General features: G+C 30.0%; 2 protein-coding genes across 2 annotated transcripts; both read left to right on the top strand.

Annotated features, from left to right (window-relative positions):
• The first annotated feature begins 69,276 nt into the window (after positions 1 to 69,276).
• On the top strand, positions 69,277 to 117,687 carry LOC108560451 (nuclear transcription factor Y subunit beta). The gene is made up of 4 exons (XM_017918006.1): positions 69,277 to 69,280; positions 69,557 to 69,775; positions 79,200 to 79,491; positions 117,331 to 117,687. The coding sequence occupies exons 1-4, from the start codon at positions 69,277 to 69,279 to the stop codon at positions 117,362 to 117,364; spliced, it is 549 nt and encodes a 182-aa protein (XP_017773495.1). The 3' UTR covers positions 117,365 to 117,687.
• Positions 117,688 to 119,201: 1,514 nt separating this feature from the next.
• On the top strand, positions 119,202 to 119,630 carry LOC108560450. The gene has a single exon (XM_017918005.1). The coding sequence runs from the start codon at positions 119,202 to 119,204 to the stop codon at positions 119,628 to 119,630; it is 429 nt and encodes a 142-aa protein (XP_017773494.1).
• The last annotated feature ends 24,549 nt before the right edge of the window (positions 119,631 to 144,179 follow it).

Raw genomic sequence — 144,179 nt, 5'->3', positions numbered from 1 at the left:
AAAAAAGTACTGAAGAAATTCAAATTTTTCATTTGAATTGTTACAGCTTTAGACCTAACATTGTTAGTGTTAGTCGAGGCCCTCCCAAAGAGAGTTAATCGAATGCCCCAAGCAGTGTAAGTCCAAAGCCTCCAAACAGTGTTAGTCGAAGAGCCTCAAACAGAGTCATCGTATGCCACAAAAAAAGTGTTAGCCCTGGGCCTCCAAACAATGAGAGTTCCCCAAACAGTGTTAAAACAGTGCCCTGAAAGTTGACGGTCTCCCGGATTTATTTTAAATATTTCAGTTTCCTTTGTGATTTCATCAACCTGTAACGTAAATATTGTTGAAAATTGTAATTTGATTGTTTCAAATTTGCAGGCGTTTGTGTAATCATCAATTTCTTCATATTACGAAAGGTCTGTTTGCTTGGGTTTAAATTTTAATTAAATTTTGTTTGAAAGATGAAAGTATTACACGGTTCATATTATACACGTACATGTTTATATAATACTTATCAAAACGCCTGGATCGCGAAGAATTTTTTCATTTCGTTCGTCCTTTCGGTAGGCAACAAGAATGAGCATGATCTGCTTATCGTTCGATATTACATTTCTTATTTATATTTGAATATATACAAATGCACGGAATTAGGGGAGAGAAGCACCCTAAAAAGAAGGAATTCCCCATCGTCAAGACTGCGGTATTTCTTTCCACCAAAGTACATCTAAATCCGTTTTGAAGTTTTGCTCATAACCGAAAACAAATCAAGAATACTGAATATTACTAAAGAAACATCTAGTGATTTTATATCTACTGTCCACTTCAGTCTTACGAAATAGATTTGCTCCTTTTTCTTTCATTTGAGATATATACTTTTTTTATATTTATTTTCGCACGAAATGTAGTTTTCCTGGCTTGGGCTAAAATTGGGATTTGTGTCAAAGCTAAAAGCGCTCCCAGGGGTGACGAAAGTGCGAGGAGGAACGGGAAGTGCGTTTCCCATTATTCCATCAAACCCCGACGAAGAACACACGAATCGGCGGAGCTCATTTATTTGGGTCAATTTAAAACTGGCCGCATAAAGGAAGTTACAAAGGACCTCCAGCCAACTGATTCAATTTCTTCGTGTATCGGTATTTTCTAGTCCCAGTTTAATCTCCAAAAAAAAAAAATTAAAAAAAATACGTAAAGCTTTAATTGCATTCGCATTAAATGAAATGTTTCAAATGCAAGAGGAAAAATAAAAAAGAGGTTAAATTGAATGCGGAGTGTTTAATTATAATTTCATTTCCCAGGCTTGAACAGTCCTTGTATTTTAATATATCCTTCCTTAATACCGAAACACGTTTATACCTCATTCACATTCGCACAAATTACAGTATAAATTATTCCTTTAATATTTATTACTTCAATTTATTATAATTCAAAATCTCTGTATTTCTACAAATTTTATAGACATACATCCAGTTTACACGCTACTTTCTTTACATGCTTTCGCTTTTACACGGTTTAAAAAGAATAAATGTTGAAAATAACCAATTCCTCATTTTACACGGTACTTTTTTTATAAGGTTTTAAAAATAATGCAAATTAAAAAATAAATGTTGAGAATAAGCTATCACTCGTTTTACACGGTACTTTCTTTGTACGTTTTCGATTTACACGGTTTTAAAAATAATTCAAATTAAAAAATAAATGTTGAAAATAACGTTTTTTTACAAGTTTTCGTTTACACGGTTGAAAATTAAAATATTTAAATATTTTTGTTTTTTATTTTTGATTTATAAACAACGAAATTATGCGTTTTATTGCATTTAGACGGTTTTACATTCAAAAAGTTACAATTTTGATTTACTCGTTTTTCTATCTATTGTGTAAATCGGGAGATGGGTGTAAAGCTAAACCATATATATTAGGGTAAATAGGTTCCTAGAAAATATCGTGTAGTATGAAACCGTGTTCATGAGACCTAGTAGCAGTAAACAATTTATAAAAAAAAACTTTATTTTTATTGATTTTTATTTGACAAATTTATGTATAATACGATACGAAAAAGGTTTCCATGTTATACGAGTAGTAGCCGTGTTATTCGAGTAACGTATTAGAACAAAATCGTTTTGTTGGAAAGTTAATTTGTAACTTTATTATAAAGCAATTCCTAGCATAGTGCGTTTTCTGTCACTGTGGATTCACATTAACACGGTTTAGAAATACAAAAAAAATAATATAAAAAAGAATAATAATCAGTACACAAAATATCTGATCTGTCACTTATTCTAAAGTCCTCGTTTAGTCCGGTTTCAAATAGTGCTGAATAATGGCGCATATGATTATCCTCTTAAGCGAGGTATTCATGTGCTTTTTATAATATTTTTTGTTTTTTTTAATATTTATATTTACTTAGTTTGTGTTACTACCCCATTTACGGTTTATAGGTTCTTCAACCTTGTCACGGGCGAGTGCGCTCGTTGTATAAACAATCGGTCCATAACTTTCCGCCATGCAATTCATAACACTCCGTTGTAATTGAATGTAAACTTCGTGCACTTTCAGCAAAGTTAAACATTACTTTTTCTAAAATCCCCAACGTGTGCGCAAAGGAGTCCGATTAATATTTAGATTGGAATTATAACTTAATTTTATATATATACGTTAAAATATGAGAGAGTTCAAACAGTTTTTCTGTAAAAAAATATACATGCATTAAGATTTTTCCCTCTAACGCTAAGTTTGTTTTTTATATTTTTCAGGTAAGATATCCATGAATACGTTTTGCGGATTTTTGGGTAAGGACTTATTTATTTATTTATAATTCTGCATGTTAAGCAGATGTAGGCGAACATATTCGCCGACATTGAATTCTAACGTGCAGAGCTTAGTGCTGTCCATCAAAGGAAAGAAGATTATGTTTTTCTTTTGTTGCATTTCCCTAGAGTTTCCAAGTATTCTCTTTTAGTTCTTACACATATGAACGCAAGCGAATTTCGATTTAGGTTTAACATATTGATTTAATCATATAATAACTTATTTTTCTGTTAATATATTAAAATTTGTATATTACTCTGTGGTTACTTACATTTTTTATATATATTTATTGTTTTGTTGTTAAGAACTAAATTTTAAAAATCTAAGTAATTGTCGAGTTTCAGAGTCGAGTTAAAAAAAATAGAAAAATGTTTTATATATATATATTTTTAATTTTCATAAGAACTATATGTTCTTATTTTCTTAATTTTGCTTATTTATCTTATTTACAAAATTCTTAATTTTGAGTTTATGCATATAAGTGGTTGCCTAATGTTAAATAATTCTTAAGATATCACTTATTTGCATGGACCTGTGTTTTTCGTTATTTTTTTTTGTTTTCATAAGTAATGAAACTTACCTTTATTTCTCATTTTTTGAATAAAACGAAAATTACGAAAATTTGATATATAAATGATTATTTTATAAATAGTTGAATTGATCGAGATATGAACATGTCTTTCCACTTTTTACTATAAAAGTTTTGCTTCTTGCGCACAATCTAATTACGCATTTATTGATTTATAACTTGTTATGTAATGATTAATAATCGAGATATTTTGACTTTTCATTTGTTTTCTATCAACCTGCATTCATTTTGATCATTTTTTATTTATTTTAGGATTTTCAATGACTATACAACTTTTGTTGAATTTGTTTTTCTGTACAAAAATGAATATTTGATTATACAACTGTTGATCTAAAAATTATTATGCATTGTTCAATGATGAATTTTTCAGTTACTTGAATTTTGTTTATTTTCATATTTAATATTTGATTTTCAAGGATTCATTTTGAGTTTTTTTTCAATCATTTTTTTACAAAAAATATTATATTTGTTTTTATCAAATATTGTCTTAATTCAAATATTGAAATTTGTATTCCTCTCGACATACTGAAATATCGATCCATTAACCTGAAAGGCTTTAACAACTTTGTTAAAATAGTTTGTCCACTTAGGAAACTATTATCTGACGTCAAATCCTATTACCAAACTTTCTGTATCGTCTAAGTTATTTTTCATTTTGTTGATCGAAGCTGGAATCAAATTTACTGGTAATCGATGGCAATCCTCCTTCACTTCCCATCCAAAGGATAAATATTTCAAACTAACAGGATCCGTCCGATCCTAGCAAATAATGGACCAAGAATCGCGGCGCATTGTCTTTTTCAATTATGTTACTGAAGCCCCACAGCTCGTTATTTGGACTTTAGCGTGGATTTCCCCATTATACGCACATTTAATCAATATCTATTTATACGTATGTATCCAGATACACTAATATATCTCGGCCGCTTTATTCATGTAACAGATATTATATCATATTTAGTCATAACAACGTAAGTATGTTGTATTATAACGTTTGATTTATTCCATAATAATTTAAAATTATAACTGAATATAAATCTTATATAATCTTTCCAAAATTTATAGTTTGATTTTTTTTTATCAATTAAATAAAAAAACTATAAAAAATGTCTATTAGGAATCAAATATATCGTATATATTATATATTAATATATACATGTTATGTAATTATTAAAATATACATTCAAATTAAATCTATAAATAGTTATGATATATTAAGTAATTATTGAAATATTAGGACTTATTTAGGTTTATGGATTGAATTTTAGTTTTTAACCGGAATTTATTATTCAGATATAATATTCGACAAACCATATATTTCAATTTTCGAACAAATCAATATTTGAAGGTAATACCAGAACGTATAAATGGCGGTTGAAAAAAACTACAATGGTCGTAAGTACTAATCTTATAAAATTTAAATTTGAAGTTTGAAGACGATGCTTTGTTTAGTATTTGTTTGACAGACATCAATAGTGAAGGTTCTTAGTGAATTTGTAAGTATGGAAAAAATTGGTCATCGTTATGTGATTTATTTGAAAGGTTTCAGCCTAGCTAAATTCTACGCTGGGCGAGTCTGCTCTTTCGTTTACAACAATAAAGTATATTGGGTGGCAGAGTTTAAATGAAGTCGTACGATCTGACAAGACGAATATCGCAGTGGTTTACCAAATGAGAGGAGCACGTCAGAAATGGTGAAGAAAATCAACAAAGCAGTATTGGATGACTGCTTGAGCTAGCAGACATTATAGGCATTTCAAAAAGTGCTGTACATCGCATATTGACTGAAAATTTGGACTAATAGCCGAATAGTTAAGTCGCCAGTGCTCACAGGTTCATATCCTGGTCAAGCCAGGCCCTTTGTGAGCCCTCTCGGTGCTTGCAGCAATAGGGCCATAGTTCATCACAGATAGACAATGAAATGAATCCAGTGTTAAGGATAGCACCAGATTCACAGTCAAAGGAAACACTGAAATCGCAGAGCATCAATATACTACTGAAGTTAACCCTCAAGACGATAGTCAACCTAGATTTTAAAAATATTAAAAAAACATCATAATGGTAACTATACACCAGGAATGATTACCTACCTAATGTCAACCGCGATTTTACATTTACTCAATGTTCACATTGATGAACAGATTGTAAATAAAATTACACGACATAAAAAACTATTGGTCTATAAAACATATAAATTCTAATATTTTCACGGAATGTTTTGAATTATTATCAAATTTTCAGGAAATTGGAAGAAAATGAATACCCGTATATAACTACATTGTCATACATTCAAAAATTACCTCTAGATTTTTTTGCATAAGATGATTTTACAGGATCAATACATCTTTGCAATATGAGATTACACAGGATATTTTGAATTATCAAATATGTAGGAAACTGAATATGCATTAACATACGTATGTATGTACATTGTCAATACATTACAAAAAAATACCTCTAGGTTTTTCACATGAAATAATTGCATCGGATATGACGATTCGTCGGGGAATTAAAAGAGTTTAAGTACAAATCCGAGGCTGCTATTGTTTCCTCGTAAAAAGTAACTAGTTTAGTATCCGGATATTTGCATGATGGAAATCCACTCTTGCTTTCCGAAATACAGAGATTGGCACTTTATATGCAGAATTGTGTTACAAATAGAGATTGCACAAAAAATAAAAACTTATAAACGATTGTCTTATATATCTCACCGATAAAATGTACAATCCGACATTCTATCCATTACATTATAATTTTCTTCATTATGTATGTATTTTATATCATGTCAAAGACACGTGATTTTTCATAGAATGTCTAGGAATTTCATAAAATAACAATAATATATACTTTAATGATAAAAGAAAATGTTTCTTTATATATCGATAATTTTGATTAAGGAAATTATGATTGATTCCTTAATTTGATTCATATATCGTTAAAAATAGAAGTAATTTTTGTGTATTTATATAGAAAAGTTATTGTGTTTAAAAAAATATTATAGTGGTCCAAATTAGGCAACAAAAAATTAAAAATAAAATTTCAACTATTTAACTATTAATTATTAAACTAGTTTAAGCATTAAGTTGTATAAGATATAGTTCAATAATTGTTTGATAAATTAAATTAAACAAATTGTTTATTCGACAATAACGGTTCTATTTTCTTATTTGGATCTCTGCATTAAATTTATAGTTGAATAATTTAAATATGTTTTTAAATACTCATTTCTACAAATAAAAATATAACGTTTTTAGTAAGAAATAAATTTGGAAGCTTTATATTTTGTATGTATTTATATTATGATAGAATTAATTTTTTATTTATTTTTCGCATTTTAGTGGTAAGTGATAGTTTCGGTTTTCGAACAAATCCATCTTGGAAAAAAACCTTTATAGAACCTCAGTCTTTTTGTTTTGTCAATATACAATTAATCATTAACATTATGGTTTAAAAACTTATGGTTTGCATAATTCAGAAGTACAAAATAATGTTTATTAAACAAATATTTCTTTGAATAAATTAATAACGTTTTTAGTAGTAAAATATGTGAGAACTTTACATTTTATGTAAATCAAAAAAAAAAAAGTTTTTAGTGATGAAGAACAAATGTGTAAGCTTTGTTGGTATGTTCAAATTGCATATATTTTTGGCATTTCGATGAATATCTGTAACATTTAAATCTACAATTAATCATTAACATTATCTAGGTAATAAATTATGGTTTTTATAATTGTTCACAAAAAATAGATTTTAGTGCTAAAGTTTCTAAAATAATTATTTTATAGTAAATTGTTTCATTATACTTTAGAAAATTCCACCAGGTTGTACAATATTAATTTGTAAAGTAAAAGGTAATAACAGGTAATACTTATATTACAATGCAATCATCGTTACGCAATCACAATTTTGCTATAATACTACGACGTAGTAAATAGTACTTTGTGGCGTGTGAAACGTTCAAATGACTATCGTGCAGGAAACCGAAGTCCAGATCCTTGCCCCCACAATCGATAAGATCCCTCCAACACCATAACGGTACCACCGTTGCTACTAACATCGTCGCGTTCATCCCTTAAATAAAATATGCCCTGACGGGAAACTAATGACCCAGACGAGCGAGGATAGTGAAGAAGAAAAAAAATAAAGAAAGAGAGAGAGAAGCAGAAAAAAATCCACCCCTGACAATACTTATGAGAGGGGCATTTTCCCTCCCGCTTACGAATTACATTGCGTAATTGCGAGTGTTATCCAAGAGGGCGCGAAGCAAATTGGGGCCACAATGTCAAGCACCCACTCGGCATATCGAATGCGCGAATAATGGGAGACAGTAAATTACTAATTAAGTCTATTGTGCCGTAGAATAGAAATTGAACATTTCTGGAAGATAGAGCTTCTTTATTTTTATATTTATAGTATACTACAATGTGCGGTATAATCTTGCTTGATGAATTGTTCGCTTATCAAACATCTCGATTTCCGAAACAATAGTTTACAAACAAAATTTCAGTTTCCTAACATTATATTTGGTAATCGAATTTCTCTTAAACTTTTGGGGTCGATGTATTTGATATATTATGCAACTACATAATATTATATTTACTATATTAATAACAAAAAGTATTTTATAAAAATACTTTTTTAAATTCTTATAACTTCCAACCAGAATTTCAGTTTCCCAACATGCAAAGTTAATGTGGATTTTGAACAGCTCCAATTTCATAGGATATTTGGAGAACATATTATTTTCGGAAATCGAAGTTCTCTTAAACTTTTGGGATTGACGAAATTGATATATTATATAACTACATATAGTATTAAATCTTTTCGAATGTCATCTCCAACATTTCCACAATTCCACAATATACTTTTAGTATCAATGGTTTTATAACACGGTTTCCAATATTTTTGTATATAAATTTCAAATATAAAACCAAAACTAAGAACGTATCGGTCCCCAAAGAGAAAAAAAAACATACTAGCATCTAGGTAGGAGAGATATCTAATACTTATAATGGTTTTCGAACTAATTTAATATTAAGCACACTTTTGAACAAATTATGTTCGACAATCGAGATTCCATTATTTTTTTTTGCTAGATGAAAGTATGTTTATAACGTTAATTGTTTCAAAAAAAATTCCATAAAAAATCTTTTAGTTTGTATAATATTTTTGTAGCAATATGTTCGACAACGAAGGTTTTAGTGAATCTTTTTGGTTCAGAATCTTTTTGTTTGTGTTCAAAATTTAATAACAATCAATAACTCCAAATAAAAAGCCAAAGAATACAAAGAACCATAGATATGAAAAACAAAATCATTAAAAATCAAGACCAAGTTATACTTTTTTTTCCGGCAAGGAACGCATTATCATTAGTTTAATTTACATTAGTTTATATGGGAAAACATGTTTCACTATACGAGTAAAAATCCGAAAATATTGGAACGGATTACACTCGTTAAGCAAGGTTACACTGTATATAAATTTCTTTCTTAAATCTATGTTCTATGGAAGAAACCTCGAATACTTCGTAATTCAATGGATATGACGATTTCAGTTTTCGAACAAATCGATATTTGAATTGTTTTTGGGATGCAATGACGTTCCACTATCAAAGTTATTGATTTAACAAAATTGTGAAATCCAGAGTCAACATTATATAATATACAATTTAAAAAACGAAAAAATATTTTACAAAATAGCTTTTTTTTATCGATCATATTATATATTTATAATGATTAAAAATTTATTGAAATATAATTTAGTGTTCTGCTTTTCACTTACATAAACAAAATGTATTATGCAAAGCAAAGTACACACATATCTTTCCTTCATCTATGTTATTTATATAGTCATAAAGAAGTAACCTGAAACATCTCGCATTTCGCAGATGTTGGCTTTAAAAGGATAGAATCATAAATCGTTAAAGCTTCCACAAGTTGTTTCTCAAAATAGGTCGAAAAGTATATATTTCAAATGCTCTAATGGATCTTCCTGTGTCGTTAAATATGAAAGAATCCAAAGAAATATTTATTCCTGCTTACATTGAATATATCCATAGCCACCTTTTCAAGCTCTTCTCACAGTTGATATTTTTATCATTTAAACCATTTTTATTTATTCTTGACATAGTTTCCTATGTGGCATCATAAATCATGACAGCTTCCACCAGTTGGATCTGCGGATACCAAGAAAAGCATAAAAATATACGTAAATTCTTTCCAATATTTCATATACTTTTGCATCATGAATAGAGTATTTTCATTGAATAATTGCATTTTTTCAACACAATATCAAATAAAAACATAGTACAATTATTATTTATATATTTTTCAAATAAATATGTAAAAGTTTACAAATATCTGCAAATGGCATATTATAAATGCTATAAGTTTCGACCCAATTTTATACGTTACAATTCCTGAATAAATATTTTTTCCTCTCTTCTCCACACAACACAGTCCAGGTGGACGTTGGCCTTTATCGATTCTCGCTTGTATACAAAAAAAAAGCAATTTCATCGCTGCTGAGAGACAATAAGGAAAAGTCGTAAACTTTTTAATATCGAATTGTGGATTTCATTATATTATATGTTTCACACGATTAATGAAAACACTTTATATTTATTGAAGAAATATCGAGGAAAGAAAGAACTAAAATTGGTGCGGGATTTTTATTCGTCGTTCGCGTGTCATTTGAACTTTCTACGATTTCCGTTCACTTCATCGCCCACTTTGTAGTCTCCATTATTTGTTTTACAATGAACTTAATTATGCGATAGATTAATAAGATTTTCAGATGGAAATGGAAAGAAAGAGAAATATATGAAGCGATCGATTGGACTTTAATCCATTAAATGCAGAATCGGCGCAATTCCATTAAATTGATGACTAATTGTAGAGGACGCAGCATTGGAAATGGTTATTTTGCAAAGCTGTTGGTTAAACGCACGCAAATTCACAAACATTTATTGCGTTTAAAACGATTTCACTCTATAAAATTATAAACGTTCTCGGTTTATTTTTTAATGTCTATATATATTGAACATATATTTTAAATTTATTAGTTTGCGATTTATGAAGTAAAACGTAAAGACACTGTTTTTTGGAGAAATAAAATTAATATCTATTTGAAATCTAATTATGAATAATATAAAAAAAATCCAGAGCTAATTCAATTCTCTATAGTTTACTTATTAATACAGACATTCAGTATATAATTCAAATCCAGTAGTTTGGAATAATTAAGTAAAACGTTAACACACTGCTTTTTCTAGATATAAAATTTGAAAGCTTATTATGCAAGAACCGCTAATATTATGAAAATGGTCCATAGCTTATTCAATTCTCTATAGTTTACTCTTTAATGTACACATTTAGTATATAACTGAAATTCAGTAGGTTTTGAATAATTAAGTAAGGCATAAAATTAAGGCATAAAATTAATATCTTTAATTTGAAATCTTATTATGCAATCCATAACTCATTCAATTCTCTTCAGTTTATTCATTAATGTCCATATTAAATATATATTCTAAGTTTAGTAGTTTTTATTTTAAATTTTTAAGCTAATTACGCAAACACTATGAAAATGTCTAAAAGTAATAATAGTTCATTCATATACATTATTCAATGTTTTTTGTTTACATAAGAGTTTTTAGTCTGGTTTTAAAATCAACCTTTTACTAAAGCAAATAACTCGGCTAATTGCAAACCAAATTTTCGCGAAACATACAAAAAAGTGTAAACTTCCAAGTTCATTTCCCGCTTTATTTCCGTAGCGCTGCGCCGTCGCTTCCAAATAATTGCAACACATCAAAAGACAAGATTCTCATTTTTTTTAATTTTTATAAAATCAAACACTTCAGAAATATTCTATTTATAAGATTTCATCAAACATTTTTGAATAATACATTTTAAATAAATAAAAGAAATCTCCGCAAATGTTAAACATCTCACAAAGCTTACTTTATTATATTGTTTATAAGATTTTAATTATATTTTTCATTTCAAAATTTATAAATAAACTAATGTTGAAAAAAAAAATACTAAAAAAAAAATCTATCTTCTTCAGATGAATGTAATTTTATTTTATTTATAAATTCTCGACAAATTTATATATAGATGTTTACCTTCTTACTTTTTAACAGTAAAAATATGTTTTACTTGTGTGTAAGTTGTTTACACAAGTTTAAGTCCTTTATACGGTTTTGATGGAACGAAATCAGATTTTCTCTTTTAAACATGTCCAGCTTTAATGGAAAACCTTATTGTTAGTATGCAAATCATGAGTTTGTTTTTAATTTCTCCGCTGTTGCGTAACATAAATATTCAACGACTTCGCCCTAGATTATATAATACAGATAATTTCCTGCAAATATTTCTCTCCCACTTCAAGTTTATTAGCTACTTTTTTCAAGTATTAAAGCGTTTTGTATAAAGGCCAATTACGATGCTATTACAAAGTTTATTTCACATTACTATTCAAGAGGAACAAAGATTACGTTATGTATTATACCAGGGGTCAGTGATCAATAGCTCCGGAGTCGCATGCGGCTCTTTTTGTTATTAAAGAATCGTAAATAATTTATCGATATAGCCACTTGTGGCTCCCTAAATATTTGTTTAATATATATAATATGTAACAAAGTGCAAATTGTGACTTATGATTTTTTATATAATTCCATGAATTAAAGTCATAATATTTAGCAAAATTTATCTAGTAAAGTTACAGTTTCTTATACTTTTCAATTATATTAATTTTTTTAATATAAGTTTCATTTAAAACATGTTTTATAAATTAATTAAAGTAATATTTTTATAATGAATATGTTTAAGAAGATTAAAAGCATTTTTATTTAATTAAATTATGAGAAATAGCAGGAAGTAGGAAATATTAAAAAAATAAGGGTGAACGTTGAATGTCCTTTTCAGAGGCGGATAATTTCCGTGAATTTATGGACTGTTTCACCCTGAATATCCAGTTAATTAATAACGAAAAGCACATGTAGCGTTTGACTTATTACGATAATTTTAAACCTTTTCTTTTAAATAGTATTTTTTTGTAATTTGCCTAACAAATTTCCGACGGACTTATTGATTGATTAAATGAAAATGCGAGCAAGGAAATCGTTTTTGTAAATATACCGGAATTTATTGGAAAGTATTCAATAGTCCTTTACGCTTCAGGTGATTTCAGTAGTCGATTCGAAATCGGTAAAATTAAGTTTATGGAAGCGAAACTTGATTGTCTTCTCTGTGCAGAGAATAAAGGGATGCACAGGCTTATATAAATGTTTGAGGAAAATGTGTGCATACTATTTTAAGTTTAATGCTATTTGTGGAACAGGAGAAAAGATTTATTAAATATTATTCTGTAATTTAGAGTTCAGTTGATTTCAGTAATAATATTGTTTATTGCATGAAGTTGGCCACTAGGGGCTCACGTGTTTTTGTCTTTAACGTACATGATGCGAATATATTCGTCATAATAGACAATAGACCATGACGAATATATACGACATAACCACTTAAGGGGTTAATTGAAAAATGCTTACACAGCATGATAATATGTTTTTTTTATGATTAAAAGAAATGTATGAGGAATTAGGCAAGCCCTCCGGTTTTTCATATATTGTAGTGCCACTTTAATTTATTTTCACACCATGTTACATAGTATTGAATATACGGATTTAAATGTTCAAATACTTAACACAACTTAACACAACGAAGAATAGCTCTAATGCCGCTCTTATGACTTTAAGAGCCGCAATTGACTTGGAAATAAAATCCGGTAGAAAAATAAGACAGAAGTGATACTTTCTTTTATGATTTTATTTCTGAAGAAATAAGGAATTATTACTTTATTTATTTTTTTGTTTGTTTGAGGCATCGACACCTTCGGTCATTAATCTTTTCACTGAGACACACAAACGGGCATTACTTTATTCTTTACTTTTATCAGACACAATATATTTGTTTTTCTATTGATTAAAATTTAGCATTTAATACTTCTTAACCCGTAATTGCTACTATGCTGATTTACGTACGCTCACATATACGTCAAATTGATATCGCAATATTTACCTTTCCACTTGTTTAAAAGGTCAAATTGACTGAAACTCTTCTTTTTACTTTGCAATTAAATTTCAGTGAAAAATTAACAAAAAAATATATCTTTTTTATATTGTAAATTGAATATTAACTTATGATAAATTTTATGAAATCCTATAATTACACATGACGTGATTATCTGCAACAAAAGCGTTTTGTACTGTTAGGTCATTATGAAACGTGCAATTTCGAACTGAAAGTTTGGTTTATTGTATCTCAAACAAGAAACAGTATAATTAACCAAAGTTTGCTCCTAAACTATCAATACCATCTTAACGGTAGCTTGTTAAAGCCTGCAGCGAAGCTTGAACAGCGAGTGGTGATAAAATCGAAAAGCGTTTGTTATATATAATAAACAATAATAGTTATTGAGTTATTTCAGTTACCAATAACTTATATACAGTCAAGTCTCTTTTTGTAACGTTTATTTTTATACAATTTTAAAGTTCTCGATTTTATTTTTAATCTGTATTTCGTCTATCGGTACTTTTTAATATTTTCTCTTTTTCGACATTTAGAAATTGAAATGAATTCACATTAAAATATGGTAAATAAGTATCTTGAAAGCTTCTCTTCGCTTTGCGTAGAGCGCTTTATATCGAATCAAGGTTAATACAGATCTTATTGAATATATACATATATCTAATTTTACCTCATTTATTCCAGACAAAATTACAAATGAAGGCTGTCCCAAAAAGAACTGACATTTTAAATTGGACGCCATTTTTTTCGCGGTAAAACTAGAGCAGTGATTTTTATATGCTAACATTAGTAAACATTGAGATTAAGTTATGGATGCACATTTTACCGAAACTTTTCGCAGATATCTTACTTTTTTTGGTCATTTTAATGCTCCTATTCGTAATACCGTGGTAAATTTAATCAATAAATTTGAGTCAACCAGTTGTAAACAGAAATAGCAGTGTTAGTGAAAGTGTTGAAGAAAATCATTCAATATCAATCCGTCATTACAGTTAACAATTGGGCATTTCCATAAACTCTCTTAAACGGATTTTTACTAAATATTTGTATTTGTTTGCTTACAAGGTTCAGTTAAAACAAGGATCGAAGCTAAAAGATCATGAAAGTCTTCGAAAATTGGGTTTTCGAAAAACAACATTTTGGTGATTAATTTTCGAAAAAAAAATCATCTATGCGTTTCTTTTCATTTATCAGCTAAAACATAAACATAAACTTCTTCGATTATTTAATGGAATTTTTCTTTAAGGTACACATAACCTCCATGTCTCTACTTTGTAATAAAGCAAAAATATTAATATTTATCAAATGAAAAACGTATTTCATTAACAAAATAAAATATCAGTTGATTTTGGGACACCTTGTGTAATTACAAAATTATTATGATTCATTTGTTTTAGCTATTCTATTTTTACACAATATTTGTAATTACAAAATACAACAATATGCGATTTATAATTTCTCGACTAGTACGGTTTCAAGCAGTGAGGGTATATTGGCGAAACTTATTACAATGCACTAAGCGAGTTATTTGAAGTTCAGCCCATATGTTGTGTTGAAAAAAAAATAGCAAAAGCAATGTACATGTATATTTTTTTATTGATTCTTTTGGTGTGGATGTTCGGAATTACCCAATTAGTTTGTGAATGAACACAGGACCGGAATTTTCGGGGATGAAACTTTGAAAACATGATTACGCCCTGTGGATAAACCCCGCGCGCAATTTATTTAACCAGATTTGTCGCTTCATTAAATTCCCAACAAACAATACGACATAAATAATAACCAAACTCCGTTGGGAAACACATCAACAAGCGGCATACGTTGAATGTTCCACTCACAAAGCTGCCGTCGCCGCCTCCGTTGAAGGTAGATTTCTGCTTCACAGCATATACTAAACCCGAATCAATTGTTTGCGCCGATGCAAACAAACGTAACACAACAATTAGAACAAAAAAAACATCAAAAACAATCGACGCGAATAATTGTTGAATTGGGTATAAAATAGTCGCGCTCGTTTAATTACTCTTAACGTTTGTAACATTAAACTTTTACAAAGGTCATCGATTTTTTTCCACTTCAAAAAGAACATTCTTGTTCATCTCCTTTCTTTTTTTTTGCTTCGAACCCTCGATAACTTGTTCAAGGGGGGATATAAAATCTGACACACTTATATTTATTTTTTTTTGTTCTTCGCTTTATGGATTTTTCTCTGAACTCTAATAAATAATGGGAAGTGAAAGGAAAATTGTTTTCGTGTGTGCCGGATATGAAAAAGTGTAGACAATTGTGGCAAAGCGGAAATTTATTTGTAATGCCAAAGTTCGTGCTCCCCCTTTTCTTTCCCATTCAATTTTTATAAATATTTTATTTTACGCTGAATGCTTTATGGTTTCGGTGAATATACAATAAATACGAGTATATTTAGAATAAGTCTTCGTATTTCTATTGAAGAAATTCCCAGCATATTATATTTTGATTTAATTTAACTTTGAGTATTAAATTGCAAAAAAGGCTGTCTCTTGTATGTGTTACAGCTATAATATAAATGTTAAAGGTTTATAACAAAAATCGATTTTATAAGGAACAAATAAAATTGAATACTAGTTTATAATGTAATGAAATTATTATGCTATATGAAGTAATAACATACGAATTATCAATAAAATTTATTAATGTTTATTTTTACGTTTCTATAACTTTTGTTGTTATTATTATCATCCAATATAATATTGGTAATTTTACAAAGTTTGATTGATGGTAATAAAATAACTAGTCAATCAATCAATTTAAATAAACTTGGCAGCTAAGTACATTAAGTCTAAGGAGTCTCACTATCTCCATTTTTGCTACTAACATTAATTTTTACTAACTAAAATAGCCGCTGGATTACGAGCAGTAGAAGCTGGAAGACGTGTCTATACTGACCTATATTGACTTATTCCTAGTCTAATGGTACTTTACATCATTTAACTTAAACCAAAGTATAAGTAAGTTGTTGAGAATTTAAATAAAATCTAAATAATAAAATTATTGAAAATACTTTTTTTTTGTCCAAAGCCAATTTTTTTTTTAAATATAACACATTTATTTATTTCTTTCATTTATATAATACGTCTTAGCATTTATTCTTTTTTATTATTGTAAAGTATTTATAAATTCATCTTACTTATAAAACAGCTGACAAATCATGTTTTTATTTTCCGAAATTTATAAAAATATAGAATTTTCATTTGAATACTGCTGTTATTATCACAGCATTAGTATATATTGGAAAATTCAGTGTATATTTCTTTGTATTCAAATATATTAAAATTTTTAGATAATATTAAAAATAAACATATTGGAAGAATAAAAAAAATACGTACTAAGCGAAGCCGAATTATGCGAGTTATTGCTATATTCCTAAAGAAGTTTCAGTAATAGAATAGTTGGAAAGATTGTTTCTAAAGGAAAGTATAATAAACAGAAATATACTACAGGGTGCACCGTTAGAATTCGGACAATATTGTATTTTAAGTTCTCGCTATATTTGAATTCAGGGGTATGTGTTAGTTGGTGCTAAAGTCAGTAAGACTTTCATAATCTCAAAACGGCCGAGCTCGTCAACTCAGTATGGAGTACGACAGAAGAGCCGCAATTGTAGAAAGTCTTCGCGTCGAAAGAACGCATACTGAAATTATTATTTTTTTTTGGGTAGCCAACCAAGATCGACTGTTTATAACGTTGTGAGATACATAGTCTCAGAGGGGTTAGAGGACAGCTCTTCCATTCCAAAATTGGCTTTCTGACAACGTTGATATATTTTGGTCGAAAAATTTTGGCCTCCTAACAGTGCTCACCTAAACCCTTTGGACTACTACGTGTAGGACGTAGTCGAGAGACATACCAACAAGTCTAGTAACCCTGACGTCAACTCTTTCCGGGCCGTTACGGAGGGCAGAGTTCACGGCCATGAACCGCGATCAGTTGAAAACAGCGTGCTCGCGCTTTAGGGCGATGATCGAGTAGTTGATAGAGGTGCTGGGCGGCTATATAGAATGAAAGTTCACAGCAAGGATCCTTTAAATAAGATATAACAGAATTTTTTGATATATTTTTGCATAATACTTTTTCTTGTCCGGTTTCTAACGGTACTACCTGTACATACTTGTTATTAGTGAGAAATTAAAGTATGGTTATCAATTCCGCCAATATCCCGGACTGTCTGAATCCAGACTAATCAAGGACTTTAAAACCACACAAAAAGAAAATTGGCTGTACAATGATATAGACAAATAAATTGTATATACATTTTTTTAGAAATTGTTTTTAAGTTGTACAATTTAGTTTATTTTGAAAGTGTCCAACGGTGAATACGCACTGATTGAAGCTGCACTATGTAAGGTATTTATTCATTTATTCAAAAGTATCAATTATAGAACAGTAGGAACTATCTTCTATATAAAAAGTGTATAACATACAAAAATGTAAGTACAATTAAATACTTTTAGTTCTTACATTTTCATAGCATTACAAAAATTATGAAAAACTGCATTTTAATACAGTTGAAATTATTACAATATTAAAAAGTCATTAAGATTATAATAATGTAAATAATAATAAATAGATTAGTGAGATTACTTTTATTGTATGCAGTATATTAATAATATACTGGCAATAAAAAAAGGCAAGACGGAAACAGCTCTTTGTAAGCCTTGATCTTTTTTAAATTTATTATTATATGAATATATTTGAATTTCTTTATATGCTATGACTTATTATTTAAAAGAAAATAATTTAATTAAATCACAGCTAATATAAATAATAAAAAAATATTAATTGAATATCTATAAAATAAATGAATATCTCTGGACAAAGGTTTATTGGCTTTGAACTTTTCACCCCGGGGTATCAGAAAATATTGAAATTCACGCTCTAGAATTACCAAATTGCATTATACCAAATCAATCAATATTTTGAGTTCATTCATTTATATAGAATTAAATACGTATATTAATTTGAATATTATGCTTTACAAATCTACATCATACGGAATATAACCGAAAGCTAACTGGATTTTCGGTTGCAAAATATCGCTTGTACATTCAAAGTGTGTACGCAACTTCAATGCACTTAAAATAGCGCACGCAAATGAAACAAAAATAAAATGTGTGTTCCAATATTTTCAATTTTCTACTCAATGTTTACGTTTATATACAGAAAAAAAATAGATCCTTCAATCCAACCGCAAATAGTAATTTTTATAAAATACATATTTTCATCTTTTATTTTGGAGCAATGAAAACCGAACAATTAAATGATAAATGTATTTTTACTTAAATATTTGCAACGTAATATTTCTTGTATCTTGTAGAATAATACTTAATTCTATAAATAATTACTAAATAAATATTCTATAAAAGTTCCTGATCTTTGAGCGTAAGTTAAAATTGTCGTACGTTGAATTTTATTAAAACATATATGTAACTAGATACCTCTAATAGTACGGTATCGATCAGTTCGGATTCATTATAATCGGGTTTGAATTACCAACAACAAAAAATAAAATTCAACAAATTATAATATGTCGTATAATTTTATTCACAATATGTTCATCAATATGAACATGGAGTAACTTTAAGATCGCGGTTGACATAAAATGGATAATCCATAGTTACCATTATGATGATTAGATTTTTAATTTGTTGGTTGGCTGTCTTGTGGGTTAACTTCAGTAGCATATTGATGCTCTGCGATTCCACTATTTTCTTTTACTGTGAATCTGCTGCTCTCCTTAACACTATCATTGTTCATCGACTTGGCCGAAGGTCCATGTGCTGAACTTCATTCATTTCACTGTCCATCTGTGATGAACGATGGCCTATTGCTACAAGCACCGAGAGGGCTCACAAAGGGACTGGCTTGACCAGGATTTGAACCTGTGCCCACTCATACACAAATTAGAAGTTTTTTTCCCTTAATAAAATGAAGTTTCTCTTTGTGCGAATTTAAAATCCTCGATTAGTCCGGTTTCAAAAGCGAGATATTCGTGAAACTATAGTCATTTTCATTTCTGTCGTGTTTTTATGTTGTATATGATATTAAATTTTTTTCCAAAATGAATTCATAAAATAATACCCAAATTATAAGTTTTATTCCTTAATAAAATAAAGTTTCTCTTTGCGCGAACTTAAAATCCTCAGTTTCAAAGAGTGCGAGATATTGGTGAAACTATACACATTTTCATTTCTACCGTGTTTTTATTTCCTATATGTTAGTGAAATTGTATTTATTCCTAAATTAATTAATGAAATAATACACATATTCTACTAATTCCAGTCAAACTATATATATGTTATGTATTATATAAACATACGCAACAATTATTTACTATAATAATCAAATTTAATTTGATGCATTTATTTGTTATTAATAATATTAATGATGTATTAACAGAATAATTTATAATTACTACATGTAATTATTGCAATTAAATGATTTAAATTAATTGAATTATACATGTATTTGCTTATACAGCAAAATCTCACATACTGTGGGTATTTTTTTCCAACAATTAGTGCGGTTTCAAACAGTGCTTCTTTATATTGAATAAGTGTTAATTGAGGTTTTACTGTATATGTGTTACTATAAAAGTACATATAATGTACATAAATGTATACATTAACCGATTTTGTTTGGTAAATGTAGGTTCCACTTACATTTACCGACCAAGCCGGTAAATGTATACATTTTCCGAATATATATATAAGTAAAACATATATAAGTAAAAGAGAATAGTAACTATCGTTTTAGTAGATAAAAGTTTCTATAAAGAATAAAATTTGTTTCATAAATGTAAAAAACATGATTATTTTTTTTTTATTTTCAGTTCAACTTGTCATGTTCGTTTCTATTATTTTTTCCCTCTCTTTTGACATGGAAAACCATATTGAAATGAAAAGAAAAAATAACAATTATCAGCTGCACTTGTCACTCTTGTTACAGTAATTTTTTTTTGTCGCTGTCGTTGAATAATACTCGTCCACTCGAATGTAATGAAACCAATTCGAAATCTGAAATTTGCGTTGGGATTTTCAATATTTAATGACACGCGTCGGCCTAATCGACACTATTTGTTTATTGCTCGTCAATACAGGGTCTGATAAACCGATACGCGGAGAATATCAATAGCGTTGTGTGTGTTTTGCGTGCTGCATTGATGGTCTACACGTATGTGTATTATATTAAAATAATCCGTTGGTATTGTCCACATGTAGACCGAAGCACGGGGCGAACGAGTGAAAACAGTACTGTACTGTGTGCGATGATTATGGAAAATCGATTCTCCACCTGAAGGGGGAGAGAGAGACAGCCGGAACAAATGAGGGGGAAAACCCGAACGCTTTTCACAAGCACTTAAATACATTTTCCTCATTGATGCCACTTTATTCAACTGCATTTACACATGTAAATCTTCTTTCTCGCATTAACACTGATGTCTGCAAACATTATTAACTCTCCCCACACTATTATTATTATTATTCAAATTATTGATAGTACAAATCCAGTTTGATTTAACTAAGCAAAATGAATCAATATAACTAAAAAAATATTAAGTATCAATACTTTTCCGGATTTTTTTGTCTCAACAAAAAATAATCCGGGTTATTTAACTTGTAAGTAAACTATATAGATATTATTTGTAAATAGAAGATATAATAATAAGAAAAAATAAAATGTACATACATTGGAATTATGTATTATTACATGTTTTAATTATTACTAACATATTAAATAGTAAAAACCCAGATAGACCTGCATTACCCATGATCACAACATAAGAACAACACGGAATGTAAGGATTGAACTAAATTCAACTAATATAATGAACAGGAGTTTGCTGGTGCAGGGCGTTGCACAATATAACATGGTTCCAGAGGGAATACGAATGGAAAACGATATTAGCAAGTTCAAAATAAAAATGATGTGTTGGAAACAACATCACAGAACGAAGACATAGAACAAGTAAAAACCAACCAATGTATAATAATGTAAAAAAGTTGTATATTAAAAATAATAAATAAATTTTAAATAATTAAACATAAAAATACGTTATTACAAAAAATAAGTCATTTAAAATATTTAAAACAGATTTCATATATGCATATCATTGATTTTATTTGTTAAAAAAAATTACATTACATGCAAATGCTATAACATATTGTTGCTCATAGTAAAATACATAAAAAATAATTATTTTTTATATATTTTTTTCCGGGAAATGTTCCGACGTTTTTCACGGGAAAACGAGAAATACATATCTAAATAAATCTTTTAGTATAATGACGTTGCGAAAGATTTTAATTGGATTGTTGAAAGTGAAAAGAGTTTTGCTGATTCTTGTTCCTATAGCGAGTTATGAGTGTAGTAGAATTTTTTTAATTTCAATTCAATTAGTCTATATAAACATCTAAGATCATTTAAAATATCTAAAACAGATTCCATATTTGCAAATCATTGATTTTATTCGTTCAAAATTTCTACATTATAGGCAAACGCTATAAAATATTGTTGCTTATAGTAAAATACATAAAAAGTTATTTTTTTTAATGTTTCTTTTATGAAAAAGGAAAATGTAGTTATACAAAAAAAAAGAAGTTAAACATTTATATAACATATTTATTGGCCTCATATAATTCAGAAAAAAAGCAGTAAGTTTCGATACTTGTTTTAATGGAAAACTATGAGTTTATTTTTATTTTCCCGGGAAATGTTTCGGCTTTTTTTTTACGGGAAAACGAGAAATACAATTCTAAACAAACTACTCTTTAAGTATAATGAAATTTCAAAATATTTTAATTAGATTGTTAAAAAGAATGTTGAAAGTAAAAAAGATTTGTTGGTGATTTTTTAATATTTTTCTTAGTAAAAAAGGGAAATGCAATTAAACAACAAAAAAAAAACAAAAAAATAAGTTTAACATTTATTGCTTTCTATTAGAAATCAGAAAAAAAAACACTAAGCATAACAAAGTTGCAATAGATTTATAGTTATTTATTACGAAAAATATTAAAAGTGTAAAAAATAAGTTTTGTGATTCTTGTTGCTTTAAAAAAAAATATGAGTATAGTATACATTTTTATATTCCCGGGAAAATAATCTAGAAAGTAATATGAGGATTGGTGATTCTTGTTTCTATAGCGAGTTATGAGTGTAGTAGAATTTTGAAAGTCTTGAAATTTATTAAGTCTTCGGTTTGACACATATGTGGCAATACTGTTGACAGGCCCATATTATTTTTGGATAGTACTAACCTTCAAACGATACAAGTCAAAATTTCATGACATTCTGACAATTTGTTTACTGGTCAGTTTGCTCACACTGCACCAAAAACAACAACTCGTCGACGATTCAAAGCGCTGTTTCAAGCTGTTCAAGTGAGATATAAAGCTGCTCCAGGGAAAGAAATTTGGCTAAAATGTAATAGTGATTACTAAAACTGAGGCCTATTTTGAGAGCAAAGACAAATCGTTCTACAAAAAAGGCATCGAAAAGTTAAAGGAGCGTTGGAATGAATGTATCACTCTTGAATGTTGGTGAACAAAGTTGAATAAAAAAAAATGTTTTTCTTAGTTAGACCGGAGACTTATTGAGTAATGTGTTATATACAAATCTAGTGAGAATAACTAAATTGCGCGATATTTAAATTTATTTATTACGAAGAACATTGAAAGTCAAGAAAAGGAAGTTTGATAATACTTGTTTCTGGATTTTGGGAAATATAAATCTAAAAACATTACATCAAATACTAAAATTAAATATTTATTAATTACAATAAAGTTACAGAACATTTAATTATTACGAAGAATATTGAAATCTTTGAAACTTACATCTACTTTATATTTTTTTATATTTTTACACAACCAATGCAGTTTAATGATACCAAAAGGAAATAATTACTCCAAACACAAATGAACTAAACATTTATTAAGTACAATGATTTTACGACGGATTTAAATTTAATTATTACGAAGAATGTTGGAAGTGTAAGAAAACAAAAAGAAGTTCGCTAATCCCATACAAACACAAAGGGTTCTACTCGAGATTAAATCTCCGAAGACATTCAAATCCCAACTACTTATAAAGTTTGCCTCAAAAAGATTCTTCTTCTAATACCACTTAACCTTTGAGAACATTTATAGTGGAGACGCCGGTTCACGAACACAACTGTGTTACAAATTTATTTATTTACTATGTACAGATCCGCACTAAGGTTCCGTAGGCCCTAAGCTTCAGTTCAGTTAATTCTAATTAAAATATTTTTTATGGATAAAAATTGATGGACAAATTTTCAAGAATTCCTGGGTCCCCAAAAACCTTGAGGGCCCTAGAAACTGACTACGTTTATTGGTAAATTTTATATAAAAGGCTATTGACCAGCAAAACATAAAAAAAAAGCAGAAACGAGAAAGTTATATATATTACAAAAAAAACTTTATTAAAATTGAATATAAATAAATTGCTACAGAAAGTTTCAAATTCATTATTTGAAATTAAATAAAGCAAAATTAACAATTTCTCGAGAAAATTAGTTAAAAAAGTAATATTAATACTGATATTTAGAAAATCATGTTTATAAATATTAACTAAATATTCTCTATGTTGAAAGAATAACGTAATTACTCTTGAATCTCGTGTATGTGTTTTTCAGTATTAAAGTATATGAATAATGCACATTGCGTTGCGGACGGGAAGCAATTGATTCCCTCTATAAAATTCCTTCCGCCTCTCAATTTCCACTTTAATTAGTTCCCATTTCTGGAGTCGATTCGACTATGGGCTTTTCTGTCGTATCTTTCCTACACTTTACTTAGCCATTAGCTAACTTTACAATCGGACGTGTTTAATATTCCGAAACTTTTGAGCACTTCATATTTTATCCGCGTTTTAAAGTGTCAGCAAAAGTCGGTCTTATCCGCTATAAATGCCTACATAAGTGTTTGTGTTGAGTAAATCCCTAAGGAAATATCAATGTACCAATGTGGCATAATATATCACACTTCTCTATAGAAGTGCTTTCATATTTATGACAGTTTAAGTACAAAACAAGAAAAAAATATTATTTTTGTCAAAAAGTTGTTTAATAAACCTTAAAAATATGTTAAATATCAAATGTCTATAGTCCTTTAATGGAAATTGGATCCAATCATTATTTTTAAGTAAATATAAATTGCACAAATATTAATTTATAGTGTTTGAAGTTTGTTTTTTGTATTTGTAAATAGCAAAACTCTTACTTTTGCTCTTTACAAATACAAAAAAACATATTTAAATAATTGATTTGTGCGGGTAAACGGTTCCGCCAATATCCCGAACTGATTGAAACCGGAATAATTGAGGAGTTGATATGTAAAGGATTCATTAACCTATTACAATAAGAAAGGAACTCCTAAGGAAACTTAGGAAAAAAATATACAAAGAATTAATGGGGAATCTATTGCATCTCCGTATGAGGGACACGGGCATTGCAGAAAACAGAGGTTATGAACAGACTCAAAATTAAAAAAAAAGAATGATGTATCACTTACAGAGTCATATTTTTTAAAACAAAATACCAACAAGCTTACTCACATTATAGATTCCTGTGAATTTGCCAAAAGAACTGAACCTGAAACTGAACCTGAAAATGTAAAGTGTTATTGTAATAATGTATTTTTAAATAAAAAAAAACTAAATACAAAAAAAAAACGCAAACATGTAATTATGAGTTGACATAGAGAAAACGATCATGTACGTAGAAGCAAAATCAAAAAATATTATTATATATAGATTATTGATCACATTTTTCCGCTCATAAAAAAAATAGTTTCAATTTTCAAAACGAACTATAGTGAATTCTGATTGATTGAAGCCGGACTATGTGATATATTAATGTATACTCATTAATAAAAAATAAATATCAAAATATTACATCTAATTTATTTCATCAACTTATCTATTGACTTGTCATTGCAGATTGTATGGATCAAATCTTCTACAAAGAAAAAAAGTTGTTTCGTGGTCGATAGTTTCAGTTTATGTGTATTTTGTTTATTATTAATATGAAAATAGTTTTTGAAAAGAACTCAAAAACTTTTGTCCGTTTAGGAAAATGTAAGTTGTCAAAATATTAATAATATAACATTTTTCATAATTTGAAGCATTTTTGTCAACTTTTCATAATGAAAAAAAATCATATATAAATAAAATAAAAATATTATAGTAATTGACTTATCCCATTTATAGAAAACTTTTATTTTTTTAATAAAAATATAAATTTCACAACTATAAGTAAGAACTGACCAAAATTTGCATATTTTAGGAATTTATGCAATTAAATTGTTTTATTTACTTATAGGCTTACTGCCCACTTTGTAAATTACAAAACGAACTTAATTTTTAATTGAGCATAAAGTAAAGTCTAATAAAATCTACTATACTTTGGATGGAAAGACTTAATTATTTTGATTATTATTTCTTTACAAAATTATTTTCTCAAACATTATGGTCTGTGACCCCTTATCGCACTTAAAACGTTTAAAGGCGACACGAATAATCACTGGTCTATATAATTCAAAAAGCATAAGGACAATTACGAAACAACGTAATATTCCCTTGTGCATTTGCACTGTCATTATGGTATAGTATTTCTGAATATTTTTGAATTTACTGTACAGATTTCATTTTGATTTACACTTGAGTACTACTTTACAAAACTTCAAAAAAAGAAACATCAAAGTAAACTGAATTGGATGCTGAAAAATTAGTACTTAAATTGCATTCACCCTTGTTATTCTAAAGAATTTAACCCTCGATTGGGCTTGTAGAAAAAAAACTCAAAAGTAAAGCAAAGAAGAACCTACAATAGAATGTATATGTGTTCGGTGAACTGAATTGTGTTTGGAAAAGTGGAAAATAAATTCGCCGTATTGCGGATTGCCTACAAGTTGTGGACGTTTTCCGGTAATAAATTTTCGGGACCCTTTTTGCGGCAAATAGATTAGACACGACCGCATCGATTGGCGACGTTTTTAGCGCCTCAACACGTTACGCCAATCGATCGCTCCTTCGTCCTGCCGCCATCCTGGCGCCATCTGTTGATATCCTTCTGTCCCAATCAATCGCTGCCATTCACTACTTAGAGACTTACGCAACATCAGCAGGTATCTGCATTATCCGAACGGGAAACAAGGTCGACTAAATTCCTGTAATCCACAAAATGGATAATCAGTCCAAATAGGAAGAGTGAATAAAAAAGAAGGAATCTATTAATTTATTGATTGTAATATTATTTTCTAGATACAATTTACTGTTATATTCTTGGACACGCTTTCACGCGTGGTGGTTGCGCCGGGCAAATGTGATTATTTTTGTAAATTTAGATGCGCGACACAATGTTCAAAAATCGATTATTTTAGATCAGGGGTCGGAAACCTCTTTCAAGCAAAGAGCCATTTTAAAAATATTAGCTGTTAAGGAGGATTACATAGGATTACAATTGTTGTTTTTTCTAGTGAACTTTGAAATTTCCTTTGAGTTCTGGTATATCCTCGAAACCACCCTTTTAATTATAAAGTTCTAAAGGTATTTTACTTATGTATGCGCTAACATACCATTATTTGTTAGATCCAGAATTCATTTAAGAATTTGCGGACGAGCGGCGGATATATCTGATTTATTATTTACAAGAGACTACGCTTATGTAAAATTGTATACAAGTCCACTGAGGTGGCGCACACATCGAATCATAGTTCAAAGCGAGTCTTTTCAGACAGAGCTATAATAGCTTTGACGTTAGTTCTGCAGTTGTGCCACTTGTATTACAGAAATATGCCACAACATCATCATACACAGCAGTTTTGCAAATATGACTTTCAAAAATATCCGTCCGTAAAGGATTATAAGAGCCGCAGGGTGCCGTCCCCGTATTTTGGATTCCAACAACTAACAGATATAACTTTCATTTTTTGCTCATATTTCTCATATGATTCATTAAATAATTTATTCTAACTTATTTGAATACAATTTCAAATAAATTAGAAGTTAAAATTTGTTTTCTGTTTATGTTATCTAATTTATTTAGTTGTGAAAAAAAATGACTTAGTTTTTTTATACGTCTGGTCGTGCGAAGAATAATTTGTTGGACATGTTATTTAATTAAAAAGTAAACAATGCATGGAAGCATGAATGAAACTTTAATTAAAACGGCCCAGAAGCGAATGAGTTTCTGGAGGATTTGTACGAACGATGGCGTAGGACAGATTATCTTGAGCTCCGTGCTGGGTTTATCCACGGAATTATATACAAATTAAATTGCGCGTGTGTCTAGCTGTGCATGTACGTTTGTATGTATGCAAGCTCGTTCAAAAGTTAATTTAACAATACACATGTACACGGATTGCGCAAATACCCTCAAGCGCAATTGTTTTCATTAGGCAAACACGATCCCAATGCTAGCGAATGCTATCCAATTAATCTTGAACCTAATGAACATCGGTATTGTTATATACTCTATGACAAATGCAATGTATGTGAAACAAGAGGGGCGCTATTGCCATTGATAGTGAGTAATTTTTGATTAATCGATATTTATATTTTATTCATGTTGTGAAATTGTATGCTAATGTGAATTAAATTACTTTTCATTGTTGTTTTATGATGTACAGTGGATCGTTATCGTTTTGGGTACCTATATTTTCTGGCGAGGTAAAAGTAAATTTTCATTTGACATAAACCAATGTTATTAACTATTACCTCAATACAACTATTTGCACCTTAAAGATACTTTGAATTATTATTTTATTATATTGAATGCTAACAATTTGTGTTCAGATTAAATAACTTTCAATTGGCAATGACCGGTTTGATCATTTGACATACTAGTAATGTGATAATTTGTATTATTATTTTGTTGTGTAGGTTGTCATATAATGATTGTTACAATTTTGTATTCTGACATTTTCTGTTGAGGTTAAGTCATTTTCTATTAACATGAACTAATTGACAGCAAAGGATAACTTTATTATATTTAAAATTAAGACTCTACTGGGCACGCTGGAAAGGTCAGGCACGAAGACTTTGTTCTGCTGGATACCGAGACCCGCGGGTATTCCTGGAAATTAAAGGGCAGATGCTTTAGCCAATGAAGGACATATGGCAGTTTGGAAACCGCTGCAGTAACGCATCAACCAATAAAGGGAGAAGATACTTCGAGTGGAATGCCGTAGTAGGAACAAAACCAAGGTCCGTGAGAAAGGGCCTCACTAAGAAACAAGAAGTATCAGCGTTGAGTAGATTGAAATCTGGACATGACACATCGGCCCCAGACAGTGTTTGCGGAGTGGGAGAAACATAACAGAACAGACAACTGTTGTTATGACACTTTCAATTGTTATTTTTAAATATATAAAGTATCATGTAAGGCAGTGTCTGTCAAACTGTTCTTCATCTTTTGCGACACACCTAGAATCCTTCATGGCACACAGATTGGCAGACACTGATCTAATAAGATATTTACTATTTTATATTGTGATTTATTGAAGTTATGTCAAATTTTAAATTGGCACTAACCTATTTTACCATTTGACACATTATCAACGTATTTGTTTGATAATGCATTATTATGTTATTATATATAGTATGTTATAATGATTATTAAAGTTCTAATATCCGATATTTTCTGTTGAGTTTAAGTCAATTTACATACCTTTTCTGGTATGGTCAAGTCATTTACCCTAGAAACTCATGTAAGAATTATTGCAGTTTAGATATTTTTTTTGTTGATATTAAGTTATTTTACAATTGACAATAACCAAACAAACTGTTTTTTCTACCGACCATTTCCATTAAGGTCAAACATCATAGGAACTTGTTATTATGATACTTTAAAATTTAAAGTTTAAATTGTTATTTTAATATATAGAATATAATTAAAATTACTGTTTTTGTATACCGTATAACACTTTGTTCCTATTATACTTTTATTTATTATTTTCTTTCATACTATATGCGATACAAGAATTTTGTATGTAGGTTCAGTTTCGACACTGACTGTTTTTAATATTAGACAACTTAGCAATGACAGTTATGACAGTTATTATATGACAGGATTGCCGATATTTTCTACTGGGGTCTATATTGCAAGCCCGACAACCGAAAGACCGTCTATTGAAAGCCCGACGTTCGAAATCCCGAATGTATCGAAATCCCGACGTTCGAAATCCTGTGTGTATTGAAATCTCGACGTTCGAAATCCCGAGTGTATCGAAATCCCGACTACCATAATCCCGACAATCAAAATCCCAACTGTATCGAAATCCCGACTACCATAATCCCGACAATCGAAATCCCGACAGTGTCTTTTAGTATTATAATTTCTACAATAACATTATTCTACTATATTTTAATAGGTACGACGAATACTGAAAAAATTACTTTTAAGACTTAGGTCAATGGTTTTTTTGTCCGATTATTAACTGTTGTTATTTTTTCTTAATAACTTAGGTCAATGGTTTTTTTGTCCGATTATTAACTGTTGTTATTTTTTCTTAATAACAATAAATAATATTAATTATCATTGTATTTTTTTTATAAAACTTAAGAAAAGAAATATTCTATAATAAAATTAGTTTATGTTATTAACAATAAATAACAACAATTAATAATCTTATTAAGTTTTAGATTGTCGGGATTATGGTAGTCGGGATTTCGATAGACGGGATTTCGGTTGTCGGGCTTGCGATTGCCACCGTTTCTACTAACATGAAACCAATTTTTATTGTCAATTTATAAACCTCATTTTTTCAATCAACAAAGTTGGATCAGATTAAAAAGCACAGTTAAAGTTTATATTTATTCTAGTTTATAATGTATTATTCTATACATATTTACGAGTAAGAACCAACTAAATTTTATTTATCTAGCTGTATTGTTCTCGATTTTTTGTATTAATTTTCCCGGGAAATTTAAATAGCGAGAAAAATGTTAAAAAGATTGGAAAGATCTATGATCAATAGCCATTTGTAACAGTTTATTAATAATAATTATTAAGTACATACACAAATAATTGAAGTTTTATGTAACACTATGTACTTCAAATTAGAGTTTATTGAATTACGTGAGGATACACATCAATAGAGTTCTTTAAGTCTGGATAAAACTTCATCCTCCAGAAACTAGACGGCGCTCGGCGGCGTGACGCTTCAGTTTTAACCCAGATCTGCAGGATTTATCGAGCTCTGCTCGAAACCAAACTCAATCGTCTCCACCTCAAAACCAAACCAGAAAAAAAATGCACACACACAGATAGATGCAGACTGACGTCACTCGCACTTGTTTATTTAGATTGCCAATTTATTAATATATAATTTTACTGCATGTAATCTATACGATTAATCTTATCTAATGTATTTATTACATCGGTTTTCTAATTACAGAGCCTCGCCGCATACACACACACGTACACATACTCACACAAACACAGGTGCGCTTGTCGACAAAAAAAAAGAAAAGCATCGGACAAGCAATATTCAGTGAACAAGCGGATCCTGGAAGTTTCAGTAAACTTCGGTTTAAAGTTTTGTTCATTAAACGTACAAGTCACAATCTGCCTCTCGCCTGTCCTGTTCCGGTCTTCGGGGAATTCTCTCGTCGAAGAACACTCGCACTATGTCCTCCTTTCTATCTACGAGCAGGAAGGACATTTATTAGTTCGATAAATTCCGGTACCGGAATTTAATAAAATTTTGTAAAGGAAGTTTATTGATTTCGAATAGACGGGAGAAAGAGAGAGACAAAAATGTTTGTACGATACGTGTAAAAATGTCTTGAAAGTTTATCACGAATACTGAAATAAATGTATTAGATTTTATTAAATAGATTTATAAACTTCAAGGATATGAATATATTTTCTATGAAAGTAGTATGTAAATTGTGTCTTATTTCCAAATAAGGAGACTGTTGCCGAATTTTGACCACTTCATGATAATATTTAGAGAAAATTGAAGTTTTAAAACCACCCATATTTTTTTTTAATTTTCTTATTCTCATTGAAGAAAATGATCTTATTATTATTGTTTTAGTCTTCCTTTTAAGTTTTTATACAACAAATAAAATTTAATATAATTTATCAAATAATAAGTACATTACTTATTTATTACTTATATATTTTTTAGTTTAGATGTAGATTATCCGAATTTCATCCAATTAAATTGGTCCAATTTAGGTATGTAGTCTAAAATTGGGCAACTTTTTTTAAATAAACGAAAATACAAATAAAACATTTTTTTAAATATTTCTCAAAACAATATATTTGCAATTATTCTTGAACTCATCAACGTTCCTAGAATTAACGTTTATTTTTCTTTTTCTTATTTACTTTATACTTTTAGTAATTTATTAGTCTTCTTTTTTAGCTTTGTATACATTTTTTTCATTACTTATTCAATTATTTATTTATTACTTATTTGTTTTACATTAAATATTGATTTTGGTATGGATCAATATAAGCAACTACATATAGTCCAAATTAGGCATTTGTTTTTAATTAATTGAAAATATTTCAGGTAACTTTAATTATGAAATATTCGGCAATTCTCGCTAAAAAAATATATTTGAATTTATTTTTAACTCATATTTGAATAGATAATATTTATTACATTGAATATATTTCTTGTAAAATTAAATTACAGATTAACACTAATGTTATTTATTAATACATTTTACTAATATTTATATAATTTAATACTATTTAAATTTTATGTACATAAGGTAAGCTAAGAATTACTAATTAATAAAGTTATAAATCTTCTAAATTATCTTACTGGAACGTCGATAAAGCGACTCAAGGATATTTGTCGAGCAATATTGCTCAAGTTAAATAGCAGAATTGCATGGAATTAAGGTAAATAAGAAAGTTGCGTAATTAAAAACGGTCGCAATTTGCGGAGCGCGAAAGTGTTGAAAGTTAATTAACTTCCGTTGCGCAGGCGGACCGGATATCCGGCTGCATTCCCCTCCCATAACCGAAATGGTAATGACATCCGTTGCGAAGTGAAGAAAAAAAAGGAGAAAAGCGAAAAAAAGAAGAAGAAGAGAGGCGTGAAACAAAACACAAAGCACTAATTGTGTTGAGATAAATTGCAGTGATAAATCGGATCGTGTCTGCTCTGTGCATTCTGCAAATAATAAGAGGCGTTATTTGGAATGCGTTAAAGTTGAACCTTTCAACTTGCCCAAAAAAGACATAGCTTCGAACTATTTGCTTTTTTTTTGCCTGTCAGCAGAAAGCCCATTGTTTGTAGACCAGACGATTAATTGGTTAAACGATAATTTTATGCATTCTGCCGCTAAACCGGAATCGAATTATGGTCCTGCTGAATTCCCCCCGATAATTGATTATTGGATTTCGTCCCTGTGCGCAGGAAGAACCGAATTGCTAGCTGGCGGGCTATGTAATGGAAAATGCAAGAAACGAAATCAGATTATTCATCTCCATTAGTTTTGCAGACCTTCCACGATTCTCTGAACATCGATTAATTAGGAAGCAAGTGCTTCTATCATTGTCGATGATATCGGCCCTTCCGCCAAGAGCCCAATTATTAATGCAAGGTATATGAAAATTACATAATAGTGGATGCGCCTGGTTATCGATTACTATAAGTCATGTAAATATTAAAATCAGAAATATTTTATGTTAGAAGGTAATTTTTACTATCATTTTTTTAGATGATTATTTAATTTGGGCGAAAACTTCTATAGACTGAACTGGTAAAATACTATTAGCAATTGGGTTGCGAAATGACAGCTGTCACTTTATGTCAAAGTGGGGAACTGAGGAAATAGTCTTAACAATTGGGTTGGGGCGACTAATAGCCGTATGGTTAAGTTGCTCAAGCCAGGCCCTTTGTGAGCCCTCTCGGTGCTTGCAGCAACAGGGCCATCGTTCATGGACCTTCAGACAAGTCGATGAACAATGTTAAGGATAGCAGTGTTAAGGATAGCAGCATATTCACAGTCAAAGGAAATAGTGGAATCGCAGAGCATCAATATACTACTGAAGTTAACCTACAAGACGACAGCCAACCAACAAATTACAAAATCAAATCATCACCAGGAAAGATTATCCATTTTATGTCAACCGCGATCTTAAATTTACTCAATTTTCACATTGATGAACAGATTATGAATAAAATTATACGACATAAAAAAAACAATTGGGTTGTGAAATGACAGTTGCCACCTTTTGTCAAAGTGGGAAGCTGGGGAAATACTCTTGACAATTGGGTTGCGAAATGACAACTGTCACTTTATGTCAAAGTGGGGAACTGGGGAAATGCTCTTAACAATTGGGTTGCGAAACGACAACTTATGTCAAAGTGTGGAACTGCAGACAAAAGCAATAATATATTGCCTTTCATAATAAAACATGTTAATATGTCAAAGATTTCAATTTCTGATTTAGTATAGCCACTGACGAATGTAATAAAAATTTGTTAATTTTTCTCACGGAATTTTCAAAAATTGAAAATCTTCTCTACTTACGAATTAAGCGAATGAAGTATTTTCTTTGTAGACTCAACAGACAATGTAAATATATATATAAAATGAGGAACGTTTTTTTATGAGAATTGTTATTTGTTTTTCCCGTAGTTAATACTCGCTGTATTTCCAGGCCTTTGTCGAATGAAAAAGGGATTATGAGCTGCCGGCAAATTGAAAACGTAATTCTCAGTACATTTCATTATTTTAGAGAGAATTGTGAAAAATTCTCATTTTATTTCAGAATTTTATACAACGAACTTGGTTTTATTTAATAATTTCTTCTGTAGTTAATAATAATAAATTTTTAATACTAACTTTCTTTTCTGAAAAATAACAAAGTTTAGTAAAACTGTATTATTTATACAAAAGCAAAAAATTTTAAAATTTTAGATCGACTTTAATAGTATATATTTTTTATGAATTATTTCTATATTTGATTTTTTATTATTAATATACGTAAATAATATTATTAACAGTTATACAATTATATTTATGACATAATTTTATATTTATGATATAATTTTATAACCACTTACTATTACTTACATAATAAATTCCATCGAACAAAAATAATTTACTTACTTTTTTTAATGTGTTCTGAAGTTAATGATTATTCATGTAGTCATTTAATATTAATTAATTTCTATTACAGAAATAACTATATAATATATTTGGTCATAAATGGGCTAATAAAAACTAGAAAGAAATAAGTAATTATTTTTATATTGGATCATTCTTATTTTCTCAATTACTGGTTATTTCCAAATACAATTGCAGTAACTTTTCAACTTACGACTTTTTGTTTTGACTTACGACGTTTTTTTTATAAAATAAAACGTACCATTTTTTTTTACAACATTTGTCAAATATGTTCCGACTTAAATTGATTTGAATTAAGAATTAGAAATAAAGGTTTATTATTCTTTATAAGAGTAGAAAACATGGATGAACAGGAAACATACTGACAATGATTTTCTTAGTTACAATTCAACTTACAACTATATCAATTTACGTTAGAAATTACTTGGAGATGTACTTGACTTTATACAGAATGTTTTTCATGAAAAGTTATCAAATTACATTATTATTCATAAGGGTTACAAAGGAGGATGTACAATACTAACATTGGTTTTCTTATTTGAAATTCAACTTACGGACATTTCGAATTCTGCCAGAAATTGCGAAAAGAAACTTTTTCCTTCTCTATACAGAATGACTTTCATTAAAAGTTTTCGAATTACATTATTATATACTCCTATAAGGTTATCAATGGTGGAGAACAGAAACATACTGACAATGATTTTTAAAATTTAAAACTGAACTTACGTCGGCAATTACGGAACAAAACTCTATTGTAAGTTGAGAAGTAACTATATAGATCAGTGATTCCTAAAGTGGGCGCTGCAGTGATACAGGGGGCGGTGTTCGCCACAGGTGCATTGGAATTTAATACATATATATTTCTGTTTATTTGCTATTAAATTTAAAAAAAAATCCAGGTTTTCCAGTTATTTCCTGAGTAATATTTTTATGGAACCACTTTTAGGAACCACTGGTATAGATATACATAGATAGATATAGATTATACAATTTATACAGAATTACTTTGATGAATAGATATCAAATATATAAAGTACATACCATGTCCAAGTTTGGTTTTATATTCACTATGAGACCACTTTATATTTGAAGTTTATTTCTGATTTTAAAGCATCTACACCAAAAAAAACTAATTTGCTGAATATCCAAAAATATTTTGTTAATTCTCCGACAAATTTTATCGTTTAATAGTGCAATATTCCTAAGTTGTTTAGCATAGTTTTCACCAAACATTGTTTCTACAATGTTTATAGCAGCTGGTAGAATAAGGTATTTTGCAATAGTATGTGTCTTTTTACATTTGCCTATTTTATAAGCCACTTTGTGGAAATTTGACTGAAAGATCTGAGTTTCTCTGCAGAATATTCACCGATATATTCTTTGTCGAGGGTTTCGTTGTATTCAGTTTCATGCCATCTGCAGCCAATTTTGAAACAAATAATACTTTCTTCGACACTTCAGCACAAATATCATGATATGACACGAAGTCATATTAACATGTTTTTTGAGTTTATAATAGCGCATTTTTGATGAAGTAGAATCTTTTTCGTCCTCATACTTTCGTTTGCCCCCGATTCAAAATTTATTTAAATTTAGTTTAAATTCCTATGTATAAGATTACTCTCATCTATATTTTTATTTTATATTATACAGTGGGGCGCAAATTATTCAAGTAAAGAAGGGAAGCACAAAATACGAAAAATTTACGTATACATATTTACCAAATTAATAATAAGGGTATAAAACGATAAAAGTAAACTTACTGACAATGATTTTTTAGTTGAAGTTCAACTTACGTCGAAAGTTGTAGAACCAAATTCCGTCGTAAGTCGAAAAGTAACTGTAATTGACTGCATATGACTTTATACAAAATCATTTTCATGAAAAGTTTTTAAGTTACATAATTATTTATTAGTGTGTACAAAGTGTATGAATAATAATAACGATGGTTTCCTTCTTGGAAAACCAACTTACGACGATTTGGACTTACGTTGAAAGTTACGGAATTAAATACAATTAATTATATACATATTTTTATTTAAAAGTTTGAAAATTACATTATTAATCATAGCAATATACAAATTTGATATACAGTAAAAAAAATGGTATATTTATCCTGAGGATAAGATAAAACCAGAAAAGCCGAACAAAAAAAAATGGTATAACTATGATTTTCATATGAATTATTACTGCGTACGCAAAATATACGGATGCATTTGGAAACATTTTATAGGCCAATAAATCATTCGCTTTCATATTTTTTTTTTATGAGCAAACAGGTGGAGGGCCGCCACCGCCTCCAACAATTTTGCCGTTCCGAACATGAATTCCCTTTTGTTCTCAGCGTATCCTTCTCCATCCTTGTCCCTCCTTCAGAGGTAAATTCGACGAATTTTCTAGATTCCCGCCGGAGGGCGACAAACCGAACATCGGAAATATTTGATCCATCCAGAATTTCGACAACATTACACCGCATTACGTAAATATTCGCGATGAAAGCGATGCCACAAACCAAGAGAAATTGTTATAAGTTATAAACCTATTATAATACTTGTACGAAGTACATCCTAGCTTAACGTACTAGAATATTCATTGAAAGCAAGAGGTTAAAAGTAACGGTAATTCCACTAGACTGACGTTACATTGTGCAATTACAATTAACGAGGGAGAAAGAAAAACGAATGCTGCATAATTGCAGGAGCATTAAAATTTTAATTAGTGTCGTGCGCGAGTATGAACGAACCGAATGCGAATTTTCACAAGCCGAGAGTTGAAGGATGAAATTGCAGAAACTGTGGGGTGGCAGCAATCAATCTTCCAATTAAAATTTAATTATATGAAAACCCGGGTATCGTATCGAGGCTAAGAATGGTCGAAGAAAATTTATCAAAACTGCAATCAATCATCTATTCTTGAGGAAGAGGAGATATTTTCGGGGTGTATTCGATCCGTTGGGGGCGCGTTTAAATATTTATTTATTCTTGTGATTAATTCTCCTGAATACACAGAGGAGTCTTGATTGTATCTTTTGGTAGTACATCGCTGCATTCATTGAGTGTAAGCAAACATCAATTTAATTAAACGATTCGAGGACGAGTTAATTGCAAAAAAAGGGACACGTAATTAAGCCTTTTTCTATTGAATTTGGAGTGGAGAGAAAAAAAAAGAATGCTTCAGTTTTATGTGCATGTATTTACAATGGTTTTATTTGCCTTGTTTAGGGGAGATTTTTAATTAAGAGCTTTTATGGACGTTTATTAATGAAGCAATTCAGTTTTTTTTAAGGTTTCAATGTTTCATATGCATTCAAATTTTTATATTAAGGGTGCGTTTTAAGTGTCAATTATCCTTAAAATATCAATTGTTATTCATGTCATATCTGTTCAACAATAGTTCATAAGGACGAGTTGTTAGCACATAATTAATATGTATACCATAATTATAGCTAAACATATTCTTTGGTTCCCATAGCATCCGAAGTTATAGAAACATACAATGAATTTACATAACTTAGTTTAAATTTTGCCAGAGAGAAATAATATTATTATATTATAATGAAATTTTTAAGATTTATTTTTCTGTTTTCCCGGGAATAAAGATACAAATTCTAGGGACTCATAATACTACACTCATAATACCTGAGAAATTTTTTATACTATTTTCAATATTCTAAACATTTTTTTTAATTTAAAAGTTCAAGAATCATTACAATGCATACTTTACATGTCTTTTTTCCTGGGAAATTAATGTTACATTTTTCTCGTTTACAGTACAGATGAAATTAAAAATATATTCGCTGATAATCTCAAAAACAAATACTGATCTAATATGGATAATGTTACTTGCATGTTACAATGTATATATCACCTAATAACTATGGAAACAGTTAAGGAAATCTAATGGTTTGCTATGGCTCGAATGATGTGATATGAAGGGTGTTTCCACATGTGTTAATTACGACATATGAACAGGGCAGTCTTATCCTATAAGTTCTTTAGGCACAGTATCAACGGTCCTCGATAATTTTTGGGACCCATTGAAGAAATATTGAAATTAGAATTTCACAAAACATAATTTGTTATTCAGTTTGAACGAACAGAGATATCGCGAGGAGAGGAAATCTGATGCATAGGACCCACAATAACCTTAATGCGGCCCTGCGTTTGAACTCTATAATATTTGTTAAGCACAAACATTTTGATTGTTATGGTCGTTACTTTATTATCTAGGGACACGTTTTGAATGTTAACCTCTAGTTAGTGACAATGTTGTATGATTGTTAAAGATCTAATTTCTAGATAATAACTATAGAAACAGGAAAGCTAATGTTCTTTGTTGATGTGATATTTGGGGTGGTACCACATATTTGAATGCCGTTATATGAACAAGGCCATCTTATCCATTAGGCAATTTAGATACAGTACTTAGGGCCCACGGGAATTTGTAGAAATTACGAAAATTTTGGGGGCCCACGAAAAGAAAATTTAAATTAGGATTCAATAATAAATAATTTTTTGTTAAGTTTTAATGAACAGTGATGTAGGGAGCATAAATGCCTGGGGCCCACGATAACTCTAATGCGACCCTGCGTTTGAACTCCAAAATATTAGTTAAGCACACATTTTGATTATTATCGTCATTATTTCAGTATCTAGGGACACGTTTTAAATATTGACCTCCAGTTGACAACAATGTTGTACGGTTGTTCTAGATTTAATGTCAATTATTAATACTAGCTTCGAGGATATTAAAATGTAGTTCGGAATAATCGTGTAAATAAATACATTAAAAATTAATAAAAATAAATCATACGAAAAAGACTATAAATATCGATTGATTAAATACGGACTATGTGAGGTATTGCTATAATTAAATAGGGCTTTTGACTGAAAAGTTGATACATATTGTGTTCGTATTTAAGTTCTTTGAATTTAGTCAAGCTTACTGCTTGTTTCCATATAACGTGATTACTGGATAATTCTCTTATATTCGTAAATTACAATTAGCGTAATACGATTTTACCCACTTACATATTTAAGCACCCTCGAAAGCTTCGCCCTATAATAATCAATACAAACGAAGAGGCTTTTACATTAAGGTAACAAACTTATTGCTACCTACCCTTAAAATGAAGAAATCACATATATTAAAGCAAATTAACAGAATCAATTTAAATAGAATTTATATATATATTAATTAAATATATAATATAATAATATAATATATATTAAATTAATTTGATTCATTGTCTGCGAGAATTTAATTGATTAATTGAAATTACAATCACATATATCATAATAATTGACAAAACTAGCGTAAACATAATTCACATGAAATAAATTAACTTAATTAATAGATTCTGATAAATTATTTGAATTTATTATATAGATTTATGTCTATTTATACAAGAATTATTGAACAAATTAATTGCTAACATTTACAGCATATTAAATGATTTTTTGTAAATATACTTCCAAACAAAACAAAGAACTTAATTAATTGTTTTATGTATATTTATTATACAGACATATCTTGATTAACGAATAGGATGCTAATCGACATTACTTCGTTAAGTGAAACTTCGTCTATAGAAGTAAACAATAACACTTCTTCCTTGATCAAGATCATTTTCACTAAAATAATAATCTTTGTTAACATCTTTAATATTACTTTGTTTAATTTTGCTTTGATTCATCTGAACAATTTCTGGTTATATTTTGCGATTGTCAGGAAAATTGGAATATTTATTTATGTTAAATGGGGGCTTCAAGTTACGGACTTTGTTATGTCGAAGTTTCGTAATGACAGGCGTTAACCGAGGTATGACTATACAGATTAATGTATCTTTATTGGCGTAGCTAGAAATACATTTTCGAATAAACCTATTGATAACATGAAATTACATCAAATTGACAGAATCAATTTAAATATAATTTATGTCAGAATAATCAACTCAACTAATTTGTTTGCGAGAGTATATTTGCATTTATTATATAGATTTATGTAGATTTATAATATACATTTATGTAGATTTATAATATAGATTTATGTGTCATTATAAAAGCAGTTTGAAACAAAATATTTTGAATGATTAGCTGTATGTTAAATTTGAAATGCGTTTTGTTTTCGATGACAGGAATGAATTTCCGAAAACAAATAGTTGTTGTTTATAAAACAAAAGCGTTTCGTTAAAATGTTTATGGAAAACGTTACGATTTTCCCGATTCGATGCTCGGCATATTGGTCACAATAATCGACGAGATTGAAAATGAAAATAACATCCGCTATTTATTTGACGGTTAAATGCGTAACGATATGTGGGTTGAAAAGTGTTGCAATTGAATGACTAAAAAAATAGATTCATCACAGAAAATATGAAATTATTTTCCACAAATACATAGAATTTATGAAATACCGACTTACAAACTAGTTCCGTTCCAAAGGGTTGTTCGTAAGTTGGGGGAATTTTAAAAATATCAAAATATACTTATTACATATTTCTGACTGCATACATTTGAAAAAATAGATTAAAATAAACAAAATACTTACAAATAATTTGTAAAGTAGACATCATAATTATTTAAAAAAAAAAGATAAAAGAAACAAATGCATAAAAAACAGATAGTACATCTTCCAAAAATATTATATTTTATTAAAGAAATCATCAATTTTTGATTGAACCATTTCATCCTTTTAACAAAATAAATATTATAATTACAATTGAAAAGTAGAAATGAAAATAGATTTTTTATGGAAATGCGATATTAATTATTGTTTTTATATACATTATACATTACATACCTTTTCATCCTTTCAAAAAATAAATTTTACAATTACAATTAAAAAGTGTTTCAATTGAATGATCAAAAAAATATTTTCATTACAGAAAATACCAAATTATTGTTTTTGCTATTATTTTCACAAATATATAGAAAGTAGAATAAATATGTTATGTAAGTTAATATAAATATAATAATTTACAATTTATGAAATTTTTTGTTCCATAAAAATACATGTTTTTTTTTTGTCAAAACGTGATATTAATTATTATTTTTTATATACATTAACATTACATGCCTTTTCATCCTTTCAACTAAATAAATATTATAGTTAAAGTTGACCTTTATAAGTCACTTTTTTTTGTAGAAAATTGATTATGCTTGGGTCGATTATAACAAAAAATTTCACTGTATTTATATAGATATATATATTTATATTGAGGACACGGTGCAGAATGTGGTAATATAATATTCAGAGGCCTGTTTAGCGCTGATCGATAAGGCCTAATATCGTGTGCGCACGCGTTCCACCCATCTCCCCGCGAATTTCCACCGCCATCGCTCCACTTCGTCCCGGAGGCCGCGCATTTTTCCTTCCCTCTTTGAACTTCCGACCCCACGCTCGTCAAAGACCCGATGCGGGCCTCATCCATACTTTACACCCTCTCCTACACCCGCCCACCGCGCGATACGTCGAAGTTATTAATATCGCCCGTGTGACCCCAACCAACAACGCCGCCACCCGTCCCCCAGCATCCAGCCCCCCGCAACCACACACACACACACTGTACGTCACCCCTTTCGTCGTCATCCCCCCACCCCTCACCAACGCAAAACCCGAGAAAAGGGATTAGGCCGATGTGAGCTCAACTTGCATGATGTATTGGCTCAATTTTCCACCTGGAAAATTATATTCTTCCTACCGGAAAAACTTCCCATTTTGGGGACTTTCACGCAGTCGGTTTCGAACAAGAAATATACGTAATGCTGCCTGAATCCACACTATACGTCATGGAACATAATATTACATATCTCTTCTCAACTTACGACATGATTTCAAAGTCGAAATAGTCTTAAGTCGAGTTTCATATAAAAAAAGAGAGATTTATGTACTTATATATTAATTACACAGTAAACAATGAGAAATATATATGATGAAAACTAGCAAAATGTATATTAATAAGTCGAGGTCAGTTAAAATGGTCGTAAGTCAAAAAGTATCCTTCTTCGTAGGCCATCTGTAGCCTCCGCTCGTCTTCTTCTTTGCTTAGTGGCACCTCTGATATGTACGCCGCTACAATATCCCAGCTCTCCGCACTCTTCAGAATTTCACTGAAAACATTTTATGGCTCTAGCAGAACTCCCAATTCTGCCTCTGCATTTTGCTTCCTTACAATCCATCTGCAGCACCTGAATAGCGTGTGCTCAGAGCTATCGTCCTCCTCACAGTACCAGCACCTTTCGTCCTTCTTCACGATGAAGTGCAGGTACTTGCCAAAGGATCCATGGCCAGACAGCGCCTGGCTCAGGAGAAAAGTTGTTTCACCGTGCTTTCTGCTTAAATTGTATCTGTCTATTCAGTTCTAGAGTATTTATGCCCTTATAAGTAGACATGCAAATTTGTGTCTATTTTTTATTGTAAATTACATATAATTATAGTTTTTTCCGAAATTTATTTCGACGTAAGTCGAAAATTTAATGTAGCTATACAAACAAATTATTATGTACAATTACATATAATTAATTAATTAAGAATAAATTTGACCAAAACTGTAGAAAAAATAATATTATTAAATTGAGAATTTATTGTATATCAATTATCACGCCAACCCGTTTATATGACGTCACTTACCAGCCCTGTACGTAGCTGGATATTCCAGGAAGGACAGTAGCTGTATCATAACTATAATCTCTCTCTTTTGTCGCTCTTCGCTCGTGTCTCAATATCCGGAAAGGTTCTTTGTATCTCTTGTCTTTACTCTTGTACCTCGAACTCGTTATACTTTAAGATCTCTATTTATTCTGTGCATCTCTCTGTGTTTTCTACTATCTATGATGTCCTTAAATAAACATGTTGTTGACAACGCCATTGTGGAATTAGATCTTCGAATATTCCTCTTCAAAGTATTATTTGCAATATTTGAAAACAATGTTGTAAGATTTTTTTATAACATAGTATGTACAAATGATTGTAAATCGAGATATTCTCGAATATACTCGTAAGATATATATTTCTCATAGTTATAAATAAATTAGACAAAACAATAAGAAAAATATACGTTTTTGTACTTTTACTATCAAATTAGTTTTGTCGTAACTTTGAATAGTTGTAAATCTAGAAATTACTAATCGTATATAGAAGAAAATTAAAAATAAAAAAATATAAAAAAAAATAATCGTAATTTTGAATCGTCGTTAGCGAAAACTGTGTATCAGATATAGACATTTTTATATACTCATGGTAGTATTCTGTATCAGTTTCGATTTAGTGTATTTGTATTTATAAGGATTTAGTAGACTTACATATATTCCTATCTTATATAATGTATAATATGGATAAACCATTAGACATAATGATACGACGAGCATTAATAATAATTCTAAGCCCAAACCCACATGATTAATTAATAACAACATAATGATTCTAGCTTCGAGTTATTATTCATTTTCTCGTTAAGTAATTAATGAGGAAAAAAAAATACGAATAATGATTTTTTGTTTGATAGATTCATCACTTCTTTATATTTACATCCTTTGTTGTGCACACGATTAGATAAGTTCAGGAAGAAGTAAAAGACAGTTTGAAAGGAATCTGGCAACAAAAGATAAAGAGGAATCAATCAAAAGCGGAAGCGTGGAGGAGCGAAAAACTTATATCTCGAACCTTTAATCATCGACTTTGAGAGTTCTTTGCTTACAATCCAATCGATTATAAGATCCAGTAAATTAGTTCGAAGTTAGACAATGAAATAGTTCATCCATAGATTTGAATTATCTTCGTATTTTGAGAAAATTAAGAAAGAACTTTACAATTTGTCACAAATAAATAAATGTAGTTGAATCTTGTTGTTACAAATATAATTATAATTTACTTTTAATTTAAAATTTCTTAAATATTATGAAAATGTATCTTTGATATTAGAAATTCTTAATAATTCGTATAATATTTTAACAAAAAAATGCGATTTTATTTATTAACATGTACAATTTGCTGCAAATTTTATTTAAATAATTTAATGCTTTTTATCTATCAAAATCCACGCATAGAAATTATTATATAGTCAATAGCTGTTTATGTTCACTGTTACCTTACATCAATGTGAAATATTCTTACTTAATAAATATTGTTATATTAAATATTATAAATAATTGCTTATAATACAAATATAAACAAATAAGTTGTTTGACTTGTTAAAGATGGTTGAGAAACGTTGGTCTATAGTATATCGTCAACTACAATGATGTAATATCATTTGATTATATGATAACCCATATGGTAGCTGGCACTTTTGATTTATGTCGCATAACACGCACGTGTGGATGCATCATTAGATTGATGGTTTTTATATGTCATCTGTGGTAGATGAAATGAAATAGCCACATGATGATATTACAAAATAATAGATACAGATTTCAGCTATGTGCGTGTGCGATTGTGAAATATTCCACTGGTGTTCATATGTAAGGGGGTGAACGGGAGAGTTGGGGTCAAGTACAGTTCACTTCACGGCGTAGGTGAGGACACGCAACAGGCGGCTGCTGCCAGGATCAATAAACAGGACGACGGACGCGTCTCCTTCTCTTCAGCCCTTTATTCCACTTTATTTCTTCGCTCGTTTTTCTTTCTGCTCGTTGAATCTGATTGTCTAGATGTCTTCCATAATAAAATAACGTATTTCATTTCGAACACTGTACATCACACACTTTATGCCGCGAATCGCATAAAACCGCAGCGCTGATTCCGTCGCGTTATGTAATCGAATTCGGATCGCGGTAGCCGTCAGCGTAATCCATTGCCGATATTGCATCACTGCACACACGTCGAGACCCTTTCCAAATCATGTCGAATCAATTATTCAATATCTCACGTATATAACTATATTTAGGAGATGATTGCAATCCATTAAGCCACGAATAATCAATACGCTGGAAATTTACGAGGTACACATAACTTTAATTTATTTAGGTAAATTAGATTACTCGCCCAACAGCCGAATAGTTGAGTCGCACTACCCACGATTTCGTGGGCGCCGGTTCGAATCCTGGTCAAACCAGGCCCTTTGTGAGCCATCTCGGTGCTTGCAGCAACAGGGCCATCGTTCATCACAAATGGACAGTCAAATGAATGAGGTTCAGCATATGGTATTTCAGCAAAGTCTATGGACAATGGCAGTGTTAAGGATAACAGCCGATTCACAATCAAAGGAAATAGTGGAATCGCAGAGCATCAATATACTACTGAATTTAACCTACGAGTCGACAGCCAACCAACAAATTAAAAAATCCAATCATCATACTGGTAATTATACATCGGGAAATATTATCCATTTTATGTCAACCACGATCTTAAATTTACTCTCTGTTCACATTGATGAACAGATTGTGAATAAAATTATACGACATATAAAAAAGGTGTATTAAAATTTAATTGTATTTACAGTTTTGTCTATTAAAAAAAAAATACTAATTAAAAATTTTAATTTATTTATGTGAAGTAAAATTTTGTGTGTATATTCATATTTTCTTTTCTTCATAATAAAAAGTACTTTTTGGCAATTTATTATGATGGAAATTTCAACGAGAATTACGCTGTTTATTTATTTATGTGAATGAAAATTTTCAATTGTATTTTTTTAATTAATTAAATTGATTTTATCAATACCATATAAATTTCAATGAGAATTACACAACTTTAATTTATTGCTCTTCATCAATTCAATAAATCAATACATTTCAATCAGAACTACTTTCTTTCCTAAGTTTTATTTATTTATACGAATTAAAAATTTTCAATTCTATTTTCAGTTTCTTTTATTTATAAAAAATAGCAATTTCATCGCTGGAAATTTGAACGAGAATTGCTGTGTTTCACAAGTATAATTAATTTATGTGAATTAAAATTTTCAATTGCGTTTTCAGTTTTTTCTGAACAAAAAAAAATACTTTTCAGCAATTCCATTTATCAATACGCTGGAAATGTCAACGAGAATGAAAACGAATGAAACATTCTTAATTTATTTATGAGAATCAATATTTGCAAATACTGTTTCAATTTTTTTTTTAATTCTTTTTGCCGCATAGGTGTATGCGCCAGGCAAATTTTAATAAATATTCAATTTTATTGGCATTGTTTGTAAATATTAACTTTTAATACTCGAAAAAGTAAAATAAAAGAATTTTACCGAAATTTTAAATAACTTGTGGATGCGCCAGGTAAATTATGAATTTCAAAGAAATATTTAATTTTATTTGTTATTGTTTTCAAATATTTTCTATGCCAAATATTTCAAAGAAAATAAAAATAAATCATATTTAATTTATGTATGACAATGTATATTTACAATTACATTTCATTTATATGTCGATTTTTTTTTATGAACAAAAATACTTTTAGTAATTAAATTCCAATAAACATTGTGGATATACCGGGTAAATTGTTAATTTCAAATAAACATTCAATTATATTTGGAATTGTTTGCACATATTTGTTAATATTAAATTTTAATGAAAATTTCACAAATATATTTGTTTTCACTTTGTGACCGAATTCCTCAATCTCTAGTTTCAATTGACGCACATTCACCGACATGTGGATAAGTGCGAAAGGCTGTTCCCTGGCTCTCTGGCGTATTTTTGATGGCAGTGTAGTTCTCAGAGGTCTTCGAGAGAATTTAGCGGAGTCCCTACCAACCATCTTCAAGACGTAACCGTGGCGTGCCTTGGTACCAATTGCACATCTCAATTTAGTTATGTCCGTGATTCCCTGCAAAATCAATTGCGACGGCTTTATTTCTTTTTTGATTTTGTTATCGTTTTCAAATTTAAATTTTCACAACTGAGGACTTGCTACCTGTTTTTACTCAATATAGTCATCTCTATTTTTCTTTTTAGTTTCTCACTCTCACCCAATGACTACGGCATTTTGAAATGATCTTATCTCCGAGGTTTTAGCTCAACAGCATTCTCTTCCCTTTTTCCTCTTCGCCGGCCGATAGCTTGATCACCGGCCGAGTTTTGTCGCGTGATGTCCTCACTGTCCATAACAGGGGGACTCTCCTATTACGACCTGAAGACGCTGAAGACTTCCCAACTCACTTCTTCTTTTTTTTTCAATAATTAACACAATTAACAATATAAAACACACTATACAAATTTGAGCAAACTAAAATACGTCAGTTTTCGTTTACGTGTGTTTTTACTTTTTACAATGTACATTTTATTCAACATTGTGAATTCGCCGTTAATTTTGCATGAATATTCAATTTCACATAAATGTATGCATAAAGCAAGTAATATTTTCTTAATTTAATAAAGAAATTTTTACAATTTATTTATAATATAAGTATTTCATAAAAAGAAACGAGTTTCTTAATTTGTATTTTGACATTGACTATTGATTTAGATTAATTTAAAAAGCTAATTATTTAATTGAATTATATTATATACAAAGAAAACCTATAGAAAATATATTCGCAATTTTTTATATACAAATTTAAAATTATACCGAAAACTTTTATATTTTTCTTTATTAATTATAATTACAAATTACAATTAGGATACGAATTAAATATTGTACAAATTTTATAAAAATCGATTATTTCATTATTTTTTAACCTTTATTTATTATTTGCAATCTGCCACATTCTGGCAATAATCAAATATTTTTTTGACCATGAGAGAAAAATAAAGAATTACCCTGGAATTTATAAAACTTTTTATTGTAGACATATCAAATTGGTTTATGCAAATGATTTAATTCGGTGGAAAACAGAATGAAAGCAATCTCGATTCGGAAACCAAGAAACTTTGGTTGTCCGTAATGAAACAAGTTCGAAAGCTTTGGAAGCGAAAGAAACACAGCCTCGTATCGTTCGTCGCAACGCTGGGTATAATAAAAGGTCTGAAATAATGTTGGATGCGCCGTAGTACTAAATATTACTTCCACTAAATTATGAATTGCAAACCGTTAAATTCTGCACGTGTGCTATATCCGCGCCTCTGTTTACGATCCAATCTAAATGGCTTTTAGATGAAATTGTTTTCGTTCATTTTGCTTCGTCGAGTTTTGCTACCATTATTTATTCAGAGCCCATATCTGCAGAATTTATCCATTGTCTGTGTCGGGGCATTCCGTCAGACAATGCGTTTCGTCGCAGATTATGCGCAAATATACGATTATTCCTGCTGGTAGTGAAGCTTGTCCCCAACATAATTTTATTCGCAGACAAGTATTATATATATCATTATTTTTTGCTTACCTTCCTGTAAATAATATCAGACGTCTGGAAACTTCAAACGATCTCAGGTTCCATTCACTTTTAATTACTCCAATTAAAAAAAAAATACAAAGAGCATCGAATATCGAAACTCCACAGCGATTAATCATTCTTTCTTTTGTATCCACCAGAAAAATACGACCCCTGACTAATGTGAGTTTTATGCAAATGTAATTCACTTGCTCCACTTTTGTTTTTCCCTTGCACTCTTTAGACTCTCTCCGACTGATTAAATTATTTTGGTCTGCTGGATACATTGTTTTCCATAGATTTATTCGCTTGAACTCACTTTCGCATTATAATCTGTCCCAAGATATTATAGCTTTTAAAACATACAGTGGCGGAACGTTAACTTTGAGGACCTGAGCTAATACTTTTTGAGGGCCCTCAATTAACACTACTAACATACAGTGGCGGAACGTTAACTTTGAGGACCTGAGCTAATACTTGTTGAGGGCCCTCAATTAACACTTTTTGAGGGTATTCTACTAACATATTTTGGGGACCCTCGACTATCATTGTTTGGTGGTCCTCTGCTAATACCATTTGGGGCTCTCGGCTAAAACTGTTTGGGTCCTTCTACAAACACTGCCTGGAGGCCAATTGTTTGCGGGCCCTTAATTAACACTGGGTTTATTTTTATGTTTACCGCAAAGTGGGGCCCTCTGATTGAACGGGACCATGCCTAAATCCACCCCTGAAAACATATTGATTTGTTTCCTTTGAAAAGTAATTGCATTTTAAAGCTTTTCTTGCCAATAACCTTTTTTTTCGTTCAAATAAAACTTCAGCTATTGAAATTGGAAGGAAACATGATTTATGGCCGGATAATGCGCATCCACGTATTGGGCCGTATTTGGTATCATTCAATTAGATGTCTTTATTGTGACTGGGCTTATTTCCCAAATTGAATCACGTCCGTTGAATAAATCGTTAAAGCGACATTAATACAACATCGAGACAAATTGGACTTGTAACGATATATTCTCTATGGTAAAAAAGTATATAGCAGAAGAAACAATACAGAAAACTAATTAGTTTTGTGGTTTAATTGGGGAAACGTCTAGATCACAATTTATATTTTGGTCGTGTTTAGGTCTATATATCTTATTATCCCAAGTAAGTCCTTTTTTTAGTTAGTATGTGACACGCTGTATCTCCAAGATGAGGAGCTTTCATTCTTTATTACATCCGACGAAGATACATTGCTTTAATAAATACGATACTTTTATGTTCCTTCGCTATTTTTTTTTGAGTTGATTTATTTAATTAACTTATAAAGTAAGGAACATTTAATTAATTTATTCTCGAAGTAAATGAAATATTTTAACTATAAAAAATTAGAATGATTAATAATTTCGATGGACACTTAAAATAATCGTTTTCTTCAAAGCAAAGTCTATGTGACAGTTTACAATTTAAACTATCACATACACTAATTTGCTTACTACTTTGTAGTAAAACAAGTAAAAAGGTAAGTAAAGGTTTTAAGAATAAAATATTAAAGCAAAATAAAGAAACGAGAAAATAAAATTTCGAATCTTTATTTATCAAAATGTGCATAAAAAATCTTATTTAAATTCACCGAAATTACAAATTTTACATACAGTTCCATTTATAAAAAAAAAAATCTTTAAGTTTGTGTGTATAATTTGTTTACTAAATCGGAATAAACGCATCGCTGATTGCATATTCCTAAAACTATGTGAAAGTGTATTACGTGTTCCGAGTCTAAATGGGCAAACCGTGAAAGGGTATTGTAGTGTTCACTTAAATTTAACCTAGCGCATGAATATTCATCCTATTCTAAATTACAAATGTGCTTCGACTTGGTTATCATCCGGCGTATTTTCATTGTATATTTCACAATTGTGATTATAATTCTAAACTTTAAATGTAAAATGTGAATTAAATATAGTATTTCAAAGAACTATCCTAACTGTCATTTTCTAGCGAAGAGAAAACCTTGCGTAGGGACTACGGTTGGATTTGTGGTACTATGGAATTCCTTCCCACTAATAGCGTTCCTTCCGGCACGAGGGTTGTCTCACAATTACCCAACCGCACATATAGATGCCGTTTGTTGTTAAAAAACTATTTGGTCGAAAGTATCAACATTATAAAGCTTAAGTTTAAAGATGCTACGTTTTTTAGTATTTGTTTGACAGCCATCAATAGTGAAAGCACTCAATAAATTTGTAAACATGGAAAAAGTTGCTCATTATTATATCAAAGCCGACCTAGATTCCACTCTGGAGGAGTCTGCTCCTTCGTTTACAACAATAAAGTATTGGGTGGTAGAGTTTAAACGAGGTCGTACCTGCTGTCAAGATTATCCTCGTAGTGGTTAACCAAATGAGGGGACCACGCCAGATATGGTGAAGGAAATAAAGAAAATAATATTGAATAACCGTCGAGTGAAAGCAGACATGATAGGCACTTCAAAAAGTGTTGTACATCCCATATAATTATATTGTTTCTAATTTTCTTGTATTTTCTTTGTTATGGCAAGTACTTCTGGGACTACTTTCGTACTCTGGTATTTCTTTAGAATTATGATTGTCTTTTAGCAAGCGCTTTTTAGCCTCCGCATATTTTCTTTTTTAGAAGAGAGCAGCCTTGACACATATTAATATAAAGTCCCAGCTCTATAGGTTCTTCCACATTTAACCAACAAAAGATTCTGGTTCGAGCAAGGTTTGCTTCATCTTTGCACATCTCCAGCAATTTAGGACAATATGCTCTTCGCAATGCTTTTCCTTCGCGATGAAGTACTAGCAGCCACATCTTGCTCTATACCAACTGGAATAAATAAGTTACAACCATACAAATAATGTAAAAGCCACTGACATTTTTTTTACAAATTTAATTATCTTACAATTAGCTATTACGACGAAATTATTTCGGCTTAGAGAGTTTACAAATAAATTATTTACATAAAAGCTCTTATTTTTGTGAAATTGTAATATTTACACAAACATGTATAATAAAAAGTATTATTCTAAAAATCATATTAAATCTATTTCTTTCTTTAAAAAAATGATGACAACATATCACGGCATGTATTTTACCTCTGGAAATGAAGTTTCACTTAACAATGTAATTTCGTTGAGCAGGATGTGTTTGTTAATTCGTTAATCGAGGTATGAAAATCCGGTTTCTATTACATTAATTTACAATTGAATTAAATTAACAAACATTTGTTGTATACCAGTAAACATTGCTATAAATGTAACAACTAAAACTTATATAATAGGAATATGGTATTGATTTTCGAAAGTCAAACGTAATTTGCTACTACATAAATTAATATTATACTGAAAACTTTCATCATAAATAATACATTTTAGAAATTAAACTAAATATTTGAGTTAATTTCGGATTGTTTCAAAGTTTAGAGGTATTGTATATTTTGTTTATTTTTTATGTTTTTTTAAAGACATTGGAGTTTTAAAGAAAAACAATCAGATATTACAATACCTAATAACAATAAATCTGTTTGTGCTGCGCTGCAGTTTCAGACGGTTATTGTATGGAAAACGCTTTTGAACTATTCCATCAAAGCGATTTGAATGGTAGGATCGATTCTATATATTTTCAAGTCGTGCGGTTTTCAGGAACGTTTTCACTCCATTCACGAACACACACATACACAACGATTCCATATGAATAAACCTCTCAATAAATGTTTATATGCATTCTACGTTTCTATGTCAAGTCTATAACTGAAACTAAACATAATTCCTTTTATGCAAGCGTAGACGCTTCTATATTCATAACTTTGAATTCTCCGCAAAATGTATCACGATATTAAAGCAATTTCCTTTTACTACTTGGGTTGCCCGATATTTTCGATGTTTAAATATATCAGAAATGTTAAAAACAATTAATTTGTTTATATATTCTTAAAGATTATATTTCAACCGTCTTTAGAAACAAGTTTGGTTCAGATCAAATGATTAGTATCAGTTTGGTACCCTCTGAAGATGGAAGAAAACAAAGTACATTTTAGATTTTGATACTTTTCTATTACCGAAAAGCCAAAAATGCCATTCATGTAATTACTAAGGAATACACTGATTATGGCTTAAGCTGAAAGAACTATGTGAAAGTAATTAGCTAACTTTAGAACTAGTGATTTCAGCCTTAAAGGTCTGTTAGCAATAATGATGAAATTAAGACATTGATCAAGAATAATCCGCATTACACGACAAGTGAATTAGCAGAGATATTAAAAATAGCAAAAATAGCGCCGTAACAAAATCACGCAGCAACAAAAGCATGCAATACATCCAAAACTACCTAAGGCACTAGAGTGAATGTCGTACGTGCATTTGGCGCATTTGTTTTACTGCGTGCTTATGACCTTGCGCGATTTGGTTACTGCGCGTTTTTGTCCACACGTTTTTGTCTTGTGCGCTGTTTTCGGGTTACCATCAAACACATATGAGGACAAAAATCACGACAATACCAGCCCTTATATTTATTTTACTACTCTATAAAAATTGTTACTTTACCAGCAGTATCAGACAGATTTACTTATTCGGTCTCAGCAAAATTCTATTAACTGTCTAATTTTTAGTTGACATAAAAAACCTAGAAAAGTTTTTGACAGAAGAAATAATGCACGACATGAATTGGATTTTCCAATTGTAATTTTTGGTTAAACAGTAGACGTAATAATTTTGCTTGAAAGAAATAAACCGGAATGTCTTAATAGTATGAGTCGACTGATGGAAAACGAGGAATTGCATCCATTATTAACTGGGTCGAGATAATTAACCGCCACGGGGAGAGAGCTGCAGCCGGGTTTCATCCTGCTGAGAAGTCGGAAAGAATGCCTTCCACTTTTGTCAGGCATTTTCTAATAACGTTCCTCCTTAAACCCAACGATATTTAATTAACGCATCTCTCTCTCTGCCTCCCTTTCTACAAATTTAGATCGAAAGAAATTTCATTTATTTCCTGCAGCAATCGATTACAATTTACACGAATGCATAATTGCAGGAAAAAAAATAATACGAAAAGACGAACAAAATGAATATGGAGAGAAACTCGAGCGGAAGAACAGGTGGATTCCAGATGGTGCTGACAATGGAGGTAAAAACTAACCACGCTTCAGCAGTCGCCAGAGTCGAGGACCATAAGTTCGTCCTTTTCTCTTTCTCATTCACCCCTGAAGGCGCGTTCATTGAAGCGATTCCGCAACAGTTGTTTTGTACGATATTTTTAGAAATTACCTATGTAGAATGACGAAACCTCAGAAACTTAATTTACTATTTCCTGAATGATAAAAATGTAGTGAATTTTCGTAATGAAAAACATTTTTCTTTAATTATTATTAATTTCTTATATTTAATCATAACAAGGCTTTGCATACCATAAAAAAATCGTAAAATACTGCTTGAGTCGCATCTAACGTAAATTCACTGAACACGTTTAACATATTTTTTTTAATGTCGTATAATTTTTTTCACAATCTGTTCATCAATGTGAACATTGAGTAAATTGAGATAAGATTAAGGTATTTTTTGAGCATCCGTCGCCGAGTTGGCAGGTGCCCAGTTGACCGTCGCCCACTTGTCCGTCGCCGAGCTGTCGCGTACCCTTCTTATAAAGCGATATGTAGGGTCAATGATGTTTGTTTGGATTACATAAAATGCGATACAAATTTATCTGATGTTTACCAATTTCGATTTTTTAAAAAGCAATTTTTTATATAACGTGATCTGAATTAATCTGATTTGTACTAATTTTCAGTTTCTTTTATCACAAATTCCACACATATGCGATATAAAAGGTTGTATGCATTTCTATATAAATCAGAAAGAAGCAATTGCAGTTTTGTAATTAACATTTTAAACAATAGAAATATATTTTTAATTAACGAAAATTGTCGATGATTTCGATGCAGATTTAATAAAAGTTATACACCGTTTGGCTCGTTTAATAAATAAATTCGTAATTCAAATAATCGGAAAACAATTTGCGTTGCGCTGATTTAATGCATTCCATCGGTGCAGGCCAAATTCCGTTAAATTCATTTGGACAAAAAAAAAACATACATATTCAATTATTGGAAAATAATTTTCCAGAACGAAGCGAAACAATTATTTATGTATTTGTATTTATTTTTTATACCTTTGTTTATTTATAATCGATCGCTAAGTGCTCATATAATACTTTTCAATCTAAAACGTGTACTTAAAAAAATATTATTTTATTAATTTAAATTTTTTTTAATCATCTTAAATGTTATATGAAAATGTTTTTGAATATTGGTAGATGTTAAACGGAAAATGTGTTTAATATTATCTTATTTAATTCAACAGTTTATATCGATTTATTCGACACTTTATATAATAAATTTGATTCATATTATTAAGAACAATTTTTTGATATTTCATTTCGACCTACATTTTGTATAAAATTGAGTTTGCTTGGATTGTTTACAACGAAAATTTGCTTAATAATTTCTAAGACTGATTTTTTTATTATTTAGAGAAAATTGATTTTGCTTGTACAGCTTACAATATAAATTTACTTAGTAAATTCAGTTCAAAAATTCAGTACACGTATTTACTTCTTTTTTTCAGTATTTATGTTTTAATCTATAGTAATTAGTTTATAGCAGTTTACAGAATTGGAGGTTTCTGTGGTTTAGAGATTATTATAATCTGGGTCACTTTCAATTTTCCCTGCTTGGATCGATCATAACGAAAATTCACTGGACATGAAATCCTCATATAACGCGTTACTCTCATAATACATAACTCGGTAATCTTTTAACACGATTTATATTTAATTTTTCAATTTTACTATTGAAACTAACTAACAATATCCTGTTTTTTTTTATTTAAACGATGGGAAATGGACAAATAAAAATAAATGAATGAATTTATTTTTGTTATAGCTAATAGTATTTGACAAAACTAGAAGCGTTTTATATAATCTGGGTTACTTTCCTTAATATATCCCTAGGCGCAATGTGCAAACTAAGTATATATACTTATAATTAATTTGAAATCTCTGGTTGGAAGTTCTTTACAAACTTTTTCAAGCATAAAATCATATTCTAAAGTTTTACTTAGTTTTAAATTATCTTTAAAGTTGCAGTTTAATATAAAAAAGAATCTTTAGTTAATTAATAAAATCTTATTATTAAGTGTATTTAGTTAACTTAAGTAAATTTGTTAATAACACCAGAATTATTTGAAATGTTCAAACTTTTCTTTTACAAAATAATTTAGTAGATGAATTTAGAATAATGAATTGTTATTTATTTGTGCTTTTATGAAATGTATATTTTGATTCAAATGAATTTTCAATAAAAATAATATTACATAAACAAAAATTATTATTTTTGTTCTGTATTTGTTTCCATTTTGGTTTGAAATGGAAAGCATTAAATGCATAATTTCTGCCGATTTCTCTAAGTAAAATCTTGTGAAATAATAAATTGTCTTTTATATCTTTCAAACTACTTAACAATATAAATATAGCCAGTCACGAAACGAAAGTACAGTTTCAATACAATTCTTTATTTATGATAAATTTATGTTCGAGAACCGAATTCCAATAAATATTAACCAACACACCTGAAATTTATGTTCGAAAACCCAATTCAAATGTATGTAATATGATAACATATAAAACGCATCTTATGTTCAAGAACCGAATTGCAATGTATTTATTATGAGAACATAAAACATACCACAAATGTATGTTCAAATACCGAATTGCAATGTATATATTATGACAACATATAAAACGTATCTGAAATTTATTTCGAAAACCGAATTCCAATGTGTGTAATAGCTAATAGCACCTCAAATGTATGTTCGAGAACCGAATTCAATGTATGTATTATGATAACATATAAAACGCACTTCAAATTTATGGTTGGGAACCGAATTCAATTGCATTTAGGATGAAAACATATAAAACGCACCGTACATTTTTATTCGAAAACCTAATTCCAATGTATATATTATGATAACATATAAAACGCACCGTAAATTTTTATTCGAAAACCGAATTCCAATTTATATATTATGATAACAAATAAAACCTACCATAAATTTATATTCGATAATCGAATTTCAATATATTATTATAAGAATATAAAACGTACCACTGTCATAGTCGAAGGACAATGACAGTGGTGAACCTCATTCATTTGCAACCACAAAGGGCCTGGCTTTTGACCAGGATTCGAACCGTCGCCGGTTTGATCATCCTGGCTAAGGCGACTTTTTTTAAAACAAAAAAAAACGCACAAAAAGAGTATTGACTGTATAGAAAAAGATCATTTGTATATACCAAAAAAACTTATTTACTTATTTTTTTCATTATTATTTGTAAATTCAAATTTCAGACTAATTAAAATCGCCTTATCGAGGATTTGCTGTAGTTATATATATTTTCAATTTGAGTCATTCCGATGAGATCTGCAAACGAACAATGTTTCCGCATGATAGAATAATTAGTTAACAATAGATGCAGCTGAAGGTTTTCGTTTCGTATAGGAGAACAGTCGAAATATTAATTAATTTACAGTTCGATCAATTGGAATTCGCGGTTCGGGGGATTATGCAATCGCCGACAGATAATTTGTTATCGCGCCGAAAGATACACAGCGACGCATTCAATTGGCATTCGACCCGATCCCTCTCGTTACGTGTCATCATCATCATTATATAATATACAGCGAGCGCGTGCAGACTGCAGGAGTCGCACCAAACCGCCATTTCAATGCCGAAACGAGAGATTAGTTCACGCGATCAACAAAAAAAAAACAACAATAACAAAAAAGACAGGAGCAAAGCGAAACTTCCGTTTCCGCGCTGATAGATCTACAGGAAAACGTGCATATCTCGCACACGAGCGGAGTTATGCAATGCAACAAGCGTGCGCAGTTATAGGAATTATTCTGGCACATCTCTCCAACTGAAATTATCTCAAACTCGCTTCAACCGAGAAACTAATTTCGAATTCCACTGAGCGCATTCATTATAGATGTTTGAACTTTAAGTAAAAAAAAAAAACAAGAATCTTTAAATCCACATATTAATTTTGAAGGTACCGACGTTTCATATATACCTAATCTTACCAAAATCAAAATGACATCTAAAGAATACATTAACAACATTCGAAAATTGACAAAATATACTCGAACTCTCTTCAACCGAGATATTAATTTCGAATTCCACTAAGCGCATTCATTATAGGTGTTTTACTTCAAATAACAAGGAATAAGAACCTTTAAATCTATATATTAATACTGAAGGTATCGACGTTTCATGTATACCTAATCTTACCAAAACTGGAGTCAAAATGACACATAAAAAGGTACTGAAATAATGAATAAATTAAACAACTTTCGCAAAATGGTAAAATACATTTAATTCTATCATGTACCTAAAAAGAAAATTTAAAATAAACAGTAATCATATAATTTCTTGTATTGATACAAATATAAAAGTAAATAAACATGATTTCTAAATAAAATATTTTAATTTTATTTGCTACAAATTTGGTGATGATCACTTCTTTATCTAGATTATCTATGATAGTAAAATTATTTGCTACAAAACCGATATAACTGGTTTTCAAACAAAAAAAAATACAGAAAAAGATATTTTTTATATTTAAAGTATAAAAATAAAAAAAGAAAAGTCTCAGAAATCTTCAAATATTCTAGAACATTACACAAAACAATAACAAAATAATATTTAGTCCATAGAAAACTATGTAGAAAAATGAATAACAATAAATGGCTACAAATTATTAGAAAGTATTATTGTCTCAGAAAATATGATTTAAAAAAGGAATAAATAAATTGCTCAATAGGTTCTTTTTCTATATACAAAATTTCCAAAAATACAAAAAAAAAACGCTCTCACTTTTTACCAAGCTGGGTTTTGTCGTCTTTAAAGCACTACGTTTTTAATTTTTATACTCTATAATTCAGATTCTTGAAGATATTTATAAATTTTCTATAGCATTATTTAAAGTTATGGCTTGATTTTCATCTTCACCTAATGGCAGGGTTATCTTCTATTGAATAATTTGGATACAATCTTTGTTAATATAATTTAGTGATCTCACTTTACGATATACGTCTTTATCCAAACGTTTTATGGATTTTGTAAAGAAAGGAGAAATGTTACTACCATTGTCTCCACTATTTAATTCATGTCTCCACAACATGTACTATATTATTTAAAATTGTTCAATTCAAGTAACAGAAATTCAAATATGTCTTCACTTGCTAGTAAATTCACATTTTAATTCATAAATCTACTAAACATATTGGTTCTTAAACATTAAGGAACTTTACAATTCTACAATACTCCGCTTCATTTCACATCTTAGAAGCATCAATGTCATTGAGATATAAAAGGAATTACTATAGAATTTTTGTAATTTTCTCTCAGCTAGAGAAACTGTTACACCTAAACTAAAAGTTGTAATAACTGTGTAAGTACATGCTATGAATCTTTGTTTTCAAACATGTACGTTTATAATTAGAATTTGATTAGATTTTATATCAATTGTTTTGTGATCTGATATATTTTTCTAGAAAAATAAAAAATATTTGGAGAATCATTGAAAAAATGCATATTTTAGGAAAAAATCATAAAAGATAACAGCGATTTGAAAAAGTTTCCTTTGAAAAATTGTAAACTAAAGTTCAGAATGACCCTGCTCGGTTCCTTTAGTGTTAATATCGATAACCCGGCGCATCCACCGAGAGATAAAGCTAAACCGAAAATGTAATTACAACAATAAGGAAACTTCGCTACGGTTAACCGATATTTAATCAAATAACCAATACCAACTTGATGTGACGTGTAAAATTGAATTTAAAATTGATGGATTGAAACATCCGCATCCGAATAACAACATTTCCATCAAACAAACGCCTTCATTATCCGTAACGAAATTAGCGCATCAAAACGCGTTAATCACGTCGATAATGGTTGATGCTAATAATAATAATATTAGAGCGTTTATATTTTGCATTTTCCGTTGTCATTCATGTTGCACGTCCATTACGCTCCGACCCTTATCGGCCCCTGAAATCCATCAGCAGCTCGATTATCAATTACGTTGTTCGCAATAAACAGCATGAAAAAAAATATATATTAGTCGGATCGATGATTACAACGTACAACAATAACAGCCGCAAAGCGAACGCGCCATAGGACGAACAAAAAAAAAACGAGGACCGCAGCAGCAGCGCAGTTATTTTGTTCGGTGGAAAATAAGGATTGTAAAATAGAGTGAAGCGAAGTGGAATCGAGACTGAAAGCACGCAAATCCCAGGTGCCTTTATAATTTATTTCATAATCCTGGCGGGACGGAATAAAGTAAATCCAGTAAAATGATATAATTAAAAACGGTAACAAATGGCAGAGTACAAAAATAAGCACTTATTTATGTAATTTTATTATCTAAATAATTCATTTTAAATATTTGTACATATGTTCAAAATACCTTGATTATTTAACCTCTGATAACGAAGCCTCAATATAACGAAGTTCAAAATTTCGAGTCCCATTTAACATAGAAAATGTTATATATATATTACAGTTAAAAACTTAGAAAATGTTGTTGGGCGAGGTCCACCAAACAGTGTTAGCCAAGGTCCCCTAATGAATGTTAGCTGAGGTCCCCCAAACAGTGTTAGCAGGGTCCAATAAATAGTGTTAAACGAAGGCCCCCGAATAGTGTTGGTCGAGGTCCTCAAGGTATTAGCTGAGGGCCCCTACACAATGTTAAGCTAGGGCCCCCAAATAGTACCTAAAACCACTTAAAAATAAACTGCAAAAAAAACTGTTATAGATCATTTATGTATAACAAAACATTTTGTATACCTTTTTGTGTATAATTTATGTTTATTTTGAATTCAAATTTAGTTTAATTTAAAATTTTCACACTGTACAATAGTAAATCCGCACTGACCGAAGCAGAACTATGTGTGGTACTATTTCTGACTGAAAGGTTACAAATTCTCAATGTACAAAATCCGATTTTGTAAATATTTGTATAAAAAGTTTATAGATAATCCTTTTATATATTATTAATCCAAAACGACAACTAAACTGTTTTTTCTCAATTAATTAAACCGTGTATTATTCTTTAGTTTTCATCTTTTAAGATAATGAAGTTCTTGCGAAAATTGCAAGGCAAAGAAGTTTGAAAATAATTAGACTCATTCGCTTAATTTCCAGAAGGATAAGCGAAACGCTGGATCCTTATTATTTCCATTTACGCAACGGCGTCTCGTCCATTAAGCAAGTTAATTAACCGTGACGAGACTCCCGTTGTTTTTGTTTAAAATATTTTTTTACTGCATGTATGTTTCGTTCCATCCGCGCAAACACCGAAGAAGTGTTTGATTTTTTCTGCGGATGAGAGATTTATTAATAGCACGCGACAATTACCATGGATCATCCGACACGCCACTCGAATAATGAGAAAAACAACACTTCCAAAGCAATTACTTCATTGCAATTAACCATTATTCCTAAGAACATTTCGTGACGGATTTTTGTATCCGTTAGTTTTTTTGTTGTCTCTTCTATTGTTGTTGTTGTTGCTGTAGTTGAGAACGTCTAATGGATTAATTGTTGCGTAATGAATATGATGGCATGAATTATTTTGCTAGAAACATAGATGTCGTGGTGATGATTAAGTGGGTTCTGGGTGCACTTAGCAGTACGACAAAAGCAAGACTTGCGTGTCAATTAGCACAGAACTGAGGTGATCAAAGATGAACACGTCACGTACTGTTTTACAACGCCTTTCCAAGGACACCGCTGAGCGTTTAAACATATATCGGAATAAAATATAAATAAACAATGGTCGAGCTATTAACAAACATGGAATATTCATGATACTTTTAATCGACGCAATTAATAAAACATTTTTCTATTAAATATTAATCGCATGTTCTTATTAATTAATGCCAATAAACTACTATTCATTATTTTTAATGAAGAGATCGTTTTAATTTTCTCAATCATTTAGTTACTAAGCATAACAACAAAATATATATTTTCCATATGAGTTAACATTTCTATTTGATTCAATTGACAGCACAAAATTTGGTATTTTAGTAAGAAAAGCATAACAAAACTGAATTTCCTTTGAGACAAAAAAAAAATATTTAATATTTATATTTCATGGATCTCTAGTGATTCTCAAAGTGGGGGTCGCAGAAAAATTGATAACAGATCAATCTGGTATGTTTTTCTGCACATACCTTCGGGGGGTAACAAATTTTTAAGTGTAAAAGGGGGTCGTTGGTCCGCAACCCCCTTTTAAGAAACGCTGCTATAGTCAATTGGGCTTTGTAACATTTCATTTTTGAATTATATTTATTTTGTGAGAAAGTAAATTAAAAGTAAGTTATCATATCGAAAAAGTCACATTGAAAAAATAATTGAATTTAAATGGAAAACTAGGATAAAAACGTATACTCTATTATCGAAAAACGTTTTTCAATCAGACTAATGCAAAAGTAATGATCTTTTAACAGATTACAAGTTTGCATTTCAAGGAAATCACGGAATATATTTTTAGAAAATTAGTTTCAAAGTATCGAATTTTTTAAACACGAGTTAAACTTACAATACATTATCGAAAACATTTGTTAACCTGACTACAATCACTAATATAAAAATAATAATCTATATTATAGATTCAATAATATCAAATTAAATGGTGTTTGTTTAATTAAATCTATAGTTTGTTGTTGATTAGTAAATTTAGTATAAGATTGTATAAATAAAGACTTTAATAAGTTTAATATATTGTGATTGAATATTTGTTAATTCTTACAAATTAATCATAAAAAATGAGCAGAAAGACTTATGTTTATAGCCATTTTATCCATATTACAGCAAGTTCACGTATGAAAATAATCCAATAATTCATAAGAAATACTTGAAATACGTTTAACCTTGTAAAATATTGAAATCTAAGTACTTCAAAAAATTAATCAATATACATATTTTTATTAAATAATTTGATATTATAGGAAATTTTCATTGAAGTATTTACATGGACAAAATAGAATTTGTTAAAATATTTAAGAAAGTATAAAAATATTAGGGATAATACAAGTATTTATTAATTTTGTTAATCAAGATATAATTATGTTATTACAAATTCTTTTCGTGTAAATCTTAAATTTAGAAAATTAGTTTCTGATGAAATATTTAAGATCTTATACAAATGAAATAGATAATAAATTTGCTTATAAATAAATTAAAAAAATACATTTTCAATATTTCTCATTCAGAATCCAAAAACTAATTAAAAAATAATTATCTTGTAACTTATTTTTTTAATAATAAATCTGTTTTTGATTTCAAGTCTATATTAAAATTCAATATGAATAATTAAAGCTTCTTTTTATAAAAATTAAATCAATTAAATTTGTCTTTTCTATTATATTTTTATGATCTTATATAAATTTCAAATAAAATATTAGAATTAATAAGAAATTATACTAATATACTGTTGAGTTTTAATATCATAGTTCTCGTTAAACAAAAAACTAATCACTGTCAGCATACGACACATCGCATGACATTTCTGCAGTAATAAATATACATGCCGCATTACGCAATCGAACACAGTTCGAGACAGAGGATCTTGTGTGCGGAGCAAACAAATTCTCAAGAAGTTTCTCTCCAAACTCCATATCTACATGTCTGCATGCACGCTGCATCTCTATTTGCACGTCACATATATTTGTATCCCATTACCAGTTATGTTATGTCACGTAATCTATTTTTAGAAACATCCTTTGTCTCTAGCATTAGCGTACTATTCTACTAATTGTAAATTTCATTAAACATTTCATCAAGAAAAAAAATATTTGAATTACCTCTATTGTATTGGAATTTCCACTATTGAATGCATATGCATTTCTGTTCCAATCCTGTCTCACAACGCTTAATTATGTATTGACTTAAAGGTTTTCTTCAGTGGCGTACGAGCCAAAAGGATGTAAAAAACAATTACATTTTTAATTAACAATATTACAGTATTCCTAAAATTAGATGGGTCCCTCAAATGCAAATTTGTTTCAGTCATCTTAATATAATTTTGCTTGGGGCCTACGCATCTGTCGTAAGGCGAAAAAGTCGTCAGTCTAATTTCATACATAAACACTTTGTCTCTAACATTTTCGTATAATTCAACTAATTGCAAATTTCATTACACAATTCTTGAAGAGAAAAGTAAATCATTGAATTACCTCTATGATATATCGGAATTTCCACTATTGAGTGTATATTAGTATGCAATGCATTTCTGCTCCAATCCCCTTCGCATATTGCTTAATTAACTCACAACAGGCTCACAATACACAGCTTCACGAAGTTTTCCCCAATCCATCTTACTCCAACCACTCTCCAAGCCAATATATATTACCACCGCCGCCTTTCAATCAAACCCCATTTCAGATTTTATTAGCGTGCTTTAATAGATTGAGACTACTTTATTTTCTTTGTTCAAGTAATTTTAGTATACACAAACAAATAAGGAAATTACGTAAATATTTGATGTTACAATTGAATTATTACCCTTTTTTTTTTCTGAGAACTTGAATTCGTAATGATGCGAATCGATTATACCTGTAATTTCAGTTATTAATGTACAATGAGCTTTTCAGGCTTGGATGTCGGATTTACATAATCATCTGTACTGTAATAACAATGTTTTATATACTCAATTTGAGTAACATTATTATGGGTAATGCTGGAAAAAAGCATCGGAGATGTAAATTATGATGCTGTGAATAATTTATCCACAGGCTGCAAACGAAACGAGGCAAAGACAAGAGGAAATGAAAATCGAGAATAATAAATTTATGGTGTAATAATCGTGTGGCGAAGTAATGTGATTCCAATAGATTACGTGTAATAATATCAATTTTCATCAGTGGCGTAACTCCTGCAATTTGTACGGGTCCACGAGTTGGGAAGCAAATAAAAAGCGATACTTGAAAAGCTTTTCTGTTGCCATAAATTAAAAGTCCATGGTGACTTAAAATTCATATTTTCCTTACATAAATCCGAATATAAATTTTGCTAGGGCCCCACAGATGCAATTGAAGTATTCATTAACTTTCCTCGTGCACAATGCCCATCCACTTCTTATTACGTCACTGATTTCCCTTTCCTCAGCTTCTAACGTAAGTCGAAATAGTCGTAAGTCGAGTGAAATAAAATTATTATAGATTTCGTATAATTATATATTACTAAACAAATTATTTTTTGTCGTAGAAACATTTTTAGTCGATAGAAGAGGAAATAATTATCGAGAATAATAAATTTGAAATTGTGTAATTACGTGTACATAAGTGGCGTAATAATCGGAGTGCTGTGGTTACGTTGCACACGGGCCCACGGAGCAAATTCAGATTTTTCTGAGTAATTTTTTTTATTTTAAGTATTTGCACTTGAAAACTAAGATGAAATGTTTTTCTAGAGCCTTAACTAAAAATTAGATGGGGCCCTCAAATTAAATTTGTCTAAGTTCTCCAAATACAAATTAGTTTGAAGCCCATAAAATCAATCAGAGAGCCAATTAACTTTGTTTGCACTTATTGTTACGCTACTGTTTTTCATATTATATTTCTTTCATCATCAGTAAATTTATTATATCCAAAGCAGCAAATTTAATCTTTGAAATAATGGTTTTCCAATTCAAATATCAGACTTTGCGATGAGAAATACATGTTTGCATTAGCATTTAACAGCGTAGCTCACTTATTAATACCCGTTAATAATGCGAATTCCATTCTTTAAAAAAATATTGTTGTATAAACAAGCATTTTAACTAATAAAATAATTATGTTTCAGTTAATTTGTTTCAAATTTTCTATTACTAAATTATATTTGATTACATAAATGTAATTAGAGTAATTCGTTAATAATTAATGCTTTTCGTCGCACACAAAACGAAAATAAAAATCAATCCCGATTATTCCATTAATATACTTATGAACGTTTATTTTCCTTGCAGGCATTACAGTCGATTTCGTAACGCAATTCAATATACAATTTTTTTTTAGGATTCGGACAAAAGAAAATTTCAATCATTATTTCATTCGTTTTAAGTTCCTGGAATATAAATTGAAACGACTAAAGGAATATCTAAAAAAATAATAAAAGGGATAACAAGAATTCTGGCAAAGCGAAACCGTAATTCAGGCGCATTCGCGTGTCAATATTATCCTTTGCCTTCGTTGAATAACAAACGTTCCGTACAGGCATTGTCCTGGGACTTTCGCTTTTTGCGGTTCGTTTCCGAATTGATTTTTTTTAATGCTTTTCTCAATTAACAATTTGATTGATTTTCAAGTATTTATTTTATCCACATTGAATAGCTTTCATGAGATTATTGACGATTTTCTGTCAATAATTACAAAACTTGGAGTTTGGATTTAGTAATTTTATTTTAATGTTATAGTATTATGTATAAACGTTGTAGAATACAAAATGAAATAATTAGTTTATTTGTAAATTTTCCATTTTGCTGTAATAATAACAATTATTTATAATTTATAAGTAAAATATTCCATAATTAATAATAATATTAATTTAATTACCTATATATATTCTATGATGATACATGTTTCTCCATTTATAGTATTTTGCAAATAAAGTAGAAAAAGAGCATTAACTATACAGCAATACCTTGAATAGTGCGGATTCGTTAAGTGTGAATTTAGTATAATGTGGTTTGAAAATTATAAAACAAATTAAATTGTAATTCAGAAAGTCAACTCTCTTATTGTGGAGTTTATATTATATCTAACTGGGCTCACATAAAATAATTAAGTGGGCCCTCACATTAAAATTAGCTTAAGTCCTCCTAATAAATATTTTCCTGGGACCCACAAAATCAATAAAATGGTCAATTAACTTTTATAAATTAAACATACGAAACAAAAATAAGTAGTTCAACAATAGTTCAACTTATTTTATTTAAATTTAAAATAAATTATTTCTTTCGACTATTATCCAGTTATTCAAAGCCACACTATTATAATATTTTATAATCGTGTATGGATCTTTTGTAGGAATATAAATATTTTACTATATAAAAGGATATTGATTTAAATTCTATAGGATGTGTAAGCTTTTTATAGTCTTATGTTATTTTCGCGATGCACGAAGCGAAGAAAATATCATTATTTTTACTACCGAAACCGGATTCACTCATGCATAGTTGAATATTGCAAATATAAAATGTCTTTCGATATATCCTGTTTGTTTGGAGGTAGCTATGAGTGGAACTAAATCGATGAAGAAACTCTTGTGTACAAGCAATGTCACATCAAATATTCCAAGAACGAGTTACATGCATGAGTGAAAATATAATCATATCACAAAAGCTTTGAGGGTCCTGAAGAAAATGATTTTTTTTGTAAACATTTTGTATACACACAGAAATTTAATCAACTTATGCCATTTAACATAATAAACATAGAAATGTAAAAAGAAAAACCTTAGTTAATTGAAGTTAACAGAATGTCTTAGACCTCTCAACCTTTGTATAAGGTTGAGAAGAATGGCGCCAAATTTAATTCCAGCGGTTTTATACAAAATTATAAATAAGAAAATAGATAAAGCAGTGAATCAAAAAACATAAATTTTCAAGATAACAACTTCTGAAATGTTTTATACTACTTACTTTAAGATATGAAAAACATTGGTCATTGAGTTTACCTGAATTTACCTTATTCAACTTTTTTTATAGAAACAATTGTCTTTTTATTGCTGCGTAAAGTTTGTGTCTTAATTTACATATTCACGCTGCTGAGTTTCTTGTTTTTATGAGACAAACTAAGAAGTTAAGTACTCAAGGACGACGTTGGCATTTCTTATGTAATAATTGTAATAGTAGTCTAATTGTTAAAGTTTAATTAGTTTCGGGAAACATATAAACAGGTAAAAGAATAATTTGCTGAATTGAACTTTTTTCATTCTTCACTACCGTTTAAAGTATCAGTCTTAATTTAAATATTATTGTTTTTATAAACATATTTGGTATTATTACCTTACGTGATAGGTATTAACTATAATCTTAGTTCTTAGTTTTTAGTTTTATGTTCCTGGAATTTACATAGAAAAAAAATATTTCTTTACATGTATATTATATAAATTATTGAATTTTACTTTTTATTATAGAAACAATTATATCTACTGTTTAAAGTTTGGGTCTTAACAAAAATATTGAGGTTAGTGAGTTTTTGGCATTATATGATTAAACTAAGTTGATAAAGATTTTATTTCTTCCTTAGGTGATTGATATTAACATTAGTAGGAAGGTTATAGCTTAAATGGTTTCGGGAAAGCTCTTAGTTTTATGTTCTTGGAGTATAAAATAAAATAATAAACAGTTACCTAATAATTTACATACTTAAACTTTATATTTTTTATACAAACAATTATCTGTTTATTTCTGCTTAAACTTTGTGTGTTAATTGTTAAATTTACATATTTATGCTGTTGAATTTCTGTTACTTTTGAGATAAACGACGAGGATCAAAATAAGTTGATGACGTTGGTATTCCTTCCCGTCACGTAAGGTATTAATTGTAACCCTAGTCCGAAGGTTAAAGCTTAAACGATATCGGGAAACCTCTTAGCACATAGGCCAGTCCGAGATTGAGGACTTTTCCGATGTTCATAAAGATAATCATTATCCGCTACATTTCCTTGAAGGAAACAATAAAACCTATGACCCTTTTTGAGCAAGGGACGAACCTATTTCCTTTGTCGTTTCTTTAGGTGAGCTCCGTTCTGGAGGTCGCGGTTTTCGGGGAAGCGCGCGCGACTCGTCCACGTCCTGCGGCGGGGGAATCCTGCCTGCGCCCTCTTCGGCGACGCTCAGTACCTCGCCAGCTGTGCAGGACGCCGCGCGTTCGCATCCTGCTGGCATCCGTTTCGCGCGAAAGAACCTTCTAAACATTGAATACATATAGGATTGAGAAGCATAGAGCCACAAATTTAACTGGTGGTTAGTGCGTTTGGGAACTGGAAGAGTCAATTGCCGTGCGTAGTTAGGGGTAGCTTTCGGTGTTTTTGTTTCTGTTTATTTGTTTGTTGTTTGGGGACTTTAGTGTGTAGAGAGATTAAGAGTGACATTCGTAATGGGATTGGAGAATAACATGAATAAACGCTGATTGACCGTTATTATATGAGAGACCTTGGTCATTGTTGTGCCGCAATTTGTGGATGGCCGCTTGATAGGCCCAGCCGGTCGTGCCGAGAAAGCATTGGATTTTTGTTCCCGAAATACGTGAGCGCGCGCTCGAGTTGAGGCGCGATCCTCTCTCGTCGATGGGTTAGTCGGTTCGGAGTAGCGCGATGCGTCCGGTCGTCCCTTCCCATCATCAACAACATCATCATAACGTTATCACCGCGAACGCAATCAATCTGATCGATATGCTCGACACCTAGTTCTTCCCTTCTAAATCGATCATTGAACAAACAACAATAACAAAACAGGAAGATCAAACGGTGGTGTAGATTATTTAGAAGAGTGTAGTAGGTGGACGATCGAGAGTGGTTGGAAGAGTGTGTTTTCTGGGATCGCAACAGGTGATGGTTATTTCTTGAGGGTGCAACGAATACATCACGCTGGTGGGGGTGTGGAAGTGTTGTTTGCCTTGGTGCGGCCCCGCCGAAGGCAAGGCTGCCCCTCCTTCGCCCCCCGTCTCCGCCCCGGAAAGTCCCCCGCGCGCCCGACAGCACTCGCCTCACCTGCAGGACATCGCCGAAGAGGAGGCCGAGTATCCACCGGAGGATCACGAAGAACCAACCACTCTTCAGCCTCTAGGTTAGCCAGACAGACCGATCGTATAAGGAAAGGGAAAGTTCTTAGGCGCGAAGCATTCAACAAGTCCTACAGCATAGACACCGAATCCTGCAATCATATCCCTCCCTTTCCAGAAACCTGCTCATCAGGACCGTATCGATAGATAAGGCGTCACATGGAAATCCCCAACACTGTAATTACTGCACATCCGAGCCAAGGGTCCATAAATCTCGCGGTATTGTTACTATTACGAACGCCGGCGCTAAAATCGACTAATTACACATTGCCTCTTACTCATCACAAATTGACAAACCTTATATTACTCATTCAGTTAAAATTGAGTCACAAATCAAATTAATTAAATTAAAATCAGCTTTTAAAATTAATAAAAAATGAGATTGACATTACTATAATTCTTAAACTCAATTACAAGATATCTAAAGAATTGTTCTTCTATTTTTTTCTGTATGGTTTCCTTCATCAGTATTACAAACAATATTTTTTTTCCTAATCCATTACATAACCAGTAAAGAAAATGAAAATTTATACATATTCGAAGTGAAATTATATTGAGGAATTAATGTAATTCTTTTGTGATCAATAATAAAACAGAATTGCTCCGTCATTTTTGTTTCAGTATTTCATTCGATATTTATATTGAATTAATAAATTTAATTAATTAAATTAAAAAAAAAGAAATTTTACATCACAAATAAAAAAATGTTAAAATTTAATCACTTAAGCACTTTGAAATGAAATAGAAAAGATGAATGATTCTAATTATTTTGTAATCAATAATATTAATAATTGCGTGTTCAATTATTAAACAAAATACAAATTTTGAGTTATCTAATTTTTAAGAAAGAAATTGTAATATTAACATTATCATTCTGTAATATATTTGAATAGTAGAAACTATATCATAATAACGACATATGAAGCTATAATGTGAGGGCCCTTCATTTTTTTGTGTGAATATTTTAAATTCAAAGCAACTTTGAATTTGCTAGCAACTTGCTGTATGCCGTTCTTGACTTGAAGCAAAAGAAAATTATAGAGCCCTAAGCACTAGTTACAAAAAATGATGACAAGTCTTTTCTTAGTAGGTCAGAGTGTAGTTAAGAGTATCGTGGGCCCAAGAGGATCAATTCATATCGGTGATTACAGAATACATATTAAGATTTTGGGGCCCTACACAAATTTTTATTTGGGACAAGACGTATATTTCCCCGATAATCCGATGATAACGAATAGGGTTATAGACCATGCAGTATTAAATAATTCTACCAGTAACCAACCTTTATACGAGTTTCTTAATTAAAGAATATCATAACATACGGATGGTTAATGTTTTTATTACTATAACTTCTTTACATACGTCACCATTATAAGATCTTCGATATAACTTTGAGCAATCAAAAAAAAATACTTAAATTAATATATAATTTAATTATATTATGACATAAATATATTTACTTATTTAGTTTCTTAGAGATGAGATGAGAGAGTTAAAATTAATTTCGTAAAGAAATACTAATTTAGAAATACCTCTTATAGTGCGGATTCGATCAGTCTCAATTGACTATTGTCCGGTTTGGAAATGTCAAACAATCTAAATTTTAATTGAACAATTTTCTACAAAACATTTTTTTCTTTATACAATCAAATTTATTTCATCTATTTTATTTAGTTCCTCGGTTAAAAACCTGCATTATGAAAGGTAATGCTTTATAATTTAGTACTTACAATTAAAATTAGTTATTTTAAATAAAAATAAACTACTGAACTATACATTTTGTTGGATAACGAGTATTTACTAGTCATTCATGTTTTTAACGAATTATTATAACTGTATATGAAATTATGATTTGCTGTATTATTTTCAACTGACCTGTTGAATAATGTATATCGTAAGCGAACATTAGGCAGTTGCAATTCGTGTATTTCTCTCATTAAAATTATTCAAATTCACTTTGCATATACAGGGTGTATGTATGTAATTATATACGAAAATTACGAGAAATGGTCATACATATGGCCAACAAATATGTAAAAAAATAATAGTTTATTGCAAATTTTGTTGTCCAGATTATCAAATATGAAAGAATGAAATTTAGAGAAATATATTTATATTAAATGAATTTGTTGGGCCCTTTGTCCCATACATTAATAAACGTGCTGTGAATATTCATATTGTATGGAATGATTTAACTATGATTTTTTTTAATATCCTCAATAACATCAAAAATAAGTATAAAAAGGAGTCGTAAACTTCAACGTTTTGCTATAAAAATATTAAATTTTTACTGCATTGATTTTTTTTCAATAAATTGTAGAGTTCTTGTCTTTTTACGATCAGCATTTACACGCAATAGTTTCAAAAAAAGTAATGCAAATAGTAAATATTTATTACTTGAAAATTTCCATACTGAAAGAACATAACATTATTTTAAATGTACAAACTATAAACGAGGAGAGCGTAAATAATAGTAATCATCCGGTTAAAACGAGCTGTAATTCCACAGAATTTCCACAGAGATAACATTTGTTTGAACGCTTCTGCGAAGATGAAAATACTGAACCTTAATAGATTTATCCACGAATGCAGTAATAACATCTTCAAACAGAAAACTTAGTCTCAAATGTATGCACGACTCTAATTGTTCCACTCGAAATTTCCATATTCATAAATATTTGATTAATCGCGTGGAGTTTCCTAATTACTACAATTGCGTATAATCGCCTCGCATTTACATATAAATGCATATTTTTTGCAAATAAAACATTCGCAAAAAAAAATCTTGAAACATTCCGATAAATGCATAAAATTATATAAACCTATATGAATTTTCCAACTTAAATAATATGTCATTATATTTAGATATTTGTGAATTCCGATGCTGTAAATTAAGTATGTCATGTATAAAAAAATATTGTAAAAACGAAATGTATACTAAAACGTCTCCTACATAACGTAATATTGGCTGGGTCGCAAAAATATTAGAATTGTGTTATAATATTCGTACGTATCATAATAATAAGGGTTGAACATGGGCAAGCAAATGAAAAACTGAGGTAAAAGGAAAATCTTGAAATTCGATTTAAATAATTTCGTATTATATTACATTGTAAGTCAGTTGTAGTACGTATCATCAATGTAATGATAACCTTGAACTATTAACCTTTGAATAATTAACATTTCAATCCAGTTTGATTATCTTATGCTACATCTATATTATACTTGATACGAGACAAACTTGACTATCAGGTTTACCAACTACTATAACACATGATAACCAATAGTGACAGATATTTATGTGTTATATCACTCATAGTGTGTGTTCGGCGTAACAAGAAGTAATGCTATCAAAGCTAATGGGTTTCAGAGAGAATTTAATTTGGAGGACACAGATAATTTTTTAACTTGAGGGCCCCATCAAATATGAATTTGAGACCCTAGGTAAAGTATTTACTTTGGTTTTCATAATATACAACTTGTTTTTGTACTTAATACATCTTAAATCGATACGCATCATTTATTAAATTCTTTTATATTAATAAATCCGTAACTTTTTTTTTGTACGAAGAACCTATTGGAAGTTTTTTTTTACTTCATAGATTATTGAGATTTATTCGCTCGAAGCAAACGCGTGTTATTTAAATCTCCGGTTCTGACAATGGCTTCGACTTTAAGACCAGTTGAGATGTTAATAGAAGCGTTGCGTGAACGGCGGAAACGCGTTTCGTCCGTCGTCTCCCCTACGTAGCGGAAAGCTATTTTCGTGTATGGACCAGGTAACTAATCCGAATTTAGTAACTAATCCAAATTTAACATCATCTAATATCCGGGACCCCTTCAACCGTGATCATCAATTCACGCGCGTTTCGCTTTCATCGGACGGAAATCATCGGAGCGAGTTTATTTTCAGTTGAAGTTTCGCGAAATTTCATTTCAAACGTAATAATAACAATAATTATTATTATTACGTGCACGGCAATTTTGGGATCCATCACGTCCGTCCGCATTCAGCACTCTCATCAAAGGATTAGCTTTGATCCAGAAACGGTGACGGTCTATTCAATCTATGCGACATCCGCCTTTGTCGGTGCAAGTGTTTCGAAGCATCGCACCGAACGATGCACAAGGTAATTATCGCCGTGCAAATCATTTTGTATACAATGCGCTTGCTACAAAAGCACCAAACAATCTTCATTTGCGAATGGCATGAATAGAATCTTAGGATACTCAATGCAATGATTTTGATATTTATACTAAATCCACACTTTTCTTTATATGAGACAAATATTAGATGCAGATCCGCATTATCGAGAGCAATAATCTTTATTGCAACAGTAAAAAAATTAAACATTTTCATTCACTATTTAATTTCGATTTCAATATACTTATGAATTCTGGTTCAACAATTTTTACTGAGCTCCCAAAAGTCACACGGGCCTTCAATAGACATGTGGGCCCTAGAGCACTGTGTCTAGTATATCTAATGTAAAATCCGGCCAGGGTTAGATGCATCAACTACTACTTTTTTATTTGCTTTCTTTGGAATCTTATGGTAATCATATTAAACTAAAGATGACACTAAGATAATTATTGATAGGTAATAAAATAATTTTAAAATAAATGTAATAAATAAACAGAATATATTCTGATTTATAATTATCAATTTTTAGTGAGCACCGAAAAGTCACACGGGCCCTCAAAAGTTATGTGGGCCCCAAAGAACTGTGTCTAGTGTGCTAATATAAAACCGGGCCTTGGTTAGATGTACCACTACTACTTTTTTATATGCTTTCTTCGGAATCTTATGGCAATCATATGAAATTAAAGATGACATTAAGATAATTATCAATAGGTAATAAAATAAGTAAAGAAAATGTAATAAACATAAACAAAATATATTCTGATTTTTAATTATTAACTAAATATAAGTAAGTAATTACTGATAAGCATCTTTGTAGAAAGTTGTAATACAACGATAATCAGAATTAATAGTTCAATTATTCACAATTATTATTTTATTTATGCGAGTTACAAGTGCAATTTATTGTAAGTCGAGTAATTATTTTATTTTCTTATAAATCGATTAGATTTGTTATATGTATATATAATAAATATAACAATTCAATTCTACTACATTTGTTTTGTACAATATTATGTTTTTCTATTCGTAAATCGTGAAATTTCACTTATGATGCAATCATTAGATTTGTTAAAAGCAAAGATAATATACATAATAGTACAATTATTCCTATTTTGTTATACAAAATTATGTTATTCGATGTAACTGTATGTGCGATTAGAATTGTTTATAAGCTACAAAATTACGTTTATTTGAGTCGTAATTGCGAATTGTCATAAGTTGAGAAGTTACTTTATGTATGAACAGAATTGTTTATAAGCATTTGCCGTTATATAATACTTCAATTATTCAGATATGTTTTGTAAAAAATTATGTTTATTTGAGTCATAAGTGCGAATATTCGTAAGACGAGAAGTTACATGTGATAAGAAATGTTTATTAGCCTTTGCCGTTACATAATAGTTCAATTATTCAATTATTCACATATGTTTTTGTACAAAATTATGTTCATTTGAGTCATAAGTGCGAATATTCGTAAGGCGAGAAGTTACATGTAATCAGGATTGTTTATTAGCATTTGCCGTTACATAATAGTTCAATTATTCAGATAAGTTTTGTACAAAATTATGTTTGTTTAAGACATAACTGTGAATATTCATAAATCTAAAAATTGTTTGCACATTTGTATCTACAAAAATATGTTTATTCGTATATCGTATGTCGAACAGTCACTATATGTGCGAGTTACAATTAACAAAATTGTTAATAAGCATTCTCCATTACGAAATAGTTCAATTATTCATAATTATTTTTTGTTTCGTAGAGAACTATGTTTGTTCGATCTGACGCTGGACGTTTGCGCGCAATTTTATAATTAAACTGTGTTTACAAAGCGAAATGTGTATTTAATATTAAAGCAAATAACGAGCAACACTCGCTTCACNTTTTCAGTATCGCGATTGTTTTGTTTTTGTAATTGAAAAACAAATGTAGTCATTTCTGTATTGAAGAAATTAATAATAAAAATAACAAATATAATGTTAATATAATATGATTTAAAAAAAATGTTGACATTAATATACAGTGAATTCTCGTTATAAGCGACATTTGTGTCAAAATGTGATACAATAGTTTTTATATTTATTTAGTACAGGGGTGGACAAATGTGGATCTCAGAGCCGCATGCGGCTCTTTTGACTATAAATTGAGGCACCTAGCTCTTACAGTGGAAAATTAATTTTCCAATATTGAAAATAGAAATTATAGTGCTACGTGCGGCTCTCTAGACTATTTTAACAGGAAAGTGGCTCTTTGCTCAAACAAGTTTTTAACACAATACTCTACATACCTACAGCTTATGAATTACATAAGCCTCTAATTGGAGAAATTTGATCTTGCTGGGCTTATAGCAAATACAACAATACCTCGCATATATAAAAAATAAAATTTTGTGCTCTAATGTTATAGAATTTATTTTTATCTTACTCAATTAGAATCCCTACTATTCGAAGTATTGCTATATTCACTATATATTCAAATCTAATTAATTTGATTAAAATTTAATTTAGAAACGTTTAAATTAATTATGAAGACGTTTATGTTTGTTTTTTGTGCATCAAGTTTATTTGGTGATTTGGTGAGGAGATGTGTATTCCTTTTGCTGTAGAATTGCGAACGTTTTGAATGCTGAATAGAGGATATGAGATCATTAATTTGGTTTCGTGCCGACGGGAATTTAATTGAGCGACAAAAATAAAGAATTTAATTAAAGTTTCATCTGTCTTCGAAGACATCCAGTGAACACTTCATGCCTTCGGCGAATGGTCTTTGGGGTGTTCATAAGCATTCTCCCTTAAGCACTCATCGTTTACTACACCCCCTTCCACTACATCCTCCTACCAGTTGCTTCGGTTTAACATCCGAATCAAACTAAAACATTCATTTTCATCCACTTTATTTTAATAATTAATACAGTCACTTACGGCCGGTTTTTCCTTCAATAACTTCGAACGTAATTAGAATCTGTACAATTATAATAAAATTAGTTTTAAGTACCTAACAAAATAGATACCTTTTATTAATGTATAAAACATTAAACTGTAAAATATCAGAAAATTACATAAACAAATTAAACCAATTGCTTATGGATTTTTTTTGTCGTAAAATCTGCTCGTAAGTCGAGGTGTATGTTGAAATTATATACATATCAAATGAATATGTAAAGTTTAAACATACAGATTATCTCTGTATATTTGTTTGATTAAACTGAAAGAAGAAATAAACTATGGTGCAAAGAATAATTGCTGAAAGGAAAGACAAGCTAAGCTTCAGCAATTTCGTCGTCGATTAATGGGACAACATGAATTCCCCCAGCGGGTATTCCTATCTGCCGTTAACTTTTCCGTCATTGTTCGAGGCAACAATGAGCCATTATGCTGTATTTATGAATAAACGCTCTGCGAGCACTCGCAGTTATTAATAGTTTTCATTTGCGAATGTACATATTACGTATCGATGAGTGTACACCAAAACCTAAACAATCTCCGTCAGGAAATTACGGAGATCGAGCTCGTTTCGTAAGTTATTACGTATCGTCTTAACCTTCGGACGCAATCTTCTCTAGCTTATGTCAAGCGCTTCCAGGATTGATCAATAAATACGGGAGTTAAGATAGGTCACACGATAATATTTGATACAGTTCATATGTTTTGTACTTCCACACTATATGAGTGATATGAGATTTAAAAACTATAGTAGTGACAATGATGAATATAGCGATATAAAAATGATTTATGTTTATTGAAGTAACAACTTGCAAAAATAGAATAAATTGTAGTGTGTAATAGATGTTACACTTTATGCGGACACAATGGTGTAAAAACCCGAGGTGTATCGATTTAAGATTTTGTTTTTAATTTTGAAACTAAATCAAAAATATATTTTTTGGTCCCAAATTAAAATTTTATTTATAAAAATAAAATTATGTATAAAATAAAAAATGTAAATTCCTTAAAAAAAAGCAATAATGAAATAACAAGAAAAATACATTATTTGAGTACATTAAGTTTTATATAATAATGTAAATTCCTTCAAAATAAACAATAAATAATATTTGTATCAGTTAGTATATCTGATATAATTATGTATCTTTTAAAAAACAGAAAAATGAAAACTGAGGTCCCAAATTCACATTTCTCTGAGTTCTCTAAATAAATAAATGCTCAGATTTACTCTCACACGGACACATTCACTTCATGTCACGCCACTAACAAAATGTAACTGGTTATAAAAAAACATGAATATATAAAAATAAGAAATAATATATAACTTTCAGTTTTAAAACACATGAGAAATTATAGTTTCTTTGAAAACAACCAATAGATATACAATAATATGTGAATGAGTTGGTACACTTTTGTATCTTTTGTCATGCACAGTGTGGATGCTATTGACACTTGAAAACTAGGCCAAAAATAGTATTGGGGCTCTTAATTCAAATTTAATGTAACATAAGAAATATCTATTATTATGTTTAAAAAATGAGGAAGTTAAGCATAGATTGGTGATCGGTAAGCTTTGTTTATACGAAAAAATGGATCTATAACAACAAGTCATAAAATTACAAAAATTCAATGAAATTTTCAAGAATAAATCAAACTAACTAACCATTATATACGGTAAATATGGTTAAAATTCAATTAACAATAATCTGGGCTAAGCAAAGTGCGAAGTACACATTTTTGTAAATATTTGAATTATGTAAACGGATATTTTCTTGTCTGAGTTCTTATCCCATGCTATGTTTGCTTATGAAATTGTAAACAAAGTGAATTCTAGTTCTGTTTTTATGGAAGAAAAAATAATTAAAACTGAAATTAATATATTAAAATTACACTCGCTTCATTTACTGTACAAATTAGTTATAAATAAATAATTACATGTTGTAATAGCAAATGTTGACTCAAATTTATTATTAAATTGAAATGGTTAATTTATTTTCGCAATCATTAAATTTCCGCTTCTATACGGAAATCTCATTCGACTCGGAAAATGTGCTGTGAATTTCCCCACTCCTTTTTGCTCATCGTCTCCTTCTTTTTATATAAGTATTAGATAAATATTTGCGTTAGGTAAACATTTCCGAATTTTCTCTTACGCGTTCAATCTATTCGTGAAATTAGCTTAATGCGAGTTTCATTTTGGACGTTAATTATTTCAAGGAAATGATTTATGTGCGTGCATTGTTGATGATGCTGAGAACTTTCCCTTTCTACGAGACGTGTATTGTGTTTGTGTATATTTGGGTTAGGGCTGATTTGGTATTCGTGTGGTGGTATGGAATTTAGGTACGAGGATCAGCTATAAGAAGCAGAGGCGTAATGTGCAGTCGCCGTCTCCGACTTTGTCAGTAAAAGCCAGCAGGAAACAGCAGCAACAATCGCCACAGCAACAGCAGCAACAACAACAACAGCAGCAGCAGCAACCCAGAACTCGATCTGTGACGAGCACTTCAAGCGAGGGAAGCTCCTCGCAGGGTGGAGCTGGGAAGATGCAAGCCGAGCAAGGAACCATCGGGGATCTTCAGAAGTACCACAATAGATACCTCCGTAGCAGGCGGCACACTTTAGCGAACGTTCGGTAAGGATTTCTATTGAAACCGCATCGACAATTATTTGAACGGATGCCAAGCACTTTGCAGCTACTTAAGAAAGCAATTTACAGTATTTCCTCATTTTCTATCTCTCTCCGTTCGTGCTGTTTATTCCGCGACTCACAATTTTCAGTATTATTTTAATTATCAACTTGATTATAAATGAAAACAGCTCGAATTGCCTTGAAGTTGACATTACCAATTTGCCATTAAAAAACCTGTGTTTATTTGACGTGCAATTTTATGCTTTGCTAATGCACTTGAAAACTGTATTTTCATTACATCCTGTCCACGAGTACTTCTATAAAATATATATAAAAATATTCCAACACTTGGAAAAGAATTTCTATAAATCAACAACAAATAGTATTTTACATTTTCAATTTGAATTTGTAAAAATAAGAATATATATATTACGGTTACAGTACATAATCGGTAAATATATCTACTTTTTGAAATAATTATACGTTTACCGATTATGTACTTTTACTAAAGAGACTAATTTAATTTGTTCCTGAATTATTTAATTTTAATATGCTTTCAATTTTGCACTAATTATATAATTAATTATTTTAACAATTTTGTAATTAAGTAATTTGGTTGTAATATATACTACAGTTAATATTTTTTGAAATTTTGCATAATTTTATTTATTTTATTTGTGAATCATAATTGTATAACGATTTTCTTTTATAAATTATTTGTCGTTGAAATAGAAATAAATATTAATTAAAATATTAAAATTAATACTTTTGTACATTTTAAATCAATATAAGTATATTATTTATTTACAAATTTTAATTAAACGACGAATTTTTATAAATAATTTCCAGAAAGTTAATTTTTCAAATTTAGACATTTAGAAAATCAAATCCCCTATTATTAAATGGATAATTTCGTTTTCTCAAATTTTAAAATGTATTTTGAATTCACTTAATTATGTAATTGTAGTGGAAAATACAGTAATATCTCGCTTAGTTCGGGTAATTGGATTATTTGAAACGGAACTAATCGAGGACTTTAGTGAATCCGGTCTTACCGATGTCGCACTATGCGAGGAATTCTTGTTAGATGATACCTCTAGTGTGTGTATTAGAAGTGGGCCAAAACACGCCCTTAAAATATTTTTGTCAAACATTGAAATTGAAATTTCTATAATATAGTTTTTAAATCTGCGGCGGGTCACATTTGGCCTGCGGGCCATAGTTTGCCCATCACTGCTCTAGTTATTCAATGAAATAGTATTAATTTTTAACATTTTAAAACCAAAATTAGAATATAAGATTTTCATGGAATTGTACGTTAATTAATTATTATTTTTTTATATGTAAATTCTATTTAATTAAACATTTTTAATAAGACAAAATATAATGAAATTACTTTTTAATAATTTACAAACTTAAAAAAATGCTTTTATATTATAAGCTGCGAATAATATAAAAATATACGAGCTCAAAGTACAATTCATATTTGCTGAGGGAAATTACAATTTTTCAAGCTTATTTTTTAGCTGAACTTCATTTCCGTCGGTGTTTATTTATATTTGTTTGTTATTCTCGGCACCAGCGAGAAACAAATTCGCATTATTTCCTCGACTGGAAAATTCATCGCAATTTCGCTGCGAGTCAATAAATAACACGAACCACAGCAAATCCAGGTAATTTCAAATAATAAAACGAAAACGAATGGAATTCCAATAACCCCGGAATACAAAAAAAAAATAACGAACTATGTTTGCTTTTCACGATACAATATACACAGTATATCTCGAAGGAAATGAAGTTCTATCGCTTTTCCAAACAGCGCAGAGAAAACAATAATAATTTCTAAAGATTAACGAGCGAACTTGCTCAACAAAAATGAGAAATAAAAACATATTTGATCTCGAGAGTGCCGTAAATTTCAGTTGCTTTTATAAAAACCCAGCATTAGCGGTGTAATTTATATGCGGATTTCTCCCCCTCGAGCCATTCGTTAAGTGTATTCGTGTAATTGCAATTTATTTGGAAAAATATTATATGAAACCTCTTTATTAAAATTAATATTTTGAAGCGATGGGAGTACGAAACGGCTCTTGTATTATTGATTGCGTTTGATGATGCTTAATAGATTAGTTCGTGATGAAACTTTCAGAAGTTCGATGGATTGGTAAAGAATTAGGGGAATTCCCCTGGAATCGAACAGAGGTTGTTGAATTATTTAATAGTCCGAGTCAATTGTGTAGTTATACAACGCGCACGGCTTCATTGTTGAGTGAAAAAAGCATTAAAGAAAAGTAACCCGAAAAAGCTTTCAGACTGTAAGTAATTAGATATACCGAATTAGGAAAGCACAAACCAATGAAAGTATTTCCAATTCGAGTAGTGAAATTTTATTATATTGTTGGCTACTACATACATTATACTTGACAAGTAATACGTAGAAAATGTGGACACAGTACTTACTATTTATCAAGTATAATAAAACGGCGTTAACGTTAAAGCACGGTTAATTCAAACATCGCTATTATTTGCTTTAAAAAAAATTAATATCTATGATATAACACATTTTTAATTATTTTAAAAGGTATTCTGTAATTTGTCATTGTCTTTCTTGTAAAATTGTTTACTGAATGGCAGATTTGCGGAGTTAATTTTATTGTTTAGCTTATAAAATAAGTAAACACTAAGACGGTCTTGACAAATTTAATCCGAACCACGAAACGTAGATTGAGACCCGGATATTCGGAGTTTGTACTTCCTAACTTTTTTAAATAGAAAGTTATAATATGTTTAATGTTAGCTATTAACTACATTATACTTGCCAAGTAACGCGTACAAAGACTGTGGTTCTTACCACAAATATTACTACAACTATTTAAATATCTCGTACTACTTATTAAGTACTTGTAGAAGTACTATGCAATTTGATATATTTTGCATATGCCAAGTAACTTTTTTAAGTGGAAAGTTCTATTATGTTGGTATTGAAAACAAAGTAGTTTTGTTGCAACTATTTTATTATTGCACAAGTACTTGTACCAGTTTGATTAAACGGTATAAATATATTTTTGTGTAACTTTGAAAAGTTGTAATAAGATTAATGTTTGCTACAATCTACATTATACTTACCGAGTACATATCTACATGTACAAGTTCCATAAAACTGTTTGAATATATCTTTGTATGACTTTGGCTATTTTCTAAGGGAAACTTGTTTATATGTAATGTTGGTTACCTACATTATACTTATCAAGTATCGCGTATAAAGGATGTTCAATACATTACCATTCGGGTGTGCTTAGTATCATATATTTTATTACTTTTTTTTTATTATTGCACATTGCAAAGCAAGGACTTGTATACATATGATGAAACTATATAAATATATTTTGCATAACTTTGACAATTCATTTTAAAGAAATTTGTATTATGTTTGATGTCAGCTTCTAACTACATTATACTTGCCAAGTAGTGTGTATTAAAGTCCAAAGGTGTCCTCAGTATTGTACACTACCTTATCAAGTACTTTATACAAATATGATGACACTGTATAAATATATTTTTTTCATAACTTTTGCTATTTTTTTAAACTAAATACAAGTTATGTTTAATGTCAGCATCTAACATAAGTTAACGGTAACTAGTGCAGAAGTGTGCTTAGTATAATAGATTTTATTATATATTTTTGTACAAGTACTTGTACAATTATGCTGAAAATTTATAAATATATTATTACATAACTTCTAACTATATTGTACTTATCAACTTGTAGAAAGGATTTGTAAATCTGATGTTTTGATTCTTTGATTTTTTATCATGCTTATATCTAAAAACCTGACTAAGACTTATAGATTTAATTAGTATAACAAATGCAGTTGTTTATAATCTTTCTTCATTAAAAAACTGCAATTAAACCAAACCAATTTGCTTCATTTCAGTTTGAAAGCAATAAATCTTATCAGAATGCTGCAATTAATTTAATTATTTAGATTAAAAGCTATTCAAATTTCAAGCAAAAAAAAACCTTTTGTTTTGGTGTCGTATTCCCAAGAGCAATAAAAAAAATACGGGATCTGGGGGATCTGTGCAACTGAAACGCCAATCAGAAACACATTTTTTTTTTAAATTTATTTCCAGTTGCGCCACGTCGCGGTAGAAGAAGAAGGAGAAAAAAAGACGGAATGAAATAACAGTTGCGAATCCATTCGAAATGACGTAACAAAATAAAAGAAATAAATAACCTATTTTTCTGCCATAAACATGATTCATTGGATAAGCCGTGAATCATATTGTTGGCTTTTATTTCTAAGTTTATAGAATTATTTTATATTTTCAGAATTATTTATAGTTTAATCTTAAGCAGATTTGAAAGTTTTTTTTTAAAGTATATTGGATATGTAAAGTAAATGTTGATTGTGGGAAATTATAGTTAAAATAGATGAAACCTTGATTAAATGAACAACAACTTTTACAAATATTACGTTGAATCGATGGATTCTTGGAAGCAAATGATGAAAAGAGGTTTTAACTAAATATTTAATTCGTAATGCAATGAAAATGCACATTTTCTTTGAATTTCTTTTTACATATGAATTGATTATTCTCTATATTAATTAACATTATATAACAATTGATTTTCGTAACATGATACAATTGTTTATGTAGTACTAATTAATATATATTAAAAAAAAGTTTGGCATATTTGCAGTTAAATTGAAAATAATAAAAAATAAGATGTTTCCAAAAAAAAATAAAACTAATTCAAGAATTGTCCAAATCTTCAATTTTTTTAGTTTCTACATATATACTATATTAAAATCCAAATTTAATATAAAGAATTATATAAAGACTATATAAAAAATTAGCAATTTTCTATTTATTTTGTAAAATGAAAAAATATTCATAGTGTATCAAGTGTAACCTTTTCAACAATTTATAAAAATGTTAATCTTAATTTAGTAGTAAATATAATAAATAATACGTAACAATATTTGGTATTATTTATCATTGGATCAATGACCAAACTTCACTGATAAAATGATAAAAGTAAAAAAAAACAAACTATATACTCTATCACATAAAGACATCCACTATTCGTCTCAATAGAATCAGAAAATCTCCGCTAAATAAAAAAATGTGAAAATGGTACAGATTAAAAATCTAGCTAAAGGAAAGTTGAAACACCAAAGTTTTGTCTTTATGTTGAATATTTAATGATTTAAATGACATTATTTCAATCATTAATTGACATGACTTAATTTAATTTATATTTTTGTATGTCCTTTTAAATCAAAAGAAAAGTTAATAATTTTTGAGTAATTTTTAGAAAAATATTAGAAAATTTGCTCAATCTCCATTACAAAATATGCGCAACAGATAAATTTATATTACCATAAAATATATACAATGTTTAATAATTTACTGGTAAATTTGTAAAATTATAATACTTTGTTAACGTTCACATTACAATGGAAATAATTAAACACATCTTTAAATTGCAGATTTTTCTATCAAGATAAGAGCAACAGAAGTCTTACTCTTTTATAATCATAAAATATATTAAATGTTTTGCAGTTTTCTAATAGCTTGTAATATTAGAATATTTTATAAACTAAGTGTTTATAAAAAAAGAAAATAGGAAAACATGGCTAAATTACTGATTTGTATATCAAAATATGATGTTTTCTTATATAAAATGTATACCTCTAAAAGTTTTATAGTAAATTTGAAAAATTATAAAAACCTATTAACTAAGGTAGGTACTATAAAAGACAATTACTAAATCTCGGTTCTAAATTCTAAATTAGTATTATTTACATATTTTTAAAAGATAGAGAAATAATATGCTCTTATTAAAAACTTACTCAACTTTAAAGGTTACAAAAATATCTCGCGGATAATCGAAACCGCACTAATCAAGGACTGTATGGAGAAAAAAAAGTAAGAATCCTCATATTAACAGATTAAAGACCTCTTTTTTCTATAATCATAAACGATGTATTTGTAATAAAAAATATTATTATCTAGTAAAAAAAAAACTAAATATTGATGATTAATTCATTCTAGTTATTATTAGATTTATATACTAAAAAGATAGAAATTTGATTTGTAATTAACAAATAAGTATATATATAGCCAAATGGTTAAGTCGCTCTACCCACGATCGAACCGGCGACGGTTCGAATCCTGGTCAAACCATGCCCTTTGTGAGCCCTCTCGGTGCTTGCAACAATAGGGCCATCGTTCATCAAAGTCAAGTGAATGAGGTTTCAGCTGAAGGTCCAGCCAAGTCGATGGACAATGACAGTGTTAAGGACAGCAGCAGAATCACAGTCAAAGGAAATAGTGGAATTGCAGAGCATCAATATACTACTTACAAGACGACAATCAACAAATAAATTAAAAAATCAAATCATCATAATGGTAACTATCTCCTGGGAAAGATTATCGATTTAATATCAACCACGATCTTAAATTTACTCAATGTTGACATTGATGAACATATTGTGAATAAAATTATACGACATAAAAATAATATATTTTTTCAAATTTGACGCTTTATTACAATAAAACAATAAAAACTAAAATTTGGCAGAATACTCATACGAAACGTAATGCTTTTTTAAAAATTTGTTTTCTTTTTTATGAGGACGTCACTGTGGATTTAATTCATCAACGCTGTTTGTGGTTTGCACTTTGCAATATAAAAGTAGAGCAAAATGCAAAAAAAAATGGAACGTAACACACATAAATCTGACGTTAAACGATCCGAGTTAGGACCTTTCCTCCGTAACAAAAATACATTAAAAACAACCCGAAAAATAAAGGGAATGATTCATCGGAATGCATTCGTCCGCTGCGTTCCGTTTACAGGAAGGAAATCTCACCGAAAGTTTTCTAATCCGGAAAGATGATGCTCGGAGTTACGAAACTCCTGATGTAATTTGATGGCCGCGTAAACGGCGTTTATATACAAGGCAGGGATTATTATTATACACTGTTCCATTTTCGACGGTTACGATAATATTTTCTTAACTTCTAAATTTATTCCCGACTTATTGCGACTCTCAAATAAATTCTACTTTTCACGTGGATATCGAAAAAAAAAACTAAATATATATATATAATAAAATTAAAATAATGATGGTAATTTGTGTTGATATTTGCATATATTGTAAATATCGGAGTTTATGCGGCGGGAATCGAGGAATGCTACACGATAAAAGTCCTTTCTTGGATTCTGCTTGGAGTCATAACCGATTCCGCGAATTTATTGAGTTGCGCGATGCTAAAAAAACGATCGGATGAAATCAGTAGTTAGTGGTGAAGCAATTGATTCCAGAGGTGCGAGTGATCCTGTTTATTCGCGGATCGATATTCCTGGCGTCGATGCGGAGCGTGGAAGGTCCTTTAACTGCAAATTAAATATAGATAGGGCCAAAGGTCTGGAGTTGCAATGTTTGATGACCGGCCAACTGCGCATAGCATTATGATGGCTATTTGAACCCGAATCGAATCAATACCATTATTCTCACCGCAACGGGCAGTTAGTTAATTGATTGCCAGAACCGAATTTAAAACTTGCGACCATCGAGGATTTCGATCACTTGCTTATAAATAATTCACGAAGGAGGAAATAACTATTTTCGGACACGGATTTTCTCTGGGATTTCGAAAACATGCACACGTTATATTTCCTAGATCGAATCGATGTATCTGGGCGAGACGCGAGTTCGCTCGAGAGGAAAATCTATAGCGAATGGCGTAATTAGGAAAAGGCCTTATCGTCTCGAATCAGCATCCAATGTTCGTTCGTTGCTGTCTGACGCATATAATAACTTTAATGGCGTTTTCGACGGAGCGAATAAATTAAATATAAACACGAGCGGAGAAATGAAAATCATAAGTAAATATAATTCGAAGCTGTTGACACATGCACGTGTCGCGATCTCCAGACGTGCAACATTTTCAGGCCAAAGTAATCCACTGCAAGACCTCGTTGTATATATAGAATTTGATTTTATCTACAGGCATTGAACAAAATCAAATACTAGTCTAACGTAATTACTGTTTGCCTCCGGAAAAGTTTGTCTGATTACAACAAACAAAACTATTGAACTTCTTGATGATCTCAGTTTGGATCGATGCTACGTGTTAAACGTATTACCTAATATTTATTAATTAATCGTCAATAAAGTATAATTTGTAAGTGATAAAAGAATTGGCGTAACTAGAAGTGGATGCACGCATGTGCGAGCAATAGGATTGGATCCTTTGACCGAATTTGTGGGCCACAGGTAAATTTGTATTTGGAGAACTCATACAGATTTGGTCTTTTTGATTGATTTTGTACCTCATTCGATTGCTATAACAAATAATTATACGTTTTGTGTGTTACAAAACATTTCATTATCGATGTTACGTGTTTAACGTATTAATTAATCCTCAATCAATTATAATTTCTCAGTTATACAAAAAAAAACAATTAAAATGAATGACATAACAAAAAGTGGATGGATGCGAGCAATGGCAATAGATTATTCGATTGAATTCGTGGGCCCAACGTAAATTTGGAGAACTCAATCAAATTGGGATTTTGTTTTTTATTATTGATAATTGATTATTTTTGGAGTCTCTAGGATACGTTTTTGTATTAGTTTTCAAGAGACTATAATTAAAATACATCTTATTCTTTGCATTCTATGGATTCCATTAGCTCGTGGGCCCATATGTACCGCATTTGAGGCATCATCGATAAAAACGTTTTAGATATTACAAAAGATTTATTCTTGAAATGATGAATATCTAAAAATCTAACTTATTACATAAGAATGATAAAAGAAACATTATAGAATTTTCAATAGACTCAACAAGTCCTATCTATATATGAACTGAACAATTTCATGTAAAAATAATAAATTTATATTCAAAATCTCGAATAAAAGAAACAATATTCATTTAATTTTGTCTTTAATAATATAAAGTACAATTACATTTCTGTTTTTTGTACATTTCGCAGAACCAATCGCTCTATACATCTATATTACTATGCTGACCTTAAGAATTTTATTATGTTTGCACGACGTTCACATGGAATCAATTGCACTTGCGTTCGATTTTGCAATGAAGTCGAGCATGGAATGAAACGCAAATAAAATTTGGATGTTTACAGCATCGCTAGCTTTAAAAATATTTACATAACGTTGAAATTGATCTGCAAATTTCTATATAGATTTTTAAAATTTAACCACATATCTTACTTAAAATATTCATAAAACAATTCGTCCCATAGTTCGGATAATCGATTCCGCGAATTGTTTGAAACCGAACAAATTGAGGAACTTCAAACCGCAAAAAATTAAATCAAAATCTTATTTGAATTGTCAAAGTGAATTTATTAAATCGGCATTAATAATAGTCAAAAAGAGCGCAACAGTAATTTACGTAATGGCAATTTACAATGCAAGTGATGCTAATCAAATCTTAAATAAAGATCCGGTGTTTTAAAACGATTTAGTCGTTAGGTTGTTAAGCTGTTATAGAGAAGATTTATAGTTTACACTTAAGTCTATATTGATATTGCCTACTACTTTTTTATTGCTCATTTCAAAAGTCTTTTGTTTATAATATTACACAGTTTACAATCTTTAATCATTTTTATAAATATATCTAACTAAATCATAATTCATCGGATGATAAAAGTGATTGATTTTTTTGTTACTTTTTCAATAGAGCTCTAATTTTGTTTTTGCTAAATTGAGATTGAGTAATTAAATTACTCAATCTCATTTGATTAGTTTGATTGTAAAAGATACAAGTAATCTAAAATTTATTTTCATCAGTATTGATCAGTTAAGTGGATATTGTTGAAAAATATTTAGGGAATATTTTCTTTATATCTGGCTCTGATTTAGCCATAGTAGGTACATATAGCAAAAGTTACATTTTTTAAAAGATTTTGTTTACCTGCGTTTTGACACGTATACTGTGAAATTCATTTGATGATTTAAGACTGTGCTTATCAATAAGGTGATATTATTAGTTTGATTATAAAAGATTTCATCACTTTATTTTTAGAAAGATTCTACTAATAGTTGACTATGATTAAGGTTAATGCATTAAAGGTTTTCAATCCTATATAGTATAGCAAAATCTATATCCTGAAACTATTTCGTTTTTCAGCGATGCTTTTAATGCGGAGTTAATTTGATGGTTTAAAACTTACATTGTATATAAGGAAATCTTTGACCTTCTCAGGTTGATTGGAAAAGATTTTTTGACTGGTGAACTAGGATTTTTTCAATTTGTCATTACTATTATGCACTATACATTTAGATGTAGATTGTTGACCATTTTTTTAAGAAGAATTCTATAAATATATTATGTCGTGTAATTTTATTCACAATCTGTTCATCAATGTGAACATTGAGTAAATTTAAGATCGCGGTTGATATTAGGTAGGTAATCTTTCCCGGTGGATAGTTACCATTATGATGATTTTTTAAAATTTTTAATTAGTAGGTTGGCTGTGGTCTTGTAGGTTAAATTCAGTAGTATATTGCTATGCGATCCCACTATTTTCTTTCACTGTGAATCTGCTGCTATACTTACTCTGTCATTGTCCATCGACTTGGCTGAAGGTCCATATGCTGAACCTCATTCATTTCACTGTCCATCTGTGACGAACGATGGCCCTAATGCTGCAAGCACCGAGAGGGCTCACAAAGAGCTTGGCTTGACCAGGATTCGAACCGTCGCCGGATCGATCGTGGTAGGGCGACTTAACCATTTGGCTATTCGTGGCCCTTCTATAAATATTAAGGATCAAAAGTTGTTTAAACATTTAAACTATTAAGCTCTTGAGTTTTGATATATTTTCAGAATATTTTCTCCTGACAATTGTTCATTTTCTTTGAAGAAATATACTGTATATATTAGAAACCTGTTGAAGTCTATGTAGCAGGATCTAGCTTCGAAAAATGTATATAATTCTTTCATCTTGAGTTTTGTTTTATTCTTCAAACTTTTCGTTTTTCAGAGATAGTTTTTTTAAAATGAAAATGTGGCTGTCGTTACGTGCATTTTGATACGTATATTGTAGAATTGATGCGATGATTTAAAACTGTAAGGAACGAATACCTGAGGTGTTTTTACGTTCGGTGTCAAGGCTGAGGAAACGGATATTGATCCCATCTCATCCACACTCCATGGACAGACACCCTTTGAGCATTAAGTTTAAGCTCCACTACATCTTGTCACAGGGTCTTCTATATTTAAAACTCCCATCAAGCGGAACGGCGTCGTGCGTCTATGCAAATGGATTAAGGAAGCATTAATGGATAATTACGGGGAGGACGGTTCATAAATATTTCAAGCGGCTGCCCGATGTGCCTATATCTCTCTTTCCTTCATTACCCTCTTCAAGTATCGATCTTTCGAAAGTGGGTAAAATGAGAAATCGAACAAAAGGAATTGTCCATGATCGGGAGAGCAAAACCGGGCTTCAGATGCACGTGCACGTTCCGTGGAGGAAGCCCCTTTCGGTCAGTCAGATGCTGTGCAACATTTTCTGCATGGCGTGCCGGCACAATGTAAATTTCGAAAGACTGTTTGATGCACAGGTTTCTGCTTGATGTTGTCTAAAGCTTTCATGTTTTCATTAGTCCGGTAATGTATATGGAAGCCCGGAAATAGATGGGCAAAGAGTTTCGAGTGTATCTTCTGAGCAGAAAACAAATATTTCGGATCCGCAGGAAGATATATAATATCGATCTTCGCGTATGGAGCGTGTGCATATGTGGAAAAGGAAATTGGAATCCCGTGTGTTTGTAGGATCCCATTCGAACGCAGAACGTTTTCAATTTATTTTCCCATCGCCCAACCGATGTCTGTAATTCCAGGCCACCTCTTCTCTATCCACTCTTCTCTACTCCACCACTTCTTTCCTCTACTGTTCTCAACATCCCCATCTTCTCCTGCTCTTTTGATGTGTATTTTGCGAGAATATGCAACGCAGAACAGGAATGTAAAATGCACTTTCAAACGGAATATAATGAAAGGACCTCTGATGCGGACGCACGCCTCTCCAACCCTTCTGCAAACATATAAATATTAAAATGCATAAACCCTAATCCATGCCCGATACTCCGTCTCGCAGAAATCCTATTAACGTCATTATATAATGGAAAATCTAATGGATTAACTCCTAAACCTTTTAAATAATCCTCCTGCTCGCTGATTGTATTAATACTTAGTTTCCAAACAAAAAAATTACCCATCACCATGGACGTAAGCCTCAGCATCATCCATCAAAAATTGATGAAAACTATATTGAATAACGGTTTTTTTAACAAAAATAACGCATTAATTCCGCTCCAAGGCGATTGCATTTTGTGTCGTATTCCAATTTGCCATGTGATCGATACGTGAGCATGATCAAAAGCAATTGTCTACTGTTTTCAACATATACATACATTCTTCGTTAATCCAGTTAAGCCATTAGTTTACGTAATGAAAATGATTGGTTGCTTCACGTTTAGAGAATAAAGTTGGCTTGGATTCAGCTAAGCTTATTAGAGGATCTTCATAATTTTATTTACAAAAATAAATGTCTCCCAATTATTCAATGCACTCTGACTATTGGCGAACATCCAAAGTAAGTGATTTCAATTTGCTACATTCAAATCAATTACCGTTCACTTGTGTAAGCCTTCAAGCGAATCGAATATTTTCCCAATAATAATCCTTGTTTTGCTAACTTACTTTATTAGTTTTTGATAGCTCAATGGATTATTTAGGTTAGATAAAAGTAGAAAATATCATAGGAAAAGTTATAAATCCCTGGGATCAGGAAAAACTTTCCCACCTACAAGAAACTTTGTCACCTTCCGTGACTTATCGAGATTGGCCACAAATGCAATCTAATATTAAATACATATTTTGTAACTGCGCGTTTTTATTGAGTATATCCAAATTTTTTTTTTATACTAAGGCTATTGATCTGCAAAATCCTCGTGCAAATATGCGGCAATTTGTTGAATTTGGGTCGATTGCCAATTGTCGTCGCTTCAACGATCAGCCAATTTATTAAATAATCTACTTACTCATAACTATACATTATTCATATTTAAATAAATCTGTTGTACATTTTTCAAGTATTTTAATCTCGACTGGAACACCTGTATTCTATAATATATTCGGGCAATGGAAAAGTTTGCGCGGCGAGGAACGAGGAACCAGAATTTCAGCACTTCTTCCGTTATTTATGTATGCTTTCTCCGCTTGCTCGCGCAATATTTTTTTTTTGTTGATTTCCCTTTTCTTCTCCCTTCATCAATTTATTCCATCGCGAATCTCCATGCATTCAAGAACGAATTGATGGAAGAGTCGACACACTTCCAATATTGTTCCTCAAGTGGATTCCCTCGAGGGGTGAATAAAATTTACAATATATAAATTTTAATTTTGCATTTTTTTTTCTGACGTCCGGATTTTTCATTGTATTTAAATGAAACCCTACGTTGTTAACAGATTTTTAATTATTTCATGTGCATCAATATAAACCATGGGTATTAACGCATTCATCACAAAATAGAACATGTCAAAATAGAACGTATCAAAAAATATTGATGTTATATTAAGAGATTTTTTTTATATTTATGTATCAAAGAGCTGTAAACCAGGAAATTTTAACCTACCTTTAGATATGTTTCACTTATTTGGTTTAATTACTTCAACGATCGAAAGAGGAAGACAACAATGAAATGATTATATATAACACCGATAACACGTTTTTCAAATAACGCGCATCAAATTAAAAGTATTAAAATACGGTTGACTATACTAATTTTTATAACGCAGTATAATGAATCATGCTATAAAAGGATATATCATACTTCTTTAGATTCTAGTTCTTCAACATTAAATGAAACATTTTCCATTTATATTTTTAATTTTTACATCAAAAATAAGTACTTTAATTGAACTAACTTTATTAAAAGACTTTGGCTGTAAACTGTCTAAACATTCTTCATGATTGAATTCATTATAAACCCTTCTAAAGCACAACATGGTTTCGTTCTAACACGATAATCTAATTACACGATCAAAAATTTGCGAAAATACAGCGTGTATTCGGTTAACGAACATAATCCTTTTGATACTCAAATTGTTTGTTAACCAATCATCAATTCAAAAAGCTGTGATTTTTCATGAAATATGTACGAAGAAAATTAAAGTGTTTTTCATTAATATAACGATTGACTTACTAATTTTACATGATTTGTCCACCTAGTTTGTCCACAAAATAAAACAATATTAATTTGTAGACATAATTCGCTTGTATATTTAGATCGGATTTTTTTTCTATGTCATAATTGACGTAGGACAGTGTTACTTTATTTGCTTCTATTATAGAAATTGGTCTTATGTAAGATGGAATTAAAATTAGTGAAATTCCTCGCGAACAATTTATATTTCGCACTGCGAATGTGCGTGTCTGGGACGAGTGATGAAGTGTGTTTAAAATATATAAATATATTTTGTTTTAGTAAATATTATTTACAATATGATTTGCGTGGTGTGGGTGTGGAAACGGCCGGGAATGTCGCGGTTTTGCGTAAACCAATTAAATCATGTCGCGAGTGTTTCTGGCCTGCAGCCAAGGATCACCTGGGCACGATCATCGGGCCAGACGCAATATGGAATTTTTTATATTTATTTTGTTCACAAAAAAATAGAGAGCTTAAAGAAGCGAAGATTGGGAAACCCGTCTTGTATCAAGTTCTTAGCGCTTAGTGAAAAAGCCCTTTACTTTACATGCACTCTTTTTTTTCTCTCTCTCTTGTGATGGCATGGAAAGCACTCGGACCCTCGGCATAATGGAGTGTAAAGCTTTTTCGCAGCCAAATAAATCCTGACGCCTTTTACTGGAATTAAAGCAATCCTTTATGCAACGTATATACATATTTCCCGGTCACTTTGTTCGATTCGCAGGTGCTTGCAATTTCCTTTCTTGAATTTTCCTTTCATGTTCGATTCATTATTCGAGTGATCAAAAATGATGATTACGATGATTATAATGATGAAATATCATGAAACGCCATTAAATTGGGTCACATTCTAAATTTACTTTAATTTCGTTTATTTTTAACTTGCCATTCGACACCAATCATATTTGAAAACTCGAAAAAATAAGAAAACTATGTGATTTCTTCAATGGTTGCTCCAAATTTTATTATATTTTCAATCTATTATCATTATTTAGGAATATTTTACTATAATGATAAATACTTGAAAACTGAAGACCTCAATATGTTTTTTTTTAATCAACAAATTTTCATGATTACAACAAAAACAATTTAAATAATTGTGTTTTAACAATTAAATTGTCATGATTATAACATAAACAACTAAATAGTATTTTAATAAGCAAATGCGCAAAAACTGTTATTCAACAGTTGCTCGCATAGACACATAGTGATAGCTGTGAGAACAGAATTTTGACATTTTATAGTACCAAACGCTTCATATAATAAAATAGTAAACATATCATGTTACCACATTTTTAAATTACCTTCGCTCCCTTCTTTCTGATCATGACAACGCTTGTCCAAAGTTAATGGCTCCATTCAGTGGCGCTAAAAGAAATGGATGGGTCTGTGTGCGAGGAAAGTTAATGGGACTCAGAAATTCAATGAAAGGAATGATTGAATTTGAGGGCCCCATGCATTATATTAAATACTAATAATAATAACATTCATTGCAGCAAATCACCATACTACAAACTTAACAAAAAAAACATAATAAAAATAAATAATGCCATCAATTTTATTTGAGGTATTTAGGCAAATTTCAATTTGAGGTCCCCATCATTATTAAAAAATAACTTCTTTTTTAAATTATATGTCTTGTGGGCCCATACGCAACGAGCCCGCTGTACTCCCCATTACTACTCTACTGGCTGCAACCGTATATTAGATGTGACTAAATTCATAGTTTGTATAAAGTATAGTAAATAATCCTTTTTATTTTCCTTTTATTGATTGACACATCACTCATTTCAATTATTTTAATATGCGTCATCTATATTCTACATTTTAATAGTTTATAGCAGTAATTCTCAACCTTTTTGCTGTTAGACTCAATATATTTGTTAGTAGTTGTACAACTACCTAATTCCTAAGTGTATTTTACCAGTTCTTCGTTGTGACACATGGTGACAGCTGTCATTTTGCGACTCATTAAAAATTTAATATAGTACCAATCGCTTAGTATGAAACATTAACTATCCTTGAATTACCATTACATTCTTAAATTACCTTCGCTTCCTTGCGATCATAACAACGCTCGTCTAAAGTTAATGGCTCCAACCGTAAATTAGATGTGAATAAATTCATAATTTGTAAACAGCACCATAAATAAAACGGTTTATTTTCCTTCCATTGATCGCGCCTTCACGAAATCATCACGCCGATAGAAATAACTGTTTATTATCTTCGGAAACGAAAACCTATTATACAAGTTTTTACTCTCGGCATGCCCAGCTCATAATAATAAATTGTATTAAATTATAAATCAGCATTGGAGGAAAACACATTCCAACAGTGCATAACCTTTCACATCAACCAACGTTTTTACTTACAACAATTTATAGAAAAATAAAGAATTATAGAAATACCTCGCACAATGCTGATTCACTATAGTAGGGTTTGCAAATTTCACAAGAAACTAAATTTTCTTTAAGCAAAATAAATTTTGAAATATTAAAATTATTGCACTATGCGAGTTATACCTAAAAAAATATTCCACTTCTTGTTACATAAGTTATAATTGACTGTTTTCTGTTAGAATTGTTTTATATAAGGTAAATTTACTAATTTGAATTAAAACTATTTTCATTTAGGAGTCTTGTTTATCGTAGCGCATAGAGCAGGAATTAGTCTTTGTTAAAATAATATTTTGAAAAACTGCCTACATTATTGTTTGTTTGTGTTCGTAGCATGCAGACAGTATTATTTACATAGAAAACATTCATAACGTTTCAGTTCGAAATGCGCTGAAAATAACTTTGAAAGCCCAACCCAAACGCTAGAACGCTGTTGTCTTTACTGAAAATCTGTAAAAATGGATTTTCTCTAGAGATAACGAGTTTTAGCCTAAAAAATATTGTATTTTCAGTTAGAAAAACTATACTTCAATGTAAACTGAAGGTTGTAATAACATAAATTTTGTCTTTCGTCGCTTTGAACTTGTGGCCTCGAGGATGAAACCAATAATAAGATTTTCTTGGCAAAGCTTTCGTAACTCAATCAAACGGAAACTCGCCCTCTCTTTTATTCTCATTATTTCGGTTATAATCGGCATTTATCTCGGTCGCTTTTCCTAAATAACTTTCGTGAAACGGTTGCGTGAGACACCAGAAAACTGGGGGAGAAACTACATTCCTTATCGTTCCCCTAGCATTTCTCTTTCTCTCTCTCTCTTGGTGTGTTCGTATTCTTTTTTTTTTCTATTCATTCTTCCTCTTCGTTCACAAACATTCTTGAAGATTACGAAAACTGATTGCATAGTGGAATTTATTAAAATCCATATTTTACTTGGAACTGTGGGGATGAGGTTTGGATAAAGAAAAAACACGGCTGTTACAATTTCCTAGCAGGAAGAGGTTTTGTATTATTTGTATTTATTTACATCAATCATAATCCTAGGAATGTCACAGCTCATGGGATTCGGGCTATACCAATTTATCGGTACATGATTTATAGCAGTTACGTTTATAGTCAATTGATCGTGTCTTTAAATGCTTGATTATTAGCATTCTGTGGTTCTTTGTTGGGTACATGCTATTCCACCTATTTGGATATTTTCTAAATTATAAATGCAGTTAAAAGGATGAACCATATGGTAAAGCCTTATAAATATGTAATAACAATACTTTATGTAAAGTATAATAACTGAATTTTGATGATTAAAAATATCAATTTTAACATACGATTTAATGTTCTTCCTCGATTTTTGTTTTTTTTGTACATTAATTGTGTATAAATAAATGATTGTCAGGGTTAAGTGGAGTATTTGTGAAATTATTATGCAACGATATGATTTCATTTTGTCACTTCTCTACTTAACTCGCATAGGATATAGAATGACTTTGACAGTTTGCAATTCATAAAAATATTATTTGTAAGTCAAAGTAGTCGTAAGTTGAGAAGTTACTGAATGTAATGTAAACTTCAGTTAAGAAATCATATATATATAATCTATTACTATCTTCTCTATTCAACATACTAATTAAAGATAAACTTAAGCAAATCTTCAAAGAGAAGTGTACACTTTGTTTTGTTTCCATTCGATTATGTAACGTAATCATTACGTGATTGGATTGACATAAACGGTGTTTACTTAATTTACCTTGTAATTTATGCTCTTAGTCTCGGTCCAGCGTTCCAATTAATATAAGTAATCCTTCATTATTATCAGTACACACAAGGATACTGCTTCTACTGAACACAATCGGATTTTGTTCAATATTATTTCCATAGAAATGAACTGCGACTTTAATATTATATAATTATAATTAATTTTGAAATCTGCTTGTCTCATGCTTTGCTGACTTATGAAATTAAGTATTGAAGTGATTATACTGTGGAGCAGATAATGAAATTAAATGAAAATCGATGATGAAAATACAAATTTAAAAAAAATAATATCAGTATTCGAATAAGAAACTCTTTTGTTTTAAAATCTATGGCGGGCAATATAAAACCTCTAAACGGGTCTAATTTGGCATTAACTTTTTATTTTCTTGATTAGTTATAATTAAAAAAGAATAGAGTTTTAAATATAATAAAGTTGTACTGTATAAAACTTAAAAATTATAAATAAATCATAACCAAATATAAATTTGATTAATTGAAAAATAATTTTAAAGAAAGTATCCACAATGTATTTATATAAATAATTAAAGAGATAATCTCCTGTGTTTGTGTTAATATAAGTCCTTTTATATGAAAAATCTATAGGAAATGTAGTAAAATTAAATAATAGTAAAAAAAATCAGAATAATATGTACTTCTTGTATAAATTATTAAAGAGTTTAATAGTTCTTTTTTGTAATTATTTTGGTATGACTTTCTTAAGAGAAAAATGATCACAATTACAGAAAATATCATCAAAATATAAACATTTGTGTAAGTAATTGTTTATATTGTGGTTGTTTTTTTAATTTAAGATTTCAATTTTAAATAAATTATGTCAGTAAGAGAAAGGTCAAATCGGTAAATACAATGAATATTTGGTTAACGGATTAAGAAAGTGTTCTATTGACGTTACTTTTGTTTGTTTAAGCCGCTTCTTAATTCGATTATCGATTAAATTGAGAATGTAATAATTGAGAATCATTTATTTAAAATAAAAATTAGAATATTTAATAACTAACTAAATTATTCAAAAATTAAGAGAAAATAGACATCAAAAGATATATATTCTTATGAAACTAATTAGAGTTTGTAGTTATGTAATGTGTTTATTTTTACATAACTTTTATTTTAAATGAATGATGCAAGTTTTTTAATTGAAAAAACAAATAGAGAATACAAGAAAAGAATGAAGAGAATAATTAAAAGAAATGACTATAAAAACATATACTTTATTATGTACATTATTAAAGATATTGTAGTTATTCGTATCCATATGACTTTTAGGAAGTACCAACCTTTAAACGATGCCTATCAAAATTTCAATCTGACGTTTAGTTCACAAGTTGCAGTGGTTTGAGTGACGCCACTTTTGTGTTTTAAAAATAATGGAAAAATCTCAATTTCGTCTGTTGATATAATATTGCTTTTTGATGAGAAAAAATACCGTTCTAGCAAAGCAATGGCTTCATAAGTGTTATGGAACTCTTCTCCATGGAGGCAAATGGTAGAAAATTGTTTTTCTGATTTAAAACGCGGTCGTACAGACGATGGCAAAAGCACCCAAATTTAACAATTGTTGCAGAAAACATAAAAAGCCCACAAATGGTTTTAGCCGATCGTAAATTAAAGTTGCGTGAAATAGCTGACACCCTGAAGATATCAGAAGGCAATGTATTCAAAATTTTGCATGAACATTTGATCATGAAAAAGCTCTGTTTGAAATGGGTATCACGTTTGCTCACAGTGGACCAAAAACAACAACAAGTTGATTATTACGAGCACTGTTTGGAGTTATTCAAGCGAAATAAAAAGGATTTTTCATGCACTCTGTAACAATGGATGAAACTTGGTTCCACCACTGTACTCCAGACTCAAATCGATCGTCAGCTGAGTGGACAGCAAAGGGTGAAAGCCGTCCAAATGTAAGCTGGTAAGGTTTTGGCCTCCGTATTTTGGGATGTGCAGGGAATTTTATTCATTGATTACCTTGAGAAAGCAAAAACAATCAATAGCGAATATTATATTTTTTTATGTCGTATAATTTTGTTCACAATCTGTTCATCAATGTGAACAATGAGTAAATTTAAGATCGCGGTTGACATTAGGTAGGTAATCTTTCCCGGCGGATAGTTATCATTATGATGATTTTTAATTTGTTGGTTGGCTGTCGTCTTGTAGGTTAACTTCAGTAGTATATTGATGCTCTGCAATTCCACTATTTCCTTTCACTATGAATCTACTATCCTTAACACTGTCATCGACTTGGCTGAATGTCCATATGCTGAACCGCATTCATTTCATTGTCCATCTGTGATGAACGATGGCCTTATTGCTGCAGACACCGAGAGGCTCTCAAAGGGCCTGACTTGATCAGGATTTGTACCTGCGCCCACTATATCCTTGGTAGGGCATCCGAATATTATATAGCGTTATTGGTGCGCTTGAAAGAATAAATTGCGAAAAAACGACCACAAATGAAGAAGAAAAAAGTGATTCTTTACCAAGACTATGCACCGTACCACAAGTCGATCAAAACGATGGCAAAAATGCAGCGTATTTTGAAGCCATAAATCGTTTTATAAGAAAGCTATCGAAATGTTAGAGAATGAGTGTATCGAATGAAGTCGAATATTGCCCAAAAGTTGTAGTTTTAATAATCATCGTTCCAACAAGACATTTATTTTAAATAAATTATTTAAGTTTTTTTAAATAAGATCTGAGAATTAATAAATAGAATTTTTATCAAAAGATTTCTATTTATATGTAAATAATTATCTCCTGTTTATTCAAATAAAACTTTTATTTTAAATTCAAAATGAAAGTTTAATTGAAAATTATATGTACAATAGAATGCATGAACGATAAGAGTTACTAAAAAATATTATCACAAGATGTATTTTCTGTGTAAGTAATTAAAGTATTTATGTTTTTTTTCTGTGTATATTTTCTTAAACTATATAAACTTTATATAAACTCTTTATATCATAAAGAGATGGACTTTTTTAAATCAGTAATTAAAGGGTTTATAGTTATTTCATATATAATGTAAGTTGTGTTTAATTGAAAAATCTATAGTGAATGCAGTTAGAGAACGAAGAGATCGGGTTTATATGCGGAAACAAAAGCTTACAATCGTTTCGCACGTTCCAGTTATGCGACAATAAGGATAATCCATACGCTGCTGCAACTGGTGACTGTGTCCTCCATTTTCTGGGGGAGGATAGGCGGATGATGATGGTAGTGGTGGTGGGCGTTGGAAAGCTCGACGTCCTTCCGCCATCTGGCGCTCCTCCATTCTCCTCCGCTTAATGACAAATCGCCGGTATTTAATTTGAAAACACGGACTGCTGCCAAGTGAAACAATGGACGACACGTTATTGTGATTTTAACGATCATTTCCACTTCTCGACACGTTCAATCCGCAATTATTCATATGTCTTTTACTGTTTACCTAAACCATAACACCGTGGTAGTTATATAATAAAAACAAAAAGAGAAAAATACACAGACACACACATACTGAAGGTGCAATTACCACTTTCATATTTTTAGCCCATTTACTGCTTCCTGCTTTTATATGTGGACTGCATGTGCATGAGGAACGACTCAAACCATCGATCTGCGACATGCAAAAGAGACGTCGTCTCACATCTGCGAGCTTTCGTGTTCTGCTGTGATAAAACATTTCCGCTTTTATGACCCGCTGTAAAAATATTACGTATTTTACTGCGGGAAAGTATATAAACATATTTGCCAAAGCACAGCGCTAAGATTAACTAACATCTGTATCAAAAATACTAAGTTCAAAAGCATACATGACGAGTTATTTACTCCAAGCAACCATCAAAAATAACGACAATATCTTCTTTTACAAGATCATTTTCGTTCAAATTTATATGTTTTAAGAGGTCAGTGAACCGGGGTAAATTACCACAAATGGGGTAAAAATGAAATTTTTGAAAGAATATTAACTAACATATGTATATGTATTTACTTTTAGCCTAAAAACAGCATCCATAAAAAATAACGACAATATCTTGTTTTAGAAGTTGATTCCATATTCGAAAAAAATACTGCAAATGGGGTAAAAATGAAATTCTTGAAGGAATAGCATAGCATCAACAATAACGGCAATATCTTCTTTTACAAGTTTATTCCCAAATAATATTGTAAATTTTAGTGAAAAAAAACTATACTTTTTTTAAATTTATAATTAATATGTGATTTTATTGCTTTCAAATCAAGCTGTGAAAAGTTTCTAATATGTTGAACATGTAGTTTATGAAACATATTATTATATAACTGATAAATATAATGAAGAAGAAATTATTTCGAATAAACATAGGTAAAGAGTTGTAGTATTTCAACCAAGTAATATTGGACCTTCAGGCAAATAGTTTATAGACCGTTCAGATGAAATAAAAGAAGGTTTCTGTTTTAACGCAATTGGTTGGTTGTCAAAGTTAGTAAGAACTCTATGAAGCTACCTAGGAAAGCTAGGTTATTTGGAAGAATTGTATAGTGAGGAGTGTAAAGTAGTTTAACACATGCCATCTTGAAACTGATCAATTTTTCCAATAGATGTGCAATTTCTTCTTCATCCAAAACAGTTAGTTTTAATCGAATATTTTAAAAGACATATTATGAAAGGTACTGTAAATAATGAAAAATATAACTTTTAAAGTTTTACATTTTGACCCGCTATGGAAGTATACTTGGAATATGATTTAGTTACTTACCTTACTGACCTTCAGCCAAGTCGATGGACAATGACAGTGTTAAGGATAGCAGCAAATTCACAGTCAAAGCAAAGAGTGGAATCGCAGAGCATCAATGTAAAAATTATACTACATAAAAAAAAGTTTCAATTATTCATTCGTTAACAAAAACAAATGAAACATAATAACTTCAGTTTACGTCATGACAGGATAACATTTACATGGAATATGATTTATTTGCTTATGATTATGTGACTTCGTTTAGCGCTAATCGTCAAAGAACATTAAACGAGATACATACTGTATTTACTTTTTCTTTGCAAAAATAATTCGAATTTCGATGATTAAATTATAATGTATAATTGGATCTTTGTAAATCTGTTTGTAATTATCGATCGAACTTGGGAGTTTGTTCATCATGCGAGTGACCGGCGGAAGATAATCGCATTTATTATGCGGGATTTGCGCTCGGAAATAATTTCGTATCAATAATTGCACGATAATGCAATACAATTACGTTACTTTGACAACGGAAACGATGGTAATATGCAAATGCACATGATCAACGGTTCGGAAATACCATTTCCATCGTATTTTAATAGTCGACCACCGCAAATGTATTAAATTGTTTTCTTTATGTTAGTAGTGTTGCTTCATTAAATTAACTGGCTTACGCCCAAGCCACAGGTAGCCTCGCCCCATAATCGATTCGAATATACAGAAAGTTTACTACTACTTACTTCTCCTAATAAAAAAATGTTAGTATTCGTTGTGTATTATGTTTTCAGTTTTCTGTTTTAAGTACATTGATTATAAGAATAATCCATTTTCTCAAAAAAGTAGATTTCAAATTATTAATTATGTTTCCCGGGATTTTAACTCTCGAGGTATATGTTATTTTAAAGAAAGTATGCTTTTGTTTTTGTTTTTGATTTTTCAAATATTTTAATTAAATCTATATGATATTCTTATAAAATGCAAAAAGAATACAATAAACATGTTTATTATTATTCTTAAAAAAATACAACAAAATAAATTCCATATTTTGTTTAACTCTATCACCCAGAGTAGTATTGAATTTAATATGGATTTATATAAATATACTTAACATAAGACGACTTAATATAAGTAAACTTAACACACAAAAGTTCAACTAGACTTCTTGAGATAACTTACTACTTTAATTAACTCAACTTAAGTGTACTTGAATTATGATACGAATTAAGAATATAAATTAAGTATAGTCAACACAAGATGCAATTTATCAAAATGACTCAATTTAAACTATGACTAAATTTAAGTATATTTAACATAAGAAAACTTAATTTAATTATAGAAATATGTATTTTGTCAAACTGACTCAAGTTTAGTTGCTGAAACTTAAGATGACTTATTTTTTGTCAAAACGACTTATTTTAAGTAATTTAAGTTGACTTACCATAAAATAACTTTATAGCATTCGTGTGGTACTCCTAGGTACTAAAAATAATTTATTTATATTCAGGGAAAGGCCCAGGCCCATTCATCACAGATGGACAGTGAAATGAATGAGGTTCAGCATATGGACCTTCAGTCAAGTCGATGGACAATGACAGAGTTAAGGATAGCAGCAGATTCACAGTGAAATGAAATAGTAGAATCGCGGAGCATCAATATACTACTGAAGTTAACCTACAAGACGACAGCCAACTTACAAATTAAAATAAAAAAAATCATCATAATGGTAACTATCCACCGGGAAAGATTACCTACCCAATGTCAACCGCGATCTTAAATTTACTCATTGTTCACATTTATGAACAGATTTTGAATAAAATTACACGACATAAAAAAAATCAGGGAAGAAAGGCTTAATCTTCAATTTATATGCAAAACTATTTTTTTTTGTTTTCAAAATGTATGAATATTAATTATATAGTTTATTATATTTTATTTTATAATAGATGAGGGGTCGGCGAACAGTGGTGAATTACCCTAAATTTTATAAGAATGAAATTATTGACGAATGTAAGATTAAAATTATATAATAAAAAGAAATAGTTCTTTTTATTTTCAATATGTATAAATATTAATTATACAGTCAAATATATATTAGTTAACAAAGAAATGGTTTATTAAAATCGATATAATTTACTTCATTAATTACAGTAAAATAAATATTTTATTTAACTTTACATTGACGTTAAACCGATTTGTCTGTTAAAAGCATTAAAATAACTTATTTTACGTAAATGGAAGTTACCAAAGTAAATAAATGTAAAGCTTTCGACTCTAAAGTGAGTGTATTTTCGATGGAAATGTAAATCGAATCAATTTTACTTTCCGATGTTTCTATTTACACTGATCCAATCCATTGTTTCTTTTCGGAATAATCTGTGTTCGAGCATTTTGTGAAAGAGGACCGATCGCGTCATTGATGCCTGAGATGAGATGTAATAGCATCTCAGGTAATTCAATCGGAATGATATAACGACACGTAAGACGAGGACGCGACGTGAGGTTCGGTTACGTAGCACGAAATTCAACCGAGGGGATTTGCTACGTAATAATGGATTGCATTTTCCTGCTGTGCACAAAAGGTGCAGGAAGGTACGGATGAATAAAAGATCCTTCCGTTGATCCTTGACGACCGAACGGTTCGCGCCTGCTGCAAAATCGATACATCCTGGTGACGTCTTAAATTCGAGAATTATTACTTTTCCCAGGCAAAAGTATATCTTGTCGTCGTCGTCTCTCGATCATTGTGACCGCTTTCAAATATTCCGTGAACACTTTGAGAGTATAAAAAAATATATAAGGGATGATAATAAAGGGAAAGATAGATTGAGTGAAAAAAATGTATGTGCATGTGTAGGATGAAGAGGGAAGAAGAAAAAAAAATAAAACTTTCTTCAATTTAAGTTCCGATGTGTTTTCTTTTCCTTTTGGTCTTCAAACTTCGGAGCTTCATCACTTAAAAATTTCACCTGAAAAAGAGCGAAAGGATTTACGCATAATCCAGAAACTTTCTTGCGAATAACGAACTTTATTTTCCGCAGCACTTTTCTTTCTTAGTCCATTCCTACAAACGTTACTACTTGAATATATTAGTACTTGCAGTAAAGAGAAGTTGTTTTAAAATTTATAATCTAAAATTTATTATCTTGAATAACGTTTATTTTCATATTTATAAATACAGCAATACCTCGCATAGTGCGGATAATCAGTCCGCGAATGTTCGAAGACTTTAAAATCTTATCAAAATTAACCCGCACAAAAAATGACTACAATTTATTTTTAATTTATCAATTAAAATTTAAATTGTTTTAAAAATTTTAAACCGATTTAACATACATTATTAGTTCTGCAATAATAGCATTTGCATATATCCTTTTTTATTTAAAGTATACTTAATTTAAGTAAACTTTACATAAGATTACTCGATTTGAACATATTTAATCTAAAATGACTTAATTAAGTTGCTTATACTTAAAGTGACTAATTTTGTTTACTAATTTTTTATTTTTAATTCAAATTTACTTTGAAAATTGCAAACCGGACTAAAGAAAATCCAGACTTATCTAAGCCGCACTATGCAAGTTATTTCTGTAGAAGGAATTTGTATTTTTTGTAAGCTTATAAATTATTAAAGCGATTGTAATGTGCTTTACAAAGATGATATATCCTTTTTATTTTAAAGTACATTTTCGAGCTAAAGTAAAGGACGTGTATTAATATTTCTCTCGACATGAGATTGAAATCTTTTCGACTGAAAGAGAAGCTCACAGACACAGCGTTATTTGGTTGTCGCTGAAAGAAAATAAGTTTTCGCTTGGAATGAATTGCTTTTGGTCCAAAACAAAATTAATATTGAGGTCAATACTTATATTTATTAATTAAGGGTCCTTTCAACATATACAAGAGAATTGATCAAAAACATTCTCTATAGAAGGAAAAATATTTTTAACAAGCTTCTTACATTTAATTATTATTAAATACAGTTATTTTTGCGTATGGATTCAGTTCCGCAATAACATTGTAAAAAACCAATCTACTTATTTGTACAACAAATATAGCTTTCATTTCCAATTTTTAATAATTAATTACTCAATAACGAATATAATTGGTAAAAAATAATTGATACATTTAAAAACAATTATGGTTTTTATAGTCGTGAGTGTGAAAGGTCGTAAGTTGAGAAATTATTGTGCAACTTTGAATATATCTATTGTCACGCCATCGTTTTGTATATTTAAGAAACTTTTCAATGTTTAAGTATATTTATTAATGAGAATTGTAAACATATGTACATAAAAATGTTTAATTTATGACTTTTATTTATTTACAATATATAAGCTAATAACTATGAAAATATTTTACAAAAATTATAGATCACTAAAAATTAGTTTGTTAAAATTTACTAATCAAAATCACTATGAACTTAACTACTTAAAAATAATTGATACAATTAAATATAATTATGTTTTTTTAGTCTCAAGTGCAAATGATAGTTGAGAAATTATTGTGTAAATTTGAAAATATCTATTGTTGCTCCATTTTTTGGTATATTTCAGTAACTTTCCATTGGTTGAGTATATTTATTATGGAGAATTGTAAACATAGGTCGAGAATTTATTAAGCAAAATCACTATGAACATAACTATTTTATAAGTACATCATAGTAAGAAATATAATTCATGAAAAATAATTAATAGAATTATGTTTGTTTAGTCGTAAATGATCGTAATGTCAGAAAGTATTGTCCAGATTTGAAACTATCTATTGTTGCGCCATCTTTTGGTATATCTCAGTAAGTTTCCTATGGTTGAGTATATTTATTAATGAGAATTGCACACATATGTACATCAAAATGTATAATTTGTAATTTTTATTTGTTTACAATATATAAGCTAATCATTAGGAAAATATTTGACAGAACTTCAAAAAAATTATAAATTAATAAAAATTAATATTTTTAGTCGTAAGTGCGATTGGTGGTAACTTGACAATTGCAAATTTTAAAATATCTATTGTTTTGCCATATAAATATGCCTGAGAAGAGACATTTTTTTAGAAACTTATTATATACATATGTATTTACAGGAACATCAAAATTAATTACGAATATATTTGACGAAAATTGTAAAAAAAGACGAATTTATAACAAAATATTCGAAAAGTTACTCAGTCTAAAAAATATTGATTTACAACTTTTGATAAATCGGATTTATTTACTAATAAGAATTGTGTGTATATAAACAGAACGATTTTTCTATGTTTTCCGTTACCAATGATAATCCTTTATAAACACAAGCGAAGGAGAAGGAAAGAAAAAAAAACAATATTACTTTGCTAAGGCGAACGCAAAGGCCCTTTAACAAGGCCCAAAAGTGTACACACAACAGGCTTTAATCTTATTCGCTGTAACAGGACGCAGTGGGGCTGTTAGAAAGTTCCTGCAGAGAGAACAGCTTCGATATTTTCAAACACACATCCAATTACGTCGCATTGCCGTAACACTTTAACAGCCACAGCATTACCACTGACCCACTTCAATTAAAACCGCTCCGGAGTTTCGTATTATACTTTTTGTCGTGTAGATATAAAACAAATGAATTAGTTCTACTACAGGAGGACAGTTGCAATCAATGGGGAAATAATGCGTTCGATCCAAATTACATACAAATGTAATTGGATTAGTTCTATTCAGAGGTGGCGGAGGCGGAATCCAATTAAACGCTTTTCGAGATCGCGATTGCTGCTTTTCTCAATGGAAGAAACGAACGTTGGAAAAAAATACTAATAATAACGATAGAAAGCAATTTAATTTTCAATTGCACGAGGCTCTAATTACTGTCAAATTAAATGTCACAAAAAAATGTGAAGAAGCGGGACGATGAAGGATAAGAGATGAATAAAACGCTTGAGACAATGGAAGAACGAGAAGAAGAAAACGAGATGGATTATAATTGAATCACATAGACTGTGGATGTATTTCTGATTTCCATTACAAATTAAAATATTTTTTCTGTTCTTCTATAAATCGTTCAATTTTTGACATTATTTTTCATAAGAGGTATAAAAAAATACTTATTTCTTGTATAATGATGGTATGGCATATAATTTCTTTTTCCTGGACATTTCCTAGAAAATAATAATAATACCCCATTAGGCATGTTCAAAAAGTGAAACAATGCGTGTCCCACCGTCGCTGAAAGAGTTAAGATACTTGTTATAATAAATTAATATATTTATGTCAATGTTGAATTACATACATATCAACAAGTAATAAAATAGGTCCAAAGTTACTTGTTTTCAAACAATTTATTATTACAAAATTTTCAGCTAAATTTTTGTAATTATAAATATTTGTTTATTTAATATTTGTAATTACAAATAAATGGCCTTACTTCAATGTATATAAAACCATTAGATAGATCCTGTAGCTTACTGTGAATTAAATTAGTATTCATTTAATTACAAAGTTTAGAAGTATTATTTAATTACATAAGTCCGTTCGTATTTTGGTGTGCACACGGTGACAGTGGACAGTGAATAGTTAGTTGGGAGATTTTTTTATTACGAACTGGGAACCTATATGTACCCTTGCCCACCTCCACCGAATGCACATGCACATTATGGTATGCATATTTTCTCAAAATGTCCCAACAATCTTGAAGCTGCAAAACAACTAATTAGAGAATCCACCACATTAAAAGTGGAACTTGGAACCTAAACTATAGATATTAATTAATATTTTTAAGAAGAGTACATCTATTTTACCTATTTATTCTCTTAAATTATATGTAATATGACTTTTCTAGCAACATGTACCTTAAGGTGCGAGCTAAGTTGCTTACTTCCACTCTCGACAGAGTAGTAGAAGAAGAGATTTTTGATAACAAAAGTTGTAGTTAACAGGTCTAGGTAGTCAGACCTGTTAACTAGTTTCTATCTATTTTGTAACCTTGTGAAGAGTGAAATAGAAGAAAAAACTCAAGCAGTCAAAAAGATTTCAGGAGTATGGAGTTCGAGCACTCCAGACAGTAAAGGGAGCTTTCTGGAGAGATGACATCATGAAATTGCCTAAATATTAGGAAAAATTATGGACAATATATTTAATAATAAAGGTATTTTACTATGTATATCTTTTTGAATTTTACTTTTAAAAACTTTCTTTGAATTTTACTTTATTTTTTTCAAAATCTATTATTGTAAGAGAAAAAGAAACTAAACAGTATTTAATTGTAAATTCTAATGAATAATTAACTTAAAATAAATGTATCATTTCAAATAATAGAAAATTACACTAACGTGGAAAAGAAATGGAAATAACTTGAGAAATTTAACATTGTTATATGAAGACTTGGAAGCAAACTTTTAATTTAAACCTATGATTTCAATTTTATATAAGGCAACATTTCTTGGAGATTGTAAAATAAATTAATTATGTAATGAAAATATTAATCAAGAAAACAGTAGTATATTACTAATATTGATTATTTACTTAACAAACAGTCCTTAACAAAATATTTGAGAAAAGGGCACACTATTATATTTTTATACTTGCTTATTTAAAATGATATTTTCAATATAAACATTTCATTTATATATAAATATACAGAAAATTCACAATTCTTGATCAAAATATTATTATTAATATTGTTAACATTACAAACCTTTTTATCCGTTAAACAAAATTGTCAATAAATGTTTGTTTCTTTTTTAAAGTATCTTTGTAATAAATAAATAAATCGTAATTTATTGGTATTAAACTGTAAATATTAATGACTTTGACCAGTAAATGTATCATTTTAAATAATAAAAAAACAATATTTGAACAGAAAGCAAGGAATACAATTGGTTTCTATACTTAATATTGAAGATTAATTAATAACCGAGGTGTTGAAATTGGCCTTTGGAAGAGGGAGGAGCGTATCGAACGAAAATAACAATAAAAAGGAAGCCGTGCAAAGGGTTTTGGTTCGTATCAGCAACGCAATCGAATTATTGATTAATGATTTTTCTTTCTATTTTCAATGTTCAAAGTTAATTAACTATCAAAAGGTTGAGCTGCAAGGGCTTTACTGCGGCCGACTGAAAAAACTCTTCCTGCCTACCAAACGAACTACCTACCCCCTCATTCCTCACTTCGTCCCATTCCATGGGGCAAGCGTAATAATCTATTTTCAGGTTTCCATCGAATTTTTTCTCTTCTCTTCCCTCCGAAACTTTTCGAAACCCTTTCCGTGCATATTATATAAATAGTTTGCACTTAGTTTAATAGCAGCCCTCGCTATTTAACATAATTGAATCCATGTAGCGCCGCCTAATGCAACTACCGCGGACGACCGCTAAAAGCGAGAGTAATCACATTAACGGAAAACACGCCAAAAACATACACCCCCTGCGGCGTCACGCAAAATCTACGATGATACCGATGTTTAAACCCTCAAAACTCGTTCATCTTAACTTTCACCTCCAGACATTTAACAATTCCAATGCCACTGGATCGGAAAGCATTCAGATTTAGATTGAAAATAAAGGCATTATATATACACTCATCCCCTGATTGACACGGTAGATAGGTTCCTGAGAAAAACGTGTAAATCGAAATTCGAACTTTTTGAATATAAAACCGTTTAAATCGATAAGTATTTAAAAAAAAACTCAAAATTTTGTTGTTTATTAATTATTATTTTTATTTAATATTGAAAGGTAAAAACATTATTCCTTTTTATCATTAATTTTCTTTTCAACATTAATTTTAATAATTTCTTTTTTTAAATCGTGTAACAGTAAAAACGAGGAATAATATATTTTCAACAAATATTTTTTATTTTGTTTTTATCCGGTTAAAAGCAAAAACGTGTAAAAAAAAGTACCGTGTAAAACGAGAGATAGCTGTATTCACATTCAATTCAAAATCTCTTAAATCAACCTATAAACTAACACGATACATTGTGGAAATTGTCCTATAACAGGGCAACCTACAATACTCTCGAATACAATAATAAATTTGCTAATATACGGAAACCTACAATACGGCTCCGCTCTAACACGATCAAAAATTTGCTTAAACCCTCATACAATACTATACTTCTACCATTCAACTTATTCCAAAGTTATTTATTCAAAACGAAGGTATTCATATAAACATAACATACAAAAACTACCGGTATTTTTGAGAGGGCAGACAACACAAATAAAGTATAGCAGTGTTTCCCAACGTGGGCCCCATGCCCCACAGGAGGTAATTTGATGAAGGTGGGCAATTCGAAAATTGACACATCTAGAGTTTAATCGTATTTTATATATATTACATAGGGAACATAAGAATTTTAGAAAGGTTTTGGTGGAGCATGGCACAAAAAATGTTTAGAACCACTGATGTATAGGATTCGGAGCTTCAATTTACTTTTTCTTTGTATCGAGCATTGGTAAAGAATGTTTAATAAAAGTGAAGTTCTTTGTATGGATTAAATGTTAAATAAATTTTCGGAATCTAAAACGGTTTCACACTACATGGCATATTCTAGAAACTTATCTACCGTGTTATCGGAGGGTTAGAGCTGTACTTCAACATAGTAACACTTTTATAAATACATTTGTTTGAAAGCTCACGTGGAAGAGAAAGGATAATAACTTGAGAAATTTAACATTATTACCTGAAGCTCTACAAGTTTTCAAAGAAAGCAAATTTTTAATCTAAACCAGTGTTTCCCAACTTTCGTCAAAGCTTCGTCAAAAATATGTTTATTTTTTCTTTTTGTAGTACGTAAATAAAATAATAATTAACGAAAAATGAAATTAATTATTAATCAAATATGAAGAAAATTAATAAATAACATTCATTATAATTAATGGGAAGGATGAAATTGTTTATGTTGAGACGACAGATCATCATAATTTGGTTCCCTGATTGTTAATATTGGATAATGTGATTTAATTTTATAGAGATTATTTAAAGGTTAAACAAATAAATGTTATTCGTATTCACAATATTTTTGTTTAACTAAAATACAAATAGTCATCAAGAAAACAACAGTAATTTAATAATTAGTGTTGATCATCTGCTTAAGAAAAAGTGTTTTAACAAAATATTTTAAATAAAAGACACAACATTATTTGTTTGTTTTTCACTGTTGTCGAGTATACCAATAGCCAGAACATTAGTATGTGACTCCAGTCTATCTTATTATCTGCTACTAAATGTTGTTATTGTATCCTCGACCATATCTATATGAAGATCTTCGTGTATTTGTATATTCCTGACGAATCAAGGAGCCCTAATAATATTTCTTATGCATTTTGTTTTGAATCTATGTATAATTTGTATGTTCGATTTACTGGTTTCAGTATTACTTTGTATACAAGTAAATAATTTTCCACTGATAATTCGTACCTTTTCCCTGTGAATGTGAGTTTTCTGTCTAGATGCATGCCTAGATATTTGACTTTTGTTGCTTTGGGCAGATCTTGTCCATTAAGTCTTACAGTTGGGCAGGTGTATTTCTTTAGCGTGAATATGATATGCACGGATTACTATTATCCATTTTGTTTGCAACTAAATTTTATTCTTATTTCTTGTTGAATCTTTTTAATAAAACTGTAAAATAATTGTACTTGATGTACATCTAATTAATTTACTTAACACATTACTTTAATTTCCTACAACATTTCTAACAAGATGATATTTTTGAAATAACTAATATGTATTATAAATATGTAATAAAATCAAATGCATAAACATTACAAAAAATGTATAAATATTGTTTATCCTATAACATTTCATGTTATATTATTACATTTACATTTGATTTTTTTCATAGTAATCAATAAATAAATTATACTAATCAATAATTAATAACTGGAAACTAAATTATATGATTTATGCACTATAACTGGAAATCAATCGAGGAAATACGTGTGTTATCTATTATTATAATAATACGTATGCAATTAAATTTGATTTACGTAATTTCTATACTTATTATAGAATTTTCTAGTCAATATTTAATTATTATTGTTACACATTGATTACAGCAGGCAACCAAATATACAATTGTGTATAATAACATCTACTACAATTACAAAGTAATTAAATAATAAAGATATGATATATGTATATATTTATTCCAATTGTCAATTAATCTTTCGTTTTGGCAATAATTATTCAAATATTATACAATAAAATAAATACAAAATTAGATAATTATTTTTAAATATTGCAAAAGGCAATAATAACTTAATACAAAGAAAATTATTACATATATAATTGTTTTTGAATTAAATATATTGTAAATGTTGTCAATTCCCATTTTATTCATGTAATAATATACAAAATAACTTTGCAAGGATTTTTGAAATATATGAATGTATAAATTCTCCATGACTACAATAGCTTGTTGAACTTTACTTGCGCCAACTTTCAAAGTTGCTTCACATATTGGATACATGATATGGTTTATGAGTGCTACAGTAGTTAACTTGTGCATGAATACAAATTACTTGGAAAGTATGTAATTAATACAAGCTAGGTTTTATTACATTCCTATTTCTGATCGATATACTAGTGTATATGGATGCTCATCGCATTATAGTACCTTCAATATAACGAAGTTCAAGAAAAATATACTAAAAAAAAGTTATGTGAGATGAATCAATCAATAGGTTTCGAGCATGTCGATGAATCGAATGTTAGAAATTTATTGAATAAAGAAGAGAAAGATTTAGAAAATCAATTAAATTCTCTTCTTAGTATACCGTAGTGGAAAGTACTTTCTACGTAGACATGGTTTCTTAAATATCTTCTTTTTTTTCTGAAAAATATCCTGATTTAGGAAAAAGTGTTAAATTTAAGCAAAATAAAAGAGAAAAAAACAAACAATCAACTTTAGACTTTTATTTGAAAGTTATTTCGATTTATATGAAAATTGATTGTTCTTTTTTTGTTCAAATATTTTACCTCTAATAAATAAGTAGGGCGACTAATAGCCGAATGGTTAAGTCGCCCTACCCACGATCAAATGGGCGCCGGTTCAAATCCTGGTCAAGCCAGGCCCTTTGTGAGCACTCTCGGTGCTTGAAGCAACAATCAATTGAATGAGGTTCAGCATATGGACCTTCAGCCAAGTCTATGGGACAATGACAGTATTAAGACACAGTCAAAGAAAATAGTGGAATTGCAGAGCATCAATATTACTGATGTTCTACAAGACGACAGCTAACCAACCAACAAATTAAAAATTTAATCATCATAATGGTAAACTATCCATCGGGAATGATTATCCAATTAATGTCAACCGCGATCTTAAATTTACTCAATGTTCACATTGATGAACAGATTGTGAATAAAATTATAAATAAATAAGTAATTTCATGAAACACATTGTTTTCGTTAAACCAGGTATAACTGAACATCATTTATTATATCTGACATTTTTTTCTTTACTTTCTACTTAGTATAAAGCAGTGAATACATATTGACCAGAAAATTTTAGTGGAAAGTACTTTTTACGTATACTTGGCATGTTTGAGAGCAATAAAATATATTGCTTTGTGAATACAATCCAATATTGGTTTGCGGAAAAACTAAAGCGTTTCGCTATCCTAACTCATAATTCTTACAATGTGCGAAATCAGTGTTCCACCCTCTCCGCCAAGGAGATCGATTCTATCGGTCACCATGTTTGCCCAACAAACAAACCGCCCTAATGGAAAGTAAATGTAGGACTTTTAAATACATCCCCTACGACAAGACAAGCACGTGCATTTATTACCTTGAGAAAAGAGTGCAGAATAAAAAAGAACAACAATGCATGTCCTACATAGGGCGATGTTCAGCGTCGCACATTTTATCGCCATTTCTCGCTCGCCCGTTCCGTCCCCTAAATATACCCATAATACTATTACAGTGCAGATAAAACAGCGCTCCAGTTTCATTTGGAAATGGAACTTCTGCAGCTCGATTCTTGTATTTCACAGTTAACTCGATTATTTCAGTCCTCGTAACCATCGATTGTTACTCTTTATTTCCCATTAACTATTGAAGAGTGCTGAGTTTTATGACGTCTGTTTAATGTACAATTTGAAGTTGTAATTTAATTAATAGAATAAAAGCAATAATTTTTCACAAAATATAAATTAGAGCTATTCTCAGTAGTAATTATATTAAACTGGATTCAATTAGTATAGAGATTCCCGTTGTTGCCTTGCGGCGGGATCGGAACATTACCGAACTTACGTGCCAATTAAGGACGTATGGTATTCCTCAATAACAATAACGCTTTGTCAGTAAGCTTCGTGATTGTTGCACGTTTCCAGCTGTATTAGAATAATTGCCGCGAATCAGTGCGAAATTTAATTAAACTCTGAAATGTAATTGCGCTAATGTCTGTTTCCTTCCCTCGTGCGGACAAAACCTTAAAAAACATATAGAATAGGATGAAAAAAAGGGATGCGAGTAATTAAATTACATTTGTTTGAGAAAGTTAAATAAATCTTAGGAATCCCGTAAACCTCTAATTGCTCCAGACGCCAAGGTCCCGGTGAAAAGCGGCGCGAAGGGCTGTAAATTTAGTTAACCCCGCCAGGAATAAATGTAACACTAAATAAACAGAATCGCTTTATGGCCGCAATTAATTCGGCGAAACTGCCAATTTCCGAAAAAAAAAACTATTCCGGTTTTTTTTTGTTGTGGAAATAGATGAATACACGAAATGCAGGAATAAATGTGAGTGGATCTGTACAGAAATTACACCGTTCGGTTTCCCTCGAGGGAAATACTGTTTGCTGAATGCGGTTCGGTCAACGTCTAAATTGAATTCTCCTCCACACTTTTAGGGTAGTTCCAAAATAGAATTTTATATAATATTGAAGAGGATATAATTTTATCTCACTTCGGTGAGAGTTTTCTGAAAAATACAAGAAATTTTCTTTATTTTATTATCAACATTATTTAAATTGTACATTAGGACACTAGTAGATAATTTATAAAATTGTTTTTATCTTTTTTGTTGAGAGTTTTCTGAAAAAGTATTCATTTTTTAAATTTGATTATGAATATTAGTAATGTACGAATATTGTAACTTTTCCCGGATATTTTTTATTTAAAATGTATGCGAATTCTAAAATAATCTATTAAGATATTCTATTAAGTTATTATCTATTAAGTTACTATTGTTATTCTCGGGAATTTTATTATCTTGTGAAATATTAATCTTTAAAATTCCCGGGAATATTCGGCCGAGAAATCTTATGAAATTCATATATTGTTTGCTTATTGAACTTAAGATAATATTAAACTTTATGAAAAGAGCTCAAGTGAATCCATTTATATCACGTATATAGTTTGGATGCATTATTAAGTATTCTTGAGAAATGTGTACAAAAGAAATTAATTGTTTTCTCTTATTGTTTCAGGTGAGTTTTCAAGGAAATCTCGCAATTTCAATTTTAATTACGCATGGTAATGGATGGTAAGAACTGAATGCAGGAGAAAGAAGCGCCCTTCGGTGTCCGCTTTGTGAACTTAAATTAACCCGAACTTCAGCCATTGTCCTCGTCAGTACCAGAAACCCTCCCCTGCGGCCACCGACTCTTTTCCTGCTGCATCTATTCTTCATAATATATATATATATTTTATAAGCTTATTAAAACTTATCTCAGGCGTGGACCGCCGGCGATGCCGCCACTTTAATAACCGCAAACCTGTTGTTGATTTTCAGGGAGGGTGGACCCATTAATCCGCTTTTTGGGTGAGCTAATCGTTCATGAATGTAAACCCCCTCCGATTAGCATTGATTCAGCATGACTCTGCAGTAAGCAGAACAGAGAAAAAAAAGAAATAATTGTTAAAACCCGCTCCCAACTTTCGTTAATCTGTATAAAATCATGCAGCTTCCGGTTCTCATCCTGGCCGGGTCAAAGGTCAGCATCGATCCTGCGAGATCCGCTGCCGCCTGGCGCCATCTGCATGCGACCCGGCCAAGATCGAGCAACAGGTCCGGCAGGAATTGATCCTGCATCGCACCAACAGGTGGCGGATCTTCCTGCAGCAGCAACAAGTTTTTTTTAGTTTTGTCCAACCCTTCACTCGATATCTCATCCCAATCTTTGTTTGGAATGAAAAAACCCTTATGTTTGTTTCCTATTTAGTTTATCTTACATAGTAAATAATATATTGACATAAATCTCTTATAATTAAAAAAAAAGTATTGTGATATCACTTCATCAACTTTATTTGATTGTGTTTGTGCACAATTTAAATATGGTCTCCGAATTTGCTAAAGATTTTTGTTACACGTGATAAAAGTTTTTTTTTGTTCCCACTTCTTCATTTGGCTTTCGCTATAAGCGCCAACAAGCCAGCCACTGTCTGTTCACTCCAAGCACAAAAACCAAAGTAACACATTATTCTTCGCATTTCTTCTTCAACCCAAACAATTAAAGCAACCAGCTTCTTCTAATAAAACCATAACTTCCTTCTTCAGCCCAAATAATCAAAATATACAACTTCTTCTAACTAAACTAAAAATATAACTATTAAACCAAACTTAAACTAACTTCAATAAAATATATACATAGGAGAGATATGTCAAAACAAGTAAACACAATAAAGAGTTAAAAGATATCATTAACTTATTTAAGGGATGAAATTATTAGTGTTGCTATTGACCAATAGGTGGCGCTGTAACTAGCACAAGTTACCACTAGTTGAATTTGTTTACAAACAGGAAATGGGTTGAATCCATCACATTACGTAATATTACATTATATTAATTTACGATTTTCGTCAGTAAAGGCATTTGTTTTCTTTGTTTTTATTTGTTTATCAACTTTAAGGGATGTTCTGTTCACATGCGCTTATCGATTACTGCGGGTTACGTAACTGTGTTCCCTATGAGAGCTTGTTGTGCTCCTAATTCCTGTTTCGCAACTGCTTGCAATCCGAGAGCTTTCCGAAGTTCTCGGATCAAGGATGAACTTAGAAGGATGCACTTTTTGTTTCCCCTTTCTTGCGTCTTTCTTCATCGACGTTTATCGGCTAAATAGAGCCAGAAGTCTTGGGAACTGGACCATTAAGGAGGGCTATAATTGGCGTCGAGACACCTTTTCTTCCCTTCTTCGCAGTTACGAACTTGCAAGCGCCGGAAAGTAAATGGAAGTCGAACCATATGTTTTGTTCTCGAGGCGACCAATCCTCTAGCGCTGACAAAATTAAAAAAAACTGGAGTAATGGGCGAAAGCCATACCTAATTGAACCATAAACGTCCGACACAAATCACCAAAACCCACCCAACCACCCTTTACTGGTATCCTTGACCTGCTATTTTTAATTGAATTATAGAGACACGCGATCGGCGTGGCGCGCCAGACTCGAGCACGATTAGCAAACCAACCCAAATATATACACGTTTTGCCAATACCGCAAACCAAATATGATTCCACTCTGCAATCGAATCTTGCATTATGTAACGCGTTGCATATCGGATTGCGAAAACTAATGCAAAGCGTGAGCACATTGGGTGGGGATTTGGACGAAACAATTGATTGCTTCAGCTAGTATTAGTGGATAGTTGATGTGCAACTAAGAAAGATGTCACAGAATTATTGCGAGAGCTTAAGAGATTTGCGAGAAAAAGTTTTCAATCTACAGATGTCTGTTGCTTATCTCGACAAGAAGATGCGCTGCAGAAACGTGGTTTGGAAAGGGATCAAGGATGAGGACGAATCTTACGAAGTTCTCGTAGCCAAGGTGTTGGATGTCATCAACAACAGACTTAAATTGAAATGGCGTAAAGAAGATATCGAGGATGTGTACAGGATTGGAAGGAAGGGCACGTTTGATAGACCGATCCTCATGAGCATTGCTTCGTTAAGAATGAAGTTTCTGTTGATGAGTTCAAAGATGAAATTGCGCGGTACTAAAATATTCATAAACCAGGACCTACCATACAATTATCGCATGAAGATACGCAAGCAAATGGAAGAGAAATATTTTAAAAGAAATTTATGTAAATTGTAGAAAAGATGTATGTCTTCTTTTATTAATAATTAATTAAAAGAATTTTAAGGACATTTAATAAAAATATATGAGATTACACTTTTTTTATGTCGTGTAATTTTATTCACAATCTGTTCATCAATGTGAACATTGAGTAAATTTAAGATCGCGGTTGAAATTAGGTAGGTAATCTTTCTTGGTGGATAGTTACCATTATGATGATTTGATTTTTTTAATTTGTTGGTTGGCCTTAACCATTCGGCTATTAGTCATCCCTTAATTACATTTATGGCTCAAACAAAACGTTTTTAAAGGGTTATTTTTTAAAGTTTAATGTTTGTTATGAATTTATAGTTGCATGTGGTACAAATGTTTAAATAAACATTCCGATAATAAATGATTCATTGTTAAATGTTTATATAAAAGTGTTAAGTAATCTAATCTTCTATTATGTATTCTCTTGGTGTAATTTTATTCTGATTGCATTCATTCTGTGTTATCTTAATCACAAGAAACATCAACAAAACTTGAAACGGCTGGATGGAATTACTTGAATGTTTGAAAGTCTGGAGTTTAATTTACCGGTATTATAAATTATTATGATATCTGAAACTTAAATGGGAGCAGCGTCTTTTGCACAGGAATTCTGCGTGTTTTATGGATATCGGTGTATCTCATAAGTTTGGGATGCGGTGGCGGTGGAGGAAGCGGTTACGGTCGGTCTTGGAATATTTTCCCTTTTGCGTCACTCCAGAAAGTGGCTATTAGGGGCCGGAATAGCAGATGCGCCTTAACGCGAAGGAAGACCTTATTTATAGTTTGAAACTCGAAAACGAACATCCACAGGGACCCTGCGGTATTCCCCCGAGATATTGCAATTTATAAATTTAAAAACCGACAGTTTTTATATGTTCTGCAGTCTTTGCTACTCTTATATATTTTGTGTAGACATGAACTGAAACTTATGAAAATTAAATTAATTTTTTTGTTCTTGCAGACAAATTAGGGGTAATAAATATGTATAAATAACAAATTATATTAGATCTTAAATTAGTGGATGCGCCGGGTTTCAAATATTTATATTTATTGGATATACTTCCAACCATACAACTATTCCCCGTTACCACATTATTATATAATTTTTAATCAAGATTATGTAAAAAAATATATTCAAATATGTTACACAAGATATCAGGTGCATCCAAAGAAATAAAGAAGAAACATTTTAGAGAAGCAGCTTTCTACACGTATGTTAAATCTCAAGAAATACGCATTTGTGTGTGTGAACAAACTTATTAAATAATTATATTAAATCGAAGTTTCTAAACTTTATTTAAATATTACTAATAATAAAATAATGCCTATACAGTAATTCTATTTAGTTTGTTGTTTCTTATTATGTTATATTATTAAATTTCTATTATGTGTTTTGCAATAAATATTATTATTTATAATAATAATATTATAGTCATATAAACATATTTTATATTATGATAATTGTTAAATATTATCAGACATATGCTGAAACTATTTACATTTTTAAATAATATTCATTTAATTATTTTCTTTTTGATTTTTTTTAAATTAATTAAAATTCGATTTTTTGTTAAATATTATTATATACATGCATATGATAATATTATTTTATAGCAAAATATAGTTTGTTTGACTTCAGACTTAATAAACTTTTATTATGTTGCTTAAATACAGATTAGAGTAGTAGTTATAAGGGGGTGGCGTACTAGTTTGTTTGTTTAATTTATTCATTATAATGTAATTTGATAATTCTTTACCGATTTTTTAAAATTTTAAATTAGACCAAAAATAAATTCAACTAAATTACTAACATTTTTGCCAAAGTGGTTTTCTTAATAATTGAAATAAATTGAATGAATATATTATTTTTCACTTTAGTTTAAAAACCCAAAAAAGTGTGATTAAATAACTAAAATCTTGTCTTTTTATTCAAATTTTACTGTTTTCATATTTTTAGATTATATTTATTAATTTTGATATTCATTGAAAAGTATTTTAGGTTTATTTAATTAGATATATTTAGTAGTATAGTTATTAGTTTGTCAGTTGTTATTCCACATTCAAGAAATTAGTTTGAATTAGACAACTTTACATAAAGTGGGATAATATATCCCAAGGCGCAATATGAGTTGAATATAGTTGTAATTAATTTGAATCTCTCTCATTTTCTGTTATTAAATTATTGAATTAGATCATAGGTTTAGCTATTACCCTAAAATAGTTACCCACTTGATTTGAAACAGAGAAATAGGTAGATTGTAGCAAAAGGCAGCATCTTTTTGACTGCCTTCTCATATAGACATTTAAAAGTTTTTGCATGTTTTAACATAAAAAAATACAATATTTTATTTGGTAAACATGATAGAGAATTTAATTTTTATCATTTGGGGTAATGTACCCCGTTTTACCGAAAATGAATTAGATAGTATATGTATAATATTAAAAGACATTTAGTACAAATGTACAAATATTTCTATAAACATAGTAATTGTGTTGCTTTTTTGTTTTTCAAATTGTTGTTGATTAAATTTGATATATTTCGCAGTATACTAATTAGTTTCTCAATTGTTATTCTACTGGTTTATTAAAAATTAGTTTGAATTAGACAACTTTACATAAAGTGGGATATAACCGAAGATGCAACATGAAATGAATATAGTTGTAATTCATTTATAATCTCTGGGTAAAAGTACTTCTAAAACTAATTAATAGTAGATCGCTTTCTTTCCTTTTCTGTTATTAAATTATTGAATTAGATCATAGGTGTTCCTATTTAATTTAATATATTTAATTACACCAAAGTTATCCCCTTGATTTAAACAAGATAAATAGGTATATTGTTGCAAAACGCAGCAACTTTATGACTGCCTTCTCATGTAGAAATTTAGAAGCTTTTGCAATATAATATTTTAATTGGTAAACGTGATAGAGAATTTTATTTTTATCATTTAGGTTAATTTACCACGATTTGCTGATCCTGAAATAGATAATCTATGTATAATATTTGTAGACATTTAATTTTTTGTTATAAATATGTACAAATATGTTCGTTTTATAAAATGCTTGTAATTATTATATTTTATCGATAAAATGCTACGTGTAAATCATAACACAAACATAAAATATATTGATTTACATACAGTTACTTATATGTACATATTATGGAAGTTTTTTTTTATATAAACTTTTAAATTTAGATGGAAGGAAAAAATACTAATTATATGCAAATATATATTGAAATTAAAATAATCAATACCTCGAATAGTGCGGGTAACCGATTCCACCAATAGCGACTAATTGAGGAATTAAATGGTAATAAACCGCACAAATAGAGACTTGAGTTTATAAAAGAAAAAAAAAACGAATATTTTTCTAGTAATTTATTAGAATTTAGTTTGTTTTGCAATTTTCAATTGCAGTGAATCAGGGATAATCGAAGCCGCATTATGCGAGTTATTGCGACATTTTGAAATCAAGTTATAATTATCATATAGAATAAAAAGATTACAGTTAATTATAAAAATGGTAAATGATGTAAATCATTTTTCAGGGATGTTACATGAAATATACAATGCCATGTAAATGAAGTAGTATTGTATGTATATGCTCATTTTTTTTGTCCGTCCATCCATCTTTTTCGTTAATTCGAAACAGGGTTTTCAGGATTTGCATAATTCGCAAAAACCCAGTTTTCACCGTTTCACCGAGGAAAATATAAAATTTTCGTGCGGTAGAAGAAGATGATTATGCACATTACGTTTTCGCTTCGCACCTTTTCCAACAATTAAAACCAAACTGAAAAACCGAGTGAATTGGAAAGCTTCGCGATTTTCTTTCTTCGCTCTGCCACTTTTTTCTACATTATCTTCTTTCTTTTTATCTATTCTCTTCTTCTTTTTTCTCCCCCTCATCACCCTACATATTAAAAACTTTTAGAGAACTTTAATGTAGAACTCGCCGAGCTGCAAAATTTTTCATTATTCAGGAAAATAAAACGAGAGTCAGCGTAAATCACAGTTTCAGGTTTCAAATATTATTATTTTATTCTTGGTAAATAATGTTCAAAATCATATTTATTTATTGTTAAAAAATTTAAAAAAAAAAATTGTAAACTTTGAAATTATAATTTTTCGGTAATTATTCCTTTTTTCTTTATTTACAATTAATTAAAAGAAAATTGGTCGGAAAATTTAATAATAAATTTTATCCTACTTTCACTGATAGTCATATTTTGACAGTAATACTGAACTGAGAATGACAGTTTGACAATGAAACTGTCAGTGACAGTAACACATTAACAGTCTATGAGTTTGATGTTTTTCTTTTGTTTTTCGAATTATACAAATTAAAATAAAATTGAACAATAAATGTAATAATAAACTTTTAAGGTTGCTAACAGTTGCACTAATAGTAAACTAACAGTGATAATTTGATAATGAAACTTGCAGTGAGAGTGAAACTTTAACAGTGCTACTGAATTAACAGTGACACTGACAATAATACTGAACTGACAGTAAAACTTTGACAATGATACTGAACTGTGATATTAAACTGCCAGCATTGAAATTTTGACAGTGATTCTAAACTGTTCGAGACATTGAAACTTTGATACTGAACTGACAGTGAGACTTTGACAATCATACTAAACTGACAGTTGCATTGAAATTTTGATAGTTATATTAAACTGACCAGGACATTGAAACTTTGCTAATGAACTGACAGTGACACTTTGACAATGATTCTAAACTGACAGTTTCAGATGACTATGATACATAATTATAGTCAATTTCATTAGGAACATTACTTTGATATAAACAATGTGATATAAACAGTGTTGGAGACCTTTAAACATATTTTGGTAACAAAATACAAGATTTAATATATTTAAATGAATTCAATTAAGTTTATTGTCAAATAAAAGGAAATTGCAAATACGAAACGTCGGTTTTATGTTACATGACATCTGTTATATTGCTTCGCCAATAAAATAAGGGCGCAACGTTGCTCCATTTATATTAATTCTGAAAACGTTACAGGATTCCGCTTTTCGATCCCTTTTTTCTCCTGCCACCATCCAATATCATACCTCCGTGGATATACAGCTCAAACACCTGCAATTTATCTCCTCCGCCTTTAAAACTATAAATTCGCCTCGTGCTCGGGGATTAGCGCATGTTAATCCGAACCGCTAAGCCTTCCAGTTTGTTTGTGATTAATTCACCTTCGGATTAGAAGATTCAGGCTGAAGAAAAAGATGGGAAGATGAGTGTATGGTTATCGATTCTACAGAACTCGATTTATTCCCGAGTGTCAGACGATAATGACATTCCTGCAGCACGCGAAACGTATATCCTGAAGGGAAAAAAAATAACGCTGACACGCACACAAATCATTCTGCTCTGAATCCATCCCCCATCCCCCTCATCAAGAAACACTCATGCGTTTTGAGACAGCCGGATGAGCATTAGAAATGTTTGTATTTGGCAAATTGATGATGATGCTGGGAACATCTTCTGCTGGAAGCTATTTGCAGAGTTGTTGTTGTTCAAGCACCATCAATATTGCGTATCAAACCGATTTGGGGATAAGTGGTTTGATGGTGGATGCGTCGGGTCGCGATAAACGATTGACTCTGAAAAGTGTTTTTTTAATGAGATAAGCTCAACAAGTAAACGGTTTCTTGGTATCCATCCATGTGCTCCATCGTATGCGGGTCGACGGTTGAAAGTATAACAAGAAAGGAGGAAACGTTTTGGTGACCTAATGCGAATGTTGGGTTTTGGGTTTTGGCATGGCCCGGAATATCGACCCAACATGAGGGTGTGTATGTATGAGAGAGTGAGCATTGACGCACGTTGTGTTCGTTCCACCCCAGCTCGAAAAGTATCCCGTAAATCCTGCAGCCCATCCGTGCTCGTACGTACGTTCATACATACACGTTTCCTGTAGCCGAATGATCGCTACCAACGACCCCCACTTGCGCGGCTCAAAGCGCGCATTGCATCCTTTCGGATGATACCCGCAAAAGGACCATATTCCTGCTGGTTGCAGGCTGCTTCTCTCTGACTTAATAATATACGTGCTTTTTTGCGACCTTCGACAAATTGAATTCATAAATTGTCGTCTCATGAAACAAATTTGCTACCACGCAAAAGCCCTTATTCTATTCACGTCCGGCGTTCCGCAATTGTGCAACTTAATTTATTACGATTAATCTAGGATCTCCAGAAGCGCAATTCACTTCGTTCCACATGCTATTTCATTACTTTCCTAGCTTTACTTTGTTTGCAACATACTAAAACCAACAACATTCATTATTATATTTAACTGTCAGTAATTGTTACAAATTGCAAGTAACTAAAATCAAGAATCTTAAAATATTCAAGTAAAGGTTTGTTTATATACAAAAAAAAAGATTATTTGACAGTTATACTAAAGTTGTACTAAATTTCAATATATTATATACTTCCAACAATTATAATTTAAGGAATATGTAGAATGTTTTATTAATTTTAGAATTTTATGTCCAATTTTCCCTAAGTTTTGTAGTATAGATTTCCTAATTTGCAAATTCTTTCAATATTTCACCTCTAATTAAGACGAATATTGGAGTTTTCTTTCATACATAATATTTTAGTTCATTTTCGATGAATGTCAATGGAATTTATTTTAAATGTAATGGCTAAGATCATTAAATTATAAATGTGTTTCTGTATTAATCGGAATGAATGTAAATTATTCCTCATTATGCTTTGAGATGCAAAATTTGGAATTCTAATAATTTGCATTAAAAATAACTGCTAAAAATAAAATATCTTTGTTTACAATTATTTCTTATAATATTTAGACAGGAAAAGCTTTGAATTTAAGAAATATACGTTAAAAACATCTAATTAGGTCGTGTAGTTGATGTCTCCTTTGATACAAAATATCTCGATTTATTTTCAATGAATTTTATTTGTAAATTAATTGTTTCATTGATTTACTGATTTTCTTTTTGGCCAAAATCTTCTATGCAATTAATTTATTTGGGTATAATTTTAAAGTAATTTATTGACTAAAATAAAAGATTTTTTTAATTTATTTGGTTAATAAACAGGAAAATTTTTAAAAGTGAAAAACTATGTTTAGGAAAAAACGGATGTTTGCTTATTATTAAATATTATAATTTGATATATAAATTGTTTTAAAATTAATTGTTATAAATAAAAATCCCATTGTTTTTTTTCCAAATTCTTACAAAATTTAAAATTTTATTTTCTTTGATAAAAGATAGTTTCTTTTCAATTAAATATTTGTAATAGTTTCTCATTATAATGTAAATAGAAAAAAATCGAATAACATTTGATATAATTAGATCAAATTATTTCCATATTTTTTCTTTAATTATCTTTCATACAAAATAGTTCCGTTTCAAAGTGAGTCATTTTTTTAACCCTTTCCAGCCCAGTGATTCCAAATGGAATCATTAATTTTTAAATTCAATTTTGTCTTTTGACGATTAAAACCGTACAAAATGTTGAATAATTAAAGAAGTGCTGTTATAAATATTTAAATAAAACAAAAAAAAAAATTATTAAAAAAAGTTAGGAATAAAATTCTTTCGTTTTCAAATTATTTCAATATTTTAACTTTCTTAAATACAAAATATCATATGTATATTAATTTATTTGTATATTAAAATTATTACTAATCATTATACTTTGAGAGGAAAAACTTCGAAGTAAAGAAATTACATTAAAAATAACTGTTAGAAACAAAATTCTCGTGTTTACACATTCATTCAATATTTTACCTCCAATGTTCTTTGACAAAACTCATTTTTCTAATGGTTTCACATTATACTTTCAGAAGAAAAACTTTGAAGTAAAGAAATTTCATTAAAAATAATTGTTGGAAATAAAATCCTTTTATATTCAAATTCTTTCAAATTTTACCTCAATGAAAGGAAAAACTTCTACTACAAAAAATACATTATTTTCTATGAAATAAAATATCTCATTCTCTTTTCAATAAGATTCAATAAAATTTTTAAAATTTGTAAAAAAAAGATAAATTTCTATCGATTTACTGCAAATTATTGACTAAGATCATAGACGCCATTAACTAGTTTGGGTATTAAACGGGACGTTTGTTAATGGTTCCGCCATTCGAACTTTATTTGTCGCTCTCTTCGACTATAAAGGGATGAATCCTTAATGCGAGCAATTATTTTAAGAAGGTTCTCAGACTTTACGGCGGCCGATAAAACCCCCAAAGAATCGCTAATGCGAAAAGGAAGACATTAAATCTCATTACTTTCATAGCTAATACCAATAAAATCGCATTCGCACAGTTATAATGCAATTTGAATAAACTGGTAATCAACATATTTAATTTAAAAAAAAGAAGAAATTGCATTCAATTTATTCTTGGTAAGTTGAGACAATAGCGCGCTCTTAGAAGTTTACTATCATAAATCCAGAATTCGGAGAATGAAAACTTAACTTAAGGTTAAAGTTAACGCTGTATTGTCTGACCTCGGCTTCATTTAATATCGCGGATATTCAACTAAAGCAGAAGAAAAGAAATGCAACGATCATTGAACTTCTCGCAAATGCAAATCCATCCAATACAGTGTAAATAAACGCGCCTGTCTGAAAGTGCTTCTAGCCAACATAAATATTTAGTTTAGTTGGATCACACTTGATATTGTTCCGATCGTAACGAGATTCTCGCTGTAAACGATGAAAAACAACAGCGGAACGATCGGTTTTCTACCATTCATTTTTGAGAACTCGAGCAAAAAAAAGTAACTTAAATCCGGGCGATAAAGGGAGAATTGTTACGAGGATATATTCGGCGGAAATGTACTCGACTTCCGAACCAAAATTTGCGCAATAAACTGAATTACTCGGGCCTATCCGACCGGAAAATTAAGAAGACTTCAAGTTTTGATTGTAAAGTTTTAATGAATTTAATTTTAATGTGAAATTGTTTTTCCAAATTTATATTAAATATTAACTATTAAAACTTAACTATTTTCATTTAATATTGTTCAACAATACCTCGTATAGTCTATATAGATAATTGGATTCGGAATTGTTTAAAATCGGACTAATCCAGGACTATAAAACCGTATAAAAATAAACCGCACAAAAGGGGATATATACAGAGATGATTTATGTATATATAATAATTGTATGTACTAATTTATAAGAATTTATTTTGTTCAAAAATAATTTAGTTTGATTTGAATTTTTCAAACCGGACTAAGCGAAGTATTGCTGTATTTAAGAATGTGATATGCAAATTACAGCTCAATAGTCTGAGTTCTAAGATTCTATACTTTCTTTTCTAATTAACCTAAGCATTTTCAGTCAACTAATTTAAACCTAATCTGAAGTAATATTATCAAAATACTCAGAATGCAAAAACTCATTTTTTTATTACATGTTTTGTTTAGACGTAACCTAAAGTAAATAATTCTTGAAATAATGTAGTTATGATGTCTACATGTTTTATACATATTTACTTCCATGATATTTTACTATTATTATTCCTTATTATAAAACAATATGAATTAATGTAAAGGGATTAAAAAGTTGAATATGTCAGATTAATATAATTTTTATTTTAACGTGACATATGCAAATAGTACTCAAAGGCATGCAGATTTTATATATTTAATTTTAATCCAATACATAATCCAACGTAAGAATAATCTAGTGAATAAAAATGAGATTCTACAATATAAAATAAGTACATAACACGTGAATGTAAATAGCTTTTCATTATATCCGAGCTTAAATTTATTGTCTTAAAAAAATATATATTTTTATTTGTTACATGCGTTCACGTTGAAGTCGCAGCTCTCGTTTATTATGAGAAACACGTGACAAAACGCATGGAATCAATCTGAAAGTAATGCAAGAAAACTCTAGGAGACAGGGAAATTTGATGACCTAAAAAGAATAAAGTTTAAATAACTTTAAAAGGTGTTAAAGAATTATTAATACAAAATTATTAATCATATGAAACTAATTAGTATAACCTGAAATGCTCTTAGTATAGTTAACAAGTAGAAATTAAAATTATTAATCAATAATGTAAGTAAACAAATTTAATCTTAATACTGAAAATAGGATGAATGAGATCGATGGATTAATATTGTATTACGTTTATATAATATATGGCTTCTTATTAAATGAATGCAAGTCTTTAAAAATACCGTAGAGATCTAATGACTGTAGCCGGCTAAATTAACTTTCATGATAATCATTTACAATCAAATCGTTTATAATTTGTAAATGATCAGAGAGGTACAAGATACAAAGATACAGAGCTCAACTAGTTGCTGCAATAGTTTAATTGATTGATCTGTGAAATGCGATACTAAATAGCAAAACTTAAATTAAAATCTTAAAAATATATACGCTGTTAGAATTTTCTTCTATAGTTTAATTGATTGATCTGTGAAATGCGAGACTAAATAGCAAAACTTAAATTAGATCTAATTAGTAATGTGTTATATTAAAACTGATACATAATACTCTTTCAGTGTGAATTTCAAGTGGTTTTTGAAAACCGATATGAACATTATATTCCTCCTGGATTAAGAATACATGTAAAAAGCAGACCAAACAGTGGCAGCCGTGGGCCCCTAAACTGTATTAGACAGTATAATCCGAGAGCCCCAAGCAGTGTTAACTAAGGACCCACAAAGTGTGTTAGCTGAGGGCCCTCAAACAGTATTAGTCCCTTAGACACATATATTAGCTTTTTTTACTAAATGTTTATAAATAGCGAGTTGATACGATTTTTTTTCTTTATATTGAAAAAGATTGAAATTCCGAAGGTTATGATTCAGATACTATTTTATGTTGGATATAATCAATGCTGTGTAATGTATATAAAATTATGAAAAACTGAAAACAAATGGACACACTTGTAGTTTGTGTATATTCTGTGATACTTTTATGGTTTATCCATCCATCATCGATGACATTCGCAAACACAAGCAAATATACACACAAACGACTATTTAACTCATGATTCTATTATTTTTTCACACTTATTGCACTCAAAAATAAAGAACTGGTCAACGACTGTACACCTGAATGGACAATCGTTGTGCATTTTAAGATCGTTAAAGTGTATATTTTCTTACAATTTCTTGTTTCTATATTTAATGAAAAAGTATAAAAGTTTTTCTAGTTCTCCTGAAAAAATAAATTGTATTAATCATATTATTAGAAACTTTTTTATGAAATATCGAAAGAATTATAACTTAAGTGTTGTAATAAAACTTATAAAAGTTAGAAGGAAAGAATTATGTAAAAAAAAAACACATTATTGGTACTTCAAAATGTTGCTCTGACTTCAAAGTGGACGTTAAATCTAGTATATACTATACACTATAGCTAATATTTAGTGGATATTATAGTGAGTATTTAGTGGATGTAATAGCCACTATTATTTGGTTTGTGGTGATTGTTCGGAACATTTTCGATTGGAATCGCTGGAGTACGTTGAAAATGTTTAAATCAATATTTTGTTATCTAACGATATTTAGTATACTCTTCCCATCATCTGTTATATGATTTCAATGTATATATTTTCTTCTGATTTATGGATCCTCGAAGGTTAAGGGTTGTTATTTTTTTTGTTTGCCGTTAATAATTAATCAAAAACGCTGCTAATAGGGAGAGCAGGGATTTCATAAATTTACATGTCAGTTCGCGTTGATCGGTCCGTTTCAGCGAGGTCTCGCCATGGGCATTACACGAAATCATTAATCAATGACGCAACAGAAAAAAAGGAAAGACGAAAAATGTATATATGTGAAGGAGGTTCCTGTCTCTTCCATTTTTTCATCTTTTCCGCGTTATCGGTCTGAATGTAATCATAGCTGCCTCATCTGATCTTGATAAACTATGAAAGCTCAGGAAACAAATCGGTTCCCTTCCATCCAGCCTCGGGAATTGTGCGCCCCCAGACACCAATCAATTCATCCCAACCTCATCCCATTCCCACCTCCCTCAAGAACATATACACAAACGTATTCGTTCTCTGTAGGAAACCCTGAGAGAAAATTAAGGCGTTGCACGTTGAAACCTTACATTTTCAATTAGGATTGAAGTAATTAGGAGCTTGTTGTATCTTACTGCAAACGGATTTTCAACATTATAGATTCATGTAAGCACAACACAAGCTCCTCAGGTCTTATTTTCAGCGAACCCTTTTATTTATTTACCATTGGGGTAGCGAGAAAAAAGGGATGGTCATAATTTCGTAGATGCGGGATCTCGAGGGAGGTGAACCCTTGAAGCAATGGGCGGAATGGAAATGAATGGCGATGACCCATTTCCTTTTTTTTTAAACCAAACTCAATCAAGCAGTTATGGTTGATAATGTTATGCAAAAGTGGTCTGGCTTTGGAGCGGATGTGCGCTTTGAATACGAAACTTCGGTCGTATTTTGACTATGGAGCAAAAAAATATTTGCGGCGAAATCATTATGCAAACCGGATTAGCCATTCTAATGCGAGCTTACATATTGCACGCAAATCGACCATGAATCAATCGTCCCATAAAGATAATCTATACTAAAAAGCTCATGCTATTTAGTTTCTGTTTAAATACTGTTTATGGTACATTTAAAATAACCTCAATTTAAGTATAATATTGATTGGAAGTAGGATATTTGAGATTAACCTTCTTCAGGATAACGTAAATATATAATCATATGTTATAATTGCCTCGCAATACCTCGCATAGGCCGGACAATTGATTCCACCTATATACCAGATAAAAAAGACTTTAAAGTTAAAAAGAATTCAAGTACAAAATATAGAATTTTGTGTACTTTTTTTATGTTATTTTTATTTTATTTTAGACAATTTAAATTTAGTTTGTTTTCAATTTTCAAACCGGAATATACGAGGTATTACTGTATTTCTATATTAAAAAGTATAATATAGATAACCTTAGATAATCTAGACAAGAATTGGATACCAATACAATTCAATGAAGCTTGACGGTTGTATTTTTATATTTTTTATTTTCATAAAATTTATTTCTCTTTAAATACGACTTAGTTTACACTTTAAATATTCTAATGTCAAATTTAATATTCAATAGGAGTAGAATTTATACTGGTTGAATATAGTCCAACTCTCTAATCCCATAACATGATTTAAAGAACAATGTATTTCTATGCTCAGATGCTTGATAATTTCGATTTTATTGATCATTGTTTGTTCTATATTTAAAAGCTTATAGAGTTTCGTATAATCATCTTCAGGATAACGTAAATCTCTAATAGTTAATTCAAGTACAGTTTGCATTAAACTTCATAAAAGCTAATGTTATAGCTAATATTGATTTGGAATTGGATTGTTTCTCAAATAACATTGACTTAAGTTTAACACAGATTAGTGGTGTGATTTTTCTAAATTAAGCTTCATAAGAGATCGAAAATTCCTTTTCATAAGTTATATAAATCCTTCCAAATCCTAAGATAATCTCAACCAGGATTAAAGCATACAATGTGAAGAATTTTCATTGTTTAGATGATACTAAACAGTAACTGTGTTTCAGTACTAAGAAGCTGTATTATTTTTATATTACGTGTATTTATTTATTCTGGACTTGAAAGCACAAGCAATTTATTTTCTCATTAAATACAGCTTAACTTATACTTTAATTATGTGTTTTCATGTTTTAGTAAATTCTATACTGAAAATCTCATGCTATTTAGTTTATATTTAAATACAGAAATTTACATTTCAAATGACCACGTTTTATATATAATATTGATTAGTAGGTGGATTCTTCTATACTCATATTTCTCAGGATGTCGTAAATATGTAATCCTAATTGAGTAATACAATCAGTAAGACCTCGTTTAGCACTTATGATTCATTCTTAGACGACGAGCATTAAACGAGATAGCGTTGATCGAAGTCACATATAAATATTGTAAATAGGTAAATTTAGATCTTATTTAGATACCTAGTAGATCGTGTTATTTTGAATAATCGTTAATCGTGGAAGCGAAAAACAAGGATTTACTGTATTATACAAATCCTTCTAAAGTCTAAGAATCTTGATTATTTTGAAGATTCAAAACATGAATTGCGTTTCAATGCTAAAGAAGCCTGATGATTTTGACTTTATGTGTCGTTGTTGATTCTGTTGTTGTTATTGTAGTAAGCTGCGCATTACACCGCGGAAAATGAAAATCTGGGTAATAAAGCAAACTCATAAACTGGAGCGGAATCGTTAAATTTTTACGACGTTCCACACATAACCAATCCATAAAAAGGCTAGTTGCTGTACGTAAACTTTTCACGGATGAAGTCTCCTAGCAAATTTCAACTGCTTCAAAAAAAAATAAAAAATATATAAAATAAATAATAATAATAGAAAACTATATTATAGTGTATACTTCAAATAGAAATAAAATGCGCACTTCGAGGCAACGATGTAAATTACTTTTGGGTTTATGCGATTTATTCGCATCGTGCTGAATATAAATTTTTGTATTTGTTGAAAGAGAGAAGAGGGAAGGGTTTGCCTTTCCGCCAGTGACGAATATATGTAAATGCCACCCATGCACAAATTGCGAACTGCAAATGGGGTTTCGCTGGAACGTACAATAGAGTGCAATCGATACTTGGGGCTAGAGCTGGTATGGATGTAGAGGTGGAGGCGGATGTGGAGGAAGAGGAGGAGGTGAGGGCTTCAATGAATTTTAAAAACTTGTATCGCGATGATTTTCTTGCTCGATAAATTGGCAGATGTGTTTCGATGATTAGAAATCAACAGGAATTTTCGTTGGGGACGAGAACTTCAATGGAAACTTGATTGAAAATTTCATTCAATTTCGAGTGCGCAACTCCTTTATTCGCTGCTTCTATCGGTTACTTCTACAAAAGTGAACAAGTGTTCCATCAAAAAATATCAATCTAATTCAGTTTAGATAACTTTGCATAGATTTATTGAAATATTTAAGTTTTTTAAACCAAATTAAACTATACAGCACAACTTGACTTGACTATATATTTATTTATAAAAACCCGTATTCTATCCGCAAGACCTTATAGCAATAACTCGCATAGTCTGTTTAATTGAGCTATATGAAAGCTGTCTAAACGAAGATTTTTTAAACCGAATTGAATTATACACCATATAAAGAATTTTGATTATATATATAAAGAAAAAACGTTCATTTATGTATACAAAACCGTCGAGCAATACCTCGCATAGTCCGGTTAATCGAGCTCTTTGAAAGCGAACTAAACAAAGATTTTTTAAATGGTCTAAAACTATACAGCATAAAGAGAGATTTGACTATATATAAAAGCAAAACCTTAATTTAGTAATAAAAAAATCCGCACTGATCGAAACCGTACATCAATACCTCGCATAGTCTGGTTGATCGAGCTGTATGAAAGCGGACTAAACGAAGATGTTAAACGGAATAAAATTATACAGCATAAAAAGAGATTTGACTATATATAGAAAAACAAAGCCTTTATTTATTTATAAAAAACATACTGTACTGAATCCGCACTGATCGAAACCGTAGAGCAATAATCGAGTTCTATGAAAGCGGACTTTTAAACCGAATAAAACTAACAATATAGAAATTAATATATAGAAAAAACGATTATTTATGCATGCATCCGCACTTACCGAAACCGCACTATGCGAGGTATTGTGAAATATAATATTATAGAAAAATCAAGTTTTTGTTAAAGTTAAAAATGTATGAACATTGAATGAAAAACAATATAAAATTGTGTTTGCGTCAGGTGTGTGCTAAATCCTGCATCGGTATAGATTTTCTGGTGCATTTCATTTCAGCTATTTTGAGGTCCTTGGGGTGCCGTCATCAATGGAAATCAATTAAAATTTCGCCGGAAATAGAAACGGGGTCTGCACGTGAAACTTGAATGCTCAGTTCTTTCGTTAAAAACTGCTGCGACAAAACAAGGCTCGAGTGAAGAAAGCGAAGAAGAAATAACTTCAGCATTGATTGAATCCTAATTGAGATAGAAGAAAAAAAATGGAGTCGACAAATCGATCTTTAATTAACTTAGGATTAAGAAAAATCCGGTGGAGGAGAAAAGAAAGTTTAAATTATATAACGTAGTAAGGACGCGAACGCGAATCCCGGTTTTTATAAAGTCTCGAATCGATACGCGGTCACCCGAAATAGTTTATGGTCCAAGGCCGCATTTAATCCAGAATTGACTCCAGGAAAATGCACCTCCATCTATCATTGCGAATATACGACCACGAGGCTACACTCAAATATAAATAATGAGCGACGCAGGAATTCTCTTTGAAATATGGTGAACGTTCTTCAAAGGATTTATGTAATTGTCAATTAAAGACGGACGCCTGCAGGTTGCAATTTTGATCTAATAGCTTACCACTTCGCGAATTCTCTAAATTATATGGTTTTGATGCTGAATCTCAATTCCAAGTGAAATACTGTAAACTGGAAATTTATAAAGTGAAATATCTCAAAATTAAATCTTGAATAAATCATCTGATGTTGTCATATTATAAAAATGTCAAAAGAATTCTGCAACATTTTTAGATAGATTGTCTACATCAATTAAAGTATATAAGTTATAAAATCATCAATAACTTTGTACAAGTTATTTTTTTTAATTAGTAATTAACAATCCCTCTGGTAGGAAATTTAACCTTAAAGAATTAGAAAATTTCAGAGAATTTCATTACATGAGGTTTAATTAAATTGTACGTCAAAGTAACGGAAGTTACTCTTTCACATTTAGATATTTACTTACTGTCCAAACATAAGCTAAAGTTTACTCAACTAAACGAATCTAATGTAATTGAGCAGAACGTTTCTCAAACTTTGGTACATTACGTTATTTTTTGGTGGTACGATTTTTACACAAAATATTGATTTATGATCAGAAAATGCTTTTATGGTGGTATATTTTTTCTTTTTGTATATGTTGTTCAAAATTTAAAAAGTTTGAGAACCTTAAAAAATGCACAATTTATGAAAGATATTATATGAAGTCGTATATATATTGTATACAAGTATGCAACTATAGAATACATCTAACTATTGTTAAAATTTCATTATAATGGAGAAGAAAGGAAAAAGTTATGTTGTCAATATAATAGAAGTGACATTTTGATGAATCTAAAATAAAATTTACTCAACTGAACGAATCTAATATAATATGACATCACGTCATTATTTTTGATGTCATCTTGACATGAGTGTCAATATTTATTTGTTGTGCGTTCCAAGAGTATATAGACCGTAAACATGTTCGATGGATTTTTTTTATAATTTATTAAACTTAATTAAAACTTAGACAAATATCATGTCAAAATGGAGACAGTGTTGAACCCTAATTTCTATAACAATCGTATAAATTGTATAATGTTCTCTAATTTAATTTAACGTCAAAGAACACAATTAATCTAGAATAAATCGGATAACGTTGTCATATTCGTTAATATCAAAAAACTTCTTGGCTGTTTTTGACGATCGTGTTTATTATATTTATGTCAACTAAAGAATATAAATAATGAAGATATAAAACTATTCTGCAAGATATAAACTATTCCATTTCAAAATCATTAAGAACTCAGAAAATTGACATTTATGTCTTATATCAAAGCCACAAATTCAGCGTATTGTCTATATCAGACAGATGACTAAAAAAAATAGCCAGCAAATGATAGGGGTGGGCAATTGCGGCTCTTCGTTGAGTTAAGTACTATCTAACGATGTTGTGGTTCTATAATATATGAAAAACCGAAATGCGACTCTCACTTACTTCATCACTGTCATATGACAGGGTTGGACTGTCATATGACATTAAATAACCTAAAATATTCACTTTGAAATAAAACTGGTATAGAGAAAAACCTCGTTTAGCGATTAGGAACGAAACTAAACATCGATAAATATAGTAAATAGATTAATTTAATATACATAGTAATTTAATAATTTCATTTATCATCTCTTGAGACATTACATATTTATGATCATTGAGTTTTATACTTTTCGAAACTAATCAATGACAGGAACCTTTCCTTCTTTTTATTTTGATATTTTCTTCAGCTTTCAACTAAAAGTTAAGCTTTTTAGTCTAAAAACATATTGAAATCTCGATTTTTTAATGGTCAAACATATTTAATACTATAAAAGAAAGATCTTATCTGTCGTTCAAACATGTTCCTAGCAGACAGTCTTCCCCTATTTATAGCAGCGAATGTAGTGTGAATTATTTCAGCCTGTCTGTTTGATATTCAAAACGCATACAGTAATGATGGACTTTCGAAACGTTGTATCCACTATCTTCAGCACCATCCATCACCGGAAATCAATTAGGTTTTCCCTTGGTCCGAACCCCTTTTTGATTAATAGGCTCTGGGCTCGCGATAGTCTTCTGTTGGCGACGTTGAAATTTTCCAGTCCGACAGTTCGTTGCGAAATAGAAAACAGAAAAAAAAGAAATTAAGTTTTCTTTTGACTACCGTGTTGTAACGATAAGGCTGAAACTTAATTAACTTAACCTTTTGTTATCCAATCCTGTTATTTACTGCGTGTTAATTAACAATTATCTTTTTTTCTACATTTTACAGATAACTTTGATCGATTGAAAAGAAAAATGGATTTTCTTTGTTTTTTTTTTTGCTGAAAATTGTTGCGTGCGACCAGAAATAAATAAATAAATAGAAAGCGTATGAAATTCTCCAATAACATTCTATAGTTTTGCGAATATCCAGCACGTTTTCGCGATAAAGGAAAACACATTACGCTACTCAAAAAAACAATTCACTTTGCAACAAACAAAAATTTGCTATGCGTCAAAACAAAAGTTGTGTTTTAATTTGTTTATTCTCGAACTACATGCACCACGAACTTTAATTTAGATGCATGTAGATTTTGTTATGTTTTTATTCTTGTTGAATACGTGTATTACATTAAAACATTTAGCGTTTCTTGTTTACTCGTTGTATGAAAATATATTAAATTTTGCTTTAATTGCAAGTATATTTAATTCCTTTCCTTTATAAAAAATAATGTTAAAAGATATACGTTTTGATAAAATATCAATAATTATAAAATACTCAAATATAGGTATAATTTTACAGAAACAAAATATAAATTTTATTCATTCATGTAATTTTGTCATTCAACAAGTTAACCACTTACTTCTGTATGAAATCAGCACCTCGTATAGTGCGGATTCAATTAGTACGGTTTCAGCTTTGAAAATTTCAAAACAAACTAAATTTTAGTTAATTAAAATAAAAGTAACTTTTCAAAAAAACCTTTTGTATTTTATACATTTAAATCTCTTTTTGTGAGGTTTGTTTCTAATTTATTTCATTCCTATATTAGTCCGGATTTAAATAGTCTAGGATATTGGCGGAATCCGTACTATACGAGGTATTCATAGCAGCAAACATTTAAAAAAAATATTATTTCTTTTTCGTTATTCATTTAAGTGCTGCTATTAATAAACTAACAGTTAAATAATATACGCTTTGCTTAAATAGAATTAATTACAAAAAAAACATTAATTAAAAATCATAGGAAATTATGAAAAAAAGTATAAGGAAGTAGTGATACGTAAATGTTTATGTTTAATTATTTACTGACATATCAAACTAGAGCATATTTTCTGAATTTTAGAGTAACCAAACATTAAGCAATGTATTTTATTCTAATAATATGGAATATTTTTGAAACATTTTAAAGGTAAAAATCGATAAAAAATTGACAAATAATGAAAATATTTGTGTTAATGTTAAAGTAACAAACGATAAAGCGATGAAATTAACTACTTCTTAAGTTAAATATACATTCTAATCCTAAATAACTACTTTTGTAGTATAGAAAAACAAATTATTTTTTAACTTCTCGCAGTTAAAAACGAATAAAAATGTATTAAAAAAATCAAAACATTGAGAAAGTTGCATACTTTTTTATTCGTGTTTTTCTCAATCTATGAATTTGTTGATATTCTTTCATATCTATTATTTGTTTATTGAAAAGTTTTACTTAATATTTAGACATGTAAATTTACATATTTTTGAACGAAGGTATAATTACATTTACAATAATTTCAATATGCTTTTTCATATGTTTTATAGTAAATAAAAATGGAATCATACGATATGTAGATATAAATTGGAATAAAAACACACAAAGTATACAAATAAAGTTTGTTCAGTTTATTATAACGAAAGTTTTATATTACTGCTGTTATTACTGTTTTATATATGGATGGATGAAGCTTAGTTTATATTTCATGTTTTATAGCAGATAAATAATAGAATATGGTTTTCATTCATTATTTTAACATTTTTATTTAATATTTTTATCAAATTTTTACTAATAAAATTACTTAATTATTTATTCATTTACTCATTTATTGCATAAATACATTTGATACAATTTTTGTCATTTTATTTAGAATTTATCAATAAAATTTAACAATAACTAATTTTTATATATTTTTTTTTCTTATATCAATTTTATTTACAATTTGTAAATTGACTATATGATATAGAAACTATCTACATTCTTGCGTCGAGTAAAATTTTGTAAATTGCCTAAAAAAATATTAATATATTTACTAATTTGTATTAGATATAACATATTTAGAGCCAATCAACTACAATTGTTATTGCTGAATAAATTTAAAAAAGTATATAAACGTAACAATTCTTTATAATTTAATGAAAAATTATTTTATAAAATTGGTTATTTTGTAAACTTTGATAAAGTGAACCAATAAACAAAGTTTCATCATACCGAATTGTATATAAATAAGGATAATATTATTATTTTATTAGTATTTTCTCTGTTATACGATTATGTATGAAGTTTATGTTTATACTTGAGAAATGTAGATAATAAAATATAGATACAATTGACTTACTTTTTTATTAGACTTTTTGTAAATAATATGTAATAAGAGTTTATTAGCCAATTTATACGATAATCACAATAATAAATAGGACAGAAAGCAACAATTGATCAAATGTAGGTCATAAGAAAAATAAGTTCTTAAAGCACGAAACAAATGATTTTTTTTGGTCATAAATGAACGAATAAACGATACATTAAATATTCAAGCAAAGCACAAACACACGTGAAAAAAAAAATTATATCAAAAACGGATTTTTATAATTAAACTAATATAACAACCATTAAAAAAATCACAATTTATTAGGTGAAGTAAAAAGTTCTGAGCGTTTTGTCCCATACATCGAGCTTCTTCTTGAAAGCAGTCTTATGCAAATTGTTCCAACGATTTTCTGGCTAATGTTCAGTTCCTGGGCAATGGAATAAGTGCTTGCATGCCAGTCCGACTCGATTTCCATGATTTTATCAAGATTTTCGACGATTGGTCTACCAGAGCGTGTCTCATATTTGACGTCCATATTACCAGAACTGAAACATTGGAACCAACACTTTGCTGTTGCATTCGATACTGCATTCGGTCCATAAACAACACATTTTATTTGTCCGCCAGCTCCGCTTTTCCCTTCGGTCGTAGTGGTACTGAAGAATGTATCGAATTTTGTATTTTTTATCTTCTTTTTGGAACACTTTAACACATAACTACTGGATTCACTAAACTGTCAAAGAACTTTTTCTAAAGCGCTATGTCGCTTTCAAGTCGCAGCATAGAATGACAAGATTCAACGTATACATCGTGAGATATGGCTCACTAAAGCCATCTCGAAAAACATAGTATCATAATAATTTATAAAATGTGTTTTTTTTTCTTTTGGCATTTAATGTTTCTAAGTTATTAGAAAATGAATTATTAATCACTAATTAAGATTAATTGTATATATTATGATTGATTCTAGAAAATAGTCTAGTAATTTTTAACTTGAAGATATAATATGTAGGGAGAGCAATATAAATTGAAGAACCTTAAAATTTCATTTTTATCATACTATTGGATGTAATTTGAACAAGTATATACAAACAATTATTAGAGACTTCTTAAAATTAAAATCTTATTATATAATAAAAAGCATATTCAAAATAAATAGAAAAAATATCTGTTTTTTTTTAATCGTCTTGCAATTGGGAATGACCTTAATTATTATCATGATATTTAAAATTAATTCTAGAAATTCGAACTTACAAATACATTCTCCGAAATTAAATAACTGCAGCCAAAAATTCTGCTACAAATCTTTAATAAACCGTAAAATATTGAATCAATTAGAAAATATCATTTTAGGACTCATATTTTGTTACTTCCAATATTTTCTTTGATATTTCCTCTAAATCTATTGATTATATCTAATATTTGAATTTCAAAATATTGAATCAACTTTTAAATATTGAATCAGCAAATTTCTTCAACATTTTTTCGGAATTCAACTCAGAAAAAATATAGAATCAACCATAAAAATATAAATCAACCGAAATAAATTATTAAAAAGTAATAGACGTTTCTATTCCAAAAGAAATACGTTAAAATTAGTGAATTATTGTATATATTAATAAAGAAAAAAATAAGTTATTAAAACACGAATCCTTAAAGAGTATTAAAAATTATCTTTTATAGAACTATAAACTAAAACATCTATACAAATCGATTATTGGATACTAATAAAAGTTAATATTTCATAATTCTGGCTTCCTGAGAGTATCGTTTAAATATAAATTGTAACTTTTCGAATGTAAAACCGTGTAAATCGAAATGTATGCACAAAAAGGCATAGGATTAGTTATTTTCAAAAGAAAGTACCTTGTTTAAAGAGGGATAGGTTATTTTCAACATAATTTTTTTAATTTATTTATTTTTTTTAAACCGTGCGAAAGAAAAGACGTGTAAAGAAAGTACCGTGTAAAAAGATTGTATATTAAAAACTATTAATTTATCAATTATAATTTAATCTATAATTAATCTTCCATAACATACAGAGATAAATGTTAAAAAAGTTAATTATTATAAGTAATAGTCAATAAAAAAATATTAGTTTTCCATCAATTGAAGTAATATCCAAAGCAGCAGACTATGAATAGATGTCTTATGTTCGTTCGATTTCCACCGATCTGCTGTTCGAAATGTAAGGGGGTTGTTCGTAACAGTACGAAAGGAGTAAAAAAAGGGGGCTGGTCCTTTGCACGTTGGTCCTGGTCCAAATATCCTGGCGCTGAGTCGCGGAACCGCGGAAGAAATCGGCCGATCTCGGCCTCCGCCAGCGACTGGCATTGGAAATGTCCTCAGCCGTCAGTGCCGTCCGCGTTTGCCGGCCAGCAGAACGCGCTCTGCCACATCCGTTGTGGTTCTTCCTCCTTTACTACCATTGACATTTAACAGCACGTGCGGATCAAATAGTTTTGTTATGCTCTGACTCGCACTCGAGGAAGAACCAGCAGAAGTTTGCATCCGTTCCACAAAGAAGAGGATCGAATCACATGTGACGACGACAAAGACGTGACACCTAAAAAAAATATAACCTACGACGACGACACCGTGTCTCCTCCAGTAAGCGGTAAACTTTAGTTTCTTGTTAATTAAGGAGTAGTAACAATTTGCATACACATCGCCCAATGCCCGCTGATTATCAATAGAAACGAATGCTCTTATCGTCTCCGACGTGACTCAAAAGGAAGTTTGTTACGTGAATGTGGAACGGCTGTGTGAAAGAAAAAAAAACATACAATAAACAGTGATTATTGCCGTACCGAACAAATACGTTTGGTTTTTCTTGCTACTGCCTTCTCCTGTTAACATCGGGCCTCTGGACTCCTATTTATAACTTCCTCCATGTTTACCGAACGTTTTTGTTTGTTAATAAACAACCGGTAACGAATGTTTATGTAAATCCCATTCACAATATCAATGATAACAATAACAACAGTCGTACGTGTGTTACTTATGTAAGCACGTTAACTTTTTCTTCCACATTTCCTCGAAGGCCGTTGACCACATTTTTTCCAACAATTTAATTGCAAAATATTGAATCAAACAGTTTAATCGCAAATATTTGATCAACCGTTGTATTTAATCAAATGTTGACTCAAATTTAAACAAATCCATTACCTGCACATTTCTTCAAAATTTCCTTTAAATATATTGATCACATTTACAAAGATTTAATTTTAAATTATTATATAATTATAAAATATTATGTGAATCTTAAAATATTGACTGAAATTTTAACATCAATAGTAAAATATAAAATATTTACTGAATCCTAAAATATTTACTAATATTTCTACAAATTTTTTACTTGAACCTTTACATTTCCTGAAAAGTCATCGAATACATAGAAAAGTTCAATCGTAAATCTGTAATCAACAGTAATATTTTGAATCAAGTGGAAAATATGATCAAATTCCAAATTTGCATATTTCTTTAATGTTCTTGGAAATTCATTGGCTACAACCAAAAATTCTATTACAAATCTTTAATCAACGGTAAAATATTGAATCTTTTTAAAATATAAAATATTGACTGAATACATTTCCTGAAAAGTATTTTTTTTAATCAATTGG

Source organism: Nicrophorus vespilloides, unplaced genomic scaffold (assembly GCF_001412225.1).
Source record: "Nicrophorus vespilloides isolate i.1.1-1 unplaced genomic scaffold, Nicve_v1.0, whole genome shotgun sequence".
In the NCBI taxonomy this organism is placed as follows: Eukaryota; Metazoa; Arthropoda; class Insecta; order Coleoptera; family Silphidae; genus Nicrophorus; species Nicrophorus vespilloides.
This window is presented reverse-complemented; position numbering and strand designations above follow the sequence as displayed.

Bases quoted from the DNA above. Each gene is read 5' to 3' on its own strand.
- LOC108560451 (XM_017918006.1), top strand. The intron at 69,776-79,199 runs GTTAGCCAGACA...TATGGAATTTAG, and splicing joins AACCACTCTTCAGCCTCTAG to GTACGAGGATCAGCTATAAG. The intron at 79,492-117,330 runs GTAAGGATTTCT...GTTGATTTTCAG, and splicing joins CACACTTTAGCGAACGTTCG to GGAGGGTGGACCCATTAATC.
- LOC108560450 (XM_017918005.1), top strand. From the start codon at position 119,202: ATGTCACAGAATTATTGCGAGAGCTTAAGAGATTTGCGAGAAAAAGTT.